This window comes from Canis lupus, chromosome 31 (genome assembly GCF_003254725.2).
Source record: "Canis lupus dingo isolate Sandy chromosome 31, ASM325472v2, whole genome shotgun sequence".
In the NCBI taxonomy this organism is placed as follows: domain Eukaryota; kingdom Metazoa; phylum Chordata; class Mammalia; order Carnivora; family Canidae; genus Canis; species Canis lupus.
The window spans coordinates 12,258,774-12,402,952 of record NC_064273.1 but is presented as its reverse complement, the minus strand read 5'-3'; the positions used below and the strand labels follow the sequence as shown (position 1 = coordinate 12,402,952).

Sequence of the window (144,179 nt, the reverse complement as noted above, 5' to 3'; positions counted from 1 at the left end):
TAATGACATTTTGAAATATTTCCTGTCATTTATATATATGCAAATATTCATATGTATTTTATAAAATTAGAGCTAATGTGTATATAGTACACTGGTATCCTGCTTTTTCCTTGAACTAAAGTATATTGTGAATATTTTCCTCTTGCAAATAAATATGCTTCCATACCATGATTTTTTTTTCCATACCATGATTTTTGATGATCACAATGTAGTCTATTATTTGTAATCATTATAGAATATTCCATTTATGGATCTAAAGTCACCAGTCTGTCCATTTCACTATCGTGGGACATTTAAGCAGTTTCTTTCTTTTTTTTTTTTTAATACTTTATCTATTCATGAGAGACACAGAGAGAGAGAGAGAAAGAGGCAGAGACACAGACAGAGGGAGAAGCAGGCTCCATGCAGGGAGCCTGACGTGGGACTTGATCCCGGGTCTCCAGGATCACGCCCTGGGCCAAAGGGAGGCGCCAAACTGCTGAGCCACCCAGGGATCCCCATTTAAGCAGTTTCAAATAATTTGTATGAATAACACTTTCGTGAACAACTTGTCCACATTTTAGATTTTCTTTTTAGGATAAGAAATCATTAGGTCAGAAAGTATAGTGCTTTTAAGGCACTTGACACTTAAATGGCATATTGTCCCAATTTGCAATCCCACTAGAGATGAACAAAATGCCGGTTTTATTGCCAACACTGTGCAGAACATAAACAACTTATTTTTGCAACAAATGGCTTTTGTATTTGATTCTTTACTAACTTTAGAGGACACGTGTCTCCACTGTACCAGGTTTAAGAATGGTATGCTAGGGCCCTATGGGAGTGACAGAGGAAGGGAGTGGGAACGAGAGGGATATATGTACTTTCCAACCACATTTGCATTTGATGACAAGAGCCTTCTATTTCTGGCCATCCTGGACCATTGTGGGAGATGTCTACCTGGCAAGTCATATAGAGACCAAAGTCTGTGTCATTCACATCTTGTGTGTGACAGATGAAGCGTCAGAGTGTAAGTCCTCCCTAGGCAGGAGAAGAGGGACACTTGTCATATGGCCTGGGGCAAGCAGCAGGAAGTTCGCCTGTAGGGAAGGCTGCACTGCCAGAGGCTGGACACTCAAAAAATGCCCTCCTAGCATCCTGTGGATATCCGCCCACTCATCCTCCTGGGCAGATGCCCACTCCCTTGAAGGGCAATTTCCTGAGCCATCATTCAGGCACACCTGCCACCCCCCCACCCCCCCGCGCCCAGCCACTGAGTCTTCACAGTTTCCACTTCCCTACCTGCCCTCCAACCCAAAACAAACACTCTAGTCTCCTCTCCATGACATTTTACGGAGAAGTATTGAGATTAATAGAGCAAATGCTCTTCTAACCACCACCCAAATGTAACAAATACCATTATTTTGCCAAATGTGCTTCCAGGGTTGCTTTCTTTCCAAGAAATAGAATGTTATACCACTCCTCATTCTAGTCCCTTTCCTTCCTCTTCCTCAGAGATAACCACAGGGTTGAGATGGTAGATCGTTCTATAAACTAGGTAACAGACTAAGGAAATTGCCAATTCTTTTTTCCCTTTCTGGGTCAACCAGATTTCTTCTCATTTACATATTCGAAGACACTGAGTTGGCCCTAAAGAGAAAAGAACTTCATTTGGAAGAGAAGAGTTCTTTTCCTATATATAAATGGTGTCATCAGAATGAAATGACAGGAGGATTCTCCTCCACTCTGGCCTCCATCAGATGACTATGAGCAAGAAAACAAACAAGAGGCAGTAAACATAAAAATAAGAAAATCAGGGGGTAGATAGTTGGTAGAGGTAGAAGCCTTATCAGAGAAAGGCAAACCTGAAACAGTCTTCAAAAATGAAATAAATTCTGAATGGAGAATTTAATGTTCAATAATAAAGAAATATGTAAGCCAAATATGCACAATATTTTGATGACATATGCAGGCTATAAAATCTTGTGTTTAAAGACTAATAAATATAGGGACATGTGCATGACAATGTTGAAACTTTTAATAAGGAATAAAAAAGGAAAAATTATAAACCACATACATAGTCCATAATACTATATATATGTACATATATATTCATATTTGCAAATCAAGTCATGGATAGAGAGATAAGACAAGTAGCAATCATTTTGCTTGTAGTTGCATGTATGTATGTTTATGTTTACATCTTAGGAAAAATGACTAGGATAAAAGTAAACTAAGATGTTAATGATTGAGTGATAGAATTACAAGTAAATTTTGTATTTCTTTTAATTTTCTCAAATTTTCTTTAGGGTTGCACAGGTATTTCTTTACATAATGTGTGTGTGTATAATAAAGTAGTGAATTTAGAGATAGGTTGAACTTAATTCAATAGTGAAGGCAATTTTGCATTCCTTTGGCAATCTTCAAAAAAACCAGCCTCTCTGAGAGCTACTCCATTGTCTGCAGTCATGAAAGCTAGAGAAATTTTAATACATTTAAAAAAATGGATGCAAAATGGATCTTTATTTTGAGTTTATAAGGAGGAAAACCTATTTGTAAAAAAGCTGATTTTGTGATTTCAATGTTTTTTTTTTTCATTGAATCAGGTTGAATAAGTTACCAATGTGATCAACTAAGCATAACAGAATTATCAAGTTGGAAAAAAAAGAGAGAGAAAGATTCAACTTAAGTAATTGATCCAATAGCCACATGTAGACACAGAATCAATGTCAGGGTCAAGATAATGAGAAAACAAGGTAAACACTTGTTTTGTAAAACTTATTCATATATGCTTAGGAACAATAATGGATAATCATGATTTTCGATTCAGCAATTACTCTTTTTAAACTATTTGCTTATGATGCTTGATAACAGGCAATATGTTTTTATAGTTCTCATTTTGACAGCTTTTCTAATGACATTTCTTTGCTTTTGGATGCAGCCCTCCTTTTTTCCTCCTTCACTACACAAACCACCAGAAATCTCAGCTGAATCAGGAATGTCTTGCTCTCAAAGAATTTTCTGTGAATAGAGGAGAAGCTATTATCCTACATTCCTTTACTTTTATTGTTGTTGGAATAATTTTTGCTCAGAAAATTTTAATTTCTGGTGACTTTATGTGAAAGACTAGACAAGCCAAAACTGAGTAGAAAGAGTTACTCATAAAATGAAACTTAGGTTGGAAGTCATAATAAAACGGATCTCACCTTCGATGAAAATGAAAAGGTCTCAAGAGATGAACACGCATAAACACATTGTCATCCACTAACGTATTAACAAACATTAGCGTGCATTAATAAAAGCCAAATGTCTTAGAGGTGAAAAGGGAATAAGATATCATCTAATTCAATTCCTTCCTCATTTTGTAGATAAGAAAAACAAAGATTTTTTTTTAAAAAATGACTTGTTCAGATTGTAGCCAATGGTTCTCAAATCTCAATCTATTCTTTAAAAAATTTTTGAAATTTTTTCCAAATAGTTGCATGTGGTCATCTTTTTGTTCCAGTTGCACATTGTCTTAATCGTGGGCAGTCAGCACCAAGCAGATGCTTCATCACATAAACCAACAGGGCTTAGTGGAACAGACGCCTCACTGAAAGCTCCTCTGACCTGGGGACCTTCTGCCCATGCAGACCATACTGCAACTGACCAAGACAGTTTAGTTTAGTTTGGACAGCAGGTGAATCTAATGATGTCAAAAAAAAAAAAAAAAAAAAAAAAAGAGAGAAAGAGAGAGAGAGACCACTTATAAGCCAATTGCTTTCAGAAGGGCTTCCTTAATATTGGAGTCCACTATAAAATTGGTGATTATTATATGTCATTATAGGAGGCCAATTTTTATGTGAAAGATCTATTTTGTTGATTAAATGAAATTCTTTTTAGTGCCATTGGGTCACACATAACATATGTCCAGTCAATTATTTTAGGAGTAGTTGAAGATTTCTCTTTTCACAGTAATAGTTTTTTTGGCAATCAATAGAGCTTTGAAGAACCATTTTTCTTGATAATGACCTAGATCTTTTTTATAGGAGGTTTTTTTCCCTCAAGATGGATAGACCTGGGTCATGGGAAAGGTTGATCATACATGCTTTATTGTTATGTTTTTAGTAGGATCGATGGTTTTGCATTCTAAAAGAATAGCACAAAAATAATAGTTTTTAGTAACTTGGAATAACTAAAAACAAATGTGGGTTTGAGTTGACAGATGTCAAATAAAAATATTGATAGTAAAGAGAGAGCTATACTTTTTCCAGGAAATCTCATCTCTTTTTATCCTACTTAGATCAATAAGACAAATTTAAGCTATATGATGGTCAATAATCTAGCCAGGTAGAAGAATCAATATTAGATATTTGGGAATTGACTTTCAGATCTAATTCTGACACAGTAATTTTTTGTCAAATAGTCATTTAACTTTTAATTGCTTCACAAATAAACTGTTAGTTTTTAGCCACCATTTGTGTTTGTGGGAAAAACGCTGCATGTTTACTAAAGGAAATACTTGTATTTTCTTTTCAGATTTTATTTATTTATTTATTTATTTATTTATTTATTTATTTATTTATGAGAGAGAGTGGGAGGGAGGAAAGAGAGAATCCCAAGCAGGGTCCATGCCCAGGACGAAGCCTGACATAGGGCTTGATCTCATGACCCTGAAATCATGACCTGAGCCAAAATCAAGAGCTGGATTGGGCCACCCAGGTGCCCCATAAATACTGGTATTTATATATCATTCTTTGCTTCCAGTTTGTGCTCAGATTAAAATAAATAGTTCAGGTGGTCTGTTGACTTGTTCTTTAGTCCATATGTGTGATTTTATACTGTATAGTCTTTTCTCCCGAATAGGTTGAAGGGCTTCTGAAAGGCTTAACTAGTGACCCCTGTTGATATAAACAATGCTTATATTGACAATTTGTTTAAAAATCTCTGCCAAACTTGTCTGAGCTTTACCTACTCTGTTCAAACTTGTCTGAGCTTTACCTACTCTGTTCATGATGTTCACCTTGTGGACCTATCCTTTCTCCCTCATTTTCATTCTCTAAGCAAGATACTTGAAGCTGTAGCTAATCTTCATGCCTGGTATCTATAGACTGTGGCACTTAGGAACAAAATTTAAAGGTTAGAGAGTGCCTTCAGGCTGCACTCACTGTCCTAGCTACAAATGGTAAAGCCATGATAATGGACTGCTCTGTATGCAGATGCCCAATGCAAGCGTCACCAGCCCACTGAAAAAGGAAGCAGGCCAGGACTCCTTTCTTATTGTCATCACACTTTAGGTGAAGAAGACCGATTTACTGCATCCCATGGAATTAGAGTTAGAAGGGTCCCATATCCAATTCTAATCGTGATAGATTCAGAGGGATCAGATAACTGCTTTATCCATGTGCTGATCCTGTGGACCCACCAATTTTCCTAAAAAGAAAGAAAAAAGTATATATATATATATATATATATATATATATATATATATATATATATGTATTCCTATGGGATTAGGCTGTGCCAGGAGAGCTTAAAGTTGGGAAATCTGGTAACACAAACTAGGCATGGAAAATTAATTTGTGCAGCTGCTTCTGCCCACCAACAGGTGTTTGTTCAGCAAGGACTTGCACTTTGTTCATTTCCAAAGATACATAGATAATTATCACCCCTTTTGGAAAATAACAGGAAAGTTGTTTTTTCCCCACCTACATCTACCATAGTCTTAATGAAATTCCCTTTTGAGATCCTTACCTATACTTAAATCAGCTCCATAGGAGTTGAGCTTACCTGACTCCATCCAGCTCCTGCATCTGCAAACTGAACACTTGATCTGAGCAGATGACAAATGGAAGACAGTTTTCAAACTTTCAAATGCATAGTGATTCCATTAAGTGTTCCAAGAGGTGAGTCTAAGGATTCTAGACCAAAGCTAATTACAAATATCGTTATTTTCATATATATCATGGAGCTCCATTCCATCAGTTCCTAACTAGCTGGGACTATTCTAAACATAGTGTGAATATACCATCTTGGCACCAAGACCAATATCATATTGAGAAGTTTCAAAGTGAAGTTTTTACAACTACATAAATATCACTAATCATGGAAGAAAAGGATAATCAAAGATGTCTGGTAATTCCTATGATTTTCTAGATAAACAGTGGTTCATGCCCTCCCTTTTCACTCTGACCATTCCGATAAAGACCTCCTCTGGAGCTGAAATGAATAATCTGACTCATGGAAAAGCCTTTAGCATTCCAACAGTTGGAAATTGACCCTTGTCCTGGACACTGCCTCATCTTCCACCATCAGCACAGCTAATGCTACAAGAGCATCCTTGCAAGTGAAGTCTCAGTGCCCACAGCTCTAGAAACCTGGTCCTTCCTGAAATCCATACTGCGTATGAATCAGTAAATTCTGGCAATCAATGCCAAGTCTGAGTCAAGTCTCCAGACAAATGACGACAAGGCATTTAAACACTGCAGCCTAGAAGAGCCAAGGCAAGCAGACTAGATAGGTGACATGGGCCATGTTCTTTAAACACTTCGACCAGTACACTGTCTAAATCTTGGGCACACCGTTCAGCAGGGTATGGTAGTACAGTCAACTCTCTGAGAGCTCCGCTGATCTGGGGACCTTCAGACCATACTGTAACTAACCAAGACAATTCAGTTTGGACCGCATACAAATGCCTGATCATGTCAATGTCTAATAAAGGCACTACCCAGAGTCTTTCCCAGACTTTACAGGATCCCCATTATCTTAAAAAAGTGGCAGCATATCCCAGCAGAACCATTAACAATAGCTCCTTATTCTAGGCATGTCCTGGATCTCTGCCTAAATCCTGATCTATTGCTCTGCTCTTTGTCTATCTGGCTCCATTTTCTAGCCTCAGTATCTGTGACCCTTATCATTTGGCAACTGTCCTTTGGCATTTGGGGCCTTAGTTTTCTTCCTATTGTAAAAAAAATGAGGGAAAGAAACAAAAAGCCAAAATAAGAATTCCACATTTCCTTTCAATCACCATAAGTATTTTAATGATATGTCCTTACACACACACATTCACACATTTATGTGTGCGTGCACACCATAATCCTGCATCTATATGCACATATGAGATCCTATATGAAAGGTGTGTTTCACAGTGCCTAATATAACTAAAACACTCAGTAAACATGAGCTATTGTTATATTTCTGATTTTTAACTTGCTTACATTACTCAGCAACATATAATGAGTACGTTCCATGTTAATACTTATTTTTCTATACATAATTTTTTAATATTTTATTTATTTATTCATGAGAGACACAGAGAGAGGCAGGGACACAGGCAGAGGGAGAAGCAGGCTCCTCTCAGGGAGCCTGATAGGGGACTTGATTCCTAGACCTGGGATCACATCCTGAGCCGAAAGCAGTCACTCAACCGCTAAGCCACCCAGGCATCTATTTATACATGATTTTTAATAGATACAGAGGATGCACCATTATTCAATCCTCTATTGTGAGACACAATATTTACATTATTTACATTATTTTGCTAGTATAAACACAGCTACAACAAACATTATTCTAGTTAAATTTTTATATTCCAGGATAAATTCTTAACAATGAAATTGCTGGATTCAAAGAATATGCATAGTTAAGACCTTTCAAATAAAGTGATAAACTTGCCTGCAGAAGACAAGCTTATACTGGTTTACACTCTCCCAACACTCGCATATCTGGAATGTCAATTCATTTATTCATCCTTTTATTCAACAAATGGATTTCGTGAACTCCAATAAATGCTATAGATATGTTTGAGACCAAAAATACAAGGACCGTGCTCTCCTAGGTATGCAGTTTTAAAGGGAGGGGGGAATAAATATTAAATAAATGTCACAATGATCAATTATAAAGTCCAAAAGCACCATGCCTATAAAAAACAAGTTTCTGTTAGATGTGTATTGGTTAAATATTGATGTGTAACAAATTACCCCAAACCATAGTGGTTTGAAACAACAAACATTTATTATCTTACAGTTTCTGTGGGTCAGGAATCTACTTGCAATTCAGCTATATCCTCTGAAGAGATTTAGTATGTATATTTGAAAGGATGACAGGGCAGGTCCTAGCGAAAGATTAAATGTAAATGAAGAAGAGAAATAAATCAGAAAATATCCCCAAGTTTCTCACAAATGACTATAAGCAATTTTGGTTTCATTATTACTATTTTATTGTTGTTATTATCATTTGAGTATTCAATAGATAAAAGTTATTTTCTCATTTGCTTTTTCTTTTGCATTTCTTTTTTATGTGTTCACTCGTGAGGGAGGCGTTTGGCTTAATTATTTTATGCTTACTATCATAGCACTCTTCCAAATGGTAGAATTCGTGTCAGAAACTTGGTCTTTTTTTTCCTTTAAGATTTATTTATTTATTCATGAGAGACACACAGAGAGAGAGAGAGGCAGAGACATAGGCAGAGGGAGAAGCAGGCTCCCTATGGGGAGCCTGATGCAGACTTGATCCCCTCACACTCGGGATCACACCCTGAGCGGAAGGCAGATGCTTAACTGCTAAACCACCCAGGCGTCCCTAAAACTTGGTCTTTAACATCTTTTCAGTAATTTAGCCATTTTAAACTTTCTACCTAATAAACAAAAAAGTAAGATATGCAACAGTATGTTTATAAATGAGTATATAATATGAATTTATATTTGTAAAAGTACTTGTGTTTGTAAAGGTTTAGATTGTCTGTAGTACAAAAAAACGGAAATAGTGAGTTTTTCTGGAGATGAGAACTGGATAGTTGGGGGACAGAGAGAGGTTTATTTACCCTGTATAATTTGTCTTCCCTTAGAATTTAGTTCCTTATGCTGATATTATCAGTTTTAAGACATACTACTAACAAGTCAATAGGTATATAGGATGACTGTGCAGAAGTAAATAGGTGACAGACTTTAGTGCCTATTCTTTTGTCACCTTGTGGCTATTTTATCAAATGAACAAGATACATCCACAGGCCTCCAGGAGAATTCATTCTAGAATACGCTAGCTCAAAGACACGGGTTGTATCATTGTAAGAATTGAATATAAAGTCATTCTTGGTGTATGGTAGTTGGTAACCTAAGACCTTTAGTAACAATAGTATTTTGCTCTGTATATCATTGTCTCCTGTGCATTATCTACACCAGGTATCAATTATTTAGCACTCACTTTTGAGCTTGTGCATTATCTAGACTCTTTGATTCACATCCTTAGCTCCTCTGCCACCTGCCTCTTAATCATTTTCCTGCTCATTAATGGCTCCAGTGCGCATGGTCATAAAGGAGAGGCAAAACTGGAATAAAATTATTTGTTATTGTTAATTGCTCATATAAAAAGACTTTATGAGGAAAAAAGTTGAGTTTGGTGATTAAAATGAGGTGTTTTGATAATTTTAATTTATTTTTTTTTTCATTCTTGATTCTTTCACATCTATACACTCTACTTACTACCAATTACTGGTTTTTCTCTTCTGCTACCAAAAAATATTATCTGCATAAAAGACCACTTAGATGTGTTTCTGGTCACTCATTCAACATTCCAACATTTATCCCCAAATTGGACAATATAAAATGAAGACACAAAATACAGTAACAGTTGTTAAAATGAGATGTTTAAGGATAATAATCAAAGAAAACAACAACAAAATGTAATAATGCATGAAAAGGACAAAGTTAAAATGGTACGGGCCAACATAGGATGCATATAGAAAGGCCAGATGTAAGATGACTTCTCAGAAACAGTCCCAAAGAAAACACAGACCAACTGTTTAACATGCTTATTAAAAAAAACAGGGAGAAGAAACGGAAATGGAACAAAATCTAAAGATAGGAAGGAGTAGAACAGATAACTGAAATGGCACTCCAGGGGCCAAAAATTGTTTAGTAGGTGCCCAATATCCGTTCATTCTATTCTGATAACTGTTTCCAATTTATCTATTTGAGGATCTGTTCTTGGCCTCTAATCTCAGTTCTCATGATCTCTGATGTGAAAATGCAACCTTGATTCCAGAGACAGCATACAGTCCGGAGCTGGCCAAAGTATCACATTCTTCCAGCAACAGTAATTGGTTCCCAAAGATCCATGGCCCACCCCAAGCCAATCAGAGCCAGTAATGCTGATTTGGGGGACTGTATATTGCCCACTGGAGGAATCAGATTTGCCCCTTTGTGTTGAGCTAGGGATTGGGAAATTTAAAATCAGGAAATGTTTCCACCATCTTTTTTCTGTCACTGAAGCTGAGAACAAAGCTGTAAATGAAGCAAACACACCAAAAGTTCAGCACCCTGTCCTGCCAAGAGGAATGAGACAAATCCAGACTGGCAGGACACTGTGTGAACTATTGCCTGAACCAGCCCACATGAATCCATCCCTATCTCAGACTTCCCAGTTGCATAAACTAATAAATTCAAATTTCCCACTGCCCTTACAGGATTGAGTTTTCCTTGCACAGAAAAGAGTCTTAAATAATAGGTTTTATTCACAGAGGTTACTAAGGGAAAGATAGATGGTTTCATTTTTGTCTGATCAACCAGTAGTTTATAGGTAGGGATCCTGTCATATGGAGACAATTTGCCATTCTTTTACTAGAAAGACCCAACTCAGGTCTAGTGGGGCCATAAGGAGTAGGCTCTTCCACTGGGCAATAAATACTAGTGGTTTCCCTTTCAAAAATTTAGAAAGTGGTAGACCCCAATTCAGAATCACTGAGAAAATATATGACAGTGGCTTACCTAAAAATTTTAATAGGAAATATTGACCTGTGAAAGAATAAGTCTTTGAGACTGAATAAAATGATGAATAAAATTGGGGGGCAAAGAAATGGGACAGTGAAATTCAGAGTAGAAGTGTGGGAAATGCAAAATTATTTCCATCCCTAATATAATGGAAATCTCTCTGGAGCTGGCAGCGTAACTGATGCCTGGAAAACATGGTCAATTTCACTGTGACATTGAAACTTGCTGAATTGAAACACTTTGCTGCCATCACACTTTGAAATCATCATCCTAGACTTGAACTTTTGGGAAAAGTTGAACAAGATCAAAAACTCTGAGTCACTTTTGTGATAGCTCGATGCCAGGAAGTGATGACCTCTTTGGAATAATGGGACAGTGACATCAGTTTACAGTGGGTCACTAGGTATTATGCAGGGTGGCAAGTTTTTGTGCACTATCCAGTAATATGCTTCTTGCATGAAATATGAGACCAGAGCTCTAATTCTAACAATGTTATAAACAAACCTATGCAATTAAAGCCTAGTGCATGACTGGAAGCAGAGATAAGCTAATAAGATTATAAACCAACTAAATAGATCCTGAAACCATATGATGACATCATGAAATTTTAGAAGATACAGCTGGCTTCCCGTGATATTTTTGCAGTTGGAAATATGTAGCATCTGGTCTTTCGCTTATCATTCTTTGCTGAAGTAGTTGTCATCTTAGGTTTCCTTTTATCATGTAGATGTGCTAAGTTTAAAAATAAAGTTGGAGGTTTTGATAGAACATTCCATCTAATTTCAAGGAAGAATTAAGCAAAAAATAATTACTGCTTCATAAACTAACTATAAATATGGGCAGTGCCCTGAGCCTTTGCACATGCATTAAGCAATTTTGTACTGTTGGAGCACCATCAACCTATAGAATGATTGTCTCTCATGCAACTGTAGAATGTTCAATCATTCCTTCTTGCATGCTTTCAGTATACGGAGGCAGTACACTATAGGTTTCTTTGGTTCAAGTCCCAATTTCTCCATTTACTAGCTGTGTAACTTTGAACGAGTTATTTAATCTTTCAAGTTCCAGTTTACTCTTCTATAAAACAGGAATAACAGTAACTGCTATTAATTGAGCCAATATTTGTTAAGTATTTTGCAGCATGTCCAACATATATAATTCTCAAATAAATATTATTTATTATTAGTCATTCACTTAACAAATATTTATTGAGGTCTAAATATGGGCCAGGCCCTGTGCTAATCCCTGGTAATACTTGGCCAAAAAAAGAGAAATAGTCTCTTAACAATTAACTTGTGTGTAGGGATCATCTCTGACATTTTAATTGTCTGATACCAAACTGCTCCATTCTCTGACTCTCAACTAAGAAGAACTTTGGGAAACTATTTTCTGACATTGAGTGTTCAAGATGAGAAAGGATTCATCCAGAGAAACAATGTTAAGTGACACCTCTATAATAAAAGGGAATGTGTCCTCAAATTACATGCTATTATCAAAAATTTAATTCTAGGTGGTAGCAATGATGTGGGTGGACACATGGGAATGGATTCCGGAATCTGATTCTGCTGCTGATGGATGGACTTGAGGTCAGTCATACTGACTTCTCCTCTGGTTTCATTTCTGTTACCTCTCCTCTGCGTCTGTAACTCCTGCCACTCTTATGCCTGCTGGCAACTTTTCCTTTGCTGCAGGCCCAGCCACCCTTGCCATGTGTCCTGTCATCTCCATTAAATGATCTCAAGCTGTCTCCACTGGCACTGCCTCTAGTCGCTCCCAGATCTGACACGGCCCCTGCCTTCCAGAAGCTCACAGTCTAACAGGGTATAAGGTATTTGAACATTCAGCCATAGTCAGGCCTAGAAGAACTAAGTACTAACAAAGAACCTTAAGAAACATTATTTTAAAAAAAGGAAAGTTTTATGAAGAGACTGGTATTTGAGCTGACTCTATCTTTTGATGGACAAAAAATAAAAGGAAGACCATCTCTGGCTACGGTAATGGCATAAGCTTCTAAAAAGGTCATCACTTTGCTGTTCTTTTAATAGTACAAAAACCCAAAACCAATGAAGGCTTTCAACACGATGATCTAATCACTTATATCTTCTGGAAGGGCATATTTAGGTCAGTTTTTCCAAGTATACATGTGTGAATGATGCTTCTGGTTTTACAGGGTGCCAGAAGAAACAGAAAGGTAGCTTTTTTGTTTTGCTTTTGTCCACTAGTTTCTTGCCTAACAATGTACAGCAAATGGTAGATGTTAATGCAAAGTCCATTATGATGTGAGTGTGTGGGGGGCAATGAGTACTGCCTGTGTATATGTGTGTAGGTGTGCACACACATGCACATACATACGTACGTACATACATAAAATATAAAACAATAATTTAGAAACAAGAACCATTTTGAATTTGAAAACAATTAGTCAAATTTCTATAAAATAATAGTAAATAATGGTAATATGAGGCATTATTATTTTCTGCTAGTATTAACTACTAATTTTATTTTGTTTCACATCCCAGAAGTATTGTAACTACCATAGGCTAATTCAAGAAGCATATGCAGAGTATCTGAACATTAATTACCAAATCTTTTTGTGATAACTTGATTAATATTGCTAATCCTCATTACTCACCTGAGCCTTCTAGTTATGATGCCTTTGATCCATAAGATATATAGAAACAGGACATGACTAAATGAGACAGTTTAGGCTCATGGTATTTAGCTATGTCAATGAAAAACCTTTAATGCCATCACAATACCGTTTCTTATCTCTCTTCACCAGAGTAGGACACAATACAGCATGAGAAATGCATATGCCCAGGTTTTAACAAAGAGCTCATTACCATGTTAGACTTAGCTGTGCTCAGTTAACTCTGAGGGATCAAAATAGAGGCAAATGATCCAAAGAGTGCACTTTATTGCCAAATGTTGTCCAAATTAAATAGATTATTTTAGCAAATGTTTCATTAGCGTTTGACTTAACAGACAAACCACTATTTTCCCTCTGAGCATGTTTTAATCAAAATGGAGAAGCCAGCAGATGCTGTTTGATAATTTTCAAGCCTATACCAAAATTTCTCCCATCATCAAATACATTTCAAGTTCCTTTAAAGGTGATATTAAGAATGTTTATGCCCAAATTAGATAGCTCAGTTCACTTCAGAGTTTTCTTGCTATTTTATGTCAATTCCCTTCCACACATCATTCAAACAGGATTAAATTATATATGCTTTAAACATACAATGTGTTGAAGTAGTGAAAGTCAGCCTAGCTTCCTGAAAAGATTAATTAAGTGCATCGGCTCTTTCCTGAATGGAAAGAACCTATAAATTTGGTTCTTTGATGCAAGACCGAGCTACTCCCCCACAAACGGGACTGGAAAAAAGTGTTGATCACAGGTAGGGCTATCCTAAAATTAAAATGTCTCATTCACATTATGTAATTGAGGAAATTTGAAAAAGTCTGACTAGCAAAAAAACTGACTCCTTCATCGGTGTATGGGGTATTTCAGATTCCCATTCTTCAATTCACTCCTTGTGAATTTTCTAAGACCTCTTCTAAGGAGTCCAATACAATAACTAGCCAATTTATTAGGAGGGATTAGTATATCGGAGCCACGGATATATCCTTGTCCCTGGAGGAAGGCAGGCTTTTAGGAGAATGAATAAAATAAAAGATTTTAGTATTTGATTAAGAAATTAAGCACTTGTGGCAAAATTTTTCTCATAACACCCTGAAATATTGCTTAAAATGAAAATGACTCTATGTTTTGTATAAATTCAATACCACGCGAAACAAGGTTCTAGTATGGTCAAATGGTAGCAGAGACTGGATTTAAAGACAAAATGCAAAAAGATTTTGACAACTATCTGACAGCTGATGCCCCCTGCCCCCGAACATTGAGAAAAGATAACCATTATTCGATTTTGAAAAACAGGAAATCTTGAAACATCAGTATTTTTCAAAAGCATGATTTGTGAACTGTTGGATTAAATTTTTCAATGGTGGAGGTATGATAAGTAAGAGGTTGAGAAACATAGTGTAGGGCCATGAATACCCAAGAGGCATAATGAAAAGTAGCATAAATTGGTGGAAAGAGACTTAGGTTATGAATAAAATATCCCCGTTCTACCATACATAGTACCAACTCCACTTTTATAAGCTTTGGGGGACATCCAGTACTTTGCTTGTAAAATAAGAATCAATGCCTACCAGACTTACATTATTATGACAATATTCAAGAGATTCAATGTATGCAATAACACTTTAGGAGCTATCAAGTAATATCCTATGTCTTTGATTCTATGTCATATACCACTGATTCATCATTTGATGTATTAACATCTCTGAAATGGTGATGTGCCTTACCCTCACTGTCCGTGGCGTCATTTGCCAGTCCATCTGCATCAAAACTTGCTAAAGGAAGGTCAGCAGCTTTGGAAAAAGATCCCAGAGAGAGTCATAGAGCACTCTTTTAAGAAATGCTACTTAGCAAATGCTTCTTGATGGCACAGAAGATTAAGTTGTATTGTAACAAAACAAAATAAAACAAAACATAAGCATCAATGTTTGAGTCAAAAAGTGATCCTGGGGAGACAGACTCAATGTGAAAACATTTTAGGAATATCTTGAATATATTTCACTTATATCGTTCTTTGACTTATACCTAAGAGTGATAAGATTTTAAAAATCTATGTATAAGTAAGTTTAAGAGGGTTCTTCCAATAAGTATAAAATTAAAATTCTATGTGATGAAAAAGCATTCTGTTATTATTTTATTTTCTTACTTAATAGTACATGAAACGATGTGTTAGAAAGAAAATAGGTAAAAATAAATAAATAAATAAATAATAAATAAATAAATAAATAAATAAATAAATAAATAAATAAAAAGAAAATAGGTACATAAATACACAATGTTACTATGAAGTTGTACTGAGTTGGAAAAAGGGCAGGTACTGGCACCAAAAGTAAGGCTGGCACATTGCATAACTTTGTTTGAGGAAGAGATCAGGAAATAAAAACAACCAATACTGTAGACCTGTAAAGTTCTGATTTGCATGCAAGCCATCTGGGCATTAGAAAAGCAAATTTTACCCTCAGAAAGGAATCTGAATCTGCTTGCAATACCATTCTAGTCCTATATGTTAACACGTTGACAATCAACAAAACTTGCTGGGAGGGTAATAACATCTGCAAAATCCGTTTTGATGACAGGGCGTTATAGTAAGCAGCTTTTATAAACACTAATCAGTGATGACCATAAGAAAAAAATCATGTTGGTAAATTCATCATTTATGATATGGTTCAATAATCTCTTCAAAGGAAGAAATCCTTACTTGAACTCCCAAAAAACAAGCCAATGCCTCTTTCCCCAACAACACCCATCTTAATTACATCGTTATTAGAGAACATACCAAACTAATCAGCTGTCTCCTCAAATGGGTACCACAAAGCAAGTAACCATAGCGTGTTCATTTGATACCAAGAGAACCTTGATATAGTGTACTGCAGAATACTTAGTAGGAAATCAATACATAATTGGTGAAAGAATGAATATGTTTAATGTATTTTGTATATAAGATTCACAGGCATTCATTTGTAGGCAGACAGTTTGTAAATAAGATTAATGATGCTGTTACAATATTACAAGTCTTAATTTATGTGGTATAAAAGATAATGACTGTACTACAAATATTAGTTTATTGATCTACACACCCATCTTACCCTTCTAGTCTTACTAGCCCTCTTCACAGGCTTGGGAGTGTCAATCCTATGTAGTAAGTTAACTTTCCTTCACCTGCAATCAGGGCTACAGCTGATTAGAATGGGGTGGATACTTGTCCATAAAAGTAGTCCACTGTCTGGTCAAGAGTCAATCAAATTTTCTTTTTGGAGAGTTGGACCAATAGACAGTTTGAACAAGTAGACAATGAAGACACGTTACTGGTGGAGCACCAGGATGAAGTTCTATGGTCTTCTGAGGGCTAATGGGACAGCAGCTTCTTAGATTCCTTGTGCTTTATTCCTTAGAATTTCCTTTCTTTTCAAGTTAATTGGTGTGTTTCTTTTCCTTAAAACCAAGATGCCCTATCCAAGAGCAAGGACATTTTTTTTGTATCCCATCAAGATCAAGATATATAGTATACTAGTTAACACTGGTTGATGAAATTTCCAAGAGCTAGAATACAATGAAATAGAATTAATGCAAAACATACCCCAATTTAATGATCATTGGATGAACTATTGTTTATTTTACAATGTGAAATATTTCACGTGCCTCAGAAAGTTTCGGTCTTGCTCTCTAGCAGAATGAACACTTTGGCCACTATGTTAAATACCATGGAATGACACACTAAATACCATTCTAATTTCTTTCTAGTATGCTTTCCTGCTTGCTAGAGATTGGAAAACTGAGTGTTACATACATACTAGTGAAGTTAGTATTTCACATGTGACCTGGTCTGTGCCAACCAGAGATGGCTTTATATCAGAGATGGGAAGTAGATAGATACAAACATGGCAGGCAGAAAGCATAGGACCGTTTCAGCAAGTAAGGTGGCTGAGTGTTTAGTTCTTCTATAGAGCTGTGATGGAGGTTCTAATACTTAATCTGTATCTTCATTAGTTCTAGAGGCAGGTGGTAGATAGAGTTTCTACTTGGCTATTCCCATAATGTAGCTGGACACTTCTCCTATGGATCTTTGAAGCCTGGTTCCTGGATTCAAGCCTGGTTCCTGGGTCCCAGCAAAAAGTTTGTAGATTGTCTATTATATCACATTATAATAAACCCTTCTGCTGCTTGAGCTGGCAAGAGTTAATTTTGTTTTCTGAAACCAAGAACCGTGGCCTATGTAGTAATTGGTACCAGAAGTGAGATGCTACCAAGTACAAATAGTGAGTGGTGGGGGTCTAATTTTAATGTGGTAGCCAAATATTTGCTTAACCTGTCATTTGCTTACCTTAAAAAAATCAGGCTATTTGCTGACTGAGTCTATAATGTTAAGAGAAGCAAAACAAATTTATGGCGTTGGTATGTGGTAGTTCATTTTTTGCTATTTTTAGCAAAATCCAATGCATTAAATAGACTAGAACCAAACCTTCTTGAAACAGAGATGGAAGGAAGCAAAGATTTACTAAGGGAGGTATTCTCTGCCTTTGCATGTTAACGACACTGATGGAGAGTCCAATGATTTGGGCCTTGCAGTGTTGAAAAAGTCATCTGCCTCTGTACTTGAACTTGAAGAAGTTTTAAACTGTGGCCATGAAACTATAGTCTTAGCAAGAGGTAAGACTCTTGCTTTGTCATAAAGCAGCAGTGATATTGCTGGCAGTCGGTGATGAATTGTATTGCTTCTCCAACTAAGACTATTATTTCAGATGCTCTCAAGGTAACCACCATTAATTTAAGGGCCAAAGAGATGGGCAGAGTACAGAGCCTAGTAAATAAAAGAGGAGAATCTACAGGCTGAAAAACCATGTCTAGGCAAGAATTTTGGCCATGGTAGTTTATACATAGAACAGAATGAAAATAAATCAAGTCTGTTAAATGTTTGAAGGAATTATCTTCCCAAAGAAACGCTAGCTTGGTCTACAATAGTCTGTGGTTGTTAAAACTTGAAAGCAATCTCTATGTCCTGGTGTTTTAAAATCCATGTAGTCTCCAAGAAGGGCATCCTCCCCTGTGCCTACCTCATATATATTTGTTGAGGAAAATTGACAAGAAGAAGCCTCTCAGGAGCAGATCCAGGAGCAGCAGAGGTCAAAACATGAAGGAAAATATTCACGAGAAAGAACCAGGTAGCTGTCAGGTTGGCCAGCCAAGGAACTCCCTGCGGTGTTAGGGCAGGGAGTCCTGGCTATTCCTGCTTAGTAGGTCTTTATAATTATGATGGAATAATGACTGTTTCTCCTCCCTTTTCCGAATGGACAGGTTTATTTCAATAACCCATTCCTTCTACAAAATTTAAATGTGCTGATAGTTGAACACATGTCTTTAAAACTGAAGGTTTTAAAGGTTGCCGTCCTACAGGGAGTCGTGTCTGGGCTTCTTGGAGAGGGCTGCATATCACCCAAAAGTTTTGGGCAGTAGATTTGATGAAATCACAGGAAAAGACTTGTGTCTGTATCCCTGGAAAAGACAGTGAGACTGTTGTACGTATAAAAACAAAGGTGTACGTGCTGGTTTGGGAAACCAAAGAGGTAGATTATGACAGAAAATACTAATAGACTACTGTATGGTTTTAAACGATGCCCACACATTATTTGATACCCTTCCCTTCAAGATGACTTTCCTTTTAAGAGTGGAATTAATTTAACGACTTACCTCTAATTAATAGAATAAGGTGGAAATACTCCATGTGAATTAGGCGACCAGGTCACAGAGGACGTTGTGACTTCATCATTGCTTTCTCTTGGATAGCTTCATCTGGGGGAGTTAGCAGCCACATCGTCAGGATACTCAAGCTCATGTAGCAAGAACCCAAGGTCTCCTGCCAAGAGCCATGTGAGGACCTGAGGCTTCCTGCCAAAAGCCTTGTGAGGGATCCTTCTTGAAATTGGATACTCCAGCTCCAGGCAAGCCTTCAGATGATTGCAGACCCTGCCAATATCCTGATTGCAGCCACATGAGAGACCTTGTATCAAAATAATCCAGCTAAGCGGTTCCTGAATTTTATACCTCCCAGAAACTATGAGATAATGGTGTTTCTTGGTTTAAGCTACTAATTTTTGTGGTGGTTTTTTATGCAGCATGAGGTAACAAATCCACCCACTAAATATCGAGTCTCATCTTCTTAGAAACAAAACCTTGACTTTATCTGAGTATTATTCCTAGCCAAAATACTATGCACCCCACGCTCCCTCTGGATACATCCAATGGTATGTTAGGGGGAGTTATTTGATGGTGCTCTCAGGAAAACTAGTTAAAAAGGTGGTAGGCCACCCACATTCTTTCTGCCAGAAATGCAAATGTGATGACTGGAGCTGTAGCGGTCAACTAACATCAGGAGGCAAACTTTAGGGTGAAAGCCAAGAGCTACAGGTGACAGAATAGAAGCAATCTGGGTGCCTAAAGATGATGGCTTCATCAAGCCAGCTCCAGGAATATATTTGTGGACTTTTTTTACTTTCGAGAAAAATAAACTCCTATCTTGGTTAGTTCTTATCTCTGTTACTATCAACCAAATGTTGTTACTAGATGATGGAATTTGGAACTAGATTTCTTGGATATGACAGAGAGATATAATACAGTGAACTACCTAACAGGAGTAATCATTTAGTTTTGTAGAAATAGTTATTACTATAAATTACTGAGTTACGTATACATGTAAGCCAGCTTTGTGGGACATGAGCAGTATGTGCAATTTATACAGGATTCTCTTCCTAAGCCACCCCCAGAATTCCATATTGGCATTGCTGAAAGACCACACACACACACACACACACACACTTAGGATAGTGCACACTAAATTATTGGAACTTGGGCTGTCCTGATAAAACCATTCTTCTGTACTATGCTATTTAAGTATCATTAAACAGCTGAAGTTAATTTCCAATGTGTATTTTTTTTGGTTTTAAAGATTTATCTGTATCTATCTCTTTATATAGATACTATTTTGCTGATTTTGGCAAATCATAGCAAGCAAAAACAATTTTGAGTTGTAACTATAAAAATGTTTAAAAAATAATTTTTTAAACATTTACAGACATTATTTTCTAATACATGTCAAGTTTTATTTTCAAAATTAGAAGACAGAAAGCTTCTTTAGTGTTTTTAGATATATAATAGTTTTATTTAGATATAATTGACATACCATATTACTCATTTAAAGTGTATAATTCAGTGGTTTTTGGAATATCCAGAGTTGTGCAAACATCACCACCATCAATTTTAGAACACTTTTGTCACTACAAAGAAATCCTATACCCATTAGCAGTCAATCCCCATTTCTTCCTATATCCATTAGCGATCAATCCCCAATCTTCAACCCCCCTTTCTACCCTGCTTTTGCCCTAGGTAGTCACCATTCTACTTCTATTTCTACGGATGTGCATATTATGAGCGTTTTATATAAATGTAATTATACAATATGTGGTCTTTTGTGACTAAATTTTTTTACTCAGCATAATCTCTTCAAGTTCGTTCATTATGTAGCATGTATCAGTTTATTCCCTTTTTTAAAAAAAGATTTTATTTATTTATTTGAGAGAGGGTGGGTACATGAGCAAGAGGGAGGGGTAAAGGGAGAGGAAGAAGCAGACTCCCCGAAGGGGGCAGGGGTCCTGATGAGGGGCTCAATCCCAGGACTCAGGGATCATGACCTGAGCCAAAGATAGACACTTAACTGATTAGGCCACCCAAGTGGCCCAGTTTATTCCCTTTTTATTGCTGAGTAGTATGTCATTGTAAGGATATACCACATTTGCTTATCTATCCATCATTTGATGGATATTTGGGTTTGTTTCTCTCTCTCTCACTCTTTTTTTTTTTTTTTTTTGATCTTGTGAAGAGTACTGATATGAACACTCATGTACAGATCCTTCTGTGGAGAAAAAGTCTTCATTTTTCTTTTTTTTTTTTAATTTTTTATTTATTTATGATAGTCACACAGAGAGAGAGAGAGGCAGAGACACAGGCAGAGGGAGAAGCAGGCTCCATGCACCGGGAGCCCGATGTGGGATTCGATCCCGGGTCTCCAGGATCATGCCCTGGGCCAAAGGCAGGCGCCAAACTGCTGCGCCACCCAGGGATCCCCAAGTCTTCATTTTTCGAGGGTATATCCTTAGAAGTGGAATTGAAGGGTCATACAGTAACCATATTTAACCTTTTTTTTTTTAAAGATTTTTTACTTATTTATTCATGATAGTCACACACACACACAGAGAGAGAGAGAGAGAGAGAGAGGCAGAGACACAGGCAGAGGGAGAAGCAGGCTCCATGCACTGGGAGCCCGACGTGGGATTCGATCCCGGGTCTCCAGGATCGCGCCCTGGGCCAAAGGCAGGTGCCAAACCGCTGTGCCACCCAGGGATCCCCATATTTAACCTTTTGAGGAACTGCCAGACTCTCTTTCAAAGTAGCCGCAACACTTTAGTTTTTCACCAGCAATGTATGTGGGTTCCAATTACTCTATATCCTATATCCCAACATGTGTTTTTATCTCTTTTGTTTTGTTTCATTTGTTTATAGACATTCCTGGCAAGTGTGAAGTGGTAAAACATTGTAGTTTGGATGTGCATTTCCCTGGTGACTAATGACAAGGAGCATCTATCTTTCCATGTACTTAATTTACATCTTTGGAGAAATGTCTATTCAGAGCCTTTGCTCATTCTAAGTGTTTATTATTGAGTTGTAAGAGTTATAAAAGTAGATAATTTGCAATTTTTTCTTCTATTCTGTGAGTTGTCATTTCATGTTTTTTATAGTGTCCATTTAAGTACAAAAGATTTTAATTTTATTTAAGTCTAATATATCTACTTTCTCTTTTGTCACTTGTTCTTTTGATACCACATCTAAGATGGCTTTGCTTAACTAAGATCATGAAGATTTATTGTCACATTTCCTCCTAAGAGCTTTATAGTTTGTTTTTTACAGTTAGGTCTAAGATCCATTTTGAGCTAATTTTTGTATATGGTATAAGGAAGGGGTCAAATTTCATTCATTTCCAAACATATCTAATTGTCCCAGCATCATTTATTGAAGACTACTCTTTCTGCATTGAATTTTGTGAAATCTTAGGTGTGTGTATATGTGTGTGTGTGTGAGTGTTTGAAGGTGAGAAGTAATTTTAGTTCTGTGAAGAGATAAACTATATAAGAACTTTATGTTCCTTAAACTAAACAAATCTAAAACAGATACATCAGAGTTTGTATTTATTTCTTTTAAGGGTCAAACAAATGGTAAACGTACATTTGTAACTTTATAGCTTTCTTCTCTGTAGAACCCTGAATAATTCGGGAAAACAGAAATGCACTTTGCTTTAGTTGAAGGGTATCTGAAAAAGATGTCTGAATATTAATAGAATCATATTTCCTCAATTGATTTATTATATGGATGTATGTTTGTGAAATCCCAAAATTTTGTATTCATTTGACTGCTTAATGAGATCTAAATAACCTACTTCTCTCTCTTTTTTTTTTAAGTAGGCTCCATGCCCAGCATGGAGCCCAACTCAGGGCTTGAACTCATGACCTTGAGATCAACACCTGAGCTGAGATCAAGAGTCAGATGCTTAACCAACCGAGCCATCAGTGCCCCTAAATAACCCATTTCTAGATAAAAGGATAGGATTCCACTTCATACTTACTTTCAACTATTTAGACATACTAGACTGATATATCATCAAGATGGACATGTTTTCTTTAGCTTCATTAGGACTTTTTGCTTTTTGGATCCCTTAACTATACTAGAGATTTTCTTGTTTTGGGAATGAGAAGACTTCATCCACATTTGCACTTCCCTGAAGTATGTCTTTTTCTTGCACATTTTCAGCTACTGGTACACAATCATTTTCAGACTTTTTTTTTAAGATTCAGTTTTCAGGATTCATTTCAGTGTAGATTTTGAGTGCCCTGGTTTTCTAGTCCTTGGCATTCGAGCCCTATCAAAAGTAAAAACGCTCCAATCTCATTTTGGAAAACTTCACAGTAACCTGCAGGCTGGGCATCTATACATCTTCATCTCAGCTCTTTAGACCTTTCTCAGTACCCAGGGTGCCGCGGCACATCCTTAACCACTGCGGCTTCAGGCAGGTGACTGCCTCAAACAGAGGCTGGGCTGGATGGTATAGCCCAGGAGTAACTGGGCATGGAAGAACTGAAAAGCAAAACCTGGGCTTCTATAGAAGGTGCTTGGCAGTAACTAGCACAGAGGTAGTTCTATCTTCTAGGGAAGACTTCTTTAAAGCTCATTCAACCCCAAATTTATAGTGCTTTATTTCTGCCATAAAGCCAGTTTACGTTTACAGTCCACCACCAGAGTTAATAGAGATAGCCGTAGTTGTAACTACTGTATGGTTAATGAAGACACAGTACATAAAATGTAAACTTTGCTGATTTTCTAATTGGCATAAAAGCCTAGATACAAGAAAGTGGTTTTTATAACACAGTAGAGCTAAACACCGGTAATCAACACAAATAAAATCTTAGATTTAACAAGATTTAGACTTTCAACTTAAGGGATTTCTTTTCACTGTATTGTTAAATATTTCGTCTGTCCTCTAGAGCTGTTGCTGTCCAACGCAGCAGCTGTTAGCCACATGTGGCTATTGAACACTTGAACGTGACTAGTTCAAGTTGAGATGTCCATTGGATTGTGAAAATGCAGTGTGAATAAAAGAATTAAAAATATCTCATGGTGGGCAGCCCAGGTGGCTCAGCGGTTTAGCGCCGCCTTCAGCCCAGGGTGTGATCCTGGAGACCCGGGGTCGAGTCCCACGTCCATACGGGGAGCCTGTTTCTCCCTCTGCCTGTGTCTCTGCCTCTCTCTCTCATTGTCTCCCATGAATAAATAAAATCTTTTTTAAAAATCTAATAAATAATTTTTATGTTGTGCACCCATTAACATAATATTTTAATATATGGGGTTAAGTAAAGTATATTGTTAAAATTAGCTTTACCCGTTTCTGGTATTTTTTTTTTTTTAAGATTTTATTTACTTATTCACGAGAGACAGAGACAGAGAGAGAGGCAGAGACAGAGGCAGAGGGAGAAGCAGGCTCCATGCAGGAAGCCCAAGGTGGGAATCGACCCCCGGGTCTCCAGGATCACACCCTTGGCTGAAGGCGACGCTAAACCGCTGAGCCACCCAGGCTGCCCTCTTTGTATTTTTTTAAATGTGGCTACTAGAAAACTCAAAAGTACATATGTAGCTCGCATTTATGGCTCACTTTATATTTTTATTGGGTAGTGCTTAATCTAGAGGCTAAGGGGACTGTAGCAGGGTAGCTACACTGGAGTTCCATCTGTAAATATTTTTGTCAGTTGTCATAGTTTGCTAGTCCCTAGTTCATTGTGTATAATGGAGTTTCAATACTTCTCAATGTATATTTTTGTTTTCTTTATACCTCTCTACTGTCGAACAGCCTTTTTTCTTTTCTGAGAATCCCTTTCTTACTTTGCCTACCTGGTCAATTCTTACTTTTAATAGTTTGCTGAAGCATTATTTTCTTTGTGAAATTTTCCCTAAATCCCCTCCTCCCTCACCTATAACCCAGGTAGAGCTAAACATTGTCCCCTGGACTATGACAGAATCTTGCCCAGTATCTACTGAGTGTTGTTTGCTGAGCACAGGCATACGTGGTGGAGATATCTAAATGTGAACCAGGGGGATATGGACCCTGTCTCTGCCAGCAGTGCTTGCATTTAGAGTGGGATACAGTCACAAAATGGTGTGAGAAATGCTGTAACAGCAGAGATTCAGGCAGCACATCATAAATGTACTTTTCCCAGATTCCTTCTTCGTGATGGATAATCATATTGAGAGTGAACCATAAACGTCTGATGCCATAGGAACCCAGGGTTTATAAAAATACTTTTGTGTTTAAGTGTATAAACCGAAGGGCATCTTTTTCACATCACAATTGGTTAAAATGAGAGTCATCTTCAAAATACACATTACTGAATAGGCATTCTTATATTACACATATGCCCAGTATCACTGCAATGACTCTCTTAGCCAGGAAACTTAGGTATTGATTTTTCAAAAACAAAGAACAACAACAAAAGAGCCCCACCACAATTAGCATGATTAAGTAAAAATGAATCCCACAAAAGGTGCGCAATTTACTTTCACTGATGCCCTATCAAAAAGAGTTCAGGATTTCAGGGACTGGATTTTTGTGGGGTTGAAGAGATAGATTAGTAAGAGGTGAAAGGCTTTGTTAAGTCCGCTAACAAATGGCGGTAGATTTTCTAACACTTGCATTGGAAGGCAGGACCAGTACTCTGCTTGTTGGGTCAAGAGTGTAACCTCACTTATTAGAAGACTGTTTATCTACCAGCCTCGATGATCCAAAACCCAGTTAAGGAGGAACACTAATGCTTTTCAAAGCAACATTTGGGTAGTCTGAATAGCTGTCCCAAAGTCTATGCGTTGAGGTTCATGTGTCTTACTCCTTGGTGAGCACATCAGTTTCTTATAGGACCTATTTAGTTTTACTTTACTGAATTGGGACAAGGGAGGTTATCTAGATTCCCAGTCTGCCCCAGACCAGAAGCTGCCAATCAGAAGAGGAGAAAAATATTAGAGACAGGCCCGCTGTGGCAACAGAGAAAAAGGCCAACAGATTGTCAGCGAAGGGGAATAGAGGAACTACAAAAGGCAGAAAAAAAAAAAAAAATCACTAAGTCCTAACATCCTAGAGTCCTTCAGTGCATTAATGGTGTATGTACCTCCTGGGAGCATCTTTTAACACCTAGGAAGAAGCCTGATGTAGAATAGAAACTTGATGTATTCGTTGAATCCACTACAACCTACCACAGTAAACACTTTTAATAATATTAACCCTCAATTTTCAAGAAAAGCCAAATGAAGTCCAATAAACTGCTTAAGAAAAAAAATAACCCATTTTAGAAAATCTTTGTATAGCACTTAACAGTGTTGTTGTTGTTGTTGTTTTTAAAGAAGTTTGACTCCTTAAAGGGCCAGATGCCAGTTCTGCTGATCATCACTTAATTGGAACAGTTCGCTTTGCATCAACCCTAGATAATGATGCATGTAGAACAGCCGGCTTGACTAAGTTGCCTTGAGCAGATTTCAAACTATGGTACATACACACAATAAGTCATCCTATGAAGTGTAAACTATATAAGATGGCAACAGATTGCACAGTTGAATCACTAGGGTGATGTAAAATAATTGTTCTAAAATGCACCATCACCATTCAGCAAACCCTTCGTACCCTGTGCCCAGCACTGGGCTAGGTGGTGGATTTATCTTTAGCGTTGCTTTCACTCTTAAGATTTGAAGGTATGGCAGAACTTCCATTCATATTTTGAAAGGTTAAATGAAATTTTAAATGCACAGCACAGCCATTACATAACAGGCATAGAAAACTGTTTCATGACTAGGATAGTGGGTTTTTTGGTGTTTAAGTACTCTATTTCCAAATGTCATAGAATTCTTAAGGGTATGAAAACCTATATATAAGAATGGAGTGCCTCATTCACTCAAGTTTTGTATAATGTGCTTTACCGTAGGCATGCCCTCTCGGAGTCGAGGTTGGGGTTCAGCTGTACTTCAGCGTTTCTGTTTTGGTTTGGTTTGTTATGTTTGTTTTAATGAAGCAAAAAACAATTTCGGCGATGACATTCAGTTCCCCTGGTAATTTTTTTTTTTTTTTTTTTTTTTTTCACGGCGAGTTACTAACTGCTAGATGCTAGAGTCAGAAAGAAACCTGACGTCTGGGGAGGTGTGGAAGGGGTGTTAATAGTTCAGTTACGGTGTTCGGGGGCGCACTGGGGGTAAGGTTTTGAAGCAGGAAAGGCAAGGGGTGGGGGGAGGAATCACGGTTCGTAGGACGCTGTCTCCTCTGCACTTTCCCTCGCCGCCACCCCAGATCCCCCCAGTTCAGAGGCGGGTTCGGCGAGATTCGGCCGCAGGAACCCGGGAGGCTCCCCGGCGCGGCCGCCACGGCCTCGTGATGTAATTGTCACCTCGTACGGGAGACCGAGCCGAGAGCGGGGCCGCCGAGGAGGTGGCAGCCCTGCTCTTTTTGCCTGGGCTGCTAGAGGGTCGGATTCTGGCCGGGATGCTGGAGATTGGCTGGCGGGCTCGCCGGGGACTTCGCGGTGACAAAGCAGCCGGAGAGAAGCCCTGCTCCTGGGTCCTACGCCCGCCGAGGAGCCGGACGCGCGCTCCTCAGGTCTCCCTCCCAGCCTCGCCCTCGCAGCCGCTCCCCCTCGGGCCCTGGGGGCCTCCCGCGGGCTGCGGCGTGGGGTCCGCGCGGCCCGGAGTTGGCGCCCCCGCCCCCCCCCCCCCCCCCAGTGAAGCAGGACACACGGATGCGGGGGGGGAGGCTGCGGGCGGGCGGGAGCCGCGGAGCGCGTGTCGTGCGGCGCCAGGGGACGGTGCCGGCCGCCTGCCCCGGCCCCCCAGCGCGAGCCCCCGGCCCGGGTCGCGGCGGGAGCCCCCGGCCGGGGGGCAGCTGTCCGGGCAGGGGCGGCGGCACGGAGCCGGGGGCCGGGGGCCGGGGGCCGGGGGCCGGGGGGGCGGCGCGGGCAGCCCCCGGCCCTCCCTCCCCGACGCGGGCCTCCCGCCGCCTCCGCGCCCGCAGCCCCCGCCCGCCGGCCGCGGGGCGCCCAGGGCGGGGGCTCGGCTCGCGCGAGCTGCGGGGCCCCGAGAGGCTGCCCCTGCCCCGGCGGCCATGGGAGGGAGGGGGAGAAAAGGGTTAAGAAACTTGGCTGAAGAGCTGAATGGCGTGGAGCGGCGAGGGGAGGGACCGGGCCGCGGCGGACTCGGCGGCGGAGGGAGGAGCGCGGCTGCGGGCGGGCGGGCGGGCGGCGAGCGAGGCGCTCAAAGTCAGCCTCGCAGACATTGCAGCAGAGCCCCGAACTCGGGAGGCGGCGGCGGCGGCGGCGGCGGCGGCGGAGGCGGCGGCGGCGGCCGAGGCGGAGGCGGAGGCGGAGGCGGAGGCGGAGGCGGAGGCGGAGGCGGAGGCGGAGGCGGAGGGACTACCGGCCCCGCGCACGCCCGCCCGTGGCCCGCGGCCGCCCCTGCGCTCGGCGGCGCTGCTCGTGCGAGCGGAGCTCCCGGGGCGCCGGAGGACGGGGCGGCGGGCGCGGAGCCGCGGGAGCCTGGCGGAGCTCGGGGCGCGGAGCCGCGGCGGCCTCCGGTGAGTGGCGGCCGCGGCCGGGGGCGCCGGGAGCTCCGCGAGCTGCCGCGGGCGCCGCCGGAAACGGCCCGGGAGCGCGGCGGCGGCGGCGGCGGCGGCGGCGGGCAGGGCCGCGGGGGCGGCGGGGCGGCGGGGCGGGCGGGGGCATCGCCGCTCCTGCCGGCGCCGGGTCTTCCCGGGACCTCGGGGGGCCCAGGCGGCCGGCCCGGCAAGTTGCGGAGTTGGCCCCGGGCTCACGGTGGGTTCCCCGGAGGCGGCGGTCGCGCCCCGCTCGGCTGCCCCCTCGGCCCGGAGCCCGGGCGCGTGTGGCCGCGCGGCTCCGGGTCCTGCAGCCCGGGGCGACCTGGGCGGCGCCGGGCGCTGCCCCCCGCCTCCCGCCTCCCGCCTCCCGCCCGGTGCCTGCCGGCGCGGCGCGCTCGCTGGATTCCGGGCCAAGAAAAGTGATCAGGAGCAGGGACAGCTCTCCTGGCCCTGCCCGGGCCCCCGGGCCCCCGGGCCCCCGGGCCTGGCCGCTCGGCCCTTGCGCCCCCGCCCCCGCCCCCGCCCCAGCCCCAGCCCTCCCCCGAGGGCGAGGCTCTTTGCACCCGAGGCCTCACCCATCACTCCCCCTGAGCCCCAAGCGGGGCTCGCGTTTGGGGTGAGCCCTGCGGAGGTCCTGGGAGGCTTCCTTCCCCTCTTATCTGTGTCCTCCTTAGCTACTAGTGAATATTGTTTTATGCACGGTTTCCCTGGAAATATTCTACAAACCCTCCCGTCCTTTCCAAAGTAGTTTCCAAATTTCCACCAAGAGTTGCTGTGCAGTCTGAAGGAACAAAGGAATCAACTGTGTCTCACGGGCCAACAGGCTGGGAGTCTGACACATGTTGATCTCTGAAGCCTTACAGGCGGTCCCATCTCCCATCCTATTAGTGGTTTAATTGGCTGCTGAAGATAGTGAAAGAAGAACAGAGTGATGAGTACTTTTGCGTTACATTTCTTAATAGGCTATTTTATTTCGGACGAAAAGGAAGACGTCCCTAGCTACAGGGACTTTTCACTCAGCCGGTGGGGCTGAGTTGGAGTTTGTCTCCGGTAATGTAAATGATTAAATCGTGAGATCGTGCGGGGGGTGAAAAACTGTCTTTAGGGGAAGAAAGACCGTCTGTTGATGTCCAAAGTGAAAATGGTTGTTGGGATCTATACGATGAATGCTTTTGCATTTCTGGGGGTGGGGGATTTGTGAAGCAGAAGGCTTTGGTAATTCATTCTTTAAAGTTATGAATTCCATGGAACCTGCTTATTAGTGAATCACAGGTTTAGCAAGTGGGTGTATTTTCCCGACGGATTATTCAGTGTTTAGTAACCAGGTTGCTACCTTCGTGGAAGAGACACTGAAATAAGTGGACTTTCTAAACAAGTCATGTTTCAATTGCTTGGCGCCCAAGTGTGGGTTGCTGCCTAGAGTGTGTTGAAATGTTTTTCAACTTAGAAATAAGTTGTTTTGGTTTTGTCCGGCGGTTTGGTAATGTCAGTTGGGTTTAGTTGGTTCAGAAAGTAGTGGCTTCATCACCAGTAGTAACTTTTTCTCTGTCTGGAATTAGTTCCTAGAGACAAAGAAGAAGAATCAGTCAATGGAACAGCTACTCCTCTGCAGACTGAGGGATAGTTAACTCTAGTCCGCTTCATTCAGTCTGGTGGGGGAAATACCTCTTTCCGTACTTACCTCTGAAAGTGCCCTAAGAGTGTCAGTTCAATACATATTAAAAAAAAAAAAAAAAAAAGAGAGAGAGAGAACTGCTCATTGTTTGCTTTACTCAAGTGAGATCTCTACAGTGCTTTTGAAGCAATTGAAAACCATGTTTAATGTCTGTGGGAAAACTGGACTTAGATCCATTCCTTGCATTTATCTCCCAAACTCTGTAGAACTTGGATTTTACTAATTTAAGCACCCTGAAAGATTGTAAGTTTGCAATCAAGTGTCTGTAAAAGAGGCTAAATACTCTCCTGACTCTTTCAGTTTTAAGAGCAAAACATCATGATAAAAAATAACCTATACCACCACCTAGAGTCTGTTTGTTAGTTTATTGCTCCTAAAGCTTGCTTAAATTGACACGTCTCTTGTGGCTCCAGTATAACCAAAACATGATTGAGAAGTGCTAGTGTTCGAAGGCCATGCAAGAGAACAATTATTTGTGTAATAAATAGCATGTGCCGATTTAAATTATCCATGCTACCTTTAGAAATGAAAATTATGACATATCAAGTTGAGTGGCTTTTCTCCAAAAGATACTAATTCAAAAGAATTTAAAACAGGGAATTTTCGGTTTGTGCTCCAAGGTAGTTCTCCCATTGCTTCAAGATCTCTCTGCATCGTTATCAGGGTATTTAAGAAATCTTGCAGATTAAACGTCATTAGGAGTTTTCCAGGTCCACCTCAAACAAAAGCAGTAAGAAAAGTGTAAGGGAGTGTTTAAAACTCCAGAAACTCTGGAAATTCAAAAGGTAAGAGAGAATGTAGGCAAAGCAGACTTAACGGTTCAGAGATGTGAAAAGTAAATCAGTGTGAAATAAAGTGGTAATCTGTCTTGCTGGTAGTTTATACATGGTAAAGCAATCTGTTAAATGGGAGACTTGGGGATGGCAGCTTTAGTGCCATGTGGCTTATCACATTGTCTGGAGGAAGTAACGTTCCTTCTTTAAATGGTGTAACCTGAGAGAAAGATGGCCTCCAAGATCTTTAATTAAGTACCAGTTGAACAGAGAGAACTAGAGCACTGTATTAATTCTATCAAACATCACTATTTTAGAACATTGAGGACAACTAAAAATGAATTAACTCATATCTGAAAGCAGAGTTTTATGGAAGGTGACAGATGAGGCAAAATATGTCAATCTAATGGAACAAGTAGGGAGATAAGAAGATATGTCATCCTTGGCTCTCTAGAAAGATGAGAGGGAAGAAGGTTATTATTAATTGTACAGATTCCATTGCAAACCAATACTAGGAGGCAATGATAGAGAAGGTAATTTTAAATCGGAGTGGCTTGGGATATATGATGCTAAAGGGATTAAGCTTTTGATTTTAAGCCTTGCAGATTGTAAGAAACTCAAAAGCTCGTATTTTAAGTGTTGTGGAAGAGCAATACTAGTTTTGTGTATCAGGTTAAAAGATGATTCGGCCAAAAATAAGTTCCAACACATCTAATTTTCATCAAGAAAATATTGTTCGGTTTAAATTGTGATAGGTTCAGTTTTGTCTTTCAAACTTTAGATTGCTGGATACAGTTAGTGTTTAGAGTGTAGGTGAATAGAGAAGAATTGTACTTTATCTGTCAGTATTTCACCTTTCTCTGTATTGCTCTCTCATCTCTCACCCCCTTTTCTAAAATAAATAGCTTCTGCATTTTGGGGTGTGTTCTTTTACGAGAATCACCTTCATTTGTAGCTTCCTTTCTTGGCTGCGGCGGGTACAGTTTCTTTACTGTGTGTTTTTTCCATATGCCCCTTCACGTGGCTAATGCATTTTGTTTTGTTTAAATACCAATTTACCATTTTTGTGGATGAAGACTGGGGAAAGAAGCATTTGCTCTTTTAATAAAGCCCCAGTACTCATGAGTTCTAACCGAGGACATATTTTTATGAAAAGCATATTGATTACCAAAAAGCACATTGATTACCATCGAAAAGTCAGACATCTGCAACAGAATATGGCAGGGCGAGGGACTTCAGGATATGTTCGAATCTGTGAATTGAATTGTTGAAGATTCATTTCCTTAGGTTGCTTTGGTGGGGGAGGGTTAATGGGCAAACTCCTTCTATAGTATTTAGATACCAGAACAATCAAAGAACTACAACATCAGGAGGGTCATTAAGACTTGAGAAGGTAAAACTCAGGAGTGTCAGATGATGAAGCAGGCCAATGGAATGGAACTGAGGAATATGTCCAGAGGTTGGAATGAACAAAAAGTAAATGGAGGAGAGAGATCTTGTTTCCGTATCCCGTTTGCATCTGATGCTGAAGCAGGGACATGAATTGCTGATGGTAATGGATTCCCTTTTATGAGGGCAGCAATATTATATAAACAGTGGTTGTTTGAAGGGGGGAAAAACAGCAAATTCCCCATTTGTGCCTTTGCACACTTTGCTTTTGAACGTCTCTAAAGTGTATCTAAGGTGGAAGATCAAAACTGGGTACCAGAAGAGAACCAGGAGTTACAGTTTGGAAGAAAATGAATTCGTCTTAGATCACCTTTTCTTTATTCTTTTAAGATTTTGTGATTTCTAAGGGTCTTACTCAACATGGGAAACAGTGCTGAGGTTTGGGTGGTGAACTAGAGACCCTTTTCATATGATTTCTGATAAAGATAACGATGTAAATAACTACAGAAAGAGTGTTTCCTTTAAGCATATTATCAAGGGCAGGGGAAAACTGTAACTAAGAGACATCTGAGGTCTTACCAGGATTTCTTCACAAACTATGGCATAAATGCCCATCTGTTATTTTCCAATTCCTTGAAAATTAACATTCAATTTGATGGATAGTGAATGTTTAGGATTCTCAAAATTAGAGGTCATTTAGAACAGACCTTTCCTTTCACCTTACTACAGTTATGAAGGGTAGTTTTAATTTTTCATAATAAATACAGCTGTTGAAATAATAGGATGTTATACTAACTGTTGTCACTGTAATAGTACACACTGTGCATTATGAACCTGGAAGTTCTGTCTTGCAAATATTACAAATAAAGCATTCCAAAACTTGTGGTATTTTAGGGTATCAGTACACCTGAAACAAGGTGATTTTCTTTTCATTCATCAAACATTGAGAAGAACAAGAAAGAGGGAAAAATGTGGCACATTTTACCACTGTATTAGCATTTTGTTAAAATTAATACCTTAAACCGTGCTAGGGATAACATTTGGCCTAGAACTCTAGGAATACTATAATGAGAAGCAGACTTAAAGAATTTATTAGGAGACTGGCAACTCAAGAATGTAGTTATGAAAAAAAAAAAAGGACTGCACTATATTAGTAGTATTAAGATTTTTTTAAATGTCTTTACCAGATTTTAAGATAGATTGTTCTTGAAGATAATGTTATGGGTAATTAAGCTGATTTGGGTAATTCATGTGGGTTGTTTTTTGGTTGAATTAATTTCCAGAATAACTCCAGAATGTGTTGAACCTTTGGCTAGGAGGGTGCTTATGACATCCATTCCTCCCTTTATCCATCCTTCCACCCTCCCTCTCCTCCTCCACCTTTTCCTTTGACCTCTCCTCTTTCCCTCCCTTCCTTCCCATCTCTCCTTCCTCTTTTAATAAATAGGACTAGGGGAAGAGGCATTTTGTTAAGAAATTTGGAAATAGAATTCCTCCTCTGACAGGGTTGATAGTTGTGTTTGAAATTCAGAGCTAGCATGGTTCATTCTCCCCAGGAAATTTTTTGACTTATAACTTAGGGAATAAAAGCTCTAAATTAAAACTCATCTTGCCTCTTTAACTTTGCGTCATTTAGCAAAAATGTCTTTAAGGATGAAAGGAAGAGACCCTCATTTGCCTTAAATTCCAGGTCACTCTGACTAAGCCTGGTGTTTCAAGAAATATTAAACTAGAAGCCTGCTGGGAACTTGAGTCATCAGCTTAAGATACCACGAGGACCAGGACAACTCTTACTGACCTGATGTTGGTGTCTATTCAGAACTTTGATGGAAAGGAGTCTCTTGCGCTTGGACTTCTAATTAAGAAAGTTCTCTTTTTAGTCATGTGTTAAATGATAGGGCTACTCCTTATTTTCAAATCTGTAATTTGCTCATGAATTGAGGACAAATTAGGAAGTAAGGAGTTAGGAGCTCCTGTTGTTACTGGGGTGTCTTATTTTACTTTTACCTTCTTTACTAGCTACGTGAGGATACGGGGTAAAAGTCAGGTGATGAGCTTTAGGTAGATAAAAAGGAAAGCTTAAGTCCCATAGTGGCTACGCTAGCTTCTCCTTGTAGTTGTGTGCTTTTAACTGTTGAATTTGCCCATACTGTCTGCAACCTGTGAACATCTTGAATTATGTTACTGCGATTAAAAAAAAAAGTTAGATGATAATTTAGCATTGTAACAGTTAGGAAACTATGTTTATATGCATTCTTAAAAATAAGAGTAGCATTTATGATTATTGTGTTGATTTAATGACATAATGTAGATAAGAGAGCTGACACCTGACAGAACATAATCCAAATTTGAGAATTAGAAGTTCAAAACAAAAAAGGGTCTTCTCCCTTGAGGGATCTCTCCAGAATTTGAAAGAAATGAAATCTTTAAGGGATTGTAACTGGCTTTTTCTTTTTTTAAAATATTTTATTTATTTATTCATGAGAGACAGAGAGAGGCAGAGACATAGGTAGAGGGAGAAGCAGGCTACCTGCAGGGAGCCCCATGTGGCACTCGATCCTGGGACCCCAGGATCAGGCCCTGAGCTGAAGGCAGATGCTCAGCTGCTGAGCCACCCAGGCGTCCGTGTAACTGGCTTTTGAAAAGCATACTTTCTTAGATACTTTTTTTTTTTTGATTCTTGAATTTATGAATTTATAGTAATCTACAACAGCAGAATGGTAGATGTATACACTGGAAAAGAAATACAATAAGGAAAGGAGGGAGGCCAGAAGAAGGTGGAGAGCACCAGGAAAAGGTGTTAGAAAACGTGTGAACCCCTCCCAAATAGGTTATAATAAGACGCATCCTCAAAATGAATTAATCACAGTTGCAGTTTTTTCTTGTAAAAGGAGTATTTGCACAATGGGTCATTAGGCTCAAGTTTGATTTTTGAAAAACAAATTTTTACATATTTGTTTTGTTATCCTACATGTACTTTTCCAGCTTAGGATCTGCTGCTATGACAATGTATGATATAGATAATGGGAAAGTCCTTTTATCTCTCTGGGCAACATCCGTAGAGTATAGAACAAGGAGATTAGTTGGACTTCTAAGTTCTTGAATTCTCATTCTGTGTATCAATGTATGCTGTTGTCAGTAAACAGTAAAGATTTCGAGCCTGTGGGTTTTTTTTTAAATTCTTTTTATTTTATTTTATTTTATTATTCATGAGAGACACGCAGAGAGAGGCAGGGACATAGGCAGAGGGAGAAGCAGGCTCTCTTCGGGGAGCCCGATGTGGGACTCTGTTCCAGGACCCTGGGATCACGACCTGAGCCAAAGGCAGATGCTCAACCACTGAGCCACCCAGGTACCCAAGCCTGTGGTTTGAAGAAGAGTAGACATGATAGGGTAAAAACTTAGAATATAGAAAAGCTGCCCTTTTTTGTGTTTTTCTTTTTTATTGAGAAAATAACAGGAAAAAAGGAATTGGGGGCAACTGCTTTGTCCAGGCATTGAGCTGGCTGCTTTACAGTTTCCATGTGACATTTAGGTGTCATTTTCTCTATTTACAAATAAAACTAGTCTGAGAAATTCTTTTTTTTAAATAATTTTTATGTATTTATTCATGAGAGATACAGAGAGAGAAGCAGAGACACCGACAGAGAGAGAAGCAGGCTCCTCATAGGGAGCCTGATGTGGGATTTGATCCTCAGATCGGGATCATACCCTGAGCCAAAGGCAGATGCTCAACTGCTGAGCCACCCAGGAATCCCAGAAATTCTTGAGATTGCACAGTTAATTTCATTGATAATAATTTGCTTTTTCATTGGAATATGCCATCTTTTTAAGAGAGAACCAGTCTCTATTTGATTTTTAAAAAGTCACCAAAAATCCTGCTCCCAAACTTGATAGGCACAGAACTCATGCAGCACCTCCAAATCTGCCCAGCCTGGATTCTCAGACCAGTCTCAGGAGAAAGGCACTCTGTTTCCAGTCGATAATTCTGCAGGATTTGCTGTTAATTCTCAAGAGAAATGTAGACAACAAGGGTAACCATGCAAACTCATTTCCTTCCTCAGATGCTAACCCTCGTGAAGTATATCACAGAATTACTGTGGAGTTCTGTGAGGCAGAGAAAGCAACTATGTGTCTTGATATAATTCATTAAAATACCTTGTCATGGTCTTAATCCAGGTATTCCCAAGGCTAATTATGTTTGTCTACTTCAAAGAGCAGTTGCCACAAATTCAGACCCCTAGCTCTTCCTGATTGAAAAGTTACAATTCTTGACTGTAACAGTTCCTGACATGAATTTGTTTTATTGCCCTATCTTCACCCACTATAATTTTATTTTAAAGACTACGTTATGCTAATAAACTAGTCTCTTTGATAGGAAGAGGAATTTAGTAATGGGATTGTGAATTTATCAGAAGGAAGTGGAAATAGAAAGATGAGCATTTGACTTCATTTTGGGAGTAGACTATGGAAAGAGATTTTTAAGTTAGGGAGGTTTGTGGCATATAGCATAGTTTTAAGTATACATCAGAAATGCTCTTCTATTGTTCATTGTTTATAAATCTCTCCACCTCTTTTTACTTAACTCATTTAAAATTTATGGAATTTGGAACTCAAAAGAAGCCAAGTGGTTCCCTTTACGCTAAAAGATACAGTCAAATTAAAACTATATTGGAGACACAAGGATGAGTAATAAGGCTCATGTACATATTTTCTAGTGTGCTTTGGATTTGGAATTGCCAAGTAAATGTTGGATAAACAAAAGGGCTTCTATAAAAGCTGCAAAGAAATGTTTTACTATGATGTTTTATTAAGAGAATATATTGTATCTGGCCAAATAAGAGAGAAACTGTAAGTGAGCCATCTGGGGGAAAAAAACAAAAAACACTCCCCCACCCCCCACTTTCTAGAGTTCAGATATGTGGTTATATTATTTCCCTAACCCATTCATACCTTTTAAAAAATTTAATTGATAGACTGAATCTCCTTGAAGCCAAGGATTGAAGATGGAAATTCTGTATTCACCATTTAGTTCTTTCCCAATATCCATATGTTTGGTGTTGTTGACACAAAACAAACCAATGCATTGTTTGCTTTGTTAGTAGAACATTGCTCTTACCTATCATCCTAGTAATCCTTGACGGACCTGAATCAGCATCATATTTTCTTTCTTTCTTTTTCTTTCTTTCTTTCTTTCTTTCTTTCTTTCTTTCTTTCTTTCTTTCTTTCTTTCTTTTCTTTTCTTTCTTTTCTTTCTTTTCTTTTTCTTTTTCTTTCTTTTCTTTCTTCTCTTCTCTTTCTTCTCTTTCTTTTTTTCTTTCTCTCTTTCTTTCTTTTTTTGCTTTAGCTTTCACAAGTTGAAGTAATTACAAAGAATTTTTAGATTTTCAGATTGGAAGGAAATTTGATAAAAGCTATGGCTGCTCCAGGTTTAAGTATATTGGTCATAGAGGTATTTTGTGTTCCCTATTTTCAAGCAAGTTGGATTATAGAGGCATCTTGCTTAATGGAAGATCACACAGGATAGGTAGTTGATATGAACTATAACTCAAATAGTGATAAGTGCTACTTTTTGGCACTTACACACTTTTTTCTTTTGATCCGCCTTTCTCTTATTTTTGTTTCCTCTTTTCCCTGTTTTCTCAATTTCTCACTTGTCCTTTTTTTTTTTTTTAATTTTTTTATTGCCAGGGTATACTTGTGATACAACGGGGTAAATACTTTCTTATCTTCCAACATTATTGTCATTGTTAATGCTGTGATGAGCACTGTGTGTTGTATGGAAATGTTGAATCACTATATTGTACCTGAAACTAATATTACACTGCATGTTAACTAACTGGAATTTAAATAAAAACTTGAAAAAATAAAAATAAAATTTCCAAAACATGTATTGTTTGCATTTTACAGAGGAGGAAATTGAGTCCCTGAGAATTTATGTAGAGGAGGAAATTGAGTCCCTGAGAATTTAGGTAAATTCTAAAACTTGACAGCTAGTGGTTGGGTAAACCCAAGATAAGAAATCAAGTCTTTTTTTTTTTTTTTTCAAGTCTTAATTTATTTCACACTTTGCATTTGTTTAAGGCAGTCTTAGCAAGAGGGCTTGTGTACCACATGTTAAGAAATAGTTAATAACCTTTGGTAATGGATCCAGCAGTAAAGTCCAAACTGACCTTATGATTCCAGAAAGACAGTCTTGAGAAGTGGGGTGAGACAAGGCCAACCACATCCCCCTAGTTTTTGTAGTCTATTTTCTTCCTTGCTACTGAAATATGGTCTTCAGAACAGTCTTGTGATTCATGTATTCTAGTACTTAGAATGTACTTTCTAGGCTGAGAATTTAAAAACAAGTTTTACAGTACAGGTGCGCATCTATTCGTGCAGCAGCTTTGTTTCTACATGCTATATACATTTTGAGTTCTATTTAAAAATCAGTAGGGAAACTTCTGTTTGTAGATTAACAGAGTCAGGTACCTTTAGTTGACCAGTGGGATCAAACTACAGGTCAGCTCTAGTTATCACTAAAGAGTAATGTTATAAAATCGTTAGTGCAGGTAGTTGGGTCTATCAGCTCAATTGGGAATATAATACAAATGTCATGGACAGTGTTTCAGTGTTCTCCTGTGAAAGGGTAACAAGATGAGATGGCACTGTGTGGACTAGTGTAATGTGCCCTGAACCAGGTGCATCTAGATCCACCCCTCTAAAATGAGAGCAAGAGAAAAGAAACCTAAGGTAGTCACTTATATGGTCACAAACTGCGTTTTAGCCAGAAAATTGGAAAGGAATATTCTCACTCCTGGGCCAGTGGGCAAGAGAGAATAGATGCTCACTATAGTCCCCAAGCCTCCAACAAGATCAGATTTGTCTGTCCCAGTTCTCTGTACCCCTGATTGCAATAGCCAGACTTCTTTAACATTTGTGTTTCTTAGTAGATTGTAAGCTCCATGAATAGGAGCTAATTCATCAGTGTACTGTTGGTACTGTAGGTGCCTGGCACATAGAAGGCTGTTACAAACATTAGTTGAATTGAACCATACCAATCCCAATTTATTGGTAAAATCTGGCTTTTGGGGGGTTAGGAATGGAGCCTTTATGTATTTATATGTAACAACTACTAATTATTATGTATAGCTAATTCATAGTAATTGCTATTCTACATTTTTTTTCTTCAGACTATTTAAATAAAGACTTCTAAAAGGAATAACAATTCTTCCTTAAAATTTATCATCGTCTTTCCAGGCATATTAATTATGAAGGAAAAGGTGAAATTAATGGTGACGTTATAAATACGTGGCACTTAAAGTTGTTTTGTAATGCTAAGTTTCTTCAAAAATACACAACGTACAATCTATTTGAAAACATGTTTAGCAAAACCGTTGGGGGCAACATTTAAGTATTTTTTAAGGAAACAACATTTTTTATAGAGCCTTATAGGTAGTCTCCTTAGCTTCATTTCCAAAGCTAAGAAAACTTACTAGCTAATAGTAGTGGTAAAGATATACTAGCTTGACACATTTACTCACATTGGATTTGACTGGTTGGAAAGATGAAAGTATTTCAGAATTTTATGTCTAGAGTTAATTTTGGTGTTCAGTAATCTAAAAGTTAGCTGCCATTAAGAATGACTTGATTCAAACCTTACTAAGTTATGGGACTTAAGTAATATATGAAGCCTCTCTGTTATTATTATTTTTTTAACTAGCAATTGCTCTTCTCTGGAGGTGAATTTTCTGTTAGAACATGATTATGTTCAACTAGATTAATAATGCTAAGGTAGTAAAGAAGTTTATTTTAAAATGGAGCTAAGAAATTTCTAAACTAGTGATTTTCAAATGCTAAAGGAAATGTATAGGTAATCTGGGATATATATTTGCAACACTGAGATTTCATAAATCTTCTTAAAATAACTTTAACCCAGTTTCTTGCTTTGTGAAGACAAAGTGTTTTACTAAACTTCATGCATGTTTAGAAGTCGGTATCTTTTGTAAACAGAAAAAACTTCTCCTCTCATGGCTCATATATTTTTTTATATGTCACATTCTTATAAATCATAGCAAAAAAAGATATGTAGGCTAGTAGACTATTGTCCAAGGTAAAAGGGTAGAAAAATAAGCACATTTACTAATTATGTGATATATTCTACTTTGTGCTTTCATCATGATTTATCCTGATTAACTGAATTATCTTTGCCTTTCATTGTTAAAGAATGCATGAGTTCTATACAGTAGTATAAATTTTCCAAAGTAGGATTCCTCAACAGAGAATCAGACTTAATTTCTATGTTCATGAACTGACTCTTATAACTAAGACATGGTGTCTCATATAAATTAACAGCATTTTCCTTTGCAGTAAAAAAGGTGAATACAATGCTGAATCATTATTTTACTGGTAATTGTCCCTGCTACAAGTGTTTGTTTTAATTCTGGCTACTCATCCATCCACGTATTTGACATTTTATACATCCTCATATATATTCCTTCTGATAATGTCAAGTGACACTTTCCTTTGAAGGTGTCATTCTAATAGCATGAACACATTTACTTTGGGTTTTAAACTCGATACCATGTTTTCTTACCTCTTAAAACATAATAAATTCCCTCACTGGATTTATTCATCATTTTAGTACAACTCTGAATGATCTTTCTTTTAAAAATTATTATACATTCTCCTTTCTGTGTGTCTCTCATGAATAAATAAACAAAATCTTTAGAAAAAAAATTACTGTACATTCCAATAAATGGTATGTTACCTTAACCTGTAAGGTTACAGTAAAATGAGAGTATTGCTTAATAATGAAAATAGGTAAATGGGCTTTGGGCAGTCAACAATAAGGATAAAATTAAAATCTGACTTTTAATCTTTTGAAAATCTGAAATTAATATATGTTTTCTCACAAGAATCACAGGTGGAAATCTAAAATTTGTTAGATGTTATTGATCTTTAAATTATTTTCATGTGTTACAGTGAGAATAGTAAAAGAAAATTTTTCTAGCTGTGTGAAGAAAATAGAGGAATAATAACACACATTGCTATATGCTAAAACTAAAATACCTCAGTGATGACAGCATGTTAGTTTGGACTACATTTGATTTCATTTTACAGTGAATTTCAAAGTTTTTTATTTTTATATTTTGGAATTCTGGTAGATGTGAACAGCAATCCTTATACATATAGGTGTAAAATAGAGCTATTTTTAAAGATATCCAGCTGTGAATTTGTCCACTGGGGAGAAATTGTGAGTTGTAATTGCTTTCTGTAGCTTAAGTCATTTTCTCTGTTAAATACTTAGATGAAGCATTAGAAAAGAAAAAAAAATTGTATTCATACATACTGCCTTAGATTTGAGTGTTGCAGAATTTAGCAGTTTTTGATGATCATTGTTACTTTTAAAAAGAAAAAAATAGCGAGGGGATAGAAAGTTTTGTGTGTTTTGGGAAATTAGTTCTGAGGTCTATTCACATGCTCATTTATTTTGCTTTAGGCCAGTTTGTGTATTGCATGCTAGAGGGTGGTGAAAGATAGAAATTTGTGGTGAAAATATTAGTATCCTTAACAACCATTGGTTGGTTTAACTATTAATCAGAAATACCTTGGAGAATAAAGGATTAGAGCTAGTGATGAGATAGATTTCATTGTGGCTCAGCTAAAGCTATGAAATGGGCAAGTCGTTAAATGTTTTCTGGCCTCAGTTTCTAAAATAAGGGTGGACTAGGATCATAATTCGGTTCTTCTCAACTCTGTAAGAATCAGTATCACTTCAAAAATGAGGTTTTACTGTTGCATGCATGGAGTAACAGGGTGCATAGAACTAAGGGCTGGGAGGATGTCCCTTATGATTTTTTGAGGTTGGCATTTAATATTTTACAGCAAAGTTTTTAGTTTAACATAATTGAACTTGTACTAGATAGGGTTAATAGGCTAGAACAAAAGGTCAAAGCATAAGGCATTAGGCTTAATTAAGGGAGAGCAGGAGTGGCAGGAGTGTGTGACAGTTAAATGGGTTTCCCACAGACTAATGTCGGTTACAGTGCAACCATGCCTCAACTTAAGTGGGTTATTTTGTGCAAAGGGCAGCAGTGATTAGCAGTTTGACATGCCAGACACTTCTGGCCAATCCCATCTGTTTTAGAGGTTAAAAAAGCACACCTTTATGAGCTGATGGATTGATTTGTGTGCCCGTCTGGTAAAGATTAGAAGTCCAAGGCCAATGCAGTAAATGTCAGTTATAGAATATTGTACTTTCTTCGTTGGCTCATTGTTTTAACCGTCAACTGTTTTATAATGGTGGATTACTGCTGTTTATGGAGTTGAATGCAAGATGGGTGGGGGAACAGGTGAGAGAAGAAGAAAACTGTTTCCTAGATGGAATTGTGAAGTCACATAGTCTTAGCAGGTGTTTCAAATAGAGATATGGCATATTCTAGATACACTTGGTTTTATGGAGTGTTTTTGGCATGTTCCTTACGGATTGAGTCACGTTGTGCTTTTCTGAGTGTTATCTGAGCAACCCTGTCAGTCCAGGATTTAATACTTAAAAAGTGTCATATTTTGTTCATTAACCTCCTGGGGATGAGGAAACGGAAAAGAAAAGAGAAAATGGAAGAGGCTCATATACACGTGCACATGCATGCATGCATACTTGCTTTGTAGGCAGGATTCACTAGGCTCACCTGAGATTGATGCATGTTGTTAAAATGAAGTGTATCTGAACCTAGGCTCAGACTTCTTTCTTTCTTTGAGAGATGTAACAGTGATGCCATTAATATAGTTCATTTTCAGTTCAAGGTTGTAGCCCATTTAAAGTTACACAAAGGCTAGATTGTGGCTATAAAAATTGGCTTTAACATGTTCTGATATCCAAGAAGAGGAAGATCCTAAATATGTGGATGAGATAGAATTTTAGATTATTGTGATTGTAATCAATGAGCTGTAGGAACACATGACATTCGGTGGTCATTTGGGTGGATAAAGGGGAAGTGTTCTAGAGATAACAAAAAGTTATCATCTTTATCAGAAAATTATTGTCCATCTGAGATTTAAGTAAGAATGTGACCAAGAATATTGGAAACAATATTAGAAGATTCTGATAGGCCCCCGTGCTTTTATCTTTGTCATAGGATATGAACCATCGATTGCCTGTTATATAGTTATACAAATTATACATATCACGTGGATCGTAATAGTAACTAATACTTTTAACGACATATGTATGCATTTATTTAACTGCTAAGCTAATCCAAAGTGAATTGGCTTACCTTCTAGAGAAAAATTGAGATATTTTATTTCTCATTTAAAAAGGACAAAGTCACATTTTGGTATTGGGGTTTATTTAGGAATATGGTACTTGAATAAATATCTATTTATCCTTGTGTTCTTTGTGGAGGAGCATCACTTGAAACTCTTTGGATCTAATAGAGATTTGCATGAAAAAAAGTCTTGCCCTTCTGTGAGGGTAGAGAAGGTAAAGAAGCATACATTTTATAATAGTGTTGCTTCTCTTTTACTGACTCATTTAAATTACAAAAATTGGCTTGAGTCGTATAAAAGTACTTGGTTAGTAAATTAATCGTGGGAGATTTATCTAATTTAATGGACAGAAACTTTTTTTTTTTTTTTTTTTTTTGAGAGCTAGAGAGAGGAGGTAGGGAGAAGCAGAGGGAGAAAGAAGAGTCCCAAGCGGGCTCCTCATCTGGTGCAAGCCTGACGTGGTACTCAACCTTAGAACCCTGATATCCTGGCCCGAGCCCAAACCAAGAGTCAGGTGCTTAACTGACTTAGGTGTCCAGGCACCTCTGGACAGAAACTTCTTAAATGAATATTCTGGTGATGATATATAAAACCTGAAATAAATATTTGCTGCTCTCCGTTTGTACTAATAATATAAACCTTTTTAAAGCACCCCTAGATCCTATTTTAGTTTCCTTTTCTTTTCTCCAGTAAACTCAAGTACCAATATTTTCCAGTTTGTGTTAGAATTTGATAAGACTACAGGGAAATATTCCGGTGGGTTAACTTGTTTTTGTGTGTTTTGATATATTCTGAGGTTTTCAAAGAATATACATAGCCTTTTATAATCTGTGATAGTCTATTTCTGTCTGTTGTATTTCCTTCCTTTTACTAATGTTGTATTACTGACTTTGAGACACGTAAAGTCTGCTTCTCTAAGCAAAATAGTTGAACATACGCTTGTTTAGGTTATAAAACGTGAAAGCAGTAACTCTTAATATACCTTAGATCCTGTGTTTGTAGTTATTGTCCTAAAAATTATTATAACTTTGTTATCTGAGTTTTAGTTGTTAGAAATTTTATGAGATAATGGAAAAAATAATAGCTCTGTTTCATCTTTTGATTTTAAATGCTAGTGGATTGTCTTTTACCTCTATTTAAGCAGACTGATTATATGATGAACTTATTCTAAAATATATTCTGAGTATATCTATATATTTATAGTTATAAAATCAGTGTGTATATATGTAATATGTTTCAAAAAGAGAACTCTGCACCTGTTGATTGCATTAAGCATTTGGTATCTTCTAATGAGGGAGGGAGAAGGTGCTATCATTCTAAGTGGATCATTCCTCCTCAGCAAATTGCGTACACTTTACTTTTTTGTATGCTGTGACCTTGCAGTCAGTGACTTCAGCCCAGAATAGTTTCAAAGTCATGTAAATGAATGCAATTAAGGTATTGCTTATCATCTTACATAGTTCAGATGGAACCTTATTGGATAGAGAGATTTGTTTGCTTTATGAGGAAGGTCAAAATAAGGTTAAATTTTATTACATAAAATGATTTGGTAATGTTTTTATTTAGCTGCTGAAAAAGTAATGTCCTAATAGGAAATGATAATGCTTTTTTTTTTTTTTCTTTAAACCACTGGGAGGTCTTTTCAGGGTTTTTGTTTGTTTGTTATTTCTAATAGTTATAGTTCTATTTTAAGATGATACCTTCTGTCTACTTGTAAAATTTTGGGAACATTCTACCCTTAGTTATGATTCTAGGTATCTTTGACTCATACATGTAGGAGACATTTCCTGCTGCTGATGGAGGGTTGCTTAGGAGCAGCTGATGTATGTGCTTAGAGGATTTGTGTTAATGTCCAGTTATCATGCCAGTTGGTGCAGGACCTCAGACAGCATGATTAGAGTCCTGGTTCAGAAAGGAGATCTGCTATCCTACCAGGCTGATTGTAAGGGTTGGGAGAGCATTGACATAGATACTAGAAGAATTTTGCTGATGAAGAACTGTGTGTATATATATATGTGTGTGTGTGTGTGTGTGTGTGTGTGTGTGAGAAGTAATTAGAAGAAGGGCAGCTACTCTTCATTGTAGTTGACCTGTATAATTACCCTCTTTCCTTTTATGGATTATTCTTACTTCAGCATGGCATATTAATTGATAAAGTCTTTAAGATTCACTTTGTTGAGTAGGTACTTACTGCACATCAGCTCTTGGCCTTGCACCATGTTAAGTGTTGGAGGATTCACAGATGAATAAAGGGTTGGTTCACAATTACAATGAGAATAATAGTAAGCATGAGGCAGAGAAAATGATCTGGAAGCACAATGGTCAAAGAGCCTGCTTTGGTAGGGTGTTGAGAAAGCATTACTAAAAGAAGTTTGGTTCCCCTGTATGGTTTTAGGGAAACTGACAGGTACGGGTAAAATGAAATAACAATGAAAAGTAGCTCCTTTATTTTGGGAAGTCGAAGTTGCTATAATGGAATCAGGGTATCTGCATCACGCCTTCCTTATCACCAACCAGCTTCACTGTCCATTAGCCTATTGATCAATATAAAGCCTCCTCTGCCACCACAGTATTAAAGTAGAGGCTGTGTCTCTTGCTGGTCAAAACTTTTCACCTACTTTTTTATTTCTGGAGTTATGAACTTTCCTATATGGTTGATGTCATTCTGTATCTGAAGGCTTCTAATTCTCAGTTTAACATTTTTTTGTTCCTGGTGATCTAGAGAGAGGGAAAAAAAGAGGTGGTTCAAACTCTGTATTGACTACCAAATAATCCTAATACCTTTTCTCTCAGAATCCTTGATCAGAATTTCTCTTCATCACCATTAACTTCTCACCTTGAGAATAGGTGATAGTGTTTATGTATATAAAGACAGTATATTTTGGTAAATAATTTTATAATGGGTCATCAGTTGCGGTCAACAGCTATGCCCAAGGAAAGCATGTATAATGAAAACTATTTTTTATTTTACATCTTTTGTGTTATTTTTTAAGATAATTTATTTTAGTAGTTAAGATTTCATTGTAAAACATGCCACTGAAATTCTTTGAGATAAGATGCACTTGAAGTAATATTTATTTTTCTTAATTTTCAGGGAGTTTTTGGACTGTGAGCTATTTCAGAACTCTGTTCTCAGGACCCATTATTTTAACAGTCAGGAGAAACACATCCAGAAGGTATTGTATTTTGTCTGTTGCTCTATTTTTTAAAATGTAGTTAAGCCTTTTCAATTATAGAAAGAAAATTATGTTGCATTTTGTTATTTATTTTTCTTTAAGCTTCAGATATTGATTAACTAGTTGATGTTTAAAATGGAGGAGAGGGATATATTTCAATATGGGTAATTCAGAATTTTTTGTAAGTCAATAAAAGAAATCTGGTTTTGGGGGGTGGCTGGGTACCTCAGTTGGTTAAGCGTCTAGCTCTTGATTTTCACTCAGGTCATGATCTCAGGGTTATGAGATCAAGTCTTGCATCCCAGTAATGGGATTACTGGATCCTAAGGTAGGTAGTTCTATTTTTAACTTTTTGAAGAACCTCTGCACTGTTTTCCACAGAACCTAAGAGGTTCATTTTTCTCCATATCCTCTCCAACACTTGTTGCTTGTTGTGTTTTTGATTTTAGCCATTCTGACAAGTGTAAGGCAATATCCCATTGTAACTTGGGTTTGCATTTCCCTGATGATGAGTGAAGACAAGCATCTTTTCATGTGTCTTTGGCCATCAGGATGTCTTCTTTGGGGAAATGTCTGCTTATGTGTTCTGCCCATCTTTTATTGGATTATTGTTTTTTGGGTGTTGAGTTATATCGTTCTTTGTATATTTTGGATACTAACCCTTTATCTCATATGTCATCTGCAAATATCTTTTCACATGATTCACTAGGTTGCCTTCTAGTTTTGTTGATTGTTTCCTTCACTTTGCTAAAGCTTTTTGTTTTGATGTAGTCCCAATAGTTTATTTTTGCTTTTATTTCTCTTGCCTCAGGAGATGTGTCTAGTAAAATATTGCTGTGGCCAATGTCAGAGACCTCATTGCCTGTGCTGTCTTCTAGGATTTTTATAGTTTCAAGTATCACATTTAGGTTTAATCTATTTTGAGTGCATTTTGTATGTGGTGGAAGAAAGTGGTCTAGTCCGTTGTTTTGTATGTAGCTGTCCAGTTTTCTCAACACTATTTGTTAAAGAGACTGTCTTTTTCCCACTGCATAATCTTGCCCCTTTGTCAAGGATTAATTGACCCTATAATTGTGGGTTTATTTCTGGGCTCTCTGTTATGTTCCATTGATCTATGTGTCTATTTTTGTGCTAGTACCATACTCTTTTGATTACTATAGCTTTGTAATGTAACTTGAAGTCTGGAATTATACCTCCAGCTGTACTTTTCTTTTGCAAAATTGCTTTGGCATTTTGGGATCTTTTGTATAAATTTTAGAATTTTTTTGTTCTAGTTCTATGAAAAATGCCATTGGTATTTTGATAGGGATTGCATTAAATGTATATATTGTTTGAGGTAATATAGACATTTTAACAATATTCTTCTAATCCATGAGCATGGAAAGGTATCTTTTTAAATCGAAGAATTTACTATGACAAGGAAATATTGACGATACATTCAAATAGTTTATTAGTTATACAAAGGATTCTTAAACTTTTAAGGTCATTATGAATTCTCCATTTATGAAAGTTTATCATGTAATCTCAAAATTAAGAGTATGTTTGAATAAGGTTGAACTCGTTACTATTTTTGATTAAAAACTGCAAATAAATTAAGTTTAGTTGTAGGATTAAGTAGACAGACTCTTATGTAAATTCAAAATAGGAATTGGTTTTAAGTAATTCTTTTGAAACTGACTCAAAATACTTAAGGCCCTTTAAAAAAAAGTTTCCTAAAGAAAACAAACTTTTTACCAAGCCATAATTTCATGTAGTCAAACAGGCACTCTTACTTGCTAGTTCAGTGATTTTTCTTTTTCCTTCTTTCTTCTTCTTCTTCTTTTTTTTTTTTTTTTCCACACAGCATACCCAGCATAACTAACACTATCCCAGGAGACTGTCTGTCTTAGGCAGTACTACTTCTGTTCAACAGAAACCAGCCTATGGCATTTTTTACTATGTGTTAGTTTTGCCTGTTCTTGAACTTTATACAATTAGAATCATATAATATGAACTCTTGTGTCTGAATCATATAATATGAACTTCTGTGTCTGAGTTTTTTGATCAACATTACATCTCTGAGAGTCACCCATGTATTGTTTTTTTTTTTTATTTGTACCCCACCCCAATTGTCCGTATTTGTTTGTATGATTATACCACCATTTATCCTTTCTACTATAAATGGATATTGAATATCTTAACAATTTGGGGCTACAAATAAGACTGCCATGAATTTTTTTTTTATATCTTTCATATCATAAGCATTCATTTTTGATGAGTATATGCACAGGAATGGAACTGCTGAATCATGGAGTATGTATATGTCTAACTTTAGTATGATACATACTTGGAGTGCTTTTAAGGATATTTGTGAAATGTCAATTAGTGTATCTCTTCTTAATGATAGCTTATACTGTGATACAGACTAATTTTTCTCTAACTTCATGTAAACTCTAAAATTGTTTTTTAGGAGGTATGAAATTTTACCATCTATTTAAAATAAGTTGCCTGTTTTCTGATGTCAGCATGGTATGTATTTGATCTGTGAAACTTAGATCTGTCCTAACCCTACGGAAGGAAAGGAGGACATAAAACCTTCCTTATATATATACCTACTACTGTGGAAATATTGAAAAAATGATTTTAAAATAAATTGGACATTTTGTACATGAAACTTTTATTTTATTCTTGAATATTGGGATACCTTTGGAATATCTAAAACTATATACTCTTGAGTTACAAAAAACTTACTTTAGCATTTCTGATGAATCTTTCTTTCTGCCTTTATCTGTGTTGTGTTAATCTTTTTGGTAAAGTGAAATTATGCATTTTAGAGCATAAGTACTTGAGAAATTTTATGTCAGATCTTCTTCTTAGTCTTTACTATAGAACAGTGCTGTTTATTCAATAAAAGTACAATGTAAAAAAAAATAAATAAAAGTACAGTGTAATTTTAAATTGTCCAGTAAGCACATAAAAAAGGAAAAAGAAACTGAGCAATTAATAAAATATTTTCTTTAACCCATTATCAGCAAAATATTATTTCATTGCATAATTAATATAAAATTGTGAGATATTTTACATTTTTCTCCTAATAAGTTTTTAAAATTCAATGCATATTTTCACTTAGAGCACATCTCAATTTAAACTGGTCACCTTTCCTATTCATTGTTAGAGCTTGGAATTGAGGCCACAGCCTGGCCAGTGAACTCAAGTGTAGGGTAGTGTTGTGTTACATGAGGGGCAAGTCTGGCTAACACCACAAGGGTCTCTGGCCCAGTGAATGAGTTTGATAGTAATTCTTGCTGCAGGTGTGTGTGTAAATAAATATAAACACAAATACATAAACATTTAAAAAATAAAAATTTTAAAAAGACAGACTAGTCCCTTTTCACATGCTCCATAGCCACATGTGTCTATAGGTTACCATATCTGACAGCACAGTTACAGAATTACATCTTGGTTTTAAAAGACAAGGCTTTAGTCAAATCCATATCTAGCTAAAATTATCCTTTCTGGGCACCTGCCTGGGTGGTGCAGTGGGTTAAGCCTCCGACTCTGGGTTTCAACTCAGGTTGTTATCTCAGGCTTCTGAGATCGAGGCTCCCAGCCCCCCTCACCAGGCTCAATGCTCAGCACACAGTCTGCTTTAGATTCTCTCTGCCTCTCCCCTTTCTGCTCTTGTTCTCCCAAAAATAAATAAATCTTGAAAAAATTATCCTTTAAAATCCAATAGAAAGCTGCTGTGTCAAAAGCTAATATACCATCTTTCAGTATATGTCTCAAACTACCTGTTTTTCCTTCCGTGTTGGAATAAATGACATTTTCTTTGGTTGAACATCAGATAAAGCAGTTATCCAATGTTTAGGGGACATGTTGTATGGAAAATACATGTCTTTAACTGTAAAATCAAAATCTGTAATGGCAGGTTCACATCTTCCATCTTACTCTAGGTTATATGCTGGATAGGTTTTTAATCTTTGTTGCTTTTTTCCTTTTTTTAAAAAATTTATTTTTAAAGCATGGCTGGTTTAATTTGAATGTGGTAAACGGAATGATGTAACTCCACTATCTCCTGCATAAAATAGGACAGTTAAAAAAGGTTATACGTATACATATAGATGTACCTATAATGATTTTTCATTAATTAGGATATTTAAAGTTACCTACATTTTGAGGGTTAATGTTTCTTCATGTATATATTTGCCAAGTAGGATAAATCAAGAACCATATGCTATCTCATACGAACTCAGGTCAGATTTTACTACTAAATTGGCTTGCTTTAAGCTTTTTTAGAGTTCAGAATTTGGATAAAGTACTATTGACCTTCGAATGTGGTCACACATGGAGTTGTCATGAGGGACAGGGCACCTTTAGCAATACTTGACATAATTATATATGTTAGCTGTTATTTTGGGTTCTGGATTGGAGGTAGTTGTTTCATAGTCCTGTCCACTAACTTCTTTAATAATACTTACCTCTTCTTTTTTAAAAGAACTCAACTTTACTTTTTTGACACCCCGTTCTAATAGTGCATATTATGGCTACTTTTTAAAAATGAAAATCATCCTTCTGCTGAAAAGCCCTCGTCTTGGTTGTAGTAAAATTAAAGTTCTTGTATTTGCTGACAGGGCCATCTGCATCTTATTAATGAGGCCTAGTCTGGTGGCCACTCAAAGTGGAAGCCTCTTCTCCTTTCTTTTTCTACAGCATTTATCACCTTTAAGACTGCCATGAAATTAATCTTATAAAATGATTGCTCATTGATTATTTTCCTCTTCTAAAATGAAAGCTCCCTGAGGGCAGGAGTCTTTTTATGTTGTGCTCATCACTAGTACATCTGAAAGAACCAAGAATAATCCTGGGCATCCATTGGTACAACTACTGTGGAACAGTGTAGAGTGTTCCTCAAAAAATTAAGAACTGTCATCTGATCGAGTAATCCTACTTCTGGATATATATCCAAATAAATTAAAATCAGGATCTTGAGGAGATACCTTCACTCCTATATTCATTGCAGCACTATTCGCAGTAGCCAAGACATGAAAGCAACCCACATGTCCATCCACATATGAATGAATAAAGAGAATGCAGTATTTATTTCCATACCTTAAAAAATAAGGAAACCCTGTCATTTGTGACAACATGGATGAACCTAGAGGACATCATTGTAAGTAAAGTAAACTAGGCAGGAGCACAAATATTACACGTTTGCACTTATATCCAGAAAGACTTCATAGAAGCAGAGAATAGAATGGTGGTTATCAGGAATTCTGTAAGGAGGAAACTGAGGTTTTGGTCAAAAGGTATAAACTTTAAATGATGTAAGAGGAGTAAATCCTGGAGATTTACTGTACAGCACAGTACCTATGGTTAGCAAGACTGTATTTTATATTTAAAAATTTGCTAAGAGGTAGGTCTTTTTTTTTAAGATTTTATTTATTTTGGGGGGGGGAGAGGAGAGAGAGAGAGAGAGAGAGAGAGAGAGAGAGAATGGTTGGGGGAAGGGCAGAAGGAGAGGAGCAGGGAGCCTGATGTGGGGCTTGATCCCAGGATCATGACCTGAGCCTCAACCAGACACTTAACCACTGAGCCACTCCAAGAGGTAGGTCTTATGTTAAGTGTTCTAATCACACAAAAAATAAAGAGAGTGGGGAAAAAACTTTTGAAGGTGTTGGATATGTGTATGGCATTGACGATGGCAGTAGTTTCATGAGTGTATACTTATTTCCAAACTCATCAAGTTGTAACAGCATTTTGTAAATCAATTATACCTTTAAAAATTGTTGTTGTTCAGTGATAGGCATCTAGAAGGAACTCCTAAGTATTGATTAAATATTTCTTGAATGTATAGAGAAGCTACACTTTTTTTCCCCTCCCAGAAATTTGCCTTTGAGAATTTTCTGGGGGCGGAGAACATTTAAATCAAGAGAAAACAAAGATCTTCAGTTGTATATATTATAATAATACATTTTGATATTTTGAATTAGTTGAAAGTAGTTTATTTATCAAATTGAAGTGTATATGCCTATGAAAGGTAACATGTAAATATGAGGTTTCAAAAAAATAGGGTTTATTATTATGGTCAGGTAATTTATCTTTTGGATATTTGTATATACATTTTTCCATTTGGGTCATAAAAATAATGTTGGTTCAGAGAAGTGTATTTATAAGATACTTCTTTCATTCTTAGGAACTAGAGAGACACACATGGTATTTTGGTATCTTAAAATTAGTATGAATCAAACAGACCTTGATAGTTTTTAAAAATTAGTTTGTATGTAATAAAGTATAAATTGTTCATATAAACAATGTTGTAATAAAGTATAGATTTCATTTTATATAGACATTTTCTAATTGTAGTTTTTGAAGTTTTATTTTTAGGCCACCTACAATAAATGTTTTTAAAATAGTACAAAAATATAATCAAAGACTTATATTAAGAAATGGTATATGCTACCTGTATTCACATTGAAAGGAGTTGTTATAAATGTTTTTTCCAAAGCAGAATAGGTAACTTTTATGTGATGATTTAAGCAAAGTTTTCCCTGCAAGTCTGTTTACAAGTGTTTGGTTTTATTTTGTGCCTTTATATATCAACACATAATAGATATGACTATTTCAATAATCATTTTCATGAGAACAGGAGGAGCTATGTGTTTTGGTTTATTCCTTCTCTTTCTACTGCTCTCTTCCAAATTCACATGTTAGTATTTCATGCTTGTTAGACAGTCTCTTTCTAACTGCTCTTTTTGTCTTTTCATTTTTATTATTCAACCCATTCTACACACCGTAGGACAATAAGCCTTTCTGAAGAAAGTATTATAACTGAACAAAGGCCTTTGCCTAACAAGATAAAGGCCAAGTCCTATTTTTATCTGTCTCCTACTTATCCCAGCATCATATTCCATTTGCCTCACCCTCAAAAATGTTAACTGCACATTTCTTATGCTGCCACCCGGGTTTTGTCATCTTTCTCACAGGTGTCCTGTGATCCCTGCTCATTTTCTTTTACCAAAACACTCCCTGGTCTGTGATTTGAATAATCACCCTGAAGTGCCCTCTTCCACTGTCCCTTAGTAGTTGATGAGTACCATTCACACTGCATTTATTTAATTCGTCTCTCCTGCAAGATTGTAAACTTCTAAAGGGAAGGGATCATATCTTGTATAAATCTGTGATTTGTAAAACACCCAGCTCTAAGCCTTACACATAGAAGGTGATAAATCAAAACACTGAGGAGACAGTAACTCCAGGGTATATCCTGGAGCTTTAGAAACAATTAAGAGGGGCAGCCCGGGTGGCTCAGTGGTTTAGCGCCGCCTTTGGCCCAGGGTGTGATCCTGGAGTACCCGGATGAGTCCCCAGATCAAGCCCCATGTCGGGCTCCCTGCATGGAGCCTGCTTCTCTCTCTGCCTGTGTCTCTGCCTCTTTCTCTCTGTGTGTCTCTCATGAGTAAATAAATAAAATCCAAAAAAAGAAAAAAGGAAACAATTAAGAAAAGGATACAAATTCACCTGTATTACACAAGTTCCTTAAGCTTAGGCTGCAACAATTTCTACATGTGGTTTGTGTGAAGATGAAATGACAGTATGTGTGTTAGCAATTTGTAGGTTCCAAAATGTAATCTAAGCATTTCTAATAGTTCTCAAACTGCATTTTGTGGACTATATAAGTTTCTTTGTCTTCATGTAAAATGTATAGAATGTTGTTTTAATGTTCCTTACCTGACTAATGGCAAGATTGATTTAATATGTTAGCTGAATGTTTACTGTAATAAGTCTCATTACAATTCATCTGAAACAAGAAGGAAAATAGAGATGCCTTTGATGAAAGTAATAAATTACCTGCGTGGAATCCAACAATTTCAGAGATGAATGAATTTGAAAGTTTTGTTAACAACTTTCCAAAATTGTTCCTTAATTCATCATATTGAATTACATGGAGTAAAATACATTTTTTGAAGGGCATCATCTCACAGATTTCCATAAATTTCTCAGAGGTGACCCCATCCCTGTCAATTCTATTTCCTAGGAGTATTTAAAATTAAATAGCTTACCTGGCTAGTGGACATTCTATATGAGACTGAAATCGGGATGATGAATTTTTTTTTTTTTTTTAATTGGGTAGGGTATAGTTCTGGTGCTAAGAACAGCATCTAGAAATGGAATAAGTTTCTGATTTTCAGAGATTTTTTTTTCTCTCCAAAACAAAATCTAGGTATCATGTATATCTGGGATATAGCTGTGAATTAGTTGAAAGAGAGATAGGGTTGAGTTTCAGGGAGGAAATAGTATTATAGGACCAGCATCTTGAACCATGAATACAATCATTATCTGTAGATTCTGAAAATATGGTATCATATGGTCTTGTGTATTTAAATGCTCAGATGTTGATAACACAAATTGGTACCAGAGACTGAGTTTATTAAGTATGAGGCAGTGATTATGGTTTCTAAGTGTGTTCCTTACTCATGATAAAATATGATGTACAATTTGGATACTATTCCTTTGGCAACTAACTAGATTTGAGAAGTTACCCTTACAGGCCACCCAGATATATTTTAGATCGAGAGTGTATGAAGCCGTTATTTCATTACCTAGGCCACAGTAGAAAATATTTAGCCTTTTTTAATGGTGACTAAAAATTGGATCCTTTGATTTTATATTATGTTACAGACAAAAATTCTGAAAGTCAGCTATTTATCCTAGTAGAAATAGATAAAACCTGATAGTGAGTGTTATTAATGTTACTTTGACAAGTATATTAAAAATATGTGCACAGAATTTGTATCAATACTGAGTTCATGCTAATTTGCTATTTACACAGTAATTTTAGTAAATAAGAAATGAATAAGTAACACTTTCATTTTATTTAAGTACTCCCATGAGTTTCTGTTAAGGGTGAGCAGCATTTGTTGGAAAGTTACATACAATTTCAACCTAGTCTGGTGACTACAGAATGCTGTTTTCTTAGCTTTTAAGTCTTTTGCAGTAATGTAGCCTGAGAGAAGGCAGAAATAGTTGTTTCTCTGTTTTATATATGTATAAACGATATGCAGTTGACCCTTGAACAACACGGCGGTTACAGGTACTGATCCCTGACAGAATCAAAATTCTCTAATTTTGACTCCTCCAAAACTTAACTACTCATAAGCTACTGTTTACTGGAAGCCTTACTGATAACATAAACAGTCTATTAACACATATTTTATATGTTATATGTATTATATACTGTAGTCTTATAATATCTTTTTCTTATTTTTTTCATATTTCTAGGTTACATGGTTCATCTGTTTTTTCAAATTATTGCAGATCTCCAAAAAATTTTCCAATATATTTATTGAAAGATACACAGTTCAAAGTGTTTTTCAAGGGTTAACTGTATTTCTTTTACCCCTTGTGTAGATACAAAGAGTAGTCCTACCGTGGCCACAGTTTAATACAGTGCTAGGGAAAAATGCTGGTCTTAGAGGCATAAGATTTATATTTGAACTATAGCTCATCAAACAGACTGTTTAACCTGAGCCTCAGTTTCCTAATCTGTAAAATGAGGACATAATCTACATCAAAGGAATATTATGCAGAATGAATGAGGAAATAACGTTTGTTGTCACCGGTGTAATCTTCTAGAAAGACAATGTTTTATTGACAATATTGTTAATTCTCTGTGTTCCAAAAGAAATAAAATAGGTTTTTGGATGACTACTGTTTTACTCAATAGCATACCCTTCTAAATTAGGACCACTCTTCCACACATTTTGCATTTTTCTTTTTTTGGTTCTATTCCACTTGAAGAGTTTTCACAAACCCTGCTCCACGCTTTTGAACTCCTTTCAAGTTTGAACCAGTTACCATCTGCCACCTACTGACCCAGTTCTCTCTACTTTCTTCAACTGAGCTCTCCCCATACACACATGCTTATTTTCGTTGGGTGATTAAATTGGCCTTCATTTGATTTTTCCAATGATCTAGATTAATACAGGGTTAGAAACAGCAGCTTCTGCATGTGTTTGAACTATAAATAAAACAAGGTACAGAAGAACCAGTAATAATACTCCTTTTTTTCCCCTAAGGAAGACAGTTATCAGAGAAAACAATTGGTAACACCCCAAATGGACTTGCCTTTTTTTTTTTTTTCCATTGCATAGTACTTACAGGTTTAAAGTGATTTCTGCCTACATATCCAGGTTAAAAAAGTTTTCAGTATAAAGTATGAGTTGTCAAGTGACTCACCACATATGCAAGTACTTCAAAATGCATGCCCTTAACTACTATTTGAATTTTTATAGGTTTGTAGTTTTGCTGACTGCAAGAAAATAAAAGGCCTAGTGCCAGTTCTTACTGGGTCAAGATTTATTTTAAAGTATCAACATTTCCTCAGCATTTTGATACTTACAAAAGTCCTAGAAATTTTCCTGCAAGAAAACTTAATAGGCTTTATTCCAGTAAGGAAAATTCAGGGTGCTTACGCCATGGTAGGAACAAAAGCGATATATTTGGTGAATTTGTTTATAGAAATTGCCAGAAACCAGACTACCCTAGAGATCTATCTTTATTTAAAGAGGCAAAGACTAGTAATTATATTTGTTCAGCTCCAGGTACAGAAAATTTGGCCAATAATTTAAAAACAGACTGTTAGTCTTTTCTGAAATGATCAGGGGCTGGGTTGACTAGGGCAATTGGTTGGACACTGTGGAGACTTTATTCAGTAGTGGTTTGTGAAGTACATTACAGCGACTTGAATTTGAATCCTCAGTCTACCCCTTACCTGTTGTATAACTTTGGGCAAGTCACTCCATTGCTCTGAGCCTTAGTTTCTTCATCTGTAAGGATGAATAGTATCTGCTTTATAAATAGTGATTAAGTGAGATAATATATGACTTAGGACGATTGTAAAATAGTAGCATTTATTTGCCATCTAGTTAATTATAATGGCTGGGAATTAACCCTCCAAAGAGTAGGTTTTAAAACTTGCATTCCTAAAGAGTGCACTTAATAGGGCACCTCAGTGGCTCAGTTAAGTGCCCAACTCTTGGCTCAGGTCATGAGCTTGGTATCTTGAGATCAAGCCCCTCATTGGGCTCCAGCTTAGTGTGGAGTCTCTGCCTGAGACTCTCTGCCTCTCCCTGCCCCCGCCCCCCAGTGCATGTGTGTTCTCTCTCTCTCTGTCTCAAATAAAGTCTTTAAAAACACACACACACACACTTGAATTGTTGAATTACTGTATCGTATACCTGAAACCAATATAACACTATGTTAACTGTACTGGAATTCTAAAACTTAGTTTAAAAAACTTGCATTCAGGGGATCCCTGGGTGGCACAGTGGTTTAGCGCCTGCCTTGGGCCCAGGGCGCGATCCTGGAGTCCCAGGATTGAGTCCCGCATCGGGCTCCCGGCATGTAGCCTGCTTTTCCTTCTGCTTGTGTCTCTGCCTTTCTCTCTCTCTCTCTGTCTATCATGAATGGATAAATAAAATCTTAAAAAAAAAAAAAGAAATCATGAAAAAATGTTTAAAAAAACTTGCATTCCATGTTGAGAGTCATTTAAGTATAGAAGTATATTTGAGATTTCTTTAAAATCTTTAGGAAACCACATTAGAGTCAAAGCAGTGTTTATAGCTAATAGACTGAATTTGACAAGAATTGAGACACTGTGGTGTGGTGTTTTGAACAAGTGTGAATCCTAACTCTGCCACCTACTTTATTGACTTTGGACCAATCATCTTACCTCCTAAGGCTCAGTGTTCTCATCTGTAAAATGGGGTAACTTTATAGGGTTGTTTTGAGAATTGAAAGAATGTCATTCTTGGCACAGTAAGATTTAGTTATCCTTTTTTTTTTTTTTTTTTTTTTAATTTATTTATGATAGTCACACAGAGAGAGAGGGGCAGAGACATAGGCAGAGGGAGAAGCAGGCTCCATGCACCGGGAGCCCGACGTGGGATTCGATCCCGGGTCTCCAGGATCGCGCCCTGGGCCAAAGGCAGGCGCCAAACCGCTGCGCCACCCAGGGATCCCCAGGTTTAGTTATTCTTATTAGTCAGATACCCTTTTGGACATGGCCATGAGTACTTATAAGAAATATAGCCTGAATTTTTTTTTATGTAATATTTAATGTAGGAATTTTGGAATCAATACCCTTTTCCCCGTTTGTATAATGTTTATCTAGTTGACTTAAGATAAAATATTTTGAATCTCCTATAGTCCAAATAGCACTTAATTTATATTTGAAAAACACATTTTTACATATCATCTGCTATGGTCTGAATGTTTATTTTCCCCTCAAAATTCATATGTTGAAATCTTAACCCCCAAGGAGATGGTATCGGGAGGTGGAAACTTTGGGAGGTGATCAGATTATGAAGGAGGAGCCTTCACAGTGGGATGAGTTCCCTTATAAAAAAGGCCTGAGAGAGATCCCTTTCCCTTTCTGCCATCTTTGATATCGTGGAAAGATAGCCATATATAAACAAGAAAGCTAGATTCTCCCTGAATACCATGCTTGCATGTACCAGGGTCCTCGACTTACCAGCTGCCAAAACTCTGAGAAATAAATTTTTGTTGTTTATAGGCCACTCAGTCCATAGTATTGTTATAACAGCCTGAATGAACTAAGCATCCAATTTTATGGCTCTGTACTTTTAATCCAGTCTTTATTTCATGTTTCTGCTTTCCTTTCTGCTTCATTGCCTGAGAGTGACCCAAAGGAGAAGCAGGGAAAGCAGGAGTAGGCAGGATTGTCAATAGATGGTCAACCTTACCATGATCAGATATACTCTCAGGACTAAAGTCCTCAATTAAATTGACTCATGAATGCTTTCTCAAGTATTACCACAGAATGATTTTTAATGCTTTTTTTTTTTTTTTTTACTATTGTTACATATACTGAGATTTTTTTTTTTTAAGATTTTATTTATTTATTCATGAGAGACACAGAGAGAGAGAGAGAGAGAGGTAGAGACACAGGCAGAGGGAGAAGAAGGCTCCATGCAAGGAGCTCGATGTGGGACTTGATCCAGGGTCTCCAGGATCACACCCGGCAGCTATAAACCACTGCGCCACCAGGGCTGCCCTACTGAGAAGATTTTAAAGGAAATCTCTACTTTTCCCACCATCCTTCAATAATTTTTTTCAGAGCCATAACATAATTCATCCAGTAATTTTTCAAAGTGACAGCTAATAAGTGATTGGTAAGTAAATAGTTACCACATATTATAGGTATCATATTAAGTATAGAGTTGAGTTTCTCCTTTATAAAGTTAATTTTCTGTATCTTCTATTTGGTGATCAGTATGTCTAAAAGAAGCTATTTAATGGTATAGGAATTTTAATTTGTAGAAATTTTCCAACCTTATAAGACTTTTATGAGAAAGCACTGTAGTTTGATAGGTTCATACAGTGAGAACGTGAAGAGTTAAGTTAGAGTCTTGGATAGATAAAGCTTTGGCTTTGTTACTGACTAATGGTTTGGCTTTGAGTTAAAAACCAAAACCTGATGACTTTTAGTCTTGGACTCAACCCATTACTGAGTCATGAAACCCGGCTTCCCTTCAAACCTAGGATTACTTCAAAGATGAAGGGGAACATTTGAGATGGTGTCCCCCACCTGCCTTCCAATGTGTGTACACACACAAAGGAAGTGTAATTATTTATGTTTAATTCATCACGTCCTAATTTTGTTTGGTCACGGGACCTCCCATGTACCTCCTTACCACCTAACTTCCTCTCTCTTCCCTTCCCTTTCTTCCTTCCTTTGAGTGAATACTGATAGTTCTGTAGAATCCAGTTAGGCAGATCATGATTTTGAGTACATTTTGCCATTTATTTCAAAGCTCTATATTTGGATTGCCTTTGCCTTGGTCATATGTTTATTTTCAACTCTTAATTAGGAACACACTGTTTATAAATTAATTCCTGTGAGAAAGTATGACTCATATTAAGAGGTCTTGTCTTATTGTCATATGACATGTTCTGTAGGCCTGCAGCATAGAAAAGGGGAAAAACACCTGACATCTATCTTCATTTTAGTTGGATTAACACATTGCAGGAAACTGTGTAACTATTTTTAACTTTTTTCTATGTGAATTAAAATATAAGTAATTGAAGACCTTACTAAACTAACTTAAACGAGGGATAAATACCCTATGCAACATGAAGTTTAGAATAGAGGTAATTAATTGTCCTAATGGTGTTAACAAGAACGCACAGGGTATTTTCCATTTTTCTACTCTGCTGCTTCTTTGCAATTGGTTGCAAGGTGGCCATTTTTCCATGCTACTTTTTTTTTTTTTAGGTAAGAAAAACATTTCCTAGTAAACTTTATTGGCTGCAATTGCATCATATGCCCGTGCCTAAACCCCTGATTGGCAAAGTAAACAATACTTGCCTTAGTGGCTTGACCTAATCAGGATTTACCTCCTAAGAGAAAGAGTGTTTTACCAGCAAGTAAGAAGGGGGGGTGGGTATGTCTCTTAGAGGGCTGCTGCAGTGGATGACACAGCTAGGGAAGGTCACAGTTTTTTAAATTTTTGCAAGCTTCCTTCCTTATGGAATCACAGAATATAGACAGTCATGCCTTGATTCATTTGACATATGTTTATTGAGTATCTACTGTATTCCATTTATTCTCTGTCTTAAAAATAGAGCAGCGACCAGAAAAGGGAATAATTACTGCCCCCTTGATGCTTACATTTTATTCATGAGATAGACAAACAGTATGCAACAATTCAACTTCATGATATCTTACAAACAGTGCTAAGTAGAGACTGAAGCAGAGAAAGGAGTGTGGAAGGTCTGGGGCAGGGGTGTATGAAATTTTAGATTATGTTCAGGGAACATCTTGCCTAGGAGATAACTTAAGGAAAGGATGAGTTGATGTGATACTTACAGCTCTCTAGGAGAAGAATATTCTAGTCAAAGCCCCTGTGGGTGAATGAGGGAGAGTCACATTAAGTGAGGTCAGAGTGGGGAGCAAAGGAGTGACACAATAAAACGTGTTCACAGAATCACTTTGGCAGTTGTGTTAAGTAAACCAAAAGACATTAAAAACAGAAACAAGGAAACCAGTCAGGAAGCTGTTGTAATAATCCAGGAGATATGATGGTGATTTAAATGGGGGCAGTAAGTAGTAGTTGGATGTAGATATTTCCAAGGCAAACCCTACAGACTTTGCTGACAAATTGGATGTAGCCTGTGGGAAGAGGAGAGGCATCTAGGATGGCAGCCAGGTTTTTGGCCTGAACAGTTAGAAGATGGAATTGATATAATCTGAGATTAGGAAGAAGAGGGACTCAGTTATTGACATGTTAAATCTCAGATGTCAAATAAACAATTGATGGATGTCAGATGGAGATGTAAAATAAACAACTGAATATACGTATTTCTTGAAGATGGATCAATATATATATTTTAAAAGGATGACATTGGTCATTAATAACAGGGCATGCCTTTTAAAAGAATATAAATTAAAAAAATAGGGAGAGAATAGGAAATGGAGAAATAAAGTGTATACGGAGAGGGATATTTTATGTTCCATTGAACAAATACAGGGAAGTATTGGAGGTAATTTTAAAATAGACTAATGAAAGAAGCATTTATATACTGAGCATTTATTTAGTGGCCACTATAGTCTAGTTTCAGAAATTGTGTGAGAAGTATATTTATTCTTTCAATCAATACCTCATTCCTGAAGCCCCAACTTGTGTCAAAAATATACATAAAAAGTGAAATACACCGCAAGGATCAATAGTGTGGATTTAGTTTCTGTTCATTCCCTTTATAGCATGATGCAACAATTCCTCTAAAGGATGTTGTATTGTTAACCAAGTATGGTCTCCATCCCAATTTCCTCAGTATTATGCAACCTAGTTAAGACTCAGGCATAATATTCAGTAGTGATCCAAGCCAGGAAAAGAATTGCTATTTTATATATATATATATATCAGGATAAATGGCTTTTCTTTTGAAGAGGAATTAGTCCAAGATGGTTTTTAAACCAGATTATATATTTGTTTGCATTTAGTGAGGATGCAGCACATAGCTAAGATTTTCTTTTTTTTTTTCTTTTTTAAAGATTTTATTTAATTATTCATGAGAGACACACAGAGAGAGAGAGAGAGAGGCAGAGACACAGGCAGAAGGAGAAGCATGCTCCATGCAGGGAGCCTGACATGGGACTCGATCCAGGGTCTCCAGGATCAGGCCCTGAGCTGAAGGCGGCACTAAACTGCTGAGCCACCCGGGCTGCCCATAGCTAAGATTTTCAATCTGTGTGTATCACGTAAAATGCTGAGAAACACCTTATAAAGTACCTTTTACATTATAGGTACTCAATAAATAGAAAGAAAATTTGATTTAGAACATTCACATTTCTAACTTATTTTGAAACTTTTAATAATATTATGCTGCATGACATAGGTGTTGCTTGGTAATAATGTGCCCTACCTACAATGCAAGGTTGTTGAGAATATTGAATTATCATGGGTTTTTTCAGATAAAAGTATCATAAAATAATTATAAGGAATTGTTTATTGGGCAAGACAGTTTTGCTCTTAAGGATGGGTTAGGCTTTTCTTATCACACTTTTTGCCAATCAGGGTGAGTATATGACCACTAGCCTATGCGATCAATGAGGGGAAATGTTTATAATTAGAGGGGAAATACTGTTTGGTCAGAACCTGGAGTATATTGAATTACTTCAGTTTGCCTATTTCTCATGTTAAGTAATTTTTGCAAAATGATCAACTCCCATGAGAGAGTTCTGCAAATTTGGAGTGATTAAGCAAGCATTTATGCTAGTTTTAAGACCAAATTGATGGTAGATATGAATTGGCCTCATTTTTTGGTTGACTGAGCTCTAAGTTTTTATCTACAAGTCTACTTTCCAGTTCTTTGGAGTGTATTTCTTATACCCTCCTTTATTTTGTTTTGAAAAAGAGATTTAGGAAAATCTGTTACCCAGCAATTAGCATTTGTTCATGTCTGCAAATTACGATGTTCACCTAAAACTATATTCTTGTCAAAGTAAAACTCTATTTTGCCACAACATGGCAGCTTATTTTTTATTATGCAAATAGAAATATATTTATATTATAAAGCATAATATTAAAATGATCCAGCAAGAATCCACCAACCAGAACTTGACTGAGAAAGTGTGCATCTATTAGCATATATCCCTTCTTGCCCATGGCCCTGCCCTTAATGCCTTCCCTGATTCCCTAATCAGTCTTCAATTTTGTGTTTATCACTTACTTTTTAATAATACTGGTTTTATCACATGGATCTTTAAGTAATATGCTGTTTAATTTTACTTTTTGTAAAGATTTATAAAAAGGGTGCATAGTTGCCTGAAACTTGCCTTTTTTATTCATTATGGTTCTTTGAAATTTATTTATTGTATGTAGTTTGCAATTCATTTATTTTACTGCTGAGTAATACTCCATTGTCTGAATTTATTTACTGTACCATTGGTAGACATCTGGATTGTTGTTGCTGTTGGATGTTTTTGTATGCCTGTTTTGTTTTTGATATATCTATATTGAGATTGGTGTACTTCTGTACACTGATACAGGTATGTTTTTGCTATTACAATTATTGCTTATGTCTGAATTCTTTTATGTATGTTCTAGTGCACATGTGTAAGACTCTAGAATATATACCTAAGAGTAGAGGTATAGAGAATTATGATTACTTATATGAGTTTATTAATCAGTTATACAAATTTATGCCAATTGTTTTCCGAAGTCATTGGATCACAAATTAGTGGTTTATATACCACTAATACACCACAGAAGCTCCCAGTGAACCAAATCATTGCCAAAACTTGGAAATCTCAGGCCACTTAACTTTTTCCAATATTGTAGCTACAAAACGGCATCTTTACTATGTCTTCATTTGCTTTTCTCTGATTGCTAATGAGGTTGAACATCTTTTCATGTGATTACTCACCATTGGTGTTTTACTTTCATGAATTGCTCATTTATGTCTTTTGTCCAGTATGTACTTAAAACTATGCATTAAATATATTTATTTCTAATTTTTTTCAATTTTAAGTAACAACATAAGAAAGAAAAATTTTTCCTGTGAAGATTTGATGTGATGCCTCATCACCCTTGAATAAATGAGCGTATATTTCCTACAAACAAGGACATTGTCCTATAAGCTACAATAAAGCCATCAAAATCAGGAAATTAACATTGATGCATTACTACCATCTAATCCTCAGATCTCATTCAATTTTCACAAGTAGTCCCAATAATGTCCTTTATAGCAAAAGGATCTAGTTTAGAAGCACGCCTTCATTTTACTTGTCACATCCTTTCAGTCTCCTTCAATCTGGAACAGTTCTTCAGTCTTTGTTTGACTTTCAAGACCTTGGCACTTTCCAAGACTATACTGCATAGGCCACTTATTTTGTAGAACTCTCTTCCTTTAGATTTGTCTGCTGCTTCCTAATGATTACATGCAAGTTATGAATATTTGGCAGGAATACCTCAGACGTTATGCTGTGTCTTCTCTTAGTATCTTATCAGGTGACACATGATTTTCATTTTGACGCATTAGTGTTTATGTTAACTTGATTACATGATGAAGATGGTGTCTGTCACGTTTCTCTCTTGTGAAATCACTCATTTTCCCTCTGTTTTAGTAATTGTTTTGTGTGGAAGTGCTCTAAGACTATGTGACGATCTCCTTCCTCATCAAACTTATTAATTAATTTATATCAGTACAAATTCATGATTCTTTCTTGTATTCAGTGAGCTATAATCAGTTACTGTTGTTATTTATTTTGATGCTCATCTTGCCCAGATTCAGCCAATGGGATTCCTTTAAGGTTGGCTTCTGTGTCTTTTTGACTGCTACTTCCAGTTTCATTCCTACACTATAGAGTTTAATCACATTTTCTTCCTTTTTTATATATCCCCTTCTCTAAAAGTGAGAAACTTGCCTATTATTAACCTAAATTTACTTATTGGACCAGTCTCACTGTATGTAATCTACCTGCCATATTCATTGCACTCGCCTCCCCAAATTCTTAAGTTTTGAAGACCCTTCATGCGGAAGCCCCCTTCAACCCTATGTCAGTTCCTACAGGTACAGTCCAGTGCATCTTTTTGTGGGCACTCTCCTCCCCCTGATCAGTCATTGACATCTGTTGTGCAGGTCCTGCTTAACCCATACCACTCTGCGAAAGTTTGGGCTCTGACTCCCATGTCACACTGTTCCCTCCTTTCCAGCTTGAGTGCCTGCCTCATCCTGCTCAGACCCTGATACCCTTCATGAGGGATACTTTTTTGTATTTTGCCTATTTTTATTTTTATTTAAAGATTTTATTTATTTATTTTAGAGAGTGAGAGTGTGTATGTGTGAGCAGAGGGAGCAGCCTGAGAGGAAGAATATCTGAAGCAAACTCCCCACTGAGCATGGAGTCCTACACAGGGCTCGATCTCCTGACCCTGAGATTATGACCTGAGCTGAAGTTAAGAGTTGGATGCTTAACCAAATGACTACCCAGGCACCCGTACGCTTTTCCTATTTTTAAATAAAATGTTAAAGGATATACACACACACGTACATTCTGGATACTGTAGTGGTTTTTTCGTTTTTTGTTTTTGTTTTTGTTTTTGTTTTTGGCAATGTGCTTGGTGGTATTGTATTTAATCTTCTTTATTTTTTCTTGTTGTATTTGTTGATGAATGGAAGTTTTTAATGATAAGGTAGTTGAATTTATTATTCATATATTTATAGTTAGCCCTTTCTGTGTTTTAAGTTTTAAACCTTCCATACTCCGTTCATAATGATAGTCCTTTAAGTTTTATTTAAAAATATTAAAGACTTGGAGTACTTGGGTGGCTCAGTGGTTGAGTGTCTCTGCCTTCAGCTCAAGTCATGATCCAAGGTTTCTGGAATTCAGTTCTGCATCAGGCTCCCCACAGGGAGCCTGCTTCTCCCTCTGCCTGTGTCTCTGCCTCTCTCTCTCTCTCTCTCTGAGCCTCTAATGAATAAATACATAAAATCTTAAAAAAAAAAATTAAAGACTTGTCTTCTCTATTTAAAATTTTAATCCCTATGGAATTTTTACATAGGAGGGATCCAATTTCTTCCCCCCCAAAAATAACCAGTTTGTTCAGCACTGTTGAATGATTCCTCTTTCCTTCAGTGATCTGCAATGTTATGACCTTTGTGAAATATTGTTTTTGTTCTATATGAAGGTGTGTTTCTTCTCTAGCAGTCAGTATGTCTCTTTTCTGGAAGCACACTAATTTCATTAGTACAGCTTTATAATAAATCTTAGTGTAGATACAGCAAGTTCCCTACTCTATTCTGTTTCTGGTTGGATGGCTTGTCTGTTTGGGCTTTTGCTACTCCACTTATAAAACCTTTTGGACTTTGATTGGCATTGCATTAAATGTATCACAGAATTGTGATTTTGTGATACTGAGTCTTTCAATAATGAATATGGTATGTCCTCCCATTTATTTTGGTTGTACTTAATGTCTTCTGATATATTTTCAAGTTAACTTTTATTCTTCAGGTACGTTTTGTTGTTGGATTGTTTTTTGTTTTTGTTTTTGTTTTTTAAGATTTTATTTATTTATTTGAGAGAGAGAGATACTAAGAGAGAACACAAGCAGGGTGGAAGGGCACAGGGAGAGGGAGAAACAGGCTCCACTCTGAGCAGGGAGCCCCTGTGGGGCTCAATCCCAGGACCATGAGATCATGACCTAAACCAAAGGCAGATGCTTAAGGACTGAGCCACCCAGGTGCCCCTTTTGTTGGATGTTTTTAAAATGTTATTTTCTGTTTGTTACTAGTGTGTAAAAATGCAGTTGATTTTTTAGAAGTGATTTATATTTAGCCACAATGAACTAAACATGAATATACTTGTGTAAGTAAATGTTAGAAATGCTGAAAAACAAATAAACAAGATTAGAAATCCAGAATTTTACTCTGAAATTATTTTTGATATTTTAATAAATCCTAGGTTAATAATCCATCTCTTTTTTTTTAATATGGAGCGTTTCACGAATTTGCGTGTCATCCTTCTGCAGGAGCCATTCTAATCTTCTCTGTATTGTTCTGATTTTAGTAGTTGAAGTGAGCACAATAATCATCTTTTTAAATAAATTTATTGAGATACAGTTCACATACAATAAAATTCATCAGTTTCAACTGTTCTTTATAGTCATGCAGGTATGCAACCAATACCACCATCTAATTTTTGAACATTTTTATGATCCTACAAAGAATCCCACACCCATTAGCAGTCACTACCCATGCCTTTCCTTCCCCACTCCCAGTCCTTAGACAGCTGTGAATCTATTTTCTGTTTTTGAATTTGCCTGTTCTGGACATTTCACATAAATGGAATCATACAGTACATGTCTTTTTGTTTTGTGACTGGCTTCTTTCACTCAGTATAGTAATTTTCAAGGTTCATCTGTGTTGTAGTGTTTATCAGTACTTCATCCCTTTTCATTGGCTGGATGTTATCTTTTGTATTGAGTATATCATATTTTGTTTGCCCATTCATCTGATAGACACTTAGATTGTTTCCAGGTTTTAGCTATCATGAATAATGCAGTTATGAGCATGCATATACAGATTTTTTTCATGGACATGTTTTCATTTCTTTTCTATTTATACCTTAGGGGTTAGAATTTCTGGGTTATATGGTAATTATCTATTTAACTTTTAAGGAACTCCCAAACTGTTCTCTTTAGCGGTTGTACCATTTTACCCTTCCACCAGCAGTATATGAGACAGGTGAATAGTCCTCTTAAAACTACTTTTGCATTCTCCAAAGAGTAATTGTTACACATTAGGTTTATCTTTATGATGATTATTTTAAATAATGGGAGAAATGGCAATTTATTTTAACCTCAGTTTCATTTTAAGACAATTTGTGGTTCTATGTAGAATGTATCCTTTTTATTTTTTATGGCCTTATTGAGGTATAGTTTACATACTACACAATTCACCCATTCTAAGCATTCAGTATGATGATTTTGAGTCAGTTTGTTTAGATGTGCAACCATCACCACAGTCCAGCTGTAGAACATTTGTTGCAGTCAATTTCTGTTCCCTTCTGCTGTCCCAGGAGACGACCTGCTTTCTGTCTATATAATTTTGACTTTTCTAGACATTTTACATATAAACAAAATCATAAAAATATGTCTTTTATATCTAGCTTCCTTCACTAGCATTATGTTTCTTAAGTTTATCCTTATTGCATGAATTATTAATTTTTATTTATTTTATTTTGGTTACTACTTTAAGCTTATCCCTTTACCAGTTGATAGATATTTGGATTGTTTACAGTTTTTGGCTATTATGATTGATGCTGCTATAAACATTTGCACACAAATGACCCATGTTTTCATTCCTCTTGGTTAGATACCAGGAATGAAATTGTTGGGTCATGTGATTAAATATATGAGTATGCTGTTAAGAAACTGCCAAGCTGTTTTCCAAAGTGGCTGTGGCATTTTATAGTCCTATCAACAATGTATAAGGGTTTCAATTTCTCTCTATCCTGCCAAACTTTGGATTTTTTAGTTTTTTTAAAGTTATAGGTAGTCTAGTGAGTTGTATAGTGGAATCTCATTGTGGTTTTATTTGGATTTCTCTATTAGGGATAGATGGTGAGCATCTTTTTGTATGTTTACTAAATAATCATGTATCTTTGGTGAAATGTCTTCAGATCTTTAGCCTGTTAAAAAAATTATTTTATCTTCTTATTCTTTAGGTCTCAGGGTTTTAATATGTTAGATACTATTTCTTTATCATGTATATGATTTGTAAATATTTTCTTCTATTCTGGGGCTTGTCTTTTATCTAAGTTATGACTTGAAGAATTTGATGAAGTCCAATTTTTCCGTTTTTTGGTTTTTTAATGGATTGCTCCTTTATTGTCCTATTTAAGAATTCTTTACCTAATCTAGGGTCACAAGATTTTTTCCTATGCCTCGTAGAAGTTTTGAAGTTTTAGTTTTATAATTCCAGCTATGATTGATTTTAAGTTTTTTTTTGTAAATTCTGAAACATTTATACTTATTTATTTTTGCATGTGATTATTGACATGTTCCAGCATCATATGTTAAAAAGACCATTCCTTCCCCATTGAATTGCAGTGGCACAATTGTTGAAATTCAGATGACCATGAATGTGAGAGTTGTTCTGGGTTCATCCTATTTCATTATCTGTGTGTCTGTCTTTTTGCCAATATCACACTGTGTTGATTATTGTAGCTTTACAGTAAGGATAGAAGTTAGGTAGTTAAGTCCTAAAGCTTTAATCTTCTTTTTCAGAATTGTTTTGGATATTCTAAATCCTTATTTAGATTTCATATATATCTTAGAATTAATTCCTACCAAAAAAAAAAAAAAAAAAAGCATACTGGGACTGATAGATCAGTTTGGGGAGATTTGCCATTGTTTTTTTTTTTTTTCTAAGAATGTTTTATTTTTTTTTAATTTTAATTCCAGAATAGTTAACATACAGTGTTATATTAGTTTCAAGTGTACAATGTAGTGATTCGGCAATTCCATATATCACCTAGTACTTATCACAAGTGTACTCTTTAATCCTATCACCTATGTCACCCATCCCCCAACCCACCTGCCTTCTGGTAACCATCAGTTTGCTCTCAATAAAAAGTCTGTTTTTTGTCTTTTCCCGCCCTCTCTCTTTTTTGTCACTCACTTGATTGTTTTGTTTCTTAAATTCCACATATGAGTGAGAGCATATGGTATTTGTCTTTCTCTAACTTATTTCACTTACCATTGAACTCTCTGGCTCCACCCATGCCATTGCAAATGACAAGATATCATTCTTTTTTATGCCTGAATAATATTCCATTATCTATATCTCTCCCATATCTTTTTTATCCATCTGCCAGTCAGTGGACACTCAGGCTGCTTCCATAATTTGGCTATTATAAATAATGCTGCCATAAACATAGGGGTGCATGTATCCCTTTGATTTAGTGCCTTGTATTTTGGGGGTAAATACCCACCAGTGCAATTACTGGATAGTAGGGTAGTTTTATTTTTAACTTTTTGAGAAACCATTTTCCACAGTGGCTGTACCAGTTTGCATTCCCACCAACAGAGCAGGAGTGTTCTTTTTCTCCACATCCTCATGAACACCAATTGTTTTTTGTGTTGTTGATTTTAGCCATTCTGATAAACGTGAGGTGATATCTCATTGTAGTTTGGATTTGCATTTTCCTGATGATAAGTGATGTTGAGCATCTTTTCATGTATGTGTTGGCCATCAGGAGGTCTTCTTTGGGGAAATGTCTGTTCATTTCTTCTGTTCATTTTTTAACTGGATTATTTGGTTTCTGAATGTTCATTTGTATAATTGCCATTTTAACAACATTGGTTCTTTTAGATATGTGAACATGGAATGCATATTTATTTAGATTTTCTGTAATTTCTCTAAACAGTGTTTTGTAGTTTTTCAGTGCATAGGATTTGGACTTCTTTTGTTAAATTGACTTTTTTTTTTTTTTTTTTTTTAGAGAGAGCAAGCAGGGTGGGGATAGTGCATAGGACCAGATAGTGCATAGGACCAGAGAGAGAGGGAGAGAGAGAATCTTAAGCAGTTTTCACACCCAGCACAGGAGCCCTATGTGGAGCTTGATATCATGACCCTGAGATCATGACCTGAACTAAAATCAAACTAGAGTCAAACATTTAACGGCTGAGCCACCCAGGCACCCCTATTAAATTTATGCTTAAGTCTCTTACTCTTTTAGTTGCTATTGTAAGTGGAATTTTTAAAATTTCATTTTGGGGTTATTTCTAGTATATAGAAATGCAATTAATTTTTACATTTGAGCTTATATCCTGCAACCTTTCTAAACTTTCTTAGTAGCTTTTTTGTAGCCTTCTTAGAATTACCTACATACAAGATGATGTTGCCTGCGAATAGAGTTTTAACTTTCTCTTTTCCAATCTATGTGTCTTTATATTTCTGGCCTGATTGCACTGAGTGAACTCTCTGGTACAGTGTTGAATAGTGATGTCTAAAGGAGACATCTTGCCTTTTTACCAGCATTATAGGGCAGAGCATTCAGTCTTTTACCATTAAGTATGATGCTAGTTGTATATGCTTGTCTCAGAAAGGAATGGTTGTCTTCACCCTGAAACAATTGATTAATGTAATATACCTTATTAATAGAATGAAGGACTAGAACCTCATAAATATCTCAGTAGATGCAGATAAAAGAAAATCAAGGAAACAGAAAACAAAATAAAGAGTTCAAACAAAGGAAGAGGTAGAGGGGAAGCTACTTTACAAAAAGTGATGAGAAGCTTCTCTGAGGAAATGACACTAAAACTGATATTTAAATAACCTGAAAGTCCTAATCAGGCAAAGAATACAGTGAGAAGTAGTCCAGCATTTGGGATTGTGCTTTTCTTGTTCACTTTGTAATTCCAACACCTAGCACAGTGCCTAACCTCTAAGCTTTGTTCAGCTTAACACATAAATAGTTGAGTGTCTTGCTTCCTTAGAATCACATTCATTTTATTGTATCTGTCATTAAATATTATTTGAAATTATATATTTTGATGATTGCATAATATTCCATAGAAATATTGCATTACTATAATTATAATAGTCATTTAAACACTTTCTTATTCATAGAAATGCTTCCTGTCTTCATGATCCAAAACATCTGGCAAATTCAGTTCCACTGACTTGGATTTAAGACTAATTTACTCATTTATTAATATAAGACAGTGTTAAAATATTAATCTATGAGAGTAGTTTCTTTAATATTATCTTTTGCTAACTTTTTTTTTTTTTAATTTTTATTTATTTATGATAGTCACACAGAGAGAGCGAGAGAGGCAGAGACACAGGCAGAGGGAGAAGCAGGCTCCATGCACCGGGAGCCTGATGTGAGATTCGATCCCGGGTCTCCAGGATCGCGCCCTGGGCCAAAGGCAGGCGCTAAACCGCTGTGCCACCCAGGGATCCCTCTTTTGCTAACTTTTATTTAAATACTCTTTTAATTTATCTTTCATGTGATCATGTCAGCTCAAAAGGGTTAAAACAATGCTTTAATAGAAACCAGCTATTAAAGCAAACTATTCTAGAATGTGGCAAAGTATCAGACATAAATTGTGGGCTCTGGATATTTTTTCTTTATTTGGAAAATATAGACTCATGAACTTCACATACCATTCATTGCCAAGTGTTGAGACCATTGTAGGTGGCTTACACTAGAGAAAAGTTATATTTGTATTCCAGAGAACTACAAAGGCCCCATCTTTGAAATAAAATATACTAGAGTTTGAATTCCACTTTAAGCTTTTACTGGTTTTATGATTTGGGGTAACTTAAACTCAGGTTCCTCATCTATAAAATGGAGTTGATAATAGTCATCTCATAAGGTTGTTTTAAAGATCATGTATATAAAGAGGTTAGTTGAGTGTCTGATAACACAGGAAGTGCCCAGCAAACAAGAGCTACCATTAATTAATTACCTTTTAAGTTTCTGGTAGTCATGGGAGTATTAGGAGTGGTTAGCTATACGGATTCCTTATGCTTCAAAGCTTCACTAGTAGATGCTGACCAGCTTGTTAATAATACGCCTCCAAAGATGTTTACTGATATTTTTGTGAGGAGTTGGATCATTTTCTTCACTGAATATACTTGAAGTTGGAGACTGTTTCTTGTCTACAGGTATACACAAAAGTTTGGCCCAAAAGGTGGTATTTTAAAGTACCATTAAGTTAGATCTTTTGACATCAACTTGTAAGTCACTATTTGCAGGATTCATAAATATAGTTATGGTTACTTTCTTTTACTAGCTTTAAACTAAGGTGATACTTTCTGTTTTTCAAGAAGGAAAGAAATGCATCTGAAAACTAAGCAATTAGATTCTTTTTGAATGTCAGTGCTTTAGTAGGTAATGTTGACTAGGGGCAAGCTGGGGTTGCCAAGATATAGCTTCCACGGTTGGGCCCTAGGGATTTAGGAAATCCCTGAGGCCCCCAGCATATTCTAATAGGAATACTAATACAATTGCAAATACGGTTATTTTTAAATTCACATATAAATCACTGCCTTCTAGTTATAAATAATCAGAAGTGATTGTTCCCTATTCCTCTTAGAATGCCTGTCAGAATTTATAGTCAAGGCTCAATTTAAATCCAAGATTTGTAATTTTGGGACATGACACTTAGCTGGCCTTGCTCATTGTCTCTTTCCCCTCTATAAAATGGGATAATGCCTTCTCTGCTCATTTCACTGAGTTATGAAGATCAAACGAGGTCATGTCCATGAAAGCACTTTGTAAAGCACGTAGCTTACTAATTATTACTCCAGTTTATCCTGTCAGACCTGCCCTTTTCTCACTACTGTTTAGTAGGTCACTGGTAGAGGTGACATGATAGCTCAGAACTCTGTAATATGCACCACCTATGAGGAGTGTTTTACTTGTGGTAGGGAATGGACAGTTGTAGACTATTGGTATTTTCATCCCTTGTTTTATTTATTACCAAAGTAATACATGTTTATTATATAGAAACTGGGAAATATAAATCAGCAAAAAGGAAAAATAAAAATTACCTCTAAATGAAGAAATAATTGCTACATTTATTTTCATATATTTTTAAAATAAATTTGGTTAAATTGAACATAATGTTCTGCTTCCTATTTTTATCACTTACTATATGAGTTATATGGAATGCTATCCTATAATTTTTATATTTTAATAGCTACCTAGTATCCCATGTAATATACCAGAATCTATTAAACTAGTCTCAAACTTTTTATTTTGACATCTAATGGCTGTTTTCAGTTTGTTTGTTATTTTTTGAACTATTAAAAACAATGTATATAATGACATACTTATGGCTAAATACTTGTATATATCCTTTTTTTTTTCTCATTAGGATAAACCTTAGACTTGGAATTGCTACATTAAGGTGCATGGAACATTTTAAGAAATTTAATTTTTTTTTGTTTTATTGAGTTATAATTGACATCTAATAAACTGCATATTTAAGGTTTACAGTTTGATCAATTTTGACATATGTATACACCCATGAACCTATCGCCACAGTTAGTATCCTTTTATAATCCTTCCTTCCTGTACATTCCTACCCCTTTATCCCCAGGTAGCCACTGAAATGTGTTCTCTCCCTGTGGAACACTTTGCATTTTCTACAGTTCTTTGCAAATGGAATTATATACTAAATATTACTTTTTGACTGGCTTCTTGCACTCAGCATAATTATTTTGAAACTCATCCATGCTGTTGCTTATATCAATTGTGCATCCTTTTTTGTTGCTGAGTAGTAAATATTCCGTTCTGTGGGTATACCATAATTCATTTACCTACTGATAGGCATTTGAGTTGTTTCCAGTTTTTGGCTATTTAAAATAAAGCCGCTTTGGAGATTGGTGTACAAGTCTGTCTGTGGACATAAGGCATATAATATTTATTACATTTTTGTGCTAGAAGGTTACATAGGTAGTATTTTGTAACAGAAAAGGTTTAGTTAAAAAACTATAGCTATGTTTTTCTTCCCTTTTTTCCTTGTTAGTTTTCTTTTTTCTTTTTGGATATGTATCTTTGGGAGGGAGGGTTTAGAATTTTTAGATGTGGCTTAATTGGATTAAATTGACAGAAATTTGAAATTAACAGGTTAATAAAGCACATCCTAGCAACTATAAATCTTATTCACAGTTTGTTTGCTTGAAGCATCTACTTTTATCAAATGCATGGTCTAAAAAGCAAATGTTACATGCTTTCCTTTAATGAGGTTTTCCTAAGTCATAAAACCGTATTTCTCTGTTAAATGACTGCTTCTACATTGAACTTGAATAAGAAAAGATACTGGGAATAGCTTACAGAACTTCACAAAAGATATTCCAGAATCTGGTTTTCCTTTTCCTCAGATGCACGCTAGGCCGAAGGAGGAGCGGAGAATCTGAAGATTTCAGATGACATCAGAGCTACTTTACAACAGCCTTCCCGATTTCCTTTCTCAGAAAGTAGAGACAAACTCAGAGACAGATGGTGAGAATATTTTTCTTGACTTCTTAAGGCTCAATAATGGTGATTTTAATATATTTTAAAGAATCCTCTCTTAGTTATAAATTAGCTTGTAATTACCAGACTTACTTTTTTTGTGTTTTATCTGTCAAATTATTTCATTAGGCACAGCGTGGTTTAAAAAAAAAGTGAATAAGATACAATTTTAAAGAACTTACAGGGAAAGTATAAGTATAGATAAATAAATTTAACCAACCAGTAGAAAGAGGCTAAGTGCCATAAGAAAGACAGAAAAAATTTCCTTCTGAATTTAAAGGATGTAGATTACTTCTGGAGAGGGGGATTGGGAAGCTTGAAATCAGAAATAGTGTTTGTGTTGATGATACTTAATTTGTTTTACCAAAAACCAGAGAAAATGGACAGTTAATATAAAACCTGAAATAGCAATCTGATTTCAGATAAAAAGTTAATTATTGTTGTGAGGAAAAATAGGAGCAATATTTGGTTATTGTGGGTTTATTATAGTCTAAGTCAGTGATTTTTGAATTATATAAAATGGTTACCTCTTATAAGGCAAATAGTATATTAGCATTTCTAAGAAGTAATAAAATAATCTGACTAAATTAACACAAGTAGGTGGGCAGAACAACAGAAAGAGATGGGTGAGTGGTTAATTCTCCTTGGATTAACACTCCTGTTATCTAGTAGAGCTACAACCTAAATGAATTTGTCCTGTCTTAAGCTCTTGGACTTTGTGCTGCTTTTGCCTGGGCAGAGAAGCACTCCAAGTAAACCAGGAAAGGACATAGTGATTAATTATTGTGCTCATAATTAGTTGTGAAGAGTTCACTTTCAATTAGCTAGCTGAAAACTCTTGTTAGAAGAAAGCAGATAAGATATCCTAAAATTCATGGTGTTTTAATGGCCTCTGATGTTTCTAAAGGGGGATGGCAACTTTGAGCCAAATTTGTTCCTTATCTTAGGTATAATATGGTTGGCACGGTGATGATACAGATTCCTTTCTCGTCACTATTCTGGTTATGTTCAGAAAAGCTAGTGAATAACTTATTTAATCATTCTACTTCTTTCTTATTTTGATCATTCTGTTTATTCTTTCTTGTAATTTAAGTATGAAAATCTTTAAAACATTCTATTTGTTAAATAAAAATCACAATTACTAATAATTATTTGGTTGCTAGTCATTCTTCACATATTCACCTATTATTTTTTCCTCTAAATTGAGATTTTAAATCAACCAGACTTGTATTTCTTAAATGCTGAGTTCTTTTATTTGTGTTAATGACTGATAGTCTGAAATTTGCTTTTATAGTTGTTACTGCACCCCAATTCCCAACTTTTAATTTTGTTAAGTGAAAATTGTAATCATGCATATTCTTGTGACCTACAAGATATAATTAGTTTGTTGTTCTTAATTTGTCAACGCCCTTGTTTTACCAAGTAAGCAACCACCACTTATGACAGTTGGATAAATAAATTATAGATAGCCAGCTGGCAAATTTACATAGCCAGTAAGTTGTCTTTGAAAAATGATCAAATTTAGATCTTTCTCTCAGATAGAAAAGATAGATTCTTTAGAATGTACAATGAATAGTTTTGAAAGCATATAAAAATGAGCTATTCATGATTATCATCTATATATATTTAATTTTTTTTCAAGATTTAGAAATGAATATGTTAATTGTATGTTTTCTAAATTATGTTTTGAATGAGAGTTCTTGATCAAATAAATTTGGAGAAATTGTCATTATATAAAATATCTTTTAAGTAGGCATTCCATTAGCCAGCCATTGGATTCTCAGTTTCCAAAAGGAGGGCCTTATATAGATTAGTATTTGATAGAAAACACTTGAAGACTCTGAATTAATATATTCCATGAGGTCTACTATAGTTTGTCTTTCATACAGCTGCACTCCAAAAAACAGGTATGTCACTTTTTTTTAAGAGAGAGAGAGAATGGGGGAGGGACAGAGAGAGAGAGAGGGAGAATCTCAAGCCGACTCCATATCCAGCGTGGAGCCCTACTTGGGGTTCAACCTCAGGATCCTGAGATCATGACCTGAGCCAAAATCAAGAGTTGAATGCTTAATCCACTGAGCCTCTCAGACACTCTGTACATCACATTTTTAGGTAATGTCCTTCTGAATGAGAGGCCAAAGAAGGTGATTAGGAAAAAAGGAGAAGAATTTGATTAAATGAATATTGCAAGCCATATAAAGTATGAAGTGTTTATAAAACTTCTCAGTGCCTTGGGCCAGATTTCCTTTGCTCAGTTGTCAGCTCCTTTTGGAAAAAAAAAAAAGTTAGTCATCCCATATAACTAACAAAATAAAAACACAAAAAAGTGGTTTTTGGGGACTCCATATACTTTCTACGCTCTGTTTATTTCAGAGTGCAACATTTATTTATTAGTGAACTTTGGTAAATATTGATAACATAAAAATAATGACTATCTTGGGTACAATTAGATATAATTGACCATAAATCAATTTAGCTTAAACACTTTGAATATACTCATTTTCTCACTAAGTGGAGTTTTTATTATAACTCATGCATTCTCACTGGGAAGAGTTCTCTAATGTATGTTTTTTTTTCTAGTTTAATTAAATTGTTGATAAGTATTTCAACACATGTTTTAAGTGCTAAAACTTTTCCATCAGCTTACAGAAGTATCTGTATAAAGAGACAATGGCCAGTGATTTTGCTGGTTCTAACAGATTGGGTCACTAGGTTGGTAAAATGAGTCTAGTCATCTACATGGAATGCCTTCCCCAAACTTTATAAAACATTTCTCAAAGTAATGTTTTTAAGAAATCACACTGTGAGGGGCACCTGGGTGGCTCAGTCAGTTAAGGATTGGCTCCTGATAATAGCTCAAGTCTTGATCTCAGGGTCATGAGTTCAAGCCCCGAAATAAAAGGAATAGCACTTTAAAAAAGTGTTTAAACTCCTACACAAGATATTCAGTTGAGAACATGGTACTGGTGAAACTGAGATCAGTCCAGAATCTAGGTGAGTTATTTTAGATGGAATTAATTCCCTAAACTAACTTAGCTTTCTCAACTGATGTTTCCCTGGCTTTGTGGACAGCCTTTGCAAGAAAATGTGGATGATGCACTCAAATGAAGCATTAATTTCCAAGATTGCTTTAACCCACTCCTTAATTTCCTTTCCCACAGCCAGCATCTTATCTCAGAATGCATTTCTCATCTTGAATGCTTGTGCTGGAAGCCTCCTTACTTACGCCTTTGTCTCCACAGCCATCACATTTTCCTAAAACTCCCAGTTTGCTTGTGTTAGTTTTCTCATAGAATAATTCAGTGATCCCAATAACATAATGACCATAGGAAAGTAACAGGCCTTCCTTAATTCTAACTCACGATTACAGTGGGAAACATTAATATAATTAACATTTTGCTGAACTTGGTGTCATTAAAGGATTGACTTTTTAAAAGTCTTTTACTTGGCACTTTAATTTTTTTTTTTAAAGATTTCATTTATTTATTAATGAGAGATACACAGAGAGAGGCAGAGACACAGGTAGAGGGAGAAGCAGGCTTCCTGCAGGGAGCCTGATGGGGAACTCAATCCCAGGACCTCAGGATCAGCCCAGAACCAAGGGCAGATGCTCAACCGCTGAACTACCCTGGTGCCCCTACTTAGTACCTTAATTGATGTAACTACCTAACATTTTGAGAGGAAAATTTACCACTATACCAAGCCACCATGTCAACTCAGGTTTTTTCTCTCCCATGAAAGATTTCATAATTCTTTTTTTTTTTTAATTTTATTTATTTATTCAAGAGAGAGAGAGAGAGAAAGGCAGAGACACAGGCAGAGGGAGAAGTAGGCTCCAAGCAGGGAGCCCGACGTGGGACATGATCCTGGGTCTCCAGGATCACGCCCTGGTCTGGAGGCGGTGCTAAACTGCTGAGCCACCCGGGCTGCCCTCCCATGAAAGATTTCAAATGAAATAACTAAAATAATTTTAAAATGTGTTGATAAGAGTGTTAATTCACTTTCGCTTCTTACCCAGACCCTGGTCATTTTCACTTAAAATAACTGTAATAAACCTGATATTCTCCTTGATTCTCTGCCATGTTTGCCCTTCAACCACATGGCCTGTGGTTTGCACATCCGAAATGAGTGTGATTCTAACAGTAGAGTTTACACATTTTATTTAGATAACCAGAATTTCCTTACTCACTCTGGATTAGAAGTATACTAGTCATTTTCAAACACCATTTATTTTCTTTTTTGTATTGACTTATAGAAATTATTGATGGGACCTGGGTGGCTCAGTCAGTTGAGCATCTGACTCTTGATTACAGCTCAGGTCATGATCTCAGGGTCCTGGGATCAAGTTCTAGGACAAGCTCCCACACTGGGCATGGAGCCTGTTTAAGATTCTCTCTTTCTCCTTCTGCCTACCTCCCTGCCTCTCCCCACCACCATGCAGGCATGTGCACTAATGCACCCTCTCTCTCTCTCTAAAAAAAAAGAAGATAGAGTATTGGTAGTACAAGCTATGCAAGCTCTAGCTTGAAGCTTTTGTCTCCAGTTGACCCTCCTCCTTCCTGCCATCTTGCATCTTGTTCTCTAAGGTTCTCCAGATATCTGTGTGAAGGACCAGTTTTTGTTTTCACTTCATATATTTTTTTAAAAATTACTTATTTTGTATTTTTAAAAAGCTGTTATCTACAACAGATTGGAAATTAAGAAAAAGGCACACAAATTACAAGTCCAAATTTCTCATCATTGAATTTAACTGATAGTAAATTACATTATCAAATTCTATAAAACTTTCTAATTACAGTTTCTGTTATTTGAACAGAATTCAAATATCTGTGATTAGAAAACTAAAGTTTCTAAAACCTACTTTGTGCTGTTGCTTTTCCCTGCTGGGACTGATGCGCTTCCTCCAGCTTGAAGAGTGCTTTTTAACTTCTGTTCGTTTGGCAAAACCTTGATTTTTGCCAGTCATGTAATGTGAATTACATGCCACCTCTGGGGTCAGGTGCCTTCACTGACAAACGTGTTCGCTGCCTGTCTACTTTCCAAGAATTTCCCCTTCGTGCTTTTTTCACTTTGTGCATGAGTTTTCCTATAGTAGTATCTCACTATGTTGTGGATTATATTTTTCCTGATGGGGTGGGGTAAGCCTACTAAGGGCCAGTTTATCACTTAGCTATCCTTCTGTCTTCAGCTCTCAACATATAGCTTCTTTATCAATAATTGTGGATTTGTTACTTCTGGTATGGTAATTGCCGAAGAGTAGAGACCATGCAAAGAATGATATTTTGTATCATTTTTAGTTTCCTAATTTTCTTTTTTAAAAGGTCATTCTTTTCTTTCCCCTACTCAAGTCTTTAAGACTTTTCTGCACAGAGAATAGTATTTGTCTGGCATAGTTAATAGTGTAAATTCTTGAAAATTAGAAAGTGGAGATTTTGTTTGAAGATTAAAAAAAAAACAAGATTGAAGTTCTTGATTCTGTTACAGTTAGACTAGCAGCAGTTCTCAAACTTTTCAGTCTCAGGACCCCTCCGGACTCTTAACTTATTGAGGACCCAGGGGAGCTTTTCTTTGTGAGGGTCATATCAACCAATATTTTACCACATTAGAAATCAAAACTGAGAAAAATGTTAAAACGCAAGAATATACAAGGCTATATTCCATTAGCCATTAACACATTAGCCATGACACGTCATGTAGCCTCTGGACATCATTGTACACTCTGAGAGAAAGAAGCAAAAAAGCAGATAACAGGTTAGTATTCTAAAAGTATTTTGACCTCATGTGCCTCCTAAATGGATCATGGAGACTCTTGGGGTCCCTGGACCATGCTTTCCGAACTTCTGCTTTATAGGAATTTACTTAACTAATTGCCAACAGAATATTCTGTATTTTTATTTCAATAATGTATCCTAGCCTTTGTGTTCGTAGGTTAGTAAATTATTGGAGTTTTTAAAAAATATTTGCAAGACTTATATTACCCACCCTTATATTAATGTCTAGACATAGAATGTGCTGGAAACTATTACCAGTGGGATGGAGGTGCTTATTCAGGGAGAAGTCATTTTATTTGTAAATACTTGGGAAGGTCATTTCTAGTTGTGCCCTGTCACTACACTGGCTTTCAATTACTAGACCTTTTTATGACTTGTGAACCTCCAAATACTTCTCCTGTGGTGCCTCTTCTTACTCCAGAGGGTTTGGAGATTTAGTCCCTCCTTAATGATCTCGAAGAGTAGAGTTTGCTTCTTCAGGGAAGTGAGAAATATTCCCTTCAAAATCTTTCTTCTCTCTTTTGTTTTGACCTTCCCCTCCACTTGCTTCAATATGATCCCTGATGCTGGCTTTCCTTTTCTGAGAGTACAGTCTGCTCTCTGGCAGATAGTTTCTTGGCCTTAGTGTCTCCTCTTCTTTTTTACTCCCTACCCTCTTACCTTGGCTGATACTCTGTTAAATTCCTTCTGAGGTCTTAGCAGGACAGTCAGTCTCTAGAGTATTTGACGACTCTCTTCAAATTGCATGGGTACTGGGTCTTCCCAGAGAGTTCTGGGATTTCATTGTGTACCTTGTCAGCCGCGTGGGAATACTAAGATGGTTGCTAGTTGAGACTTAAATCACTGACAGCTCAATATTCTTTTTTACTAATAGTCTTTTTGTTGTGTAATGGTGTCATGGTGTGAAACTGTAATTTAGGGACTTATCATTATAAGTGATACATGAGAAGCACAAAGCTGATAGAATGTTGGGACTTTTTATTTTTTAATTCTGAGTTCTAAACATAGTACATACTCAATAAATGTTTGCTGGAGTAATTTTATTCTTATTAGTGTTGATGAAACCCTTGATGTGATAGCTCCATCAACCACATTATGGTTTAAGCCAGACATCTCTCTCTTATAGCCAAGGGAAATATGTCTCCATACTATCCTGAAAAGGTACATATTGCTGCCTTACTAAGCAAAAATTCTTACCTGATAACCTAATGAAGATTGTTCTTTGAAATGTACAAAATCCACATCTCCAACAGAATCTGATTTTGACTCTTACATACCTCTATCGGAGTTCTTAGTTTTCTTGAAACCGTATAAATCATGTCAGGATTTGTGATTTACAAACCTGGACTTGAGAAACAATAATCTTTTTTTTTTTTTTTTTACTTAATGTATTTACTATTAAAAATGCCCTTTTTAATAGCACTATATTCTATAAATTGCTTTCCAACGATTCAGACCAACCTTTATTGTTTTTTTAGTTTATCTTTTTCTTCAGGGTTCCTGCCCCCTGCCTTATTTTGACCATGTTTTCTTCTCTGCACTAATTCATCTCAAATTTCTCCCCTCCAAGCCATGAACAACTCTACAACTTCTGTTTTTGTTTTTGACATGCATTTAATCATAGCATTGCCTGTAAACCTTCCACTGCCCACCAAGATAAAGGCCAGCTCCTTGGCATGGCCTTGATTCAAAGTCCTTGGTCCCAATTGCGTTTTCAGCCTAATCTCTAGTCACATTGGACCATCCCCTTCCTGTATCACACTCCGCTCTTCTCTGCCTTTGACTATTATTTATGTAACCTAGAGTGGCGCCATTCTCTTCTCCCTGGCCAGCCTTTCCTTGTTTTTTAACCATAACTGACCACCACTTAGGACACATATACCTGTGAACTGAAAGCCTAGTTACACTCACTCTGCATTCCTAGAGTACTCTTTTTTATAGATCTCAGCCATAGCATTTAGCACAGTATATGCTCTTGACTCCTTTTGCTCAGAGACAAGAAATTCACATGTATGGTTCACTCTCATGCGTTATCTACTTACCAGGTATTACTTTACCCTTTTCTTGTCCCATTCAGGAAAGCATAGCAGAATTCAAATAAGTGGAAGTATGTTGAGTTACTCAGAGTAGTCTTGAATTTACTTAGTCTTTTTTTTTGTAAAGGGCAGAATTTGGAACCTGTGGGACCTGAATAAATTCTTACCTTTCACTGAATACTCTTTACAACTAATTATGACATACCTTACATCTGATGATGACAAACGAACATGTTATAGAAGGAGGAATACTTAAAATGCAAAATCCTAAAATCACTGTTACAAAGTTTGTTCCCTTAGACTATTGGGAGCATAGCTACTAAATTAAACTTTGAGAGCATTGCCAGGGAAGACTCACACCCTCTGCTGGCATTGATACTGTTCTCTGGATACATGCATTGGAAATACTGCACACAATAACAGTATATTACACTGACTTTTTGTAACAAGGCTGACATTGCTTTATTTTACATATGTTCATTTTCACTATGCTGATTTTTTCCTCTTGTAGCCATGTATCCATGATGTTAGATAGAAGAAATTTATAAACATATGATGTAATTTTCTTTACCTGTTACAATTTTAGTAAGCTATATGTAATATGCATGAAGTTTGTGACTTAGCCAGCTAGAGGCTTATTCTTAAAAGAAAAAGAAATTCTAGAGATTAATGTTGATGGAAAGATTTCCTTATTTTTAATTTATGACTGTTCCGCAAACCTAACAGCTAACAAATAGAGCTTTAAGTTTTCCTATCACTGCACTAAAATATGGGCAAGAAGAAGATTCCCCCCAATTCTTTAATAAGTGCAATGGGAGGTTTAATTGTGAGGATTGGTGGCTGCCCCATCCTTTGTGATCGCTTGCTTACATAATTTGTTATGAACGAATGCTTCTAGGTAAACTCTCTCTCCAGAAAGCTGGTGATTTGTTCTGTGCTGCTTGGGAAGGGTTAAGAGGAGACAACATCCTGTCAAAGACCTTGTTTTTAATTTTGCCTCTCACACTGGCACAGATCCTGCTAAGAGCAGCCCAGATTAGTTCGGAAAACCTTTGAAGAGATTTAAGATGTCCTTCAGCCAGTTTGAAGGTTTTTGTCTTGCAAATCCAGTACAAGGGCGCCTGCAGGCATCTCGACCCTTGCTGTGCTGCGGATGCAGCTCAAGGTCACACTAACCCGCCCTGTGACTTTCAACAACAACAAAAAAAATTATGCGGTGAAACTGCTTCAGCGTTTAGCCAACCAACAACTTCCTTTAGTAAGGAACTGAGGAAGAAGTCTTTTTTCCCCCCTGCTTTTTCTTTTTTGGGGGGACTCTGTGAATTTTTTGCTGTAGGAAATAATCCCGGATTTATGGTGTGTGTGATGACAAGGTCATTTCTTAATTAGAACACATGTAAAGAACAAAGCTAAATGGCTTCAAAACAGCTTTGTAGTTGATGGAGAGGATTTAAATTATTTAAAGAGATAGTCACCCATGTATGATGGAAGCTGAATTTTAAAGGCATTAACTCCTTCATTCCGGTCTCCTTGCCATTTCTTTCTCTGAATCCTTCGGTTTGACTTTAGAAGGTGGCATTCTAAACTAAAGGAAATGTGTAAGTGCCCCCCCCCTTTTTTTTAACAGGGTGAAACATAATTTATGAATCAAATTCTTGGATAAACTTTTAATGGAGAAGTTTTCTGCCGACAGTTCTCTCATGGAAATGTTATCAAATGACTTGATTTAGGAGCTAGGAATTATGAACTTTTCCTTCTGGCAACTGTGATTTATTTATAATATGTTGGAGGGGATGAGCGAAGGGCTTTTTATTGCCTCACCTTGTCTCCCTCTTTTTTGCCCATTTGTGATTTAGAATTCTCATTGAGCAGTTTATCCCTGCTTCTTTAGAAATTGTAGCGCAGATCATCCAGGTTTCTCAACTCTCAAAGAATCAGTATAGGATGGTACATGCTTTTTCCTAAGGAAAAAAAAAAGTCATGTTGGTTTAAAGTGGTCTTTAAGAAAGTTGTTTCTGATCATACATAACTTTTTAAAGGCACAGTGAAACCATGTCCACAAACACTAAGCCATATTAGATTCCCTCTCCTTTATGGGGCTCCTTTGCCTATTTTGTTCCTCTGTTGTTGCCTCCCAGTGCTAACTACCAAAGACATTCGTTGGAAAGAGTCCAGGTGAATTGGCTTTCTATGCTTGAGACTTGATGCATATCACCTCAGTAGGAGCAGAGTAACCTGAGTAACTTATAATTGATTTTTAAAATATGTATCATACACAGAAGCACACATTGCAGTTATTTCTTTATCCACAGAATCACACCATGTAGAGAAATGTAACGTCAGCGTGATGATATTAACATCACAGTTGTCTTAGAATTCATACCCAGTTGCTTTCTTGGAGACAGTTCCCCGTGAGTGTGATTAAAGTAGCATCAGGGCAAGTACTTGATGAAGATGGATAATATTTTAAGTGTGATTATTTAAATTGATATTTTAGATTTTGTGGGCCACGCTTAAATTTAAGTTTGAGGACATAGCATGATAGATTGTGTAAGGAGAATGATTTAGAATTAACTATAGACCTACTGTTCTGAAAGATTTCCTTCTAGTCCAGAAACAATTTATTTGGGTATCTTCCATGAAAAGTGAAAAGGTATGTATACTTCTAGGTTATGGGTATTTTAAAGGGTTTTGGGTTTGTAAGAAGAAAATGCCAGAGGGAAAATCTATATGCAAGAAAATGGTTAGTGTGATTGTGTGCATCCCTGCCCTTGCCTGGAGTCTGGTATGCCCTTATGTCATATATGACCCAGGCTCACCTGCTAGTAATTTCTAATTCACTGTCCTAATTCATCGATTTGTTATCACTAATTGTTCTTCATTTACTTCTGTGTAGTTTCCAGTACCTAAAGGGTTGAAAGGTTGCTGTAATTGGCACCCGCAGCTGCTCTTTCTTTTGACAGGGGATAATTTTGCAGCCTATGCTTTGTGTGACAGCTGCCTAATTGGGCATTCTCCCCTTGTAGCAAGCCTGCCTCCTCCAGCCTCCCTGCTGACAAATGGTGGTGGATTATAGATGAGGACACGCTGACCCATTCGACCTTGCTGAGACAGCGGGGAGGGGCCTCCTGCTACTTGAGGGAAGCTTTAGGTCATTTAGAGGGCAAGGTCATGAGCCAGGTGGGGAAATGACATGATATCACATGACAGTAGCCTGATGACATGGTCAGTGTGTCAAGGACAAATGCATCAGTATCGATTAAACATTATTGCAATACTTCATTGAAGGCCCTAGTATTTCTTAATTGTTCCTGCTGCATTTTTTTTAAGAGAAGAGTGCAGAGTAAGACCCATGTTTTTATAGCAGTGTTAAAGCATTTGTGTACATGAAAATAGAACTGGTTTAGGAAGCCTCCTGTTAAGTTTCTTTGATTATCTAGAGTGTTTTGTCCTTAACTGTTGCTTAGTTTGCAGCCCCTTGACCATTAGGACTTTTTAGGAGTTATTTGAAAATTAAGGCAGGCAAATCAAAATGAGGTTAATATGTGTTGTTAAAAAATATTTAACAACTTCTGTCATCACCCTACTCAATGATTGGCATACCTTTTCACGTTTGGGATAAAAGAAGAAATAAGCCAAGTAAAAATGCTTTGTAGAGAGGAACCTCTGGATTTTGGATTTATGACATCAAAGTTATCAGTATGCTACCATAATTATAAAGTGTTAAAAATGTTTTTTAAATAATTTTGAGACCTGAAATTTTTTTTTAAGTAGCGTGGGGCTACACTTAGTATAAAAACTTTAAAATAAATGAAAATCTTTTGGATATCTTTTCACTATTGGTAATGCACATGCTTTTCTTGAAGAAGTGGACGTGAGCTATTATATTACTTTTTTAAGTGCAAAATCTTAAGAATCTTTGCTGAGTCCATTAACCCTATGTTAGTACTTGAAAGTAGAAGTCCATGTAAATTGTATTGGATAGTCCAATTTAGAAAAATGCCATGTTTAAAAATCTGAACAGTGTAATGCAGAGAATACTGATCATGATTCTCATTTATGGAAAAAAATAATTATTGTTGGTTACTGTGGATCTAAGCCCCCAGTCCAACAGGAGGTAATTTTATGCTCCTGAAATAAAAAAATCTATCATGGTAAAGTGTGATGAATTAGTTCACCGAAGTAGACACATCTGTATTTTCATGGCATGTGCATGGGTGTCTGTGTGTGTGTGTGTGTGTGTGTGTGTGTGTTTAATTTTGACCGTGCTGTGCATGTGTTAGCTGCTCTCAAACCCTGACTCAAGCTTGGTGGAGGTTTAATCCTGTGCCCTTGTACACGTAGACTTGATTAGTAGTTGTGGTTATCTCAGCAGAAGACATACCGCCCTCCTCCTAGTATTGGTCGGGACCCGGGCATTGGGGAGTCAAGGCAAAGGAGAAAGAAAAGAGATCTTACATTAGTATTCTATGAAAGCCTTACTGTCTGCAGAACAAATTGATTGCTCCGGTGTACCTGTGCTTGGCACCACTGCTGTGAAAGAAAGGTAGGGTTGTAATCTGTTTTATTGTATTACATATTGTGACACTCCAGGAATATTTAACATGCGCTCTTTCTATGGCACGTGCTTTAAGTCTAAGTAAAGAAAAAGGAAATAAATGAATGTAAAGTATACAAGAGCAGTGGGCTACAGCATTGTTTACTTCAATCCATGAGAGTTCATTCGAATAAGATAATTGTGTTGAAAGCGTCACTAGGAACATAACCTGATTGATAACGAAACCCTATAAAGTGTTCTGAGGCACTAATCTGCTTCACTGCTTGAAACGTGTCAGGCAGAGATGAAATTCAAGCTAATATTATAAGATTTTAACCACAAAATGAATGGGAGAAGTCATGGAGGACCTAGTTGGTTTAGGAAATGATTTTTTAATTATTTTTCAGTATATTACACTGTTAAAGGTCCTACATAATGTGGTGCAGAGAATAAGAAAAGAGGTTTTCCTTTAAAAAAAAAACACGGTAGCCACTGTGCCACCTTCAACTATATTAAGTAAATTAAGAAATATGTTATTTACTTTATTCTTTTACTAATTTCATTCATTTGTACAAACATTGTACTGTTTGATTCTGTCATGGGGAATTGAAACATTTTTTGTAGGTTTTTTTTTTTTCCAGTTTGTGAATGTCAGATACTTGTAGTGTAAAATTTGGGATTGCTTGTAACAAATTAAATATTTCATAAAATGGTTGAAGTATCTGTGATTAGGATTTTACCCCTTGCCATTTTCAGGCATTCCTGAGATGTTGTGGCTGTACTTTTCAGGTTACATATAAATCTGCACTGTGAAAGGGATAGGAGAAATTCTTCTTGTCCCAGCCTCTTGCCACATGTGAACTGCAAGTGCCCTTTGCCTCCTATGTCTCCATCCTGATCCTCCGATTATAATCAGAACCTTGATTTAGGAAAGAGAAGAAGCAGAATAGCTCACTGATGGAATTAAAGTTGTTTTCCATTGTTTACTTTTCCATTCCTGAAATTAGTATATAGCTTTACAGTTTTCAGATGACATTTCACTTCCATTTAAATGTGTAATTGTTAAAAAAATTAGTAAATGTGTAATTGTTTTGCATATACTAATTTTAATATCACAAAAACATCCTGATACAGAAGATCAGTGAAATCAAAGGTCATAGACATCGGTCTAGACTTGCTCTCAGATACTTTCATAGAAGATGGGTGAATGGAGAAACATTTTTAAGCACTTGTTAAATAACAAATATACCAAATCTTGATGTGATTAAAATTTAAGGTCATAGTATCCATAAAGGGATGGGATGTTTTCAAAGAACTTTTAAACTTGATGGCAAAATTAAGGCTATTAGATAGGTTTTCAGTTGAACATAAGCCATCAAAATGATTACTACTACATTCTTATATACCTAGTTTTGTAGTTTTTTTCTTATTGAAAGAATGTAAATTGAGTTAATGTAGAGGAAAAATAAGCCATAGAACTAAGAACCAGAATATTTTCCAGAATAAAACATGTTTTAAACTTTTTCTAGCTTTAATTTTAGTTTTTTAGTTTTGTAAGTACTTTACAAACTTTGAAAATTTTGTTATCTTTCACCGTATCAAAAGAAATGCATGGCATGGATATATATAATGTTCAGCCAACTCAGAATGGGAAGATAGAGAAGGGAATACCAAATAAAATAAATTGATATTTATGTTTTCTTTTCCTATTATTGTCATTCTTCTTCTTCTTTTGGTGGACTGGAAGGTTGTTTTTTGTTTACCAAAGTACCCACAATTCCTATTGTACCTGGCCCATAATAACTACTCAGTAACTATTTCTTGGTCAAATGAATAAAAAATGTTCAACCAATCACCTCACCAACCAACACACACACTTTGTGTTTTCTCTCTTGTCTATTTACAGTTTCAGTTTTTGCTCTGCTGACTATAGTAAGTCCTTAGCCTCAGCTTCTTTTCTGAAAGTATTCTGTGAGTCAAAAAAATAGAGATTCATTGTTTTAGAACCAACCTAGGGGCCATGTTTATAGAATTGTCTTACGGGCAGAGTCATTCAAGTGACTGCTTTTACATTGTTATTCCTCTGAACACTGGACAAGGATATACAAACACACTTAGAGTTCTTCACTTCAGATTGACTCCATCTTTTTCCCTCATGTACTGATCTATGATGCCAAATTTTTTAAAGCTATGAAATCCATTTCTTATTTAGATTCATGTTGTGAATCTAGGTACATTATGCTTATTAATCAATATCAACAAATTACTTTGAACATCCAAGAAAACTGCATGTTAACTTAAGTCTAATCTTGATACCTTGATACCTAGGTACATGAAACATATGGAGAAGACAAATGTTTAGCGTGTTATCATGACCATTAATTTAGGCCATGAAATGAAAGTCATTAATGAAGACAACTTTAAATATGTGGGTGACAATTCTCTAAGCTCAGTTAATGAGCAGATGTTTTTATTATTTGGTGTCTATTAGCGAGGTTTGGACCAGGGTTTTTGAGTGATAGGAACCTTAGAAATCCGTTAACAAGTGTAAAATCTTATAGCCACAACAAAATTTAATTCACATCCAAGTAGGTTGTAAATTAAAGTGAACTGATACATCATTTTATACACACACAACAATTGTGACTTGTTCTCCATGAATGTGGACCCAGAATATACCAGAAAGAGTGAGAAAATATTGAGTATCATTAAAAAAGACACTAAAAACTAAGAAGGGACGCATGGATAGCTCAGCAGTTGAGAGTCTGCCTTTGGCTCAGGGTGTGGTCCTAGAGTTCCAGGATCGAGTCCCACATCGAGCTCCCCTCAAGAAGACTGCTTCTCCCTCTGCCTATGTCTCTGCCTCACTGTCTGTCTTTCATGAATAAATAAAATCTTTAAAATAAAATAAAAATAGATAAAAACTAAGGAAAAATCTTCATGTAAAAATGTAAAGTCTATATTATAATAAATCTGTGACTGGTACAATTACAAATAAACACATTATAGCCTATTGATATTTAATATTTTATGGCAGTGTTTCCCTTAATAGTGTAATAACAGCTGAGCAGAGAAAGAGAATAGCTAACAGAGAGTCTTGCTGGATAGTACGAACCTCCAAGGTGGGGGATACTAGCCAGGCATGGCCTCCTTGAAGCATAATTAAGTGCTGAACTGCCAAATTTGAGAAATATTCTAATTGTTCTTGGAAAAATTAGACTCCTGAGGATGGAGTTGGGGTTTGCAGATAGATCACAGCAGTACACGTCAGATGAATATCCAAGTTAAAGAATGAGAAAGTCTATCCAAAAATCCATGCTTGACAAAAGTAGACTCCCCTTCATCTACTTGGGCTGAGATTCATAACCTCATTTTATTTCTAGCAGAGAAATGAAGGAGGAACTAGAGAACGGACAGGAAACCAAATTGACCAAACATGGAAACAGTGGGAAACTAGTGGATGTTGGAGGTGTGGTTTGGGGACTTGGGCTGTCTCATGCTCCAAATTCAAGTTTATATAAAGCTTGCAAGTCATAGGAATTGCAGTAAACTGTTTCTAAGCCTTTCTGTCCTATTAGTGGGGAAAAAAAAAAATCTCCACTCTTACCTCTTTGATTCAACAATAGCAAAGTTTACAGGCAAACTATTTAACATCTCTAAACCTCAGTTTGCCCATCTTCAAAATGGGCATTGTTATATATCTACCTTCTGAGGTTATTATGAAGATTAAATGAAAGGACACATGTATAGTGCCTGGACCATTATATATATGTTTTTGAGAATTTTTTGTGTATAGGGGTTTGTGTGTCCCAATGTAAGACAGCTATGTCCTGTGCAAATGTATTCTTTATGCTACTATTGTTAATAGAGGACTTGACTGGGTAACCATAATATGATGCAATAGAATTTTTGGATATTTCAAAATGAATGATACTGTCTTTCTTTTATATGCGGTATATTAAAGCTACATATAAACTCTTATTCCAATTTTTTTAACTGTCAATTTAGTTTCAGATTTCAACATTAAAAAAAAGAGCATGTAATTTTAATATCATTCCCTCTCAAAAGTACATACTACGTCAGTTATGTGATTTTTTTTGTATGAAATATCTTAAAATATGTATAAAAACTGCATAATTTTCACGACCACCTTTCCATATAACAGTGTAAAAGCGTAAGTAAATAATGGATCTCAGTTTAAAAATAGAGTAAATAGGGATGCCTGGATGGTTCAGTGGTTGAGTATCTGCCTTTGGCTCAGGTCATGATGCCAGAGTCCTGGGATCAAGTCACACATCAGGCTCCCTGCAGGGAACCTGCTTCTCCCTCGCCTGTCTCTGCCTCTCTCTTTGTCTCTCTCATGAATAAATAAATAAAATCTTAAAAAAATAAAATATAGTAAATAATATGGAAAATGAGAAGCTAAAGGAAATAAAGTTTAATTTGTTTAAATCTTAGCTAAAAAGTTTAGTTTTCTTCCAGTGACACTTGTAGTTTACACACCCTTCATTTCTCCCTTTAGTATAGAAATTACTTAGCAATTATAGACTTTTGTATTTCTTTCAAGGACTGAGGTGATCTAAGTGTACAAATGTGAATGCCAAATAAATTGCAGTTAACACAATACTTATGCAGAAGGCACAGAAAAGAGGAATATTAGAAATACTTCATGATTGATCTGAGTTTAAAATTTAACTTTTTCATTGGGTAGTACTTATAATTTTAAAAGAAGTTATTTCTTTTGATCTTTGGAAAAGCACAAAATCAAAGGATTTCTTAAAGTTATATCTTTTAAATGTCTTTACTTGGCTTAAGTGATAAATTTAAGTGATTGTATATGTATTTCTTATGCTGCAAGTTTCTTTCAGTATCAAAGTTCTGTGTTCAGAAAGAAACTAAGAATATATATAGATATCCACTTATTTAGCCAAAATTCAATTGCCTCAGACATATTTGTGGCAACAGAATAAAACTAATCCTCATCTTTATGATGCAATAATTACAACATAGTGGTAGAAGATAGGTATTAAACAAGTATTTAAAAAGCAAGGAGAAGTAAGCAAGCAAAAAACAAAAACAAAAACAAAACACAGAAGGAGAGAAAACCCAAGACAGTTGTGCTCTCCTGAGTGCTTTGCTAGCGAATAAAGCCATTGGGAAAGGTTTATGGGAAAGGAGGTGACATTTAGGCCAAGTCGGGGAAAGAGACAAAGGAGCTAGTCAGAGGAAGAGCCTTCTAGGAACAGGGAATCTCACATACAGTGGCTAGAGGGCTAGAAAAAAATTGTCCATTGTGGCACTGAAGGAAGTCTTTGTAGCTTAAATGGTGCTGTCTAGTTTAGTAGCTATGAGCCACACAAGCTTTCTCTGAATTGAAATGGGCTCTAACTGTGAAATATACCCTAATTTAGAAAACTTGGTGTGATGGAAAGAATGTAAAATATCTTAAGAACTTTATATTGAGATCACAATATTTTGGATATATTGGGTTAAATAAAATATATTCAAATTAGTTTTACTTTTTTTTAACTTTTTAAAAATATGGCTACTAGAAAATTTTAAATTACATTTTCGGTTCTCATTGTATTTCTGTTGGGCAGCAGCTTAGTAGAGTATAATGAGTAAGGGACTAAATGACTTGAGATAAAATTGGTTAGATTCACTGGAGCCAGATTATACAGGGCCTTGTGGACCACAGAGGAATTAAGACTTTATTCGAAGTGAAATAGGAAACCATTATGGGTTTTTAGCCAAGGGGATTTACCTTTCACAAAGATCATTGGCTACAATGTGGAGAATGTATTGGAGGGGGGCCAATTAGGAAGCTAGTACAGTAGTACACATACACACACAGCTAAACTAGTTATCACAACAGCTGTCAGATAATGTTATGTAAAAAAAAGTCTTGTAATCATTAAGGAGTTTCTCAGTCTTACTGATGGAATTTCTTAAGGTATGGATGTAGGCACTGGTTTAGTTTTACATGTATAAGAATTTTCTTTCCTCCATGTTCATGAAATATTAAAATTCTTATAAAATTAAATCTCTATCAGCTTTCCAGAGCACTGTAATTCATGGAAAATAGTAATACCTCAAATCATGTAATCATGTATGACTTTAAACATTTTTAAGAGTTTTGACAAACCTAAAACATTTCTTAATACTTTGGGGTTCAAGTAATTACTTGATGATTTGATGGAAGCTGTTGACATCATGGGTCCTGCAGGTCTGTACAGCTACCTTTCTGGGAACCTTGGTTCTTAAATTTAAGAAGCTTCATCATACTGTACAGCCTTAATCCTCCCAACTATTCTCTTGGTAGAGCTTATTCTCCTTCTCTTGTGCATGAAGAAACTTGAGATTTAGCGTAATTAAGTAGGCTGCCAAGGTTATTAGGATAGTAAGTGACAAACTGGGCAAAACTCAGATCATTCAGATACGTGTTGTGATTTCCTCTTATCTGAGTGTTCCTTTTATGCAGTATACTTGTGCATTTGTGTACATGAATGTGAGTTACATTTGTCATTTGTTTTATTTGGCTTGAAAGCTGTATTTGTAGTACCACTATTTAATTTATATAACATTGGAATGATTCATAACTTTAGCTTTTTACTGTCATGCTATTCTGTGGTGGTACAGGTTTTGGATTGTTTTCCATAGTACTGAGAAAATGTAAGCCATGTCAACATAGTTTTGGTGGGTTTTTTTTAATTGTTTTTTTTTTGTTTGTTTTTTTATTTTGCTTTAGAGGGAAAAATACAGCTTACTATAGAATCTGCTTCCATTTATGTGTACTTAGAGGATACCAGCCACAATACTATGTACTTTGCATGTTTTATGTCATTAAATCCTTTTTACAGCCTTCTTAGATAGGTCACATTATTCCCAGGATCTCAGAAAAGTTAATATCTGAGTTAAAATTCAAAGTCCAAATTCTTAGCTTCGATATATTATCGACTTTTTTAGGTATACTGAACCAATTAACTTCCCAATATCCCTGCTATGGAACATTGACACTGTCAATAGTATTTTTCACTGTAAAAAGAAAGGTCATTTAAACATTAAGTTTTTAAAAATCACATTTCTTAACCGGATTAAAGCTGATCCAGTGTTATCACTGACAAGCTGATACTTTTCAGTAAACTAATGGTTTTATTTCCTTTAATTAAATGAAAATAAGGGGGGGGCGGAATCAGGTAACACTTAAGTTCTCCTTGTATAGCATAAAAAATTAGCAGTTTGCTTTTAATGGGGGGCCTTATAAACAATAGGGTAGTGGAATCAATAGTCCCAATACTATGACTAAGCAATGTGCTGTAACTTAATGTACCACGTCACAGTAAAATACCTATTATATGGTTCAACTTTAGATTTCAGATTCTGTTAGATATTCTATTAGTTAGCTACTGATATTATATAAAAGGGTGTTGAAAATACTTGAGTATCCAAAACATTTGCAATATAGCACTTCTACTTTAGTTTCCATTATACTATTTGATTTTGGAAAGGATAGGTTTTGCCTAATTGATATAAAATTATATTAAAACAATCAGTAAATTATCAGTAGTATCTTCTAGAGAAATAAGTAGCACAAAGAAGAAAATTAACATTTCTTAAGGACTTGCTGTGTTGTATGTTATATATATGTTATTCAGTCTACACAACTGTCCCTTTAGGTAAGCTGGTATCCTACATATTAAACTGAAGCTTGGACAGATTTATCTGGAGTTGCAGAGCTAGTGGATGAGCCCCAGTACTACTGTTTGTGAAGCTCACAGTATGTTTTATAAATGAAAGCTGGGAGGAATTTTTTATTATACAAATTGTTTGAAGGTGTAAAAGAAGCTCTTTCTGAAGTGAACTATGGAAAATCTGACTCTTAGGCTTTCTTCATTTTAAATTATTGACATTAAATCTGGTAGGATTGGAGTGGTGTCTAACCCTATGAGTAGCCACTACAGTAAAATAGTTTCTGGAGTCTAGCCTCTCGGTCCTGACTTTTTGTTGTTACTGGTCTCCATTTTCGTTGGTTACTTCCAACCCTCTTTTGTCCCCTGGCCCATCGCAGATCACACAAAGGTATAAATAATTAACAATGCAAAATACAGAAGTTATCTTCTACAATTGTAGAAGTGTTCTTCCTGTTGACAATCTTTTTTAGTAACTAAAAACCAAATTTAAAGGTTTTAAGGAGGTTGAATCATTTTTAAGCCTTTTTAGTCATAATTGTACTAAGATTTGACTAGTATCAACTATCTGATGACCATTTTTCTTGATTGTGTAGTTAAAAGTAGAAATTCCGGGCCATTTGTTTTGTCCCAGTATTCAGGTTTTAATGTATAATTTTGTTCTTTCATTTTGCCAGTTATACACAACTCCATGGAGCCCTTTTTATTCTGAACATGTGTTCCAACCAGTTTTACTTCATAATGTTTATGCCATTGAGTAATATATTTAGAACAAAAATATTATTAAATGTGGGGACTTTTTTCAGTACCCTATATATGTTTTTACTATATTGAAGGAGTCTCCCCACTTTGTGTCACTCTTTTAGAGAGTATTCCTGTAGTGAACATACAGGAACACACCTTTTGAGAGGGTGACAGGACACGGTACTCAGCAGGTCAACCATGGCAACTATTTTATAGCAAACCCATGTTTGCAGTTAGACTTTTTTTTTTTGAAAACACTAAGTCTTTTCTTCTAAAACTTTGAATGGTATCCTTTTATGTAAATGAATACAGAATCTTATCAGCCATTTCTGTGAGTATATCATAAACCACTATACTCCCTGAAGCTGAATTAGTAAGACATTCAGGATAGGGGAGAAAACACTTGTCCGAGAAACTGGGGCAGGTAGGGGAGAGGAGGAAAAATTCTTAAAGGAAAAGAATCCTGGATGAGGTTCCTTACCATCTCAGATATAAACAGACAATATTTAGAGTTTCTTGCACTTTAATTCTGGGAATATTTTTGGCGAATCTTTGCACATGCCTGGACTCTAGAGTATGTTGTGGGGAAAGTAAAAGGAGCAGTGGGTAGCATGTTTCCTCTGATTATGGTACGCATAGAAGAGTATATTAATTTTGCATTCTAGTCACTTTTTGAAAATGTGATATCATTTATGCAGGTATTTTTATTTCCTTTTGATAGCCATGATAATTATCTCTAAAGCACAACTGCAAAAAAATTGGAGTGACACTTATAAAAAGTCTCTCTTTTGTGAGTAACGAGGAAGATGAAAGAAGGCATTTTATTCCATTTAGAGTGGAAATACATACTTACTCCCTGAAAGGAGCATCAGTTCTAAGAGATGGAGAAGAGAAAGAAAGGCAGAATGATTAGTCTTAGCTGTACTAAGAACATTCTCAAGGAGGACTTTAAAATAGGAAGCTAAAATAACTAGAGCCTGGGGAGATGCGATAGAATCTTAAAGAGGATCTTGTTGAGCCTTCTGCTTTTAAATGAGTAAAGTGAGGCACAAAGAGATAATAACACAAGGTCACTTTTTCTTTTTCCTTCAGTATCTCTTGTAGTCCCAGAGTTCCAGGAATTGGTCCAGATGGCCAAATTCATTGTCTTCCTCTTTTGATCCTGCCCTGGTCCTATTAATAGGAAGAAGCATTTACATGATGTGCAGGAAGGAATTTAGTCAGAAGTATTTGGAGAACTGTCACAGTAGAACCTTCTGCCTCTTGTCTTATTTATCCTACCATGGAATAACTGTTATTTCTGACTCCATCTTTGGGCAGTTATTATCAAAACATTTTGCCCAAGGCTATAATCTCGGATCTGGAACCACCAAAGTTTATTAGAAGTGGAGACAGGTGGAAATACAATAGTTGACAGCAGGAAATGAAACAAGAGAAGCATCTGGAGCTCTTAGGTACATCCTGGACTTGCTTGACCCCGGGTCACCCTGCTTCCCACCCAACTTCACTAATGAAGTTTGACTGCAGACACGATACCTGTATGATGCTGCTCACCATTAGATGCCATACCCATTTCCTATTAGAAATAGGGGTATATTTTTCTAGAAATGGTAGAGGTTAGCTGAATCCAGATCCCCTTATCTAATATTTTGCTATCTAGCCCTCTGAGTAAGAACCATCTGGTCTTTATTTGCTTGTGAATTTCACCATAACCCATCTACCCACCCTTAGTGCTTGGTTCTACTTTAGGAATTCGTTTTCCACATCCACTCACACATATAGCTTGAATATAAGTGTCTCCCTTAAGATTTTATCACTTCTTGTCTGATTCCTACTGTAGTTCCCTGGCATGGACCCTTACCCTTCAAATTAAGAGAAAATACCCAGATTGTATACTGACTGGGTAAAGACATTCCCTCTAAGCTTGCCTTATTTTTCAAACATTCATTCTCAAGACCTTAAACCTTGTTTAAGGCTCATCATCTAGGGCTTGGTCAACCATAGTCTGAGCCACAATTCGGTATTCCTGCCTGCATTAGTAACTATTAATAACCCATCCTGTTCCCACTCCTGTATACCATTGCCAGCATAGAGAATGGGACTTTTCCATCAATACCAGGAACCTCTGTACTTCTGAGTATCAGCAGCACTGATGAGTAAAACACGTAGAATAATTTAAGGCTTGAGAATTAACAGGTAGAAAAAAGAAGAGCGAGGTGGAAAGAGGTGGAGGACACAAGAAGGAAGAAACGAGAGAAAAAAAATAACAGGCTTAAGCAACTCTTGACTATTGCCTTAGGCTAGCGGTGCTAATATCCTGATTTGAACCCACTGGATAGATATGAATCTGACTCTGAGGTCTTAGGAACTGCTCTTGAGTTTAGTAGTCCAGATTTGTTGTCATCCTAACAAAATTACAAAATAGAACTCAGGAACATGGACAGGGAAATAGGCTACCTGTGCTCTTTCATGGTTCCCTTTTTTCCTGATTGAGAGAAAGATCAATATTCTGTCTTACTTTTCCTGTAAAAAGAACAGTGAGTCCTTATTTCTTTTCTAGTGGCCATTTTTTAAATGAATTGCTCTCATTCTGAATATGAGAAGTCATTCTTAACGTCAGGCAGTTTCAGTCCCCTTTGCCCACACATGTGCATGCATACCCACAGCATATATAAGTTCATGTAGATTCAATAACCTCAGAGTCAGTTAAACTGTTTGGCTAATATGAAAATAAAGATTTATCTACTTTCAAATTTAATAGAGGGAAAATGATAAATTAAACTGTAAAGTTCTTCAACATCAGTAAGTTTCACACAGCTGCAGGATAAGTTGACGAAAGGACATGTTCAGCCAGATGGCCTGTGCTGGCCTCTTTCCCATTCCTGCAAAAGATATGTTATTCACTCCCAGGGTAGCTCAGGGAAAGAGCTGATTATGGAATTAAAACAACCAATGTCCAATTAACCCCTGTTTTGGTCAATGTTTCCTACACAGTTTGGATAATTGGCATACTTTAGTTCCGTCAAGGGAGGCAGCTGGTTTATTGGTTAGTTCAAGCTCCTGGGAATAAGAAATTTGAAATTCTGTTATCAGCTCTGCCCCTACAAACTCTAAGTATGACCTTGGACAACTTATTTACCTCTTCGTGTCATTAGATTTCCCCATTTGAAAACCGGAGGTACGTGTTGCTTTTAGACCATGTATGAGGTGGAGACACTGTAGGAAAAGTAAGGGAGAGTGTTGATATTTGCAGAAGCCTTTAAGACTATCAATAGGGATCCCTGGGTGGCGTAGCGGTTTAGCGCCTGCCTTTGGCCCAGGGCGCGATCCTGGAGACCCAGGATCGAATCCCACATCAGGCTCCCGGTGCATGGAGCCTGCTTCTCCCTCTGCCTGTTGTCTCTGCCTCTCTCTCTCTCTCTCTCTCTCTCTGTGACTATCATAAAAACATAAAAAAAAAAAAAATAAGACTATCAATAAAAAAGTACAGTTTGTCTTGTATAGTATTATTATAAGGATGCTGTGATTGCACAGGACAGAGGCTCACTCCACAAAGCTCATGTATGGTGGATTTTTTCGAGACATGAAGTAGGTTAGGAACTCAGTGATAAGAGTGCATTGTACCTCCTTGAAACTGGAAAACCATTCAGCCACTCCTGACTGTCTTTTCTTTCTTCCTTTTGCTTTCCTCATCTTTGCTTTTCTGTATATGCATACTTCATTCCTTTCTTTCAGCATACTGACTCCTCAGCATTGTCATCTGTGTGATGTAGCCTCATTAAGGCAACCTAAAATGAAGGTTTTTCCATTTCATTGAATTTCTGATCCCACAAGAAGAAATGTATTGATCCAGTTTAGTTAGGTTCCCAACATTCCCACATTTCCTTGTGGCTTAATGGACTGGGAACAGATTCTTTAAGAAAAAGGTCTAGGGAAGAAAGAAATAATAGGTATCCTTTGTACCTAAAATTACTCTGGTTTATGGAAACATGTCTTACAAAATATTACAAAATTAAAGAATTAATTAGCTAGGTTATTAAATTATTTTACAGATCAAAAGTTTTGGGGTTTTTTTGTTTTGTTTTTTAGTTTTCCAGGATATCCAGGGATTATGTTAAAGCATTCAACAGATCATTTTGAGTGGCTCTAATCTATCAGGCACAGGATTACAAAAGAAATTCAAATTCTCATGAAGCTTTATGTGTGGTGACTGGCAAATGAAGAGAAAAAAATATATTATTTTTTATTTATTTTAATTTTTTTGCAAAAGTCTGGTGCTATGGCCATGACTGATAGAATAGTTAACATTTATCAGGTGCTTAGAAGATAGCAGATGTTATATTAAGTGTTTTACGTACATATTTCATTTAAGACAACAGCTTTATGAACGTTGGGAACCCGACAGCAGCTTTATGAGGTAGGTAATATGATTCCTGTCTTCCAGCTAAAGAAACTGAGCCCCAGGAAGGATAGGTGATGACCAGAGTCACCTACTAATGAATTAAAGAGTCAGGAATCCACACACTGTTCTCTGAACCACTGTGCTTTGTGGACTTTCTAATAAAAACAGGAGACTTAGGACAGTAGAGACTAGATTTTGGAGTAGCAAAAGTAACCCAAAGTTTTCAGAGTTCTATAACAAAGTATTTGCCATACCAAATGTTTCCAAATTCACTTTTGCTGTACTCTGTGGCAGTTTTACGTACTAATAGAAAGGGCTAGAACAGAAAACCCTACTTAGGTTTGGATGAGCTACTTAAAGGCCTGTTTAAGGCATCCCCCAGGAGCCTTTTATACATTGCTTTGGCCAGCCAGGAATTTGTAAAGAATTGCATCTTTGGGGTGCCTGCATGGCTCAGTCAGTTAAGTGTCTGTTTAGAGCTTAGGTCATGATCCTGGAGGTCCTGGGATCGAGTCCCACATTGGGCTCCCTGCTCATCAGGGAGTGTGCTTCTCCCTCTCCCTCTGCCCCGCCCTACCACTCATGCTTTCTCTCTCACTCTGTCTCTCTCTTGCAAATAAATAAATAAAATCTTAAAAAAAAAGAAAAAGAATTGCATCTTTGTAGCAACCACCACAGACTAGAGCCCCAGAACATTTATCTTCTTTTGTTTGTCCTTTGTTAGACTCCTGTCAACAGTGGAATTTAACTATCTTATCTAGACCTTAACAAGGTGATAGATTTAGTCAGTGGAATATGGCAGCTCTTTTCTCATGTTTGAAGGATAATTCAAGGATTAGCCTTGTTGTCTGAGGCCTCTAAAAGACCAGCCATAAGACTAAGAGGAGACAGATTAAGGCCCAGTGCAGGGAAAGAATGTTTATACCATTGCACTTGTTCAAATGTGGAACAAGTTCCTAAATAATAGATAACCTAGACTGAGTGCCTGCATTGTGCCCGGGCACTGTGCTGAGCACTATATGGACATTGGCACATTTACCCCCTCACAGAGGCTCTGTGACATAGGTTTTTGCACATTTATAAATAAAACTTTGAAGAGTAGTTAACTTGCTCAAGATCAGTTTACCAACTAATTGGTAAGAACCATTTGGTAAGTGGAAGAGCTAGAAATTAAACCCAGAGCTGATTCCAAAAGATACCACCTTGGAAGACACAGTCCATGGTCACTAGAGGTTTTCAGAAAAAAACTAGACAACCAGAGTTAGCAAAGAGGTTATAAAGGAGTTTAAGCATTCTATGGAGTGATTGGTTAGGCAGGTCACCTTTCACTTCTCCCTTAACCTTTAAATTCTAATCCTGTTGTGTTTGTAGAATCAATTTGCAAGACATACTGTTAGGAAAACGATAGTTGGTGGTAGAGTTGTTATGGGAAAAACAGTTTATCTTTCTAAAAATTAGCTCCTCTACCAATTTTATACAAGTTCTATGAATTTCTTTTCCCAGTATTATGCAGACTATGGTGTTTGTCATTTTAGCTTTAAAAGGAAGCCATTAATCCAAGTGAGTAAAGTGCCAGGAAAAAAAAAAATGTATTTATAGAATGAATGACAAGGAAATTTGATTAGAAAGTTGAGTATCTTTAAGACACATAGTAAAAAGCTTTTGGGATACAATCAGATATGTTTTGTTTTTAATATATATTAAACAGTGGTTTATTGTACATTTTAGAAAATTTGGCTTTTCAAAAATCTTATCCATTCTGCATCAAACTTAGATACTTTTAGACCTACATGACTTCTTAGCCTCCTCACACCTGAGAAACATTTAGGTGTAATAGCATGCCACGAAGCAAAAAGAGACCTAAAGTTTACCCTTTCAGCATGGTTCAGAGGAGTGAATGTCCTGATTTTATATCACTACTAACAGCGCCGTGCAGATAGGGTGAAAAGTAGAAAAGACAGCAGTGACATGTTGACTCTTCTTGCATCAGTATTCAAGACCTGCTTGTATAATTGTTTTTATTGAATTGGTTTTTGGTTTTTCAGGTTTAAGTCTTCAAGAAATAATTTGATTACTTTTACATACTCTAATTGAATCACTTTGGTAGAATATTGTTTTTATTTAGCCAGATACAATAATGAAAGCTCACACATAAAGCTCTTCAGTTTCAAATGAAAAAGATTATCCTAAGAATAGCTTTGACCAATTAGATTTAATCTTTATCACATAATTTAAAGTGTTCAAGTTCTTTACTACCTGATGATTTTCTACTTCAGTGATTGATTTTTATAGTGGACATAGAGAAACAGTTTCTCAGTTGTGCTTGATATAAGGTTAATTCATAAAGCCTTTCTTTCCCCATGTTATCACAACTGTTTTTTTAGGATGAGTTTGATTCGTTCGGTTTTTGGAAATAAATCTTTCAATGTATTAACTTCATTTCTTAACACATCTCTATCATATGAAAATTTAACAGAGTAATACTTTAATGTTAACTAGGTTTTATTCAGTTTTCTAGAGAGTGTATAGTTTGAGAGGGGAAAAATGATTAAAAAAGAAAGCTTTATGATACCAGTATTCTGAAACATTTGCCCATTCTAGATATAGTTACTGTTGGCATATTATAACTTGACTGGGGAGACACTAATTAAAGGAAATTCAATGACTATGATCGTTTTGTTTTGTTTTTTAAAGAAAAACATGTTGAAAATACAGATCTTATGAAAACTAAAATCTTCCAAAAATAGATATATATTTCTAAAATGTTTAAACATTGTATTTTTCTAACAGGTACTAGTCACACGGTCTTCCAAACATAGAACTTTCTGCATAGAATAAAATACTTTATTACTCTTTAATCTTGTGATTATATTCACAGTGGAGGGGGAAATGATATCTTGAACTCAAAACCAACCATTATAGATATCATTATCATATCATCTTAAATCTTAAAGTACCTTAGAATTATGACAGTCTACCCCTCATTTTACAGACTCAGGCTCTAGGAGGTTGACTTGTTGCATGTTCTACTGGGAATGTTCCCTCTGCCAGGGGCTGGGACATAGGGATGACAAAGATGTAATCCTTGCCTAAAAGTTGTTTACCTCTAGTTGAGGACCAGACATAAACCAAAATACAATTTTGTAAGGAGATGATTGAAAGATCTACTGAGTGCTGTGAAGTCCTAGAAATGAAAAACTATCCTCACCCTGTGGAGTTCAGGGAAAGCTGTCCAGGGAAGGGGGGTGGGTGGGTCCTCAGCTGAGGTTTACAGAATAAAAGAGATGTCTTATTCCTTTAGCCTGATTGTAGGCAAATGGGGCTTATTGTATTATTTAAAAATGCATTATATGATGCATTTTTATATCTGGTATATTTCATCAAATGATGATGATGTAGGGACTGTGTGGGTAAATGGGGGAAGGGAAGGGCACGGAGCAGAAGGTTCTTTGCTCCCACTGTTATGTCCTCTTCATGTGTAATGACAATTTAAATATAAAACAAATTATTCATTTTATATAAACACTACATTTGAAAGCACGATAAGGACAAAAACAATAAAGCAAAATATAAACAGGAAAAATTGATGTAAGGATTTCAGTCATTGATTGATGTTAGAGTTAAACTACTAAGCATAGAAGTAATCAAACTAGTGGACATGTATGTGCCTTTCCACATATCATCATTCTATCAAAAAATGATATACATGATAGATTGAGATTTTAAAGCTAGAGTATATAATTTTTTAATGTAAAAATGTCTCAATTTTATGAAGTAATGTTGATGGTAGATAGGAGTGGTTGTTTTTAAGGATCTTCAATGCTAAAGCAAAAGTTGTTCTGAAATGTTTTTGGTCCAGTGAGTATTTTTTTTAAGATTTTATTTATTTATTCATTCATTCGTTCATTCATTCATTCATGAGAGACACACACACAGAGAGGTAGAGGCATAGGCAGAGAGAGAAGCAGGCTCCATGCAGGGAGCCTGATGTGGGACCCAATCCCGGGACTCCAGGATCATACCCTGGGCTAAAGGGAGACGCTTAACTGCTGAGCCACCCAGGCGTCCCTGGTCCAGTAAGTAAAGTCAGAAAAGCTGTGACTTCTATTACTTACTGAGCCCTTCTCATTCCTTCTCCAGCTCTGAAGAGCCTCTTATAAAGTCTCTTCACTACCCTGCCCCCCAACTTGGTCCATATCGGTGTCTGAGTGTCAGGTGCCGAGGCAGGGGCCAGATGCAGCTGTCCCTGCTGCACAGACCCAACAGACCAGAGACCTGGGTAGCAGCAAAGCTGTGGTTCAGGTTGGCAGCTACTGCCTGGAGTCCCTGAGATTATTACTGCAAACATTTTCTTATGTGCACAGCCGTGCAAAAGGCAGGTCAGGGAAAAGTATGGGTGGCAATTTCTTCAATAAAAATGAAACCATTTAAATAAATAGCCTACTGATGGATGGTATGCCAGTAGCTTCATCTTCCCAATTGAAGAACACATTTTAATATTACCCTTTAATATTTAAAGACCAAAATTCTCCAGGTACATTGTACATACTCTTGTTTTTTGTTTATTAATCCCCTGGGGTGGGACCCTGTCAGGTTATTGATGTCTCCTCTTTACAGATATCGTCATTATGTCTGTCTGCCCAGGTGACGTTTCTCTGCCTCGAGCTTACTACAACCTTCAATCTGGAAAGCTTTGTATTCTGGGCCAATACAGGCAAGAAGGATACTGTGATGTTTACCATTTCAGGAAAATCGAGTCAGAGTTCCTGGATCACTCAGAACAAAGCAGCACTTTCACCCAGGCAGCGCGTAATGAAGAATGTTAGTTGATTGAATGATTAACTGATTAATTGATAAATGATTCCTCTAAATAGACTTTAATAGTATGTAAGGAACTCTATTTGTTTTAAAAGAAAATAAATGTTGATGGATTTCTGTGATCAAATTTTTATATACAAATTAGTATCCATTACTAGTAATTTTACAATACCTAGTCTTTTTCTGCCTGGTAAAGGAAGTTCCATTTTTTTGTGGTATTTAATTTGATACATATTTTTTTTTCTTTTTGGAGAAACCCCAGTGTTTCTAGGATAGTACAATTCTGGTATTTTTATTTAAACCTATTTAATTACCAAAAATAATTTCGCAAAATGAAAATTTGATCATTGAGAACATTTACATGTGCATATATCCTAATTTGCGAATTATATAAAGCTATAGTAGGTGATACTTGATTTAACAAGGAAAGCTAAACTATATTGTAATTTACCCCAACAGCATTATGTATCCTTAAAAATGGTAATTTTTTTAATCAGAACACTTTTAGTAAGAACATTCATCCCATAACTTTTGGTTCATAAATGTAATTTAAGATCAATTCAATATCTTGTTTGAACAGCTAAAACAAAAGGCATGGTTTTGTTAGATAATTGCACTGTTCAATAATATATTCCATTAAGAATCACTTTTATTGCTGTTGTCAGTAACAAAACTTTCTTCTTATAATTTGGAAGTTATCATGGAAGAGTGGATACATTCTAAAATTTTCCTGGTTGAACCAATTTCTAGCAGTTAAATCTGTATATTTGGGAAGAAGTGTCCCAAGATACCAAGGAATATACAGTTAATTTCCACTTCAGCTGATACAGAGGTGTGGGGGAGCATAGAATGATTCAGAGACCTGCAATTTAAATTAATTTCAGGTTGTCATGGCAAAGATCAGTAATAGCAAAAAATTAACATGCAAGCATACACATACATATACACACATAAAAACTTGTAATTCTGAAATACACATACACAAGTTTCTCACGTTCTGTGATCAATGCAACATTTTTAGAAGAATATGCTTCATAACAAAAAGTGCATGAAGATCTTATCTTCAAAGATGGGGAACATTTTTAAAACAGAGTGTACCCTGTGAGTAAATGCAGAGTATCTGGTAAGTGTACTAAAAACCCCAGGAGCTTTGATCAAATGCCAGCTGTTACATCAGTTCTGTTGGTAATCTTTCTTACTGATCTGTGACCTTGACCTTGTGCTTGTATCTGTATGTCAAATCTATTTTAGGGATGGGGAGACCATAGTTGAGTTTAATAGGATTTATGCTCCAATCTCAAAGGATGCCCTGTTGTGTACACACACACACACACACACACACACACACACACTGTAAACAATCCCAGGAGAAGAAAGCACCATTTTCCATTATACTTTATATCTTTTTTTTTTTTAATTTTTATTTATTTATGATAGTCACATACAGAGAGAGAGAGAGAGAGAGGCAGAGACACAGGCAGAGGGAGAAGCAGGCTCCATGCACCGGGAGCCCGATGTGGGATTCGATCCCGGGTCTCCAGGATCGCGCCCTGGGCCAAAGGCAGGCGCCAAACCGCTGCGCCACCCAGGGATCCCCTATACTTTATATCTTGATAGAGATTGGAAAATATTCTGCTTTTGAAAACCGATAGAAAGCACCAGGTACTTCAAAGAGTTATTGAAAAGGGTTAAGAGAACCTGTACCTTCTGTTTATTTTATATTTAAACCCTTTTTCCCACACATATGTGCTACCAAAAAATTTATTTAATGAGTGTTTTGTGTTTCTTCAGAGAAACTGTTGTTTCTTCAAGAACAGTAGGAGGCAGTGAACAGACATTAATATTAATATTAAATAAACATCATATATATTCTTTATCATATAATGATTCTCTTCTAGATTTTTAAAAGTTGTAGTTAGAATTCATTTTAGCTAACAGTTTTCTGTGTTTTCAAGATAATGCACCACAGCATCCAGGAAAGCATTACATTTTTGGAATAGAAATTATTTGGCAATTAAGCACTTTCTCTAGTTCCTTTGACTCCGTTGAGCCTTTTTTTTAACTTAAAATCTCCAATTTTTTCATCTTATTTCTATTTAAAATTATTTTTTTTAATAAACTGTAGAGGCAAAGTAAAATGGAGAATGGATTTCATTGAATCTGATTCACATAAGCCTTCTGAGCATACATAAGCCTTCAGAACAAAGAAGCTGTTCCTTATTTTGCTATATCAAGTATAGGGAATATTTGTTTCTGTTGTCAGGACAAATAATTGTCCTCTTTCTCATATGCATTTCTCTATGTTATCAAGGATCCTAAATCTTTACTATTGCATTTTATTTAGTATGTAGTTATTGTGAGATAAGCAAAAGCTCTAGTTTGAATATAAACTCGTATTTAACTTTTAGGTAAACATTTATTTGAAATTCTGTGATACCCTATCCCCTTAAAGAAAGCAGTGAAGAGGGATCCCTGGGTGGCGCAGCAGTTTGGCGCCTGCTTTTGGCCCAGGGCGCGATCCTGGAGTCCCGGGATCGAGTCCCACATCGGGCTCCCGGTGCATGGAGCCTGCTTCTCCCTCTGCCTGTGTCTCTGCCTCTCTCTCTCTCTCTCTCTCTCTCTCTCTGTGTGTGTGACTATCATAAATAAATAAATAAAAGAAAAGAAAAGAAAAGAAAAAAGAAAAGAAAAGAAAAGAAAAGAAAAGAAAAGAAAAGAAAAGAAAGCAGTGAAGATAAATAATCTGGGGAGATTGGATGGGTAGGGCATATGGCTGTTTCAAAATCATTTCCTTCCCTCAGACTTCTCTAGAAAGACTACAACACATATTGATCAGGACACAACTTTCTGATAGCATTGTCATCTTTCTGATTAAAATGCTTGCCATTAAAATAAATAAATAAATAAATAAATAAATAAATAAATAAATAAATAAATAAAATGCTTGTCATTTTTATCAACTACAATTTGATAAATTACTTGGAATCATAGCATTTTAGAATCAAAGCATTTTAGAGTTGAAGAGGTCCTCAGATACGTATGTCCTTCTATTGAACATTTGAGTCAGTCAAGCACTAGTGTGTCCTAGTGACTCTCTCTTAATAGGGAATGTGAGTGACACTCTTTTACTCCTATGGAAGCAGCTGACAGCAAGTTAAAGCTGATGGACCTGGAAGTTAGGAGCAAATTTGGCCTTGGGCAAAAATATGTAAGTCCCTCAAGTGGCAATGGAGGGCAATCTGGGCAGCTGTTTTACTCACTACAGTGTCAGTGGCTTCTCTTACCAGTCTTTGAAGACTATTTTCATCTAAAATGAAAACCCCTGGGAGAGGGCAAATAGCTCTTTTGTTCCAATTTAATGTTGAGGCCCTCAACTATTTGAGCAAAATGTTTTTAGATAAATTTATTTTCTTGGCACCTGTCAAATTGTACAATCACACATCCATCTTTTGATAGAGATAATACTACAAAGAAAGTGACTGTCTTGAAATTCAAATTATATCAAAGGACATCAATGAGTATTTATTCCTTTTTTAAAATAAATTAGAAATATGTTCCAATAAATGAAATTTCAGGCTTCCTCTTTTACCATGCCCTCGTTATTCCCTGCTTGAAATGGCAGCAATTGCATGTTCCTTCTATTTTTTCCTTAATTTTTTTTCAAAAACTTTTGTTTTTCCCATTTCTGTCACTGATTTATTACGCTTCTATTATGTCGTGGTGGTCTGTTAGATTTTATTTTAATAAAGCCACATCCATTTATAGATAAGACCATTTTAAAGTGGAATAAAACAGTAGTTGCAATAATTAAGAGAATAACAATTGATACTTACAGTTTTTCAGACAAAATAACTCAGTTTTTCAAAAGTTTACAAATACTTAGGATTCTTTTGTTTTTCCAGTTTGAGGAACAATTGACATACATCACTACAGGTTGATGGTGTACAGCATAGTGGCTTGACAAAACATATATTGCGAAATGATTACCACAATAGATTTAGCTAACTTCCATCTTCTCATATAAATGCAGTTTTTTAAAAAGAAGAAAAAAAATTATTCAATTATTCTCATGATAAAAACTCTTAGGATTTACTCTCTTAACGACTTTCCTATGTATCACACAGCAGTGTTAGCTGCATGTTACATCCCTGGGACTTATGTATCTTATAACTGGAAGTTTGTACCTTTTAATTACCTCCTTCCAGTTTGCCCTTCCACAGCTCTCTGCCTCTAGTAACCATAAGTCTGATCTCTTTGAGTTTTTGTTTTTCCTTAGTTTCAATGTATAAGTGAGATCATAACATATTTGCCTTTCTCTGTCTGACTTACTATTTCACTTAGCATAATGTTTCAGTGGCCATCCATGTTGTCACAAATGGTAGGATTTCTACCTCTTTTTATGGCTGAATAATATTCCTGTGTGTGTATAGCTTCTTTATCCATCCATCCATCCATAGACACTTAGGTTATTTCCATGTCTTGGCTGTTGTTAATAATGCTGCTGTGAACATGGGGAGCGCAGATATATTTTCAAGTTAGTATCTTTGTTTGCTTTGGACATATTCCCAGAAGTAGAATCACCAGATCATATGGTAAGTTTATTTTTCATTTTTTGAGGATCTTCCATACTGTTTTCCATAGTGGCTGTACCAGTTTACAGTCACACCAAGAGTGTACAAGGGCTTTTTTTCTTCACATTCATATCAGCATTTGTTATCTCTTATCTTTTGATGGTGGTCATTCTGACAAGCATAAGGTGATATCTCATTGTTTTTTTAATTTGCATCTCCCTAATGCCTAGTGATGGTGAACATATTTTCATGTACCTGTTAGCTTTTCATGTATCTTCTTTGGAGAAATGTCTCTTCAGGTTCTTTGCCCTTTTTTAAAATGGGTTACTTGGGGTTTTTTGCTATTAAGTTATATGAGTTCTTTATATTTTTAGGATATTAATACTTATCATATATGTGGCTTGCAAATATCTTTTCCCATTCCATAGGTTGTCTTTCCACTCTGATGATGATTTCTTTTGCTGTGTGGAAGCTTTTTAGTTTTATTAGTCAACTTGTTTATTTTTTATTTCATTGCTTGTGCTTCTGTTGCTAGGTGTCATATCCCAAAAATTGTTACCAAGACCCATGTCAAGGAGCTTTATTCCTGTTTTCTTCTAGGAATTTCATGATTTCAGGTCATACATTTTTTAAGTCTTTAATCCATTTTGAGTTAATTTTTGTGAATGGTAGAAGACGTGGGTCCAGTTTTATTCTTTCACATATGAATATCCGATTGTATCAACACCAGTAATTGAAAAGGCTGGCTTTTCTCCATTCAGTATTCTTGAATCTTTTGTCAAATATTAGTGGACTGTGTGTGCTTGGGTTTATTTCTGGGCTCTTGATTCTGTTCCATTGGTCTATTTCTTTTTATGCAAATATGTGCTATTTTGATGACTATAGCTTTATAGTATAGCTTGAAATCAGAAAGTGATACCTCCTGCTTTAATCTTTTTTTTCCTAGGATTTGGGAAGGGGGCGCTATTCGGTGTCTTTTGTGGTCCCATATACATTTTAAGAGTGGTTTTTATACTTCTGTAAAAGAAAAAAATGCTATTGGAATCTTGACAGGGATTGCATTCAATCTATAGATGGCTTTTGGTAGAATTGACAGTTTAACAGTATTAATTGTTCCAGTGCATGAATACAGGATACTTTTTCATTTATTTGTCTTCTTCCTTTTCTTTCATCAGTGTCTTGTAGTTTTCAGAGTGGAGATGAATCACTTGCTTACATTTATTTCTAAGTATTTTGTTTTTGATCCTATTGTAAATAGGATCAATTTCTTTTTCAGAAAATCTGTCGCTAAGTATATAGAAATGCTACTGATATTTGTATGTTCATTTTGCATCTTGTGACCTTACTTAATTTATTGATTACATCTAACAGTTTTTTGTTTGGTTGAGTCTTTAGGATTTTCTCTATATAAAACCATTTCAACTGCAAATAGGGACAAGTTTTACTTCCTTTCTAATTCTGATACCTTTATTTCTTTTTCTTGCCTGATTGTTAGGACTTCTAGTACCATGTCTAATAGGAGTGGCGAAAAAAAAAAATAGGAGTGGCGAGATTGGACACCATTGTCTTGTTTCTGATTTAAGAGCAAAAACTTTCAACTTTTCGTCACTGAATGGGACATTAGCTGTGGGTTTGTCATGTAAGGCCTTTATTATGTTGAGATATTTCTTTTATGCCTAATTTGTTAAGAGTTTTTATCACAAAAAGATACTGAATTTTGTCAAATGCTTTTTCTGCATCTAGTGAGATACCATCATTCTTTTTTTTTTTTTATTCCATTAATGTGATGTATCACATTGATTGATTTGCTGGTGTTGAATCATTTGTGCATCTCAGGGATTAGTCCCACTTGATCATGGTAAATGTTTCTTTTAATATGCTGCTAAATTTGGTTTACTAGTATTTTATTGAGAATTTTTGCATCTATATTCATGAAGGATAGTGACCTATAGTTTTGGGGGGGGGGTTGCTTTTGCTTTATTTTGTTTTCTAGTAGTGTCCTTTTTCTGGTTTTGGTGTCCAGATAATGCTGGCCTCATAAAATGAGTTTGGGAGTGCTCACTCCTGTTTGATTTTTTGAAGAGCTTGAAAAGGATTGGTGTTGATTCTTCAGAATTAAATGAAATTCACCAGTGAGGCCATCTGGGCCTGGGCTTTTTTTTTGTTGGGAGATCTTTGAGTACTAATTCAATCTTTTTACTAGTAATTGGTCTATTCAGATTTTCGATTTCCTTTTTTTTTCTTCCCTGATTCAGCCTTGGTTAGTGGTATGTTTCTAGAAATTTTTCCATTTCTTATAGATTGTCTGTTTGTTGGAGTATAATTGTTTGTGGTAACCTGTACAATCCTTTTCATTTCTGGGGCATCAGTGATGGTAATGTCTCCCTTTTTATTTATAGTTTTTGTTGACTTGGGTAAAAAATAAATTTTAATTTATAATAGAGGGTTTGCTATTGTCTTTACTTTTTAATGAAGTCCCAAAACCCTTGATCTGAAATGTTACATTTTATTTCTTGTTTTGTGAAATTTAGTGTTGAGTCGTTGGCCCTTGGTTTGAAAAGCTTAATCTCACACATTTGTATAGAATGTTTGGTGTCATGTCCTCTTGATAAATTTTTCATGGATTTTTGTTTCCTTTTCACCTTTTAAAACTTTCTTTCACAGTCTCACCCTAGAGAACACCAAGAGTATTCTAAATTATTTACCTCAATTTGTATTGCTTTAATAAAAGGTTCAATATTTAGGACTTTGGAATCTTCCTAGTACTTAGATATTTTTCTTTTAATCCTTAAGGGAACATCTTTATATTTTTCTTAGTCTTTTTTTTTTTTTTTTTTTTTTTTGTAAAAAGCATCCCTAAAATAATCGAAGGTGGAAATTAAGTAATATTGTCCAATGGGAGTTATTCTTGAATGTTACAATTTAGTTACTTTTGCATTTTGAAGAACCAGAGCCAAAAATTAAAATGCTCATTAAAGTGGCATTGGAGAAATACCTTTAAATTCAATACTCAAACAGGTATTACTTAATAATGGATAAGCAAGTGGAAGAGATTTCATGGAAACAATTGGAAGTCATGAGGTATTCACTAGATATAATTTAAATACCATACAAGTGACTTCGTAGATGTTTAATCACTTAAATGTGTTTCAGTGGAGAATTTGTTTGGAAGTAAGATACTGAATCTTTTCCTTAAAAACAGCTGGATGCTGGGGCACCTAGGTGGCTCAGTTGGTTAAGCAGCTGCCTTTGGCTCAGTTATGATCCCAGGATCCTGGGATGGAGCTCAGCAGAGAATCTGCTTCTCCCTCTGCCCCTCCCCATGCTGATGCTCTCTCTCTTTTGCTCTCTCTCTGTCAAATAAATAAAAATCTTAAAAAAAAAAAAAAAAGCTGGAGGAAAACCAATTCATTATTTATTTATTGTCAAACAAAAGTAGTCCCATATATAAGAATTCTATTAGATTTATCCTTCATTTATCCAAGTAAAATTTTATTTTACCATTTTTAAAAGTGTTTAAAAATTCAGATTTTCCCTTTGCTTAATAAGCCATTTCCAAATAGAAAGTGCAAAGTGCATTGCAATGAAAATAGTTTAACTACTTCAAAGAATCAATATTAACACTCATTTGGGAACTGTTAACGTGCAAATTATTTACAACTATCTTATTGATTAACATTCGAAAAAAAGTTCAAAATAATTACATATTTTTCAGATACTTAAAAAAAGAACATGCAACTTAAAAAAAAAATACACTCTGAATTCATACATTTTACTAGATATTTAAACTAGCCTGTGTTGAAACTTGGATCTTTCTCCAAATCTATGCATATGGTCAAGAATTCTTTAATGATTTAGTTTGATTTTACTATTTTTTTAAATTTAACAATAATAATTTTTTACAGTCTGCTAGCTAGAGCAATAAAATGTCAATTTTATAAAATTCAAAAGATTTTCATGCTTATAAACAATTTTAAATTAATAAAAGATTCAGTTTATAATTTTAACATTAGTAGTTGTACATGAACTTTATTAAATTGTCATGAAATGCATTAACCCTGGATATGCTGTCAAGTAGGGTTCTTTGGCCCTGGTGTTAGTTTTTGAAACTTTTTTTTTCTAACTATTAGGAATGATTATATTACATGACTTTTATTTTTTAAAGTTTTAATAAATGTGTTTTTAATAGAAAAAAACAGTTATTTTGCCATTACTATATGTGTCTGTTGGAACCTTTTGTAAATCAATGATACATTATGGAACCTTAGTGATCTTAATTTTCCTATGTCTTTAAGTATTTTGCTATTTTCTGATCTTGAGAATTAATTCATTTTTTTTTCCAAATATGCCAAGTAAGGACTAAAATAATAAGTCAAGAGAAAAATGGAAGTGCCTAGAAGGATGATGCAATAGTGAAATAAGTCATCATTATATCACCTTCAGTTTTCTTATTGCATAGCCCATTATTCTATAACATTTTCATGAATGTTTAAAAAGTCTAGAGACAATCGTCTTTGTAGTCTTCCTATTCTAAGTTTTTAGTAAACACAATGGAGAACTCAGTATTTTTCATTTTCCATCTATAGCATCAAAGAAAAGAAAGTTGGCATAGGAAGATGCTTCAATTAGATGAATCAGAGGATGACTGCAAAGAGAATGATGGTAGTACTCTAGGCATGAATGATGATGGTGACATTGACTGTATAAGCAACATCGTTGACTGTTGTCTTCAGATGACAACATCCTAAATGGATTTTTCAAGCTCAGGCATCAATGAGTGAACAATATAGTTCAACAATATAGTTCGTTTTTTTCCCAGGCTTATTGAGGTATAATTGACGTGTAATAACATTGTGAAAGTTTAAGGTGTCCGGTGTGATTATTTGATATGCATATACATAGCAAAATGATTATCATAATAAAGTTAGTTAATGCATCCATCACCTCATATTGTTCTCATTAACAATATATTTCTAAAGATAAAAAGGAAATACAGTATTTTATATAGTCAATTGATCAGTAAGAAGGGTTTGTTTCATCACTATTTTGTGACAAGAACCTCAATGGTCCTGTTTAGCTCAAAGGAATAATAACAGTATTCTTTCTTTTATGACGTTGACACATCCAGATTTATTTGAAATGCTTCATAAGTGGGCAAATATTGAAAACTGGGGTGTAATAAAAGAGACTGGAAGAAAATAGATGACTTGAAAATGAGATAATCCATTGTGTTGATCATTGTAATTGGTTTTAGTAAAACTAAAACTAAAAGATAAATATATTTGGCAATTATGGAACAAGGAAGATTTCTATCCTCTCTTCAGCATAATTATGAGCTGTTGAAGATTTCCAAAGTAACACATTTTGAATTATACAAGTACAAAGAGAAGACCCAGAAGTGGTGATAAAGCTTACCTCTTAGATTTACCAATCTGGAATTGGTACTTAGAAAATGTTTCCAGGTTCATGCATGACAGTTGATGAGCTGTCAGTTGCCCATTATGGATATGTTGTCTTTCAAAACCAGGAGGTTAATGGATTTAGTGTGTGTACATTTTTATTTAAAATTCTGATGTTGTTTCATGGTATCTCTTCCTTCTTACTCTGTTAATTATTCATAAATTGACTTAAATATTAATAAAATGTTTGTTGGACCCAGACGGTAATGGTGATGGTATTTTTCTTGGTATATTGAGGGTTAAACGAATCCATTAAAATTACAAAGAGCTGATTTTGATTTAGGATGGTAAATCTAAAATTGAGATTAAGTCACCCCTCCATATATGATTAAAGGTTACACTAAGCTTTTTGTCAAAGTCAGTTTTTCTAAAAATTTTATGGAACCACCTTATAAAAATGACAAGTAAGTTGAAACAAACATTGTTCAATCAGCTTTTATCACTGGGTAGGTTTTATTTTTTCTCCTTCATATACATGTATTTTTAGTGTTCATTAAAAAAATCTTTCTTGGGTTTGCCTGTCATATCTGCCAACGTAAAGTTTAAAGATAGGATATTAATATAACCTATTTTAGTTTCTTAAATAAATTTTTTCTTGTAAAATCTCATGAGAGTTACAAAACTTATGAGGCCTACATTTGTTCATTTATAATTTTTTTTCCTGCCTCCTCCTTACTTTTACTCTCTTTTGTTGTCTTTTACACACACACCCCCGGGCCCATAAACCAAATGTTGTGGATGATTCTGTTACCTTTGCAATGAAATCACTTAGCAGTATATGTCATATAAGCAAAGTCTCTTCCTTATTATATTTATGAAGAGACCATTGAGTATCTTTAAATAGACACGGGCTCTAATAAAATCATTCTTGAAGTTATGGACATGCAAGTAGGTACACTGATAAGCCATTGCATCACAGCATTTTGTAAAATACTCCAGTTTTAAAATATATTGCTTGCCAATCTCTCAAGAAGTCTGATTCTTAATAGTGTGTTGACATTTAGATATTTTTAACCAAATATACTCAAGTAGTGTTAAACATCTGGCAACATTCCTAAGTAATACATATATAAAATTTAAAAAGCAAACAAACTATACGTTGGTGATTCAAAAATAATGTGGTTGTCTTTTTGCTAAAAGAAAATGAATCAGGCTAATACTAACTTTAAATGATTTTAACTTTAAGAAGTCTATTTATTAGGTGGCAGTAATATTTTACATTATACCCTAATATCTATAGTCTTAGTGAGCTGTACTGTATCCAAGCACCTTGCCTCCTTTTGTTTCTTTTCTAAGAAATTTCTCAATTAAATTCTGTTCTTTATTATAGAAATATGAAAAGGCATGATTTGGGAAAGGTAGGAAGGATTGTTAATGATTTCTCCTGCTTCAGTTATTTAAAGGAAAGAAAAGGAAGTTATCTGAAGAAATTCGGCTCACTTAGTTCCCTGAAGAGTTTTAATAGTAGGATCTGAGTAAATTCAGGCTTTAGATAGTCTCAGAATTCCTTCTTTCTTCAGCATTTCATTTTTTGCTAGAACGATGGAAGGTATTACAACTGAGTGCTTCTGGAAGCAGCATCTCAGGAAATACTCTTTGATTTACAGATTCATCTTATTAAAAAATAGGTTTCTATTAGAAGGTCTTCCTCCCTGTTTCATAATGGTGATGTTTATACAATTTAAAAAAAAATTAATGAAAAATAACCACATTGACTTAGAATTTTCTGAAAGCAATTATTCATCTTCCCTTCAAATCTATCCTAAATTTATTTCCTGCCCACTTTTCTACAGGATGATGTGATTACCTATTGTGTACACAGTTACATTTACACATATTATAGTAACTACATTTTTTTTTTAAGATTTTATTTATTTATTTGACAGAAAGCAAGAGAGCACAAGCAAGGGAGATGGAGAAGCACGCTCCCCGCTGAGCAGGGAGCCCAATGCAGGGCTCGATCCCAGGACGCTGGGATCCTGACCTGAGCCAAAGACAGGCACTTAACCTACTGAGCCACCCAAGTGTCCCAGAAACCACATTTTCTGAACTAAGAAATTGGTACAAGTACCTTGACACATTTTTCTAAATTAATGATTTTTATTTTAAAACCTTATAAAACTTTTTCAAATCATGTATAATATTTGAATTTATTTATACTTATAATAGCGAAGTCACACAAAAAGAAATAGCATGGGTGGGGAAAAGGAGTATTTTCTGTGAGGAACACCTTAGAAACAGAGTTACGGGTTCACCTGTAACCTGTCTTCTGCTTCTGTTAGGAATGGACCACACATTAAAAGTTCTACATACAGCAAATGAGTGAAGATTTAAAAATGGATACATTAAGCCTCTGATAGACTTGATGAGCATCTAGAGAATCACTCTCTTCTGTTTCCAATAGGTCATGATAAAAATGAAGCCTGTGATTATACTTCAGTATTTATGAATATGACTAAGACTGTCACACTTTGCATAGGCCTACAAGATACTTGTCAGTGCTTCCATTTCTTTAAAAACAGAAATCCCACGGATTACTTATGGAATATGTAATGTTTCAAGAACGATGTCAGAAGTGAACCTAATCTGTAGTATTCAACCCTGCATCTAGCTCATCACATGAGTCCATGTCATGTGCATCTCTCTCTTTTTTTTTTCTGCACTTTTACTTTTTCCTTCATAAGCTCCCAGTAATGTAAGAAAGCTAATTCTAGCTCCCATATAGAGCTATGTCACTATAAAAGAGACTTAGCATCCTTATTGTTACTATGTGGAAAGTGCTCATGAAAATTCAGAAACTCAAAAAAAAAAAAAAAGAAAGAAAGAAAGAAAGAAAGAAAGAAAGAAAGAAAGAAAGAAAGAAAGAAAAGAAAGAGAAAGAAAGAAAGGAAGAAAGAAGAAAGAAAGAAAGAAAGAAAGAAAGAAAGAAAGAAAGAAAGAAAAGAAAAAGAAAGAAGGAAGAAAAGGGAGGTAGGGAGGCATATAGAGAGAGAGAAAGAACGAAAAAGAAAAAAAGAAAGAAGAAAGAACGAAAGAAAGAAAGAGAAAAAGAAAAAAAATAAAGAAAGAAAGAAAGAAAGAAAAGAAGAAAAGAAAAAAGAAGAAAGAAGAAAGAAGACAAGCAAGAAAAGAAAGAGAGAAAGAAAGAAGAAATAAAGGTAAAAGGCAGAGAGTAGAAGAAAAAGACGCAAGACCGAAAGAAGAAAAAAGAAGAAAGAAGACTAAAGAAAGAAACAATCAAAAAAGAAAATCAATGAAAACCGTAAGAAAAAAGAAAAAAGAAAATTCAGAAACTCGGTGTGCTTTGGAAGACACTTATATAACACCAAAGTATTTTCTTTAATTGATTTGATCACTTTAACAATATGGGTTAATTTATAGGACTTCCGGTAGCGATTTCCAATTTAATAGGAATGGCAAACTATGTTACTAAAGAGGTGGCTATAATGCATATATACGTATGTACGTTATGTTTTACATACATATACGCACACACATATATAGACTTACAAATACTAGATTCTTTTGCTTCTTGGTATCGTAACATAATATTAGTTATGCCTCTTCTTAACTTTTTTATTTTTATTTTCAGAACACCGCTGTTGGCATTTAATTGGAAACAAAAGATGAAGAAGGAGAAGCAGTGTATTCACTAAGGATTCTATCCGCCCGCCGCCGCAGACCTGTGTATTAAGGAATTCTGCTGCTGCTTCTTGTGGAGTTGATCAGCTCTGTGGTCAAACTACTTTGGAATCTGCCTGCCTTTCCTCTTGTCACAGGGAACCCTGGTTGGAATGTAACCGTGCATCTCTGTCTGATGACTATGGAAGGTGATAAACTGACACTCACTTATTAAAATTACATCTCACTCACCCACAGAAAACCATTCTTTAACGTGAATAGAAACCAAGCCCTTGTGAACACTTCTATTGAACATGACTCATGGAGAAGAGCTTGGCTCTGATGTGCACCAGGATTCTATTGTTTTAACTTACCTAGAAGGATTACTAATGCATCAGGCAGCAGAGGGCTCAGGTACTGCCGTTGACAAAAAGTCTGCTGGGCATAATGAAGAAGATCAGAACTTTAACATTTCTGGTAATGCATTTCCCGCCTGTCAAAGTAATGGTCCAGTTCTCAATACACATTCATATCAGGGATCTGGCATGCTGCACCTCAAAAAAGCCAGGCTCTTGCAGTCTTCTGAGGACTGGAATGCCGCGAAGCGGAAGAGGCTGTCTGATTCCATCGTAAATTTAAACGTGAAGAAGGAAGCTTTGCTGGCTGGCATGGTTGACAATGTGCCTAAAGGCAAACAAGATAGCACATTACTGGCCTCTTTGCTTCAGTCATTCAGCTCCAGGCTGCAGACCGTTGCTCTGTCGCAACAAATTAGGCAGAGCCTCAAGGAGCAAGGATATGCACTCGGTCATGATTCTTTAAAAGTGGAGAAAGATTTAAGGTGCTATGGTGTTGCATCAAGTCACTTAAAAACTTTGTTGAAGAAAAGTAAAGCTAAAGATCAAAAGCCTGATACCAATCTTCCTGACGTAAGTAAAAACCTCATCAGAGACAGGTTCGTAGAGTCACCACATCATGTTGGACAAAGTGGAACAAAAGTCATGAGCGAACCGTTGTCATGTGCTGCCAGGTTACAGGCTGTTGCAAGCATGGTGGAAAAGAGGGCTAGTCCAGCCACTTCACCCAAACCTAGTGTTGCTTGTAGCCAGTTAGCGTTACTCCTTTCAAGTGAAGCCCATTTGCAGCAGTATTCTCGAGAACACGCTTTAAAAACGCAAAATGCGAATCAGGCAGCAAGTGAAAGACTTGCCGCCATGGCCAGATTACAAGAAAATGGCCAGAAGGAGGTTGGCAGTTTCCAGCTCTCAAAAGGAATGTCAAGCCATCTCAATGGTCAGGCGAGAACATCATCGAGCAAGCTAATGGCGAGCAAAAATACAGCGTTTCAGAACCCGATGGGTGTTGTTCCTTCTTCCCCCAAAAATGCAGGCTATAAGAACTCACTGGAAAGAAACCATCTAAAACAAGCTGCTAATAATAGTTTGCTTTTACATCTTCTGAAGAGCCAGACCATACCAAAGCCGATGAATGGACATAATCACAGTGAGAGAGGAAGCATCTTTGAGGATAGTAGTACCCCTACAACCATCGATGAGTACTCGGATAACAACCCTAGTTTTACAGATGATAGCAGTGGTGACGAAAGTTCCTATTCCAACTGTGTTCCCATAGACTTGTCTTGCAAACATCGAATTGAGAAACCAGAACCTGACCAGCCTGTTTCTCTTGATAATTTAACCCAGTCCTTGCTAAACACTTGGGATCCCAAAGTCCCCACTGTAGACGTCAAAGAAGATCAAGATACCTCAAAGAATTCTAGGCTCAATTCGCACCAGAAAGTGACTCTTCTTCAGTTGCTACTTGGCCATAAGAATGAAGAAAGTGTAGAAAGAAACAGCAGCCCCCAGGAAGTACACGGCGATGTGACCAAGTTCGGTAGCCAGAACTTCGCGAGGACTTCCGTAATAGAGAGCCCCAGTACGAGCAGGACTACCCCCGTGAGCACTCCTCCTTTACTTTCCTCCACAAAAGCAGAGTCTCCCATCAACCTTTCCCAACACTCTCTGGTCATCAAGTGGAATCCCCCACCGTTCGCCTGCGGCTCCCAGGCTGAAAAGCCAGCGACCTCCGCGTCGAACCCCCTGATGGACCTTACAAAGAGCAAAGACCCGCTGGGAGAGAAGCCGGCCCACAGCGAGGGCGCACAGAACTCCGCGACCTTCAGTGCCAGCAAGCTGCTGCAGAACCTGGCTCAGTGCGGAATGCAGGCGTCCGCCCCGGGAGAGGAGCAGCGGCCTAGCAAGCAGCTGCTGAGCGTGAACGCGGACCGGCCCCTGGGCATGGTGGAGAGGCTGAGTAGCCCTCTGCTCTCAAACAAAACCAACGCGGCGGAAGACAACAGGGCGTTCGGCAGTCCAGCGGCAGGCCCCGAGGCGGGACTTTCTGGCTCCGAGATCGAGAATCTGCTGGAGAGGCGCACTGTCCTCCAGCTGCTCCTGGGGAACCCCAACAAAGGGAAGGGCGACAAGAAAGACAAGACTCCTCTGAGAGATGAAAGTGCTCAGGAACACGCGGACAGGGCTTTAAGCGAACAGATACTGACGGTGAAAATAAAATCCGAGCCCTGCGATGACCCGCGCAGCCCCAGTCCGAGCGTGCGCCTGAGCCCCGACGCCAGGGGCGCCCCGTTCCCAGGGGCGGCGCCTCCCGCGCAGAGGAGCGCGCCCGACGGTCTCAAGTCGGAGCCCGTTTCACCGCAGGATTTCTCCTTCTCCAAGAACGGCCTGTTGAGTCGGCTGCTGAGACAGAACCAGGAGAGTTACCTGGCGGAGGAGGGGGACGGCAGCCGCAGGAGCGGGGAGCTGGCGCTCCTGGAGGCCAGGACCCTCTGCGTGGTCCCCAAGAAGAGGAAGCTTTATAGCGAGCCCTTGGAAAACCCGTTTAAAAGGATGAGGAACAGCGTAGCTGACGCCGCCGACAGCCACGGCGCCCCGGAGGGGCTGTACGGGCCCCCGCTGAGCCAGCAGGAGCTGAAATGCAGCAGAAGTGATCTTGAGTTCAAATTCCCCGGCAGCCAGGGCCCCGCGGGCGACGCCGAGCACCGCGCGTGGGCCCGAGAGAGCAAGAGCTTCAACGTCCTCAAGCAGCTGCTCCTGTCGGAAAACTGCGTCCGGGATCTGTCCCAGCACAGGAGCGGCTCCGCCGGGGAGGGCAGGAGGAAGGGACACCGGGGCGCGGCGGGCGGCGGCAAGCCCGAGCTGAGCATTCCGGCCCTCGACGGGCTGCTGTACGGCCCCGCGCAGCCCGGCGGCTGCGGGGACAGCAGGACGGGCCCCGGCCCCCGCCCCGGCCCCGGCCCCGGCCCCCGCCCCCGCCCCTGCCCCTGCCCGGCGCGCGCCCCGCCCAGCCCCCCCTTCCCCGAGCCCGGGGGCTGCGCGGGCTCCAGGCCGGAGCCGGGGCCAGCGAACGGCTGTGCGGGCGGCGCCGGCGACAAGGGCCCCATTAAGTGGGTCATCGCCGACGCGGACAGGAACGGGTACGAGAGGGACTGCCCGCGGCTGACCAAAACCAACCCCATCCTCTACTACATGCTGCAGAAAGGGGGCGGCCCCGTCGCCGGCCGGGACACGCAGGACAAGGACGCGTGGGGGGAGCCCTCCTCCGCGGAGAGCGTCGCGCAGGTCACGGTCAAGGAAGAGTTCCTCCCCGCGGCGGAAACCAGGGCGGCCGGCTTCAGCCTGAGAGGCCCCTACAGCAGCCCCCCGGGGAGGAGCGCCCCTCGCCCGCACAGCGCGAACGGGGAGGGGTACGGACTGCTGGGAAACGTGCTGGCCATAAAGAAAGAAGCCGAGTGAAATGTACCCGCCATCCAGCTCCCGATCTTCTCTTTCCTTGTCTTTTCTTTTCCTTTTTTTTTTTTTTTTTTTTTTTTTTGCAAACTGCTTAGTATGAACTTGCGACCTGTATAAATAAGAGCATGATTTGAGAAAAGCATGGTATAACTGAAACTTTTTTCATTTCGAGAAGTATTGGTTGCTGGTGATGTCTAAATATGCACACTACTTTTTTGCTTTACGTTAGATGTCATGAGGAAACTACTGAACTAGCAAATTGGTTGTTTAACACTCTGTATGCACCAAACAACAACTGTGAGTAGCCTATGAATGAAAATCTTTTATAATCCAGTAATAGGCGTAAATTAAAATGTAAATCTCCATCCATAGTGGATTAATGCATTTTGCTGCCTTTATTAGGGTACTTTATTTTGCTTTTCAGACGTCGGCCTACATAACACATTTGTTTTTAAATCCAAATTGTTCAATGACTCTTTAAATATTAATCGTTGAATTAAAAAAAAGAACCTAATTCACTTCTCATTATCCGATTCAGAAATAAATTAGAAAAAATAGGCTTACATTTTTCACTTTTGCTAAAAAAAAAAAAAAGAAGAAGAAGAAGAAGACGTATTTATTTTTAACTCTTGGAAGGGGTTTTGTGGTTCCCAATGTGTCTGCCCCACCCCAGTCCTTTTCAATATGTATTTCTTTAAACCTTGTACTACTTAGTAAAAATTGATTACAATTGATGGAAGTTTGATAGATCCTTAAAAAAAGGCAGATTTCCATTTTTGTATTTTAGCTACTTTACTAAATTAATATTCCTCCTTTTACAGAATTAGGAAAGTTAACCATTTACCTTCAGGTGGTTTCCTGAATAGTTGACTATTTAAGAAGTTGTTTTTAACAGAAGCAAAATGGCTTTTCTTTGGACAATTTTCACCATCTCTTGTAAAAGTTACTTCTCACCATTTCTGTGGTACCTGTGAGTCTTACGACCAGGGTTTCTTAAAAGCTGGACTCAGACCACCTGCATTAGAATCATCTGGAGCACTTGTTTTAAAATGCAGATTCCTAGGCAGCATCTCAGATCTACAGATCAAGAATCTCTGCTAAGTGGACCTGGGAATCTCCCAGCTGCATCTTAACACACTTCCTAGATGTTTCTTCTGCACACTCAAGTTTGAGAACCATTGCTTATGACTTTTCTCAGAACACAGGACTGTAAAAAACAAACAAACAAAAAACCAAACTACTTGATGCCTATATTTTCCCCAATACAGTTATACATCAACTCAAAATTTGCAATATTGTAGTTCATATATACCGTTATGTCTTTGGAAATCGGGTTCAGAATACTTTTTATGACAAAAAAAAAAAATTGGGTGGAGGGGACAACTTTCATATCTGGCTCAACATCTCAGGAAAATCTGTGATTATTTGTGTGTTCTAATGAGTAACATCTACTTAATTAGCCTTAGGGATGGAATAACAGGGCCACTTACCAAACTCAGGTGATTCCAGGATGGTTTGGAAACTTCTCCTGAATACATCCTTAGTTTCTATTAAAATCATTGTCCTAAGAACATTGCTGACCAAGACAAAAATATTTCTCTCAAACCCAAGAAAGGCACTCAACTCAGATTGACTAAAGAGAAAAGTACAGAGGGCACATATACATGACAAAGTTGCACACAGTCCCTCCATTGGTCCTACTCTTTTAAAATTGCAATTAAGACATAAACATTGATGTTCTCTTGGAAGAACTTCTTATCGAGCCACATGGGGTTTTGATCTTGAAACAAGTCCCTATGTTTTAAGTTCAGCTTTCACAGTCCACAGTTTGTTCACCAGATAATACTTTTGTTTTTAAAAGTGAACCAGGTTTGCAACTGACCTATCAAAAAATTGTTATATAATCAACTATTAATTAGAAGGAAATCTATTTGAAGTTGTTCTACTTGAAGTTGTTTCTAAGATTTTTTATATTAAAAATGGGTGTTATTTCCTATATGATCTAAAACCCTAAATGATTATTTTTTTCTCAAAATGATTTGTAAATAGTTACTGGATATATTATAAAACAATAGTCAGGAGTGAATATTATGCTACATCATGGAGAGATGAAGGTGTATGCTTATTCTGAAGTGAAAATCCCACTGGCCAGTGAATATATTCTATTCCATCCCATATTGACTCTGTGACAATCTTATTGTCTCCACCATATAAATAAGTTTTTAAGCAAGTCATTTTTTTTTTTTCCTGCCATTGTGAAAGGTCTGCAGCCTTAGAGGTATGCTAGAAAAATTGTTGGTATTCCCCTTTGGTCGGGGGAAAATGGGCTTTCACAAGGGAGTGAAATTTAGGTCAGGGAAAAGAGTATCAAGGGCCAGCATTGCTATCTTTTTGTTTGTTTCTTTGATTGGTTGGTTGTTTTTGTTGTTGTCATTGTTAACAGTTAAAGGAATGAGGATATGTAATACGTAGATAAACATGACCAGAAGAATGATGTTCTGATTTACTAGAGAATGTCCCCAGTTTGACTTTAGGGTGATTTTAAAGAACAGTCAGAAAGGGCATACATCCATAACTTCACTTTGTTTATGCATATGTAGTTACAAGACGCGCATACACACGTTTTCAAGGACTATTTTAGATATCTAGACAATTTCTTCCCGATGAAGTCGTTTGTGAAAGGGTACTACAGCTCTCATTGACATCAGTAAGGTAGCATTACCTGTTTATTCTCTGGTACGTGTTACAGAAGAGTAAACTGGTGAGAGTATATATTTTATATATATATATATATAATATGTATATATATATATATTGACTTGTTACATGAAGATGTTAAAATCAGTTTTTAAAGGTGATGTAAATAGTGATTTCCTTAATGAAAAATACATATTTTGTATTGTTCTAATGCAACAGAAAAGCCTTTTAACCTCTTCAGTTTCTGTATATTCCATGTATAAGTGTAAATATAATCAGACAGGTTTAAAAATTGTGCATGATGTATACAGTTGCAAGTCTGGACAAATGTATAGAATAAACCTTTTATTTAAGTTGTGATTACCTGCTGCATGAAAAGTGCATGGGGGACCCTGTGCATCTGTGCATTTGGCAAAATGTCTTAACAAGTCAGATCAGATGTTCATCCCAACATGACAGTATTCCATTTCTGGATATGACTTCTGTGGTTTAAGCTTTGTGAAAGAATGTGCTTTGAATCCAAGGGTCTTAAAACTTTTTAAAATCAAGTCAACCACTTTTCAACATTAAGAGTTCACACAACTACTTTCATGAATTTTTTAATCCCATTGAAAATGTAATATTATACCAGGAGTATTCCAGTCTGCTGGAATACAGGGACATTACCGTTCATATGAATTTTGGGGTTTACACAACCAATTTTAATGCTATCGGCTTAGTAATATAATTTGTCATTTTTATTAGAAATTTAATTTCTTCATGTGATATCATGAAACTGTACATACTGCGGTGTGAATTTTTTTTGTTTTGTTTTTTAATCTTTTAGTGTTTACTTCCTGCAGTGAATTTGAATAAATGAGAAAAAATGCATTGTCTATGGTTTCAAATGACTGTTATTTTGTGGGTTTTCTCTGGTTTTTAGGTCTTCCATAAATATAAAACTCTCTGGTCATGGAAATAGCAAGTCTTCAAGACTGCTTTACCCTTCTCAGGAAAAGAAGGAAAATGAAAAGAGAAGAAAAAGAAGGTGGCCATGAGTTAATGTATCTAGAGGCAGGGCAATTGAAGCATAGCTCAAAAAGACAACCAGCCTACCTAGCCTCACTTCTGTTATTTGGTGTGTAACTGAATGATCACTGGAGATTTTCAAAGTGGGAAGAATTTGTGAGTGTTCAGAAATAAAGATTTGATAAATTTTATTAGGTTTTCATCCAGTTTTCACTGAGTGTTATGTTCATTTTAAATTTTAAAAAAGGGCACCTGGGTGGCTCAGTCTGTTAAGTGTCTGACTCTTGATTTCGGCTCAGGTCATCATCTCGGGGTCATGGGATCTAGCCAGCCCCAGGTTGGACTCTGTGCTCAGCAGGGACTTTGCTCAAGATTCTCTCCCTTGCCCTCTGCCTCTCCCCCCACTCCTCCCCCCCACCTGCTTGATCTCACTCGCTCTTTCTCTCTCTTTAAAAATACATAAGTATTTTAAAAACAGAAAATAAAGGTCTTCAGTCATCTCCCCAAAATGAACATATATGTGTGTGTACCCACACATCTATATGTAAATATATATGTATATAGTAATTAGTAGTTAACCATGCTAAGCAAAATATGTAATAAGTAATGGAGACCAATTTATTTAGGAAAAAAGGAATTCTTGTAACCAATGGCCTGGGAACTTGTATTTTTACATATATATTATTAATGATAATTTAGGAGGAAGGCATTTTCCCAAAATGAAGGTCTATTTTCTGGCACTAAAATAAGTCTGTAATGAAAATTCTGCAGCTACTATCCCAACGTTTATAAGTATTGTCTAAAAAAATAACTGAGGAGCAGAATGCATTCAGCTATTCTGTTATTAAAATATTGAAGTTACACTTTGTGATAATATATGGATACCATCGTTAGCATCAAAAGATGGATGCAGGGATCCCTGGGTGGCGCAGCGGTTTGGCGCCTGCCTTTGGCCCAGGGCGCGATCCTGGAGACCCAGGATCGAATCCCACGTCAGGCTCCCGGTGCATGGAGCCTGCTTCTCCCTCTGCCTGTGTCTCTGCCTCTCTCTCTCTCTCTCTCTGTGACTATCCTAAATAAATAAATAAAATATTTAAAAAAAAAAAAAAAAAAAAAAAAAAAAAACAAAAGATGGATGCACAACCATGTTTTGTTTTATTTATTGATTTATACTGTGAAAATACATAACAAGACCATTGAGTAATTGCCTAGTAAGGGTTTCTTTTATTTTAGTTTATTTTTATTTTTATTGTTTTAGTTTGGTTGTTTATTTAAGTAATCTCTACATTACTCTACATCCAGCATGGGGCTTGAACTCGTCACCCCCACGTTCGAGAGTCTGCATGCTCTTCCAACTGAGCCGGCCAGGCACCCCCCAAGGGATTTTTAAGAAGAGAACAACAACTTAGTTGTTCACTTCACTACAAGATAGGGCCAATGACTTAAACATGGAGAGTCTTTACTAATCAGAATTTTTTCTACCACTGGTATCAGTAAACTGTGACCTATTTGGTTATTTAAAAAAAAAAAAAAAAAAAGTAGGTTTTAAATGTTTGTTACTAAGCATGTCACTTTTTGTTTATTCCATGAAACTTAGAGGACCTGGTAAGGGTTGGTGGAGGGATCTATTACAGTACAGTAATATTTACAACATCTTAAAGATGTTCATCGATAAGTTAAAGACTCCTGCTCTGAAAAACCAAAATTAATGTCTCCTTGTTTTTACCAGAATAATTGGAAATAAAATTCAAGTCTTATAAATGTCAGTCCTGAGGAAGTGCTGCCGCACTTGAGAGGTCCTCTCTGAGTGTCTAACAAGCAATATGTAAACTCGAATTTTAAAATAGTGTACTTCTGCAGTCCGGCGCAGCAAGAGGATTTTTGAGCCATTCCAAGCAGTCTTTTTACAGCCTTTTCATTTTCACAAATACCTAGACAAATTCTATTTTCCAGCCTTTGCTTTTACTAAGTTTCATTGGTAGGTGCTCTAAACTTTGACAAAAGTCTGTGACCATTTTGGACTGTTTTACTCATTTTTGCTGATACAACATTCACCTGTGAAATCACTTCTGGAAAAGGAAGTGGCCTACCACGTCTGGATGTTGTAGCCTGTGTTTTTCAAAAACCATCAACAGGATCACAGAGGAGAGCCAGAGTGCGAATACATTGTCTGAGGTTATCTTTTCCCTTAGCTAATGAATAAGAAATGATAATTTAAGGATATAGTAGTTAGATGATTTTCTCCAAAAACCACAGCTTTCCCTAAAGACTGGAAAGGTTGCCTGTGGCAGCCATTACAGGTAATCATTTGATAAGCACCGGGCAAATCCTTGTAAGACTGTTAGCACCCCATTGGGTGTGCCAGCTAGCCTTGCTACATCCCCTGGTGTGCCTTCTGACTTCTGGCCCGGCCTGCATTTTCACATTTTTAGCTCATTCTCTCATCATCCTAACACCTTTCTGCCCATCATCACAGAACATTCCAATGTTCATACCTTCCCAAGAAGAATTCTCTATTTACTGAGCACATCTGCCTTCTTGGCCTCAGTGCCGGCAGTCATATGACACTGTCTGCCTAAAATACCTCCCACCTTTGCCCTCTTGTCCCCATTCCCAGATTTGTAAACTTATACTTCGCTTTAAAACTTCACAAGTATTACCTCCTCAAAGAAGCCCTCCCTCTGTGATTCCTCTGGGGCAAAGTGTGCTGTTCGGGCCTGTGTAATCCCATAATGCTTTATGTGGACTCCCTCGAGGCAATCATTAGCTAACAACATACCTTGTATTCCTTCTGAAGGCAAGAAGTGTATGTCCTAAATCTTACATGCAAGTCCCAATCCTGATGCATAGCAGTTAACTCAGTAACACGGATGCCTCGTCAGGAAATGAATGAAAGGCAATCTCTTCTTACACAAAAAATGAAAGGCTGCCTCCCCTCACCAGTCTGGGACATGAACAAAGTAATTTATGTGGTAGGGACACATCCATTCCCCTGAAGCAATGGCCAGCCTCCTCAGCCACCTCTGGCCCTAGACCGTGTTTGTGGTCCAGCCCACGCATCCTCCCTTCTGCTTTCTCTAGTCTATGGAAATGCAGTCTACTAGGAAATTCCTGATACTTAGAGGAGCTGGTTCTTGAAAGCAGAATGGAAACTGCGGTTTTGCCAGTAAAAGGCTAATCACCTGCTTGCTGTACCCCATCTTCCTACAAATAACAGTGAGCATCTTAGAAGTTGTGCCTTTTAGCAAAGAAGCTCTCGACCCTTCCAAACACCACCTCTGTGCTGAGATAGGCCCGAGGCAAGCATTCGTGGCTTCTCCCGCCACCAATCATGAATGTGTTTATGTTCCAGAGGGTTACATTTGTCCGAACTATCCAGGCAGGACATGCTGTCTTGATGAGTTTGGTACGACTAACTCCTTGATGGTGAGACCCTCACCAGGGTAGGAGCTAGAATTATTAGAATAGAATAAGCTATTTCAGATTCTCAAGGGAATCTGGGCCCTTGAGGTGAGAATATGCAAGAAACTAGTGCCACATATGAACTAGTCCCCTAAAATGAATATTCCTTCATCAGAGGACTTTGATGACAGTAACATAGCTATAAAACCAAATCACCAGGTTTTAAGAGTATTAGAAAAGTAATAGGTACAGTGATTTGTTAGGTGTGGAATAAAAGTGTGTTAAATTGATGTGAAAGCAGAAACATCTCATGTGTGGAACTGGACAGACAGATGTCATTTCCTTTTATTCTGATATAAAGTTAAAGTAATAAACATGTTCATTTTTAATTATTGCATTCTATTCAGAAAAACTGCATTTCCTGTTCCCAGCCCCAAGAGAAGAAATAAGGCCTTTGTGGAAATCATGCTCGTTATATGCCTAAATGGCCTTAAGGATTAGCAAAATAGTATTAAAGATAAAGTGATCACAAGAAAGTTATACTCCAGGACTTTCTTTTGCTCCAAATTGAAGCTGTTTGTAATGGGAGGAAGGTTCTAAGAAGCCAAGGGTCTTAGAATAGTCAAAGTACAACTTTCTAAAATAATGACGACATTGATGCCAGTAGGTGAATGGCATCATATAGGATTTAGAGGCTTCTTTTTCTCCTCCTCCTCCTCCTCCTCCTCCTCCTCCTCCTCCTCCTCCTCCTCCTCCTCCTCCTCCTCCTTCTTCTTCTTCTTCTTCTTCTTCTTCTTCATGATTTTATCTATTTCTTCATTAGAGACACAGAGAGAGAGGCAGAGAATGAGGGAGAAGTAGGCTCCCTGTAGGGAGCTTGATGTGGGACTTGATCCCAGGACCCCAGAATGACAACCTGAGCCAGGCAGATGCTCAACCACTGAGCCACCCAGGAATCCCTAAAGGCTGTTTCTGATCACCAAGTGAACTCACTCAAGCAGTAATATAGGCCAGAGCATCCTATTTATATTTATCAGATTGCTTTCTCAATCTCTCTCTTTCCCCCCTCTCTCTTTCTTTCTCTCCTTTTCTTTCTAAATATATGATAGATTTATAGAGGTATAATTCGCATACAGTATAATTCACCCATTTAAAGTATATAATTCAAGAAAAAATAAATAAATAATAAAGTATATAATTCAATGGTTTTTAGTATATTCATAGAGTTATTATAATCTCTAGAAACATTTTCCTCACTCCCAAAAGAAACTCCATTTCTTTCTATTGTCTTAGATAACTACTAAATCCAGTTGCTGTCTCTGTAAGTTTATATATCCTGAACATTTCATATAAATGGAATTATATATGATCTTTTGTGGATGGCTTCTTTCACTTAGCTTAATGTTTTCAAGGTTTATTCATGTTGTTGCATGTATCAGTACATCAATATTTTTTATTGATTAATCATTTCCCATTTTATGTATGCCACATTTTACTTACCCATTTATCAGTTAATGGACATTTGGGTTGTTTTCGTGTTTGTCTATAATGAATAATTGGGGATCCCTGGATGGCGCAGCGGTTTGGCGCCTGCCTTTGGCCCAGGGCGCGATCCTGGAGACCCGGGATCGAATCCCACATCAGGCTCCCGGTGCATGGAGCCTGCTTCTCCCTCTGCCTGTGTCTCTGCCTCTCTCTCTCTCTCTCTCTCTCTCTCTCTCTCTGTGACTATCATAAATAAATAAAAATTAAAAATATATATATATTTATAATGAATAATTGTGCTATGATCTTTATTATTATTTCAAAAAGAAAATGGACAACCAACTAAAATTTGGTTTGGATATTGCCATGTATGCACTAGGACAGTACAGAGTTAGTCAACTGCCAATGTGAGGGTTTATTTCTGGACTCTCAATTCTGTTTCTATTGATGTATATGATTATGTTATGCAGTACCACACTTTCTTGATTACTGTAGCTTTGTAGTCATTTTTCAAACCAGGAAGTGTGAGCTCTCCAAATTTGTTCTTCTTTTTCAAGATCGTTCTGGCTATTGTTGGTTTTGTAAATTTACATATCTGAATTTTAGGATAAGATTGCCAATTTCTGCAAAAATGATAGGTGGGATTTGAATGATAGTGAATTTATAGATTAGTTTGGGGAATATTGTGATCTTAACAAGATTAATTCATTTAGTCCACTGAACATGGGCTGTGTTTTCATGTATTGTGGTCTTTAATATCTTTTAACACTGGCACCCTAGGATGATAGCTTGAGCTGGACTCTCTTTGACTGTCTCTTTCCCTGATCTGGTAAGCTGTCTGCTTCTTTTGGTGTCACACCCAGCTGTTAGGCTCCACTAATTGCCTGATCCTTGCTCTATTGTTTTTGACAATGCCCTGGGGCCTTAATAGCTCCATTGTCTGATCTAATTAAATTTGGGTCCTTTTGCAAGAGTGGTTTTTGAGGCCAGTCTTTGAGATTTGTTCTGTTCCCAGGCGGGCTTCATAGCAGTCTCTTTCCCTGGTTCTGTCTGGTAAACAGCTGGCCTATGGCTTAGCTTCTTGTTCTCATGGAGCTACCAGCCTCCAATCAATTGCTTACCACCAAGATTCTCATTAGGCTTGAACTTTCTCAACTCTGTTCTAAATGAAAGGAGACTTTCAGAAGCCTCTGTCCTTATGGCTTGCCACTTCATTGCTGGGGTGGAGATAGTGGCCTGCTTCTCTCAGTTAACACCCTGCTTTAGAAGCAGGGTGGTAAGTGGAGAGGATAGCCCCTGGTGTTGTCAGGTCACCATTTCTGGTGGGAAACCTCTACTCTATGAGTGAGCTGGGGTTAGGGCAACCAAAGCCAACCATTCCAAATCTGACACACTGATGGTAGACTGTCCGCCCTTACAGTGGAAGCAGTGAGGGAGAAGACAGCCCTTGACTTTTGGCACTTGCCTGAAATTTTGCCTCTGAAACACAGAGCATTGCAGGAGATGAGAAATGTAGGTGACTTGGCCCTTCCAAGGAGATACACTTTTAACTAGGAGCTGGGGAGAGGATCTTCCTCTTCTCAGCCACACCAAACTTGAGTGGAGTTTCTGAGACATTAGACTGTGGCAGAGGAAAAGGAGAAGGTCAAGGCTCAAATGCCATAGACTCTCATCGTTCTTACCAAGATTTAACAGACATTTTCTTGCATACATATCTTCTTCATTTGCTCACTGCCTTTGGGAAAATTTTTGGAGTGTTTAAAAAAAAAACACACAAAATTCATCAGTTATGTTATTTTGCTGGGGAGTTGGTTTGTAGAGCTCTTTGTGCTTCCATTTTCAAAGGGAATTGTCTTATTTCTACCTATCTTATTTCTAATCACAAAATTATTCAAAACTGCATTCCTCCAGAGTCACCTGCTTAAGCAACATTCTGCTACAGCATTATTTCTATCCATAAGATGGCACATTTCTGTCACATGCTGTTTGGAAAGAACCTTTTCTTCATTCTCATTAACCATAATTTACCCAAATCTATTCTCTTTTCTCCAAGAATTTTTTTATCTTGACAGGACAATATTCAGATTCATAACTTTTCTTGCCCATCAAATGTTCCACAGTCAAGTCCACCAGACCAACCTCAATGCAACAATCTGCCAACACTTACATTTACATTACAACTTAAAATAATTTAAATGGCTCTTTGAAATTTAGCTCAGTAAATGTATTCTTAATTGTTCTTTCTTTTTTTTAACTTAATTTTTTTTAATAGTTGCAGGTTTACAGAACTGAGCAGAAAGTACAAATTTTCCCCTTACTAACATACTACCACTCCCTCACTCAGTTTCCTTTATTATTAGTATGCATTAGTGTGGTATATTTTTATAACTGATGAACTAATATTGATATATTATTAATTACAGTTTATAGTTTGCATTGGTGTTCACTCTTTTTATTACACCTTCTATGGATTTTGATAAATGTATAATGACATGTACCCAATATAATAGTAACATACAGAATAGTTTCACTGTCTTAAAAATTCACTATGCTCCACCTATTCACCCCTCTTATCCACCTTTGCTTCTATCCCATCTCCTCCCCAGCCCCTAGAAACCACTGATTACTTTCTGTCTTCATAGTTTTGCCTTTTCCAGAATGTTGTAAATTGAAATTATCCAATATATAGCCTTTTTGGATTGGCTTCTTTCACTTAGCCATATGCATTTAAGTTTCTGTTATGTTTTTTGCAACTTGATAGCTCATTTCTTTTTATCACTGAATGATATTCTGTTATATGTATGTATCACCAGTTGTTTATCCAGTCACCTACCGAAGAGCATCTTGAGTGCCTCCAAAGTCTTAACAATTATGAATAAAGCTACTATAAACATCAATGCATAGGTTTTGTGTGCGTGTAAGTTCTCTCTTTTGTTTTTGGTATGTGTTTTCAGAGGTAGAGCTCATCTTCTGATAATTCAAATTTCCCACCATTCCTGTGCTCTAAAAGTGCTTAACCATCAATGCCAATCCCATCAGTTTCATTGGATGTATCAATTGGACAGGCTGAGTCTTGCTGTAGTATCATACAACTTAAACTCTCAGTGACTAAAACCCACAGAAGTTTATTTCATATTCTTGATACATGTCTGACTTGAGTTGGCACAAGGCTTTGTTTGTGGTGATGCTTACTCTGGGGCCCAAGGTGGTGGAGTCTCCACTATCTGGAAAGGTCACTGGTTGCCATGGCAGAGGGTAAAGAACATGGTGAACTGAGCACTGACACCTCACGTTATATGAAACAAAGCTTTGGTCAGCTTAACTTTAGCAGTGTAGGAAATATAGTTGCATCCTGAACCTAGAAGAAGAATCAGAAATATTGATGAGCATTCAACAATATCAACTTTTATTTTTTAATTTGTGTGAGCATAGCACAATAATCTTCTGATCACAAAAAAAAAAAATCTTCTGATCACTAAATTTAATTCGATTTTATTTTAATATTTACTTTCCAGGACGCCTGGGTGGCTCAGCAGTTGAGCGTCTGCTTTCAGCCCAGGACATGATCCCGGGATCTAGAATTGAGTCTCACATCAGGCTCCCTGCATGGAGCCTGCTTCTCCCTCTGCCTGTGTCACACACACACACACTCTCTCTCTCTCTCTCTCTCTCTCATGAATAAGTAAATAAAATCTTAAAGAAAAAAAAGAAAAATGTTTACTTTCCCTCTCCAGACTATAGGCAATAGGCTAGAAGCTAAAATTAACTAGCCTTAAGGGCTCAAATAATTTTGGATTTACTAATCCAAAGAAAAGCACTCACTTTGTAACACAAAATTCTATAGGCTAACTGTAAGGAAGGCAGCAGGAGCCTGAGCATGACTGATAGAGTTGGCACTGCCCACATGCTAGGACTCAACATGAATGAGGATGAGTTCTGTTCACCTAGGCTTAGTGTAGCAATAGAGAGCTGTTCACTTGTGGTATCACATAACTGTCTACTCATATACATTGATATATCTTATTATTTCAGTTTATATGATTTTTTAATTTATTTTTTTTAAGTAGGCCATGCCCAGTGTGGAGCCCAATGCAAGGTGTGAACTCACAACTCTAATAGCCACGTAGGTGCCCCTTTTTAAAAATTTTTAATTTTACTTTTCAATTTGTTTGTATGATGAGAGCTTTTTTCTCTTTCCAAAATGGAATATTTCTTTTGAACCTAAACACATCTGGAAGTAAATTTCAACTGAAAAAAAGTTTTGGTTTAGGTCATTGCAAGTTCATGTGATTGCTCTTGAATCCCTAAGTGAAATAGATACCTTTTTTGTTTGCTTTCAGGATTTGCTGACAATTTTGGACTTACCAGCACCCACTTTATGAAAATCCTTTAGTTATGAAAGCTCCTGGAACTGGGTACTCCTTTACCTGTCCATCCCCAGAAGTTTCTCTTCTTCCTTACAGAAACTCCTTGTGATTAAGTTAAGGATTTAGAAATGAGAAGATTATTGCAGATTATCCAGACGGGTATGGAATACAATCATAAGAGTTCTTACGGGTGAGAAGCAGAGGAGACATTTGACACAAACAGAAGAAAAGAAGGCAGTATGAACCATGGAGTCAGAAACGCGTGATGTAGCCACAAACCAAGGCATGCCAGCAGCCGCCGGGAGCTGGAAGAAGCGAGGAACAGATTGTTCACTAGAACCTCTGAAGGGATTGTGGCCCCACTAACACTTTAATTTTGGCTCAGTGAGTGAAGCTGATTTCGAACTTCCAGTCTCCAGAACAGTGAGGGAATAAGTTACAGTTGTTTGGAGTCACCACGTCTGTGGGGATCTTTCACAGCAGCCCTGGGAAATTTAGATATCACCCACCCCTGCATAAGAAATGAATGAAATACAAAGGAATCCAGTTTCATGTACCGCAAATATCTTCCCAGGTTCCAGCAAACATGCACAAACTACATTAGAGATCTTTGTCTTTTTTATGTGTGTGTGTGTGAAAATTTGTTAAGTATCAAGTGTTTACTGTCCTGTGGAGAGTAATAAAGCAAAGATAAGATTCTCGTGCTTGAGGTATTTATATTCTAAATCACACACACACACACACACATACACACACACACACACACCTGGAGCAGAGTACAGAGCCCTGTGTTTTCTCAAAGTCCACCTTGAGGTACACACTTTGAAATATGTCAGAATTCAGAGCACATAAACATGAAAGTGTAGTTTGAATCCTCCCCCTTTGGAGATATAATTGCAGTCGTGGAAAGGAAAATAACAAGGAGTCACAGATAATAGGGACCCCAAAGATCTCAAAGAAATAGGTTAATCTCACTGTGGATCCTAGCATGTCATAAAACATCAATGTGCACTAGCTTCTCTTTCCCTTCCTTGGTTAAAAATGTCCCTTTATTGTCAAGGTCTAAAAAAAGGCAAGACATAACAAATGAATCCGCAGTGATGTTTGAAAAATATGCCCTGACACATTTGGAACATACCCACTGTTCAAAATCTGCCGGCTAAGAGAAGCTGATTAGAACCCCTGATGGCCCGTGGGGAGCCCTGTCCAGGTGCCTGGTACCTGCTGCTGCCAGCTCAGCCTTGGGCCAGCATGGAGCCAGAGTATCCAGGGGCCTCTCATCTTTATGTAAACACCAGACCAGGAGGCAGCCACTGCTGTTGATATAAACGTGAAGGGAAGGTTGTGCTGGCTAGGGAATAGGATGAGGCCCCTCTCTTCTTCCTTGGCATTAGACTTCAGTTGAGCCTCCACAGTGATGAAAGCATCATCTTTTTTCTTTATGAAGTGCCTTGACTTTGGTAGTTTTTTGTATATCTCTTCATTTGAAGTCAGAAAAGATTCTCTCTACACATTCTCCCTTGAAGCTAGCAACCAAGAGAGGCTTAATATGATCATCTCTGTTGGTACATGAATTTAAAATTGAAAGGACAATTCTAAAATTGGCCAGGAGCCTTGTATTCCATCCCCACATGGTGGATTTTAAATGTATTTATCATCCACATTTCCTTCCTGAGGGTGAAAAAAAACCTTGCCAGAATTCATTTAGCATGTATCATTTTTTATACTACAATATATTCTGAAATAAATCATTAATGTGATTATAAATAATAAAGCATAGGAAAAGTTTTCTAGGAATGAAATAAGTCAAAATGGAACAATTGGTGCTGTAAGCCGTAGACAAAGCAGCCATGATCCATGATATAGAGAAATTCTTGTTAGGGGAAAAATGGTTCATACATAAATTTATTCATTTAACAAAACATTTATTAGTGCCCATTCTAACATCATTGTGTAAGCTCTAGAAACACAATGAGGAATAAGATTGATCTTGTGTCTGCTCTTAAGGAATTTAAAGTCTAATTATTTCAAAAACTAACAGGAGAGACAAACTGCAGTCACCACTTGGATCCCTAATAGGGAACAGAAGGAACACATCTAACTCTTACTTGACTGGTCCTAAGGCTTTGCAGAGGAAATAGTATTTTCCATGGAACTTAGAGGATGGAAATACCATGAGCAGTGGCTTGGACATAGGAGATAACTTGAAATGTTTTAAAATACTTAAATAGGATCACAGCAGCTGGGAGATGAAGCTCTGAAGGGGCAATGAGACCCCACAGGGACCCTGTAAATAAAGACAGTGGAGGTTATTAAAGTATGTTAACCAGGTTACTGACGTGATCCAATTTACCCGTAAGTAAAAGCCCTGTGTCTACAATGTACAAGATAAGATGGCTGCCAGAGCTATTTCAGGGAGAAGTGATGGTGCCCTAGGTGAGGAAACAGATACGTGGATGATCAAGAGATACTTGAGAGAGATATTTGTCAACCTCGGTGATTGAATAGGCATGAGGTGAAACAGGAGAAGGCTAAATCAAGGACAATTCCCAGTTTTCCAGACTTCATCAAGCAGCAGGTGAAGTTAATGGGCTCAGTTTCAGACGAATGTTTTGGAGATTTCTAGGCTATATTCAAGGAAAGATGTTCAGCAGAGAGTTGGATAAACGAATTATTTCAGGAGAGAGATTCTGGCCAAAGGTATGGATTTCGGAGTTGTTAGCATGCAGCAGGTAACTGAAACTACTGGTGCCAATGAGTGCCAAGGAACCTTGTAGGTTAAGAAGTGATGAACACCTGGGGCAGAACCTGAGAAATATGTTTTAAGGGATGAGAAGATGAAATCCTACAAAAGAAACTATTAGGTAGGAGAAGAACTGGGAAAGTATCATGGAGGCCAAATAAAAACTCTTTAAAGAAGCATACCATGGTCACACATGCTGAATGTTGCTTTGATCAGTACACAGTGTATTTAATACTAGCAGAGTCCCTGTTTCCTATGGTGAAATTATTTTTAGTCATCATTATGTAAGATCATAATCATCTTTATTTTCTTGATTTGTGCTTTAAGTTTAAAATGGGCACAATTTTAGAAGAATAAATTTTAACTTTAAAGGTACTCAAACTGAGAAACAAAAGTAAAAGTAAAATTAAAATAATAAATGAATAAATAAAATTAAAAGCTAAAAAAAAAAACCTTCAGGTAACTATTTCATATATGGATTAAAATTTGTATTTATCAAGCAAGTAACACTTCAAAGCTCACACACTATTTTGATGTTTTCAATTTTATTTATTTATTTAAAGATTTTATTTTTTTAAAAGTAATCTCTATACCCAATGTGGGCCTCAAAGTCATAAGACTGAGATCCAGAGTTGCTTATTGTACCAACTGAGCCAGCCAAGTGCCCTCCAATTTTAAATACAAATAAACTCCTAACATGTGGTAACATAAAATGACAGAATTAAAATAACTCAATTTCTTTTTCTCTGTCTTTACAATTCCTGTGTTGTCATGGCTTATTTTGAAGCTACTGATTAAACATGGGAATATGTATACCGTATGGCTAGAGACACAAACCATGCCCGAAGCAAGCCTGGACGATTCTGGATCATTATGGATTTACTCTTGAAATAAATATATGTAGCCGAGTCCATATGTGTCTGAGGTGAACTGTATAACTGCTGCAGACTCCTGAATATGATATTTGTTAAAGGATAATTAATCAAAGTGTGCTTATTTTAATTTTGCACATATACCCATTTATAGTCTACATGTACTATATTATAATATCCATGTATGATAATAATATATATTATTAAAATGAACCAGCAACCACAGCAGTTGCATAGAACTTAGATCAACAAAAGAGCTTTGGAAGGAGTATCCTACAAAACATTGTTTGGAATTGCTGGTGCATTGTGATAATCAAAAATGACAAACTTTTAAGTTTTTACTATTTCTGCTTATTGCCTATACCCAAGATGATCTCTATTCTCACTGCCCAATTACTGGCCTAGATGATAAGAAAAATGAGACCTGAAAATTACACGTGTTCAGTCATTAGATGGTCATTGATGACCTTGGCCAACAGTGTCAGAGGAGTGGTAGGGGTGAGCCATTTTACGTTGGACTGAGAAACCACTAAGCAGAGAAGCAGTTTGGACAGTGACCTACTTTACTGGTTATCATCATACTTAAATAAGACCAGTCAGTATGTGGTACTACGTCAGGCCTTGCCTCTCTGGGTTCTTCCCCTCTACTAGGATTTCTCTTGCCCTGAAACCAACAGGGACATTTTAATTCTCTTAGGTGAAAGGAAGCAAGGGAGGTTTCTGCAAGAGCAGTTTGGTCAGTTCAATCTTAAAGATCAGTTGAGCAAAGCAGGAGTTATTGTTGCCCTAATACGTCCCACTTGTACAAGAAAGGCTCTGTTGAGTTTTCAAAATGAATGATTCAAATGTATCTAAATATTTACATTTGTTTGAGAAAGATTGAGATTTCAGAATGTAATTGGATATGTGCCTTTCCCCCAATACATTAGCCTTTCTTTTCCTGTGCTTTGTTAGGTGTTCAGTGACACGAAACCAGGTGGCACTTGACACTCTAAATAACTAGAAGCAGGTCATTGTCGCTTCCAAAGTCAACCATGTGTCTGAGGTCAGGAAGGAAAACTGGGTTGTTACTAATACTTCAGATTTAAGGTTTTCCCCTGCCCACCGCCACCCCCCACCAGCTTCTTTGCACTTTTTCTTGTAGTTGTTAAGTTTAAAATGAGACTTTTCCATGTTTTGAATTCACAAACAATGAGCACTTAGACTTGTTGATAATGGAACTGCTTGAGGCTGATGTCCTGTATGTAAAACTGGGCTCTGTATTCTGAATATTTGTTTTCAGTCTGTGCCAGTGGATCTCCCCAGCCTATTGGGATTGATACACTCTGTCTCTAACAAAAGCCATTTAAATATTTGCAGTACAGTTCTCCTCAGTGAGTTCAACTGAACGAGTAGTTGAATAAATAGTAAGAGGATCAATTTCTGTGAAGGAACAGTAACATTCAAAAATATCTTTTTAAGTATGGTAACCTTTATGATTTTTGAATATTAGAAAATCTTAACAATGTGTAGCTGGTGAGTGAATGCCCTTTTGATAATTGAATATTTTTCTGGGATACAAAGCTTTAGATTTAACAGATGTCCAGTCAACAGTGAAAGCTACACTCAGTTGTGTAAACACTGACCTTTTCTTATCCAATTTTCCCCCTGAGTTTGTTGATACATGTCTCAGCACTCTTCTTTACAATGGCCTATCCAAATCTTGAACAAATTTTTGTTATTTACTAGCAACTCAGCCAGAGCTGGCCACAGTCAGACTAGGATGAGAATAATAGGATCTTGTTATTTGTTGATGATAAATTGCTATTTGGTGATGTTTTTCAAGGGAGGATATTCATGCTAAAATGAAATTTGGGAAATGTAATGATGTAATGGAAGATCTTGTTGCAGTCCTGTCTTGGTCATTAAAGCTACCATGTGACCTTAGAGAAATCAGTGAACATCTCTGGGCCTCAGTTTCTTTGTGATTATAATGAAATCATTGAATTAGATCATTGGTGTTCAACCATATTACTAAAAGCCCCAAAGTCTTTCAGGAGATGTTAAGCACCATATGGTTTGTTTTCTCTGTGTTTTTTTTTTTTTTTGCCACACGTTTCTATAAAAACTGGCATAAAACTTTGCCATAATTTTACTTTAACACACACACACACACACACATGTAAATATATATAACTGATAGTTTGAATTTTGTCACTGTTTATGATGGAGTTGATGTTTTGACTTTCTTGCCCCAACTTTATTCCCACTATCAAATTCATGTCTTTCTGACATGGCTTCTCCTATCCAAGGACAAACTCCCAAGAATTCCCTCTCTATGATATCTTTATTGATTTACCAACTCAGGTAAATTGTTTGATTCCCCTGAACATCAATGAAATAAACATTTTGTGTCTTCTTTTTTATGGTGTCATTCCTTCTCTGTGCTAACTCTAGACTTAGCAAATAGATTGCAGATTTCATGTGAGCTTGACTGTGGCAAATTCTTAGTTGCCTCTCTAGTATCCCTTCCCCTTAGACACAACTGAATGGATCATGTGGTTCTTATCAGAAGCTGGAGATTCATGATTGGTCTAAAACAATTATGGAAACCCTGTTCTCCTTTCTCAGGTTCTCTACTGCTGTACTTGAGCTTATGACCTAGTTCTGATCAGTGAGATATAAGCTAGTAGAAGTCCACAGGGGAGGGCAGCCCTGGTGGCTCAGCAGTTTAGTGCCGCCTTTGGCCTAGGGCGTGATCTTGGAGACCCAGGATCGAGTCCCATGTCAGGCTCCCTGCATGGAGTCTGCTTCTCTCTCTGCCTCTCTCTCTCTCTCTGTGTCTCTCATGAATGAATAGATAAAATCTTAAAAAAAAAAAAAAAGTCCACAGGGGAGATAAGGGAAAGAAAGTTTTTGTTCTCTAGAGGAGAAATACTCTTTTTTACTGTCTCATTCTTCATGCCTTGACCACAGATAAGATGCCCGGAATAGCAACGGCCATATGACAACTATGAGACAATCAAGATGAGGGAAAGACCAAGGAAACTTCAGAGACATAGGGCCCTGACCTTGTTAAATGACAAAACCAGACATCAATGTACTCTGGAGTTTTGTTTTTTGAGAAAAATTTAATTAATGGTGAGAATTTTAAATTCATTCATTCATTCAACAAATATTTATGATAATATTAACATATCCCAAACATGGTGCATGAAACAAATGTGTCACAAAATGTGCTACAAATGTGTAAATAAAATATAAAAGTGCCCCCTCAGAGTTTATGTTCTAGGAGGGGAGGGGAGACAAAAGGCTAGCAATAGCTATAATAAATACGCTTGTGTCTTTCTGGTTTGAACATGGCCTCACATTTTTCCATATATACAAGTTGGAAAGTGCTATGTGTCATGGAGGAAAGAAAGAGCAGGATATGTGGACTAGGAAGTCCACATTGAGGGATCAGATGGGGTTTCAAATAGGGTAGTGGGAACTTAAGAAAGTGATATTTGAGCACAGACTTGCAGGAAGTGAGAGATTTAATCATATGGTTTGGGGGAATAACAATTCAGACATTGAGTATAATCAGTACGAAGACTGGAAGGCAAGAGCAAGCCTAATCTGACCAAAAAGCTGCAAGAGACCAGTGTGGCTGGTGTGAAGTGAGCAAGGTAGACGGTTGCACCTGTGCGTGTGTGTACACGGTGGATCTTATGGAATCATGTGATTATGGTAAAGACTTTGCCTTTTTGTTTGAGTGGAACAAGTAGCTATCAGAGGGTTTGAGCAGAATTAAACACCGCCTGGCTTACATTTAACAAGATTACCTGATCTGCTCTGGTGAAAATAAATAAATAAATCATCAAGGGTGGGAGTAGGGAAAAGGGATAGGAGGTTATTACAGCAATCCAGAAGACAGATGGGTTTTGCTTGGATTAGGAAAGTAGCAACAGAAGTGCAAGTGGAAGAAATTTTCTTCTTCTAAATATATTTTAAAATCAGGAACAAGATTTCCAAATGAATTTAAGTGAAAGTGATCAAGTTCTGTCGTTTTAGGATAATACATACACATTAACAGTAAAATAAACATCACTAAATACAAAATTCTAGTTTTTAATCCAAGTCAATTGACTGGAACTTTAACAACCAGTTATGGGAAAGATTTCATCTAACATGAAACTGTAACATAGCAGAAAACATCTTATCACTAAACAGTGTTTATTCATTTTTAAGATTTTTATCCCATTCTTCTCATTTAATCCTATCAAAAGTACCTCATCAATAGGTAGA

General features: G+C 36.9%; 1 protein-coding gene and 2 non-coding genes across 9 annotated transcripts; 2 read left to right on the top strand and 1 right to left on the bottom strand.

Moving 5' to 3' along the window:
• The first annotated feature begins 27,259 nt into the window (after nucleotides 1-27,259).
• NRIP1 (nuclear receptor interacting protein 1) lies at nucleotides 27,260-126,911 on the top strand. 7 transcript variants are annotated; one of them, XM_049104510.1, is made up of 5 exons: nucleotides 28,339-28,558; nucleotides 46,761-46,842; nucleotides 75,748-75,868; nucleotides 105,703-105,879; nucleotides 119,499-126,911. In XM_049104510.1, exon 5 carries the CDS (start codon nucleotides 119,842-119,844, stop codon nucleotides 123,340-123,342), a length of 3,501 nt encoding a protein of 1,166 aa, XP_048960467.1. In that variant the 5' UTR covers nucleotides 28,339-28,558; nucleotides 46,761-46,842; nucleotides 75,748-75,868; nucleotides 105,703-105,879; nucleotides 119,499-119,841; the 3' UTR covers nucleotides 123,343-126,911. The 7 variants fall into 7 exon arrangements, with proteins under 7 accessions (XP_035565246.2, XP_035565243.2, XP_048960467.1 ...); XM_049104511.1 differs by having other exon boundaries at nucleotides 105,676-105,879; XM_035709353.2 differs by lacking the exons at nucleotides 28,339-28,558; nucleotides 105,703-105,879 and adding an exon at nucleotides 27,260-27,369.
• On the top strand, nucleotides 49,982-50,134 carry LOC112661958 (small nucleolar RNA SNORA62/SNORA6 family). The gene has a single exon (XR_003138112.1). It is a non-coding gene; the product is annotated as a small nucleolar RNA SNORA62/SNORA6 family (small nucleolar RNA).
• Nucleotides 67,830-67,938, bottom strand: LOC112661949 (U6 spliceosomal RNA). Its single transcript, XR_003138106.1, has one exon. It is a non-coding gene; the product is annotated as a U6 spliceosomal RNA (small nuclear RNA).
• Nucleotides 126,912-144,179: the final 17,268 nt, after the last annotated feature.

Coding starts and splice junctions, on each gene's coding strand:
- NRIP1 (XM_035709353.2), top strand. CDS start 119,842: ATGACTCATGGAGAAGAGCTTGGCTCTGATGTGCACCAGGATTCTATT.